This window comes from Chionomys nivalis, chromosome 1 (genome assembly GCF_950005125.1).
Source record: "Chionomys nivalis chromosome 1, mChiNiv1.1, whole genome shotgun sequence".
Lineage (NCBI taxonomy): Eukaryota > Metazoa > Chordata > Mammalia > Rodentia > Cricetidae > Chionomys > Chionomys nivalis.
In genome coordinates this window covers 167,767,824-167,902,327 of record NC_080086.1, presented here as the reverse complement: position 1 = coordinate 167,902,327, position 134,504 = coordinate 167,767,824, and the positions used below count along the sequence as shown (strand labels likewise).

At 41.6% G+C, this 134,504-nt stretch overlaps 2 protein-coding genes across 3 annotated transcripts; both read left to right on the top strand.

The window, feature by feature from the left end:
* The first annotated feature begins 41,669 nt into the window (after positions 1-41,669).
* Positions 41,670-109,581, top strand: Nup205 (nucleoporin 205). Of its 2 annotated transcripts, none has more exons than XM_057776194.1 (43): positions 41,670-41,718; positions 45,366-45,508; positions 48,410-48,581; positions 50,415-50,559; positions 50,878-51,037; positions 52,165-52,393; positions 52,736-52,900; positions 60,876-61,051; positions 64,090-64,206; positions 64,382-64,519; positions 64,796-64,946; positions 66,182-66,387; positions 67,641-67,823; positions 71,629-71,679; positions 72,214-72,423; positions 74,875-74,974; positions 75,559-75,696; positions 76,522-76,711; positions 78,036-78,156; positions 80,166-80,247; positions 80,509-80,673; positions 80,964-81,088; positions 83,291-83,405; positions 87,267-87,416; positions 88,342-88,413; positions 88,724-88,881; positions 89,381-89,461; positions 89,921-90,112; positions 90,570-90,837; positions 90,930-91,028; positions 93,339-93,487; positions 94,646-94,837; positions 95,595-95,716; positions 97,003-97,141; positions 99,041-99,167; positions 101,330-101,406; positions 103,350-103,478; positions 103,742-103,868; positions 105,917-106,083; positions 106,767-106,890; positions 107,275-107,403; positions 107,932-108,005; positions 108,981-109,581. In XM_057776194.1, exons 1-43 carry the CDS (start codon positions 41,691-41,693, stop codon positions 109,131-109,133), a joined length of 6,039 nt encoding a protein of 2,012 aa, XP_057632177.1. In that variant the 5' UTR covers positions 41,670-41,690; the 3' UTR covers positions 109,134-109,581. The 2 variants fall into 2 exon arrangements, with proteins under 2 accessions (XP_057632177.1, XP_057632168.1); XM_057776185.1 differs by having other exon boundaries at positions 99,005-99,167.
* A 5,683-nt stretch (positions 109,582-115,264) lies between these two features.
* Positions 115,265-130,923, top strand: Stmp1 (short transmembrane mitochondrial protein 1). Its single transcript, XM_057774964.1, has 3 exons — positions 115,265-115,372; positions 127,552-127,605; positions 128,667-130,923. The coding sequence occupies exons 1-3, from the start codon at positions 115,358-115,360 to the stop codon at positions 128,739-128,741; spliced, it is 144 nt and encodes a 47-aa protein (XP_057630947.1). The 5' UTR covers positions 115,265-115,357; the 3' UTR covers positions 128,742-130,923.
* Positions 130,924-134,504: the final 3,581 nt, after the last annotated feature.

Genomic DNA, 134,504 nt, shown 5'->3' with positions numbered 1-134,504 from the left:
AGAGTAGGGGGAAGGATTCAATACCAGGGCATCAACTAGGCAATTCCAACATCATCTAACAGTTAGAAAGTGTCTTAGTAACTACCCCCTGTAACAGGAGGAGCGGACTGCTTCTTGTCCCAGCCGCCCAACTAGCTTACATCTGAAATAATCACACAGAAACTGTATTCATTTAAACACTGCCTGGCCCATTAGCTCTAACTTCGTATTGGCTAATTCTTTTTTTTTTTTTCTTTATGGTTTTTTGAGACAGGGTTTCTCTGTGGCTTTGGAGCCTGTCCTGGAACTAGCTCTTATAGACCAGGCTGGCCTTGAACTCACAGAGATCCACCTGCCTCTGCCTCCCGAGTGCTGGGATTAAAGGCATGCGCTACCACTGCCTGGCTTTATTGGCTAATTCTTACATCTTAATTTAATCCATTTCTATTAATCTGTGTATCACCATGTGACTGTGGCTTACCAGCAAGATTCTAACGAGCGTCCCTCTCAGGCAGGAGATCCATGGTGTCTGCAATTCTGCCCTTCTTCCCAGCATTCTCTGCCTACCTAAGTCCTATCAACTAGGCCAAGGCAGTTTCTTTATTCATTATCCAATGACAGCAACACACAAACAGAAGGAACTCCTACACCCCCACAGGGTTTCTCTGTGCCCTAGCTGTCCTAAACTCAGAGATCCACCTGTCTCTACCTTCCAAATGCTGGGATTTAGAATGTGTACCACCACAACTGGCTTCTTGGTAACTTTTCTATTGCTGTGATAAGACACCATGACTAAGGCAACTTATAAAAGAAAGGTTTTATTTGAGGCTTACAGTTTGGAGGGTTAGAACCCATGAAAACCATGGTAGAGAGCATGGCAGAGACAGGCATGATGGCTGGAGCAGTAGCTGAGAGCTTGCATCTTAATCTACAAGCATGAGGCAGAGAGAGCTAACTGGGAATAGCACATCTTTTGAAACCTCAAAGCCCAACCCCCAGGGCCCACCTCCAACAGGGCCACACCTCCTAGTTCTTCCCAAACAGTTCCAGTAAAGGGGAGCCAAGTATGCAAATATATTAACTTATGGGGGTCATTCTTATTGAAACCACCATAGATACAAACATAAATTTTCTTTTTTTCTTGTTTTTTCTTTTTCTTTCTTTCTTCCTTTTTCTTTCTTTCTTTTTCTTTCTTTCTTTCTTTCTTTCTTTCTTTTTTTTTTTTTGTTGTTTTTTCAAGACAGGGTTTCTCTGTAGCATTGGAGCCTGTCCTGGAACTAGCTCTTTTTTTTTTTTTTTTTTTTTGGTTTTTGGAGACAGGGTTTCTCTGTAGCTTTGGAGCCTTTCTTGGAACTCCCTTTGTAGACCAGGCTGGCCTCGAACTTACAGAGATCCGCCTGCCTCTGCCTCCCGAGTGCTGGGATTAAAGGCGTGCGCCACCACCGCCCGGCTGGAACTAGCTCTTGTAGACCATGCTGTACTCAAACTCACAGAGATCTGCCTGCCTCTGCCTCCCAAATCCTGGAATTAAAGGCGTGTGCCACCACCGCCAGGCTCACAAACACAAATTTTCTGGAGGAAGCCTACCTAGCTGTTAAATTATATCCAAGTTTAAGATTAAATGCCTAGAATAAATTGTGGCAATATGAAATTAAGACCCAAAGGAAAGTCAGGAGGTGGTGGACCATGCCTTTAATCCCAATACTCAGGAGGCAGAAGCAGGCATATCTTTGTGAGTTTGAGATCAGCCTGGTCTACAGAGTGAGTTCAAAGACAGCCAAGACTACACAGAGAAACCCTGTCTTAAAACCAAACCAAACAAACAAACAAAATAAAGAAACAGAAAAAACAAACCAAAACAAAACAATGGACTGGAGAGATGGCTCAGAGGTTAAGAGCACCAGCTGCTCTTCCAGAGGTCCTGAGTTCAATTTCTAGCAACCACATGGTGGCTCACAACCATTTGTAATGAGATCTGGTGCCCTCTTTGGGCAGAACACTGTATATATAGTAAAACAAAATAAAATTCCAAAACCAAAGGAAAACTAACAAAAATAGAAATAGATTAGAAAAAATTTAATACATAGACCAATTTTAAAGAGAGAATACAAAGCAATTAGATTTCTTCTTTTCATATAGAAAAAACGTGACCTTGAACATTTGTTCAAAGAATTAGAACTTTTTTTTGAGACAGTTGCTCATGACATAGACTAGGCTGGCCTTGAACTTACAGAGATCCCTCTGCCTCTGCCTCTCAAGTACCAAGTACTGAGTCTAAAGGCATGTACCACTATGACTGGCCAGAAACTATTAAAAGTGACATCACAATAAATAAATAAACAAAATAAATAATATTTTAAGTGACACTACATGGTTCTGGAGAAATAACTCAGCAGTTAAGAGCACTTGCTGCTCTTGCAGATGACAGTGGTTTCACTCCCAGCTCCTATGCCAGGTGACTCACAAGAGTGCCAGAGGATCTAACTCCCTCTTCTGGCCACCATGGGTACCTACATGCATGGGTGCATGTACACACAGAGGTATACACAAACACAAATAAAACAAAACATTTTTGGAATAGCAGGGCAGTGTTGAAGAACATCCAACTATAATGTTTGTAAGAGTTTTCCTTTTTATTCATGTATGTGTGTCTTATTGCATCAGTTCATGTGTACTTTACATGTGCAGGAGTCCACAGAGGCCAGAAAATGGCATTAGAGTCCCTAGAACGGGAATTAAAGATAGTTGTGAACTTCCATGTAGGTGCTGAGAACTGAACCCTGGTCCTCTGTGAGAGAAGAAAGCATTCTTAACTTTTCAGCTAACTTTTCAACCATGACTGGAGATTTTAAAACTGATAGTCACCAAAAATAAGAATTCAGTATATGGGTTTTACTGAATTGCTGAAAAGAAATTATTGAACTAGATAGTAGAAGATTAATCTATAGTGAGACTCATAGAAACAAAATGAAATACAATATAAAACAGAATAAGAGATACATATTTTTTAGTGAGATGGTATAATATAATTTTTATAACTAAAGGAGAGAAGACAGAATGGAATTGAGGCAATATTTGGATAGTATGTCTGGGAACATCACGGAACTAATGAAAGACCTTGGTTTTTACTGATTCAGTATGCCTAATAACATACCCCATAAGATTAAAAAAAATAAAAAAATAAAGAAACCATAGGTATTTATTCTGGGATCCTGGTTGAAGAAACAGCAGCAAGTATTATGACAACATATATTGAGTTCATCTTTTTATTCTAATGTGATAATAACATCCTTTTAAAATTAGACTGTTTAAACCATTTATATTTAGTATAATCATCATTGGATTTCAATCTACCATATTAATCTATTTGCCTCTCTCCTTATTTCCTTCTGTCTCTTTCTCTTTTTCTCTCCCCCTTCTTCTAATCTCTTTCTCCTTCTTGATCCTCTTTTCTAACTTTGTTTTGTATGAATATATTTTATTATGCATTTTATCTCTGGAACTGGCTTGTTAGACTTATTTTTCTTTTTGTTTGGTAAATGTCCTAGGCTTTATATCTTTAACACATCTTTATTATATCATGGTCTACCTTTAATATTACACTACTTCACTACAATGTAAGAATTTCTTGGGGCTGGAGAGATGACTCAGCATTTAAGAGCTCTTGCTGCTCCTCCTGAGAACCTGTTTGGTTTCTAGCACCTGTGTTACAACCATCTGTAACTCCAGCTCCAGAGGTATCCACTCTCAAACACATACACAGAAATTAAAAATAAAAAATAAATCTTTTGGCTGGGCGGTGGTGGTGCACACATGTAATCCCAGGACTCGGGAGGCAGAGGCAGATGAATGTAGGCAGAATTTTCTGTCCTGCCAACCAGTTCCCAAATAAACAGAGAGACTTTTATTCATTACAAATGCTTAGTCAATAGCTTAGTTTATTTTAACTAGCTCTTATAATTTAAATTAGCCCATATCTACACTCTGCCACGTGGCTCAGTACCTTTTCTCAGTATGGCAAGTTTATCTCCTGCTTCCTCTGCATCTCCTTGCCACTCCTGAGAGTCCCCCTCCTCTTCTTTGTGTGCTCTCTTTTGTCTGCCAGTCTCTCCTAATCTTTATCCATCCAGCTATTGGTCAGTTAACTTCTTTATTAAACTAATCACAGAGACATATATTCACACAGATGGATCTCTGAGTTTCAGGCCACCCTAGTCTACAGAGCAAGTTCCAGGATAACCAGAGCTGCAACACAGAGAAACTCTATTTTGAAAGAAACAAAAAACAGAATTTCAACAAATCATTTTTAAAAAGAAAAAGAATCTTGTCCAAAGGTGTAGCTCAGAAGTAGAACATATTCTTCATGTAGAGGAAAAGCCATTGTCAGGAAACTATTCAGAGAATTTCCACAATGCAAGGTCAGAAAAGAATCTCAAATAAAACCATTTAAAAGAACTGACTCTAGTGACTCTCATGGAATAACATGACCGAGTGCAGTAAATCAAACTTATCTTCCATCATACAAAAGAGCCTGCACCCTAAAAATCCAGCCCCTGGCTAAAGTCAAATATCCACCAATCAGGACTAGGCACATTTGCATGATTGAACTGCGAACCACAAAGAGGTCAGCGCCCCCCAAAACACTGCTACAATCATTGTGGCACTGCAGGCAATTTTGTTTCCCACCTTGAGGGCTGTTTCCTTATAAAGTATTTAAAAAAACAAAAACAAAACAAAACAAAAAAGCAAAAAACTTTGTTAGGCTGGTCTGATTTACGTAAATCTTTCACTGTCCACTAAGTCCACATCCAATTTACAAGCAGAAGGGCCTGGGTAATCCCTAGCCCTACAACAACAAATAGGAGATGACTTTTAGCATTTTCTTCACCATTCTCTGTGCTGTTCTGCCATGCATTTTACATAAGTCCTCAATACATTGTTACTTAGAGGTTCTAGAATCAACAAATTCGGTTTCTTCTACCCTCTCACAACACTGTTTTTGTGACCTGAAATGCTAGCAGCTCCCCATCCCCCAACCCCTACAGAAAACATCCAGACCTCCAGGTGTATGATTGATTTCAACTCAGTTCTGACACTGTCTGCATGAAAGCAGTGTTAACTTCCAGTTTTCCAGTATTACAAGACTCCTCTGAACTTGAGATGTGAATCACAGGCCCTACACACCAGCTGTAAACTGGCTTTCCCATAACTGCCTCCTTGGATTTGCTTAATTTGCTACAGTGGCTAACAGAACTCAGGAAAACACCACCCTTACCTTCTCCAGTTTATTACAGTGCAGCGGTTCTAAACACGTAGGTCACAACTCCTTTTGGGATGAAGAGCCTTTTCACAGAGGTCACCTAAGACCATCTGCATATCAGGTATTTACATAATGATTATAACAGTAACAAAATTACAGGGTCCTCTGCTCTTCCAGAGGACCCAAGTTCAATTCCCAGCACCCACATGACAACTAACAACTGTCTGTAACTCCAAGATCTGACACCATCACACAGAGATACATGAAGCTAAAATACCAATGTACGTAAAAAAAAAAGTAAATAAATTATTTTTTTTAAAAAATTAGCAAAATTACAGTTCTGAAGTAGCAATGAAAATAATTTTAGGGTTGGAGGTTAATTACCTCAACATGAATTGTATTAAGGGGTCACACTATTAGGAAGGTTGAAAACCACTGCTCTAGAGGCTATTACAATGGTTGCACGTGGAGAGGTACTTAGGAGGACAGATGGAACACAGGAAAACCTGTACCCTCCTCTGGTTCCATCAGTGCATTTTCCTGTCCAGAAGGTCTCTGTGCCTTGTCCTTTATGGTTTTGTGGAGGTTTCATTACACAGCTATGACTGATTAAATCATTGACCTTGAGGAGTCAGTTTAACCTCCAGCTCCAACACCCCCCCCCCCCCCATTGCAGACATTAGGAGTAGGAGTGAAAGTCCCAGCCCTCTAATCCTACCTTGGCCCTTCTGATAACCAACACCTATCCTGAATCTACCTAGGGACTGCCAGCCAGTAAAGGACACTTGAAGCCAGGTGATGGTGATGCATGCCTCTAATCCCAACATTCAGGAGGCAGAGGCAGGCAGATCTCTGTGAGTTCCAGGTAGTCCAACTATAGTTACAGTCTGGACCAAGTAGCTATTGATTTCTTGTTTCTCCAGAGTGTAACTGTTATTAGACTATCCATCTTAAGGCATGTAAGTCAATCTAATAAAGCCAGCTTGCAATATTTATCCTGTTAATTCTGTTCCTTGAGAGAATCCTGACTAATACAGACATCAATTATCTCTTAAGAAAAAAAAAATTCTGGCCAGGTGGTGGTGGCACATGCCTTTAATCCCAGCACTTGGGAGGGAGAGGCAGGCAGATCTCTGTGAGTTCGAGGCCAGCCTGGTCTACAAGAGCTAGTCCCAAGACAGGCTCCAAAGCAACACAGAGAAACCCTGTCTCGAAACAAAAAAAAAAAAAAAAAAAAAAAAAAGAAAAGAAAAGAAAAGAAAAAAATTCTACTTACCTTCATGTTACCCTGATGTGAGATGCCCTTCTATATGCTGTGAATATGTCTTATTACCATTGGTTATTAAAGAAGCTGATTTGGCCAATAGCCAGGCAGAATAGAGCAGGAAATCCAAGCAAAGATACAGGGGAAAAGAAGGCAGGGTCTGGGAGATGCCAGCAGCCGTCGAAGGAGTAAGATACCAGAGCATTACTGGTAAGCCTCGGGGCACATGGCAATATACAGATTATTAGAACTGAGTTAATTTATATGTAGGGCTAGTCAGTAACAAGCCTGAGCCATTGGCCAAACATTTTGTAATAAATATTAAATCTCAGAATGGCTATTTGGGAATTGGTGGGCAGGAGAGAAACCTCTTAAATCTTTGTATACATATGAGTTTCTCCTGGGCATCATACTTCGGCCTGAAGAACTTTTTATAACATTTTTTGTAATAAACATCTGCTGACAATTCCCTCATTTTTTTCGTTTGATGAGGCTGTGTTTACACTGACATTGTGTTTGGAAGATGTCTTCCCTAGATACAAGTTCTGCATCAAAAGAAAACATTGCTGTCTTAGGATTTCTATTGCTGTGAAGAGACACCATGACCATGGCAAGTCTTATAAGGAAAACACTTAATTGGGTGGCTTACAGTTCAGAGGTTCAGTCTATTACCATCATGCCGGGACATGGCAGTGTGCAGGCACACGCAGTGGAGAGAGGCAGCTGAGAGGTCTACATCTTGCACAGGCAACAGGAAGTGAACTGAAATATTGGGCATGAAACTCACCCAAGAGAACTAGCCAGCAGGAAATAATCAAATTGAGAGCTGAAATCAACAAAAGAAAAACAAAGAAAACAATACAGCCAGGCACTGGTGGTGCATGCCTTTAATCCCAGCACTCAGGAAGCAGAGACAGGCGGATCTCTGTGAGTTCCAGGCCAGCCTGCTCTAAAAGAGCTGATTCCAGGTCAGGCACCAAAGCTATCAAACCTTGTCTTGAAAAAAAAAAAAAGAAAAACAGTAAAACAATACAAAGAATCAGTGAGACACAGAGTTGGTTCTTTGAGAAAACCAACAAAATAGACAAACCTTTATTTAAACTAACCAAAAAGCAAACAGAGAATATCTAAATTAACAAAATCAGAAATATCAACAGACATGGAGGAAATCCAGAGAATCATCAGGTCACATTTTGAAAACCTGTACTCCACAAAATTGGACAACTTAAAGGAAATAAACAAATGGAAATAGATAAATAAACAAAAGGAAATGGATAAATATCACTTACCAAAATTAAATCAAGACCAGATAAGCAAATTAAATAGACCTATAACTGCTAAAGAAATAAAAACAGTCATCAAAAGTCTCGCAACCAAGAAAAAAGCCCAGGACCAGATGGATTCAGCTCAGAATTCTACAAGATTTTCAAAGAAGAACTAATACCAATACTCCACAAATTGTTCCACACAATAGAAACAGAAGGAACATTGCCAAACTCTTTTTATAAGGCTACAATTACTCTGATACCCAAACTACAGAAAGACATTAATAAGAAAGAGAATTACAGACCAGTCTCACTCATGAACATTGAAGCAAAAATACTGAATAAAATACTGGCAAATCAAATCCAAGAATACATCAGAACCATCATCGACCATGATCAAGTTGGCTTCATCCCAGAGATGCAGGGATGGTTCAACATACAAAAATCTGTCAATGTAATCCACCATAAAAACAAAATGAAAAATAAAAACCACATGCTCATCTCATTAGATACGGAAAAATCTTTTGACAAAATACAACATCCTTTCATGATAAAAGTCTTGGAGAGAGCAGGGATACAAGGAACATACCTAAACATAATAAAGGCAATGTATAGCAAGCCAACAACCAACATCAAACTAAATGGAGAGAAACTCACCGTGATCCCACTGAAATCAGGAAAAGACAAGGTTGTCCACTCTCTCCAATCTATTCAATATATTTCTTGAGGCCCTAGCTAGAGCAATAAGACAACAAAAAGAGATCAAGGGGATACAAATCAGAAAAGAAGTCAAATTCTCATTATTTGCTGATGATATGATAGTTTACATAAGCGACCACAAAAATTCTACCAATGAACTTCTACAACTCATAAACAATTCAGTAATGTAACAGGATACAAGATTAACTAAAAAAAAAAATTAGTAACCCATCACCCTTCACAAAGGCCACAAATAGCATAAAATATCTTGGAACAACTCTAACCAAACAAGTGGAAGACTTTTTTTAAAAAAATATTTATTTATTTATTATGTATACAACGTTCCTTCCATGTAGCTTGCATGCCAGAAGAGGGCATCAGATCTCATTACAGATGGTTGTGAGCCACCATGTGGTTGCTGGGAATTGAACTCAGGACCTCTGGAAGAGCAGGCAGTGCTCTTAACCTCTGAGCCATCTCTCCAGCCCAAGTGGAAGACTTGTATGACAAAAACTTTAAGTCTTTGAAGAAAGAAATTGGAGAAGACACCAGAGAGTGGAAAGATCTTCCATGCTCTTGGATAGGTAGAATTAACATAGTAAAAATGGCAATCTTACCAAAAGCAATCTACAGATTCAATACAATGTCCATCAAAATCCCAGAAAAATTATTCAAAGACCTTGAAAGAATAGTATTCAACTTCATATGAAAAGCAAAAAACCCAGGATAGCCAAAACAATCCTGTACAATAAAAAAAAAAAAAAAAAAAAAAAAAAAACCAAAAAAACAAAAACAACTTCTGGAGCATCACAATCCCCTGACTTCAAACTCTACTACAGAGCTAGAGTACTGAAAACAGCCTGGTATTGGCATAAAAACAGACAGGAGGACCAATGGAACCGAATAGAAGACCCGGATATTAATCCACACACTTTAGAACACCTGATTTTTGACAAAGAAGCAAAACATATCAAATGGAAGAAAGAAAACATATTTAACAAATGGTGCTGGCATAACTATATCAACATGTAGAAGAATGAAAATAGATTCATATCTATCACCACACACAAAACTCAAGACCAAATGGATGAAAGACCCCAACATAAAACCAACCACATTGAACCTCATAGAAGAGAAAGTGGGAAGTACACTTGAAGCACAGGAGACCACTTCGTTAATATAACCCCAGTAGCACAGATGCTGAGAGAAACAATTAATAAATGGGACCTCCTGAAACTGAAAAGCTTTTGTAAAGCAAAGAAACGGTCAACAAGACAAAATGACAGCCTACAGAGTGGGAAAATATCTTCACTAACCCCACATCAGACGGAGGGCTGATCTCCAAAATACACAAAGAACTCAAGAAATTGGTCATCAAAAGAATAAATAATCCAATAAAAAAAAGTGGAGTACAGACCTAAACAGAGAATTCTCAACAGAGGAATCTAAAATGTCTGAAAGATGCTTAAGGAAATGCTCAAAATTCTTAGTCATCAGAGAAACACAAATCAAAACAACACTGAGATTCCATTTTACACCTGTAAGAATGGTCAAGATCAAAAACACTGATGACAATTTATGCTGGAGAGGTTGTGGGGTAAAGGGACCACTCCTGCATTGCTGGTGGGAGTGCAAGCTGCTGGTACAGCCCCTTTGGATATCAGTGTGGCGATATCTCAAAAAATTAGGAAACAACCTTCCTCAAGACCCAGTAATAAGCCAGGCGGTGGTAGTGCAAGCCTTTAATCCCAGAACTAGGGAGGTAGAAGCAGGCAGATCTCTGTGAGTTCGAAGCCAGCCTGGTCCACAAGAGCTAGTTTCAGGATAGGCTCCAAAGCTACTGAGAAACCCTGTCTCGAAAAACCAAAAATCCTAAATGCCCCTCAACTGAATAATGGATAAGTAAATGTGGTATTTTCACACAATGGAGTACTACACAGCAGAAAAAATGACATCTTGAAATTTGCAGGCAAATGAATGGAACTAGAAAACATCATATTGAGTGAGGGAACCCAGACCTCCCCAGAAAGACAATTATTATATGTTCTCACTTATAAGTGGTTTTTAAACATAAAGCAGGGTCCAGGGGTAGGTTGATCCCGAATTTCCTGAGAAACTGCCACACTGCTTTCCAAAGGGGTTGCACAAGTTTGCAGTCCCACCAGCAATGGATGAGTGTACTCCTTTCTCCACAACCTCTCCAGCAAAGGCTATCATTGGTGTTTTTGATTTTAGCCCTTCTGACAGGTGTAAGATGGTATCTTAAATACCACTCTTGGGAATATACCCAAGAGATGCCCTATCATACAACAAAAGTATATGCTCAACTATGTTCATAGCAGCATTGTTTGTAATAGCCAGAACCTGGAAACAACCGAGATGCCCTTCAATGGAAGAATGGATGAAGAAAGTATGGAATATATACATATTAGAGTACTACTCAGCAGTAAAAAACAATGACTTCTTGAATTTTGCATGCAAATGGACAGAAATAGAAAACACTATCCTGAGTGAGGTAAGCCAGACCCAAAAAGAGGAACATGGGATGTACTCACTCATATTGGGTTTCTAGCCACAAATAAAGGACATTGAGCCTATAATTTGTGATCCTAGAGAAGCTAAATAAGAAGGTGAACCCAAAGAAAAACATATAGACATCCTCCTGGATATTAACCTTCATAAGGCGATGAAAGGAGACAGAGTCCCACATTGGAACACCAGACTACAACCCCAAGGTCCAAACCAGGAGCAGAAGGAGAGAGAGCACGAGCAAGGAACTCAGGGCCATGAGGGGTGCACCCACATACTGAGACAATGGGGATGTCCTTTCGGGAACTCACCAAGGCCAGCTGGACTGGGTCTGAAAAAGCATGGGATAATACCGGACTTACTGAACATAGCGGACAATGAGGACTACTGAGAAGTCAAGAACAATGGCACTGGGTTTTGATCATACTGCACGTACTGGCTTTGTGGGAGCCTAGGCTGTTTGGATGTTCACCTTAATAGACCTGGAAGGAGGTGGGAGGTCCTTGGACTCCCCACAGGGCAGGGAACCCTGATTGCTCTTAGGGCTGATGAGAGAGGGGGAGTTGGTTGGGGGAGGGATATGGGAGGCGGTGGCGGGGAAGAGACAGAAATCTTTAATAAATAAATAAATTAATAAAAAAAACATAAAGCAAAGAAAACCAGCTTACAAATCACAATCCCAGAGAACCTAGACAACAATGAGGACACTAAGAGAGACATACATGAATCTAATCTACATGGGAAGTAGAAAAAGACAAGATCTCCTGAGTAAATTGGGAGCATGGGTACCATTGGAGAGTGTTGAAGGGGAGGGGAGTAGAGAAAAATGTATAGCTTAAGAAAATCAAGAAAAAAAGGAAAACCAAAATCAAAAGAAAGAAAAAAGAAATACTGGGCATGGCTTGAGTGTTATAGAATAATCTTTTTGTACACTGAAGATATATCACTTGGACAGGTTTAATAAAAAGCTGAACCGCCAATAGTTAAGCAGTGTTTTCAAGGCAGAGAGAATACTGAAAAGAAGGGAAGAGATGCCAGGGATGCAAAGCAAGCAGCATGGACAATACAAAGATGAGGTAATAAAGCCATGAGGCAGAAAGTAAATGAATAGAAATGGGTTAATTTAAATAATAAGAGCTAGTTAGAAGCAAGCCTAAACTATTGGCTGAGCTTTCATAATCAATATTGTCTCCACGTGGTTATTTAGGAGCTGGCTGGTGGGGCAGCAAAATACTCACTATACTTGAACATATATGAGAAGCCCAAAGCCTAACTGGAGTGGGACTGAACCAGTTATCTATGACACAGAGAGAACAAGCTCACCAGGAGCAAACCCAGTCCCAGGACACGAGCGAATCAGGATTGACCCAGCGACCAGATCCAGAGCCAACGATCTCCACCGGAACAGGTACAAGGGAGTAACCATTGAGCGAGTGAGCCAGAGCCAGAGACTGCTGAGGGTCCTGACGTAAATCCAGGACCTTCAAGGGAGTAGACCTAAGCCAACACCCCAGTGGGTCTGGGTGGGAGTCTAGGACCTCCCAGGAACTAGGCGGGAACCAGGACCTCCTCTGTCAGCCTGGGTGAGAGTGAACCCGAGTCCTCTGAGGGAATAGACAGGAACCAGAGATCTCGGAGGGGCCGGGCACGAGTCTGGGACCTCAGAGAGAGTAGACCTGAGCCAGGTCCTTTGTGGGTTCGGGCATTGGTTTGGGACACCAAAGGGAACAGGCAGGAACCTGGAACCCCTGCAGGTCCTAGCGTGAGTCTGAGACCTCTGAGAAAGTAAGCAGGTCCTCTGCGGGTTCGGGCACGCTGGAACCTAGAACCTCCCAGGCAGTAGACCAGAGCCAGAAACCTTTCCAGGTCCAACTCCAACCCAAGGACTTCTGCAGGAGGGAATCCAGACTAGAATTTACAGATACAGGTCAAAGCCGGTAACCTAAACTAAAGTTGCCTTGAGGCAAGGAACTCCACCTTGGGCAACAAATTCCACAGGAGTGGAATCACTCGAGACTTCTAGGACAAAGAGAGCCGAGGAAACTAGCTCCACCAGGAGCAGAAGCCAAGAGCAAATCCAGCCCTGGGAGCCAACCAAGTCCTGGGACAAGGGCAGACCAGGATTGAGTCAATGACCTGACTCTGAGTCTGTGACCTCCACCAGAACCCGAGTGGGACTGAACCAGTTACCTAAGACACAGAGAGAACAAGCTCACCAGGAGCAGAAGCCAGGAGCAAACCCAGTCCTGGGACACGAGAGGATCAGGACTGAACCAACGACAGATCCAGAGTCAGTAATTGCCACCAGAACAGGTCTAACTCCAAGCCAGGGACTTTTGCAAGAGGAGATCCAGACCAAGATTTACAGAAACAGATCAAAGCCAGCAGCCTAGGCCTGAGACAGCAAACTCCAAGGGAGCAGACCAAAGCACAGGAGCACTGAGCTACCTCCAGGAACAGGAATAACCAACGGGGTAACTAGAACTGTGACACTGACTGCACCACAAGGAACAACTATCTGAGCTTTGGATTCACTGGCACCTAAAAGATTATTATTCTACAGAATCTTAGACAGCTCCTACCACACCTATTAGAGGAAAAGATGAATAGAAAAAGTAAGATCACATGCTTTACCACAAAGAGAACCCCAAAGCCTGTCCTCACAGTGATACACACATCCTCCAACAAAACCACACCTACTTCAATGCAGCCCCACTTCCCAATAGTGTCATGCTCTAATGCTGTGGATTACACTCGTTGTTAATAATAAAGCTTTTTGACTGATAACGGGGCAGAGAGAGATGTGACAAGACAGCCTGGCACAGGGAGAATGCTGGGAGAGAAGGGTGGAGTCAGGCCAGTCCCTGGGGACGACGGCCAGTTGCAGGACATGTAAAACATTAGGTAACAAGCCATGAGTCACATGGAAACATAAATAGAAATATGGGTTAATTTAAATGTAAGAGTTAGCTGGTAAGAAGCCTGAGCATTCATGAGTATTATAAACCACAGTGTGGTAATTTGGAAGCAGCTACTGGGACAGGAAATCTCCTACATTCTATGAGCTTATGGTAGCCACTTGCATTCAAACTGTCACAGTTGCTTTTCAGTGGTTTGACTACTGTGTAAGTTGCACAGTTACCCAATGCAAATATGCTTTGAGGAGAACCTATCACAGAGATTCTAACAGACTGATAATCCCATGTGCCCTATGGTTTATGTGCCATGCCACTCAGAATCAGTCAGCCTCATAAATTAGTGACATGCATAGCTCATAGTGCATACACAGTAAAGAAAGAATGGCATCCTTCAGTATGCGGTACCTACAGTCTTCCTTTTGAGGACACCATGCCACATGAACTGTAGGGGCTACTGCCCCCTACAGCCTAATTTATGTGGCATGGTGTCCTCAAAAGGAAGAGTATCTGGGTCTTGGAAATATAATGAAGGCAAGAGCACATCAATTGACCACCACTCCCAACCACCCTCTTTGGATTTTGTGCTCCCATTTTATAATGCTGAGCAAGGAGGTGTTAAAAGTAATTAGACTTCAAAAGGCTACCTACTTGCCAAAGAGAATACAGCACGGTTGTCACTGAACTGTAAGTCACCACTGACACTAATACAGTTTGATGTCCATGTGACTGTAGTTCAAACATGAGAAGAGTTCCTTGTCTTGGTGGCATGATTCTCCTGAGGATCTGTTCTGGTTTTATGCAAGCAAGACATGGGGGAGCATATGGAACACTTTGTTGGGTCATGGCCTCGAGTCATGAGGAACTAAGTAGGGGGCAGTAGCCCCTAGTCATAAAGGATGGCTTAGCCCCAGCCTGACTGCTCTGCTTCACTTGCAGAAACAATATGCTTAGGAATGGAAAACAACCCATTTTTTTCCTGGTCAAACCAAAAAAGAAAAGTTGTAACTTTCTGGTAGCTACCCAGGTATGGGTGCATGTATATAACTTGTCCCCCAGCCCCTCCAAATGCATTCAACCTTCGTTCTGTGGAAAGGCTGGCATTTCAGCCTGTGGGGATCAAGTCTGTCTGCCTCATTCTTCTCACACATTGGAGCATATGTACATGTGAGGGTAGGGCAGGGTCTCACTTGTAGTGGCTCATTGTGTAGCTCTTTCTAGGTAAGTAGACCGGACGGCCTAGGAGCTTATAGAGCTCCTCCTGCCTGTGCCTCCTCTGAGTGCTGGGACTAAAGGTTAACCCATCACACCTGGCCTGTACTTACTTAACTTTAACTTGCTTTTCAATTTTCTGGATTTCCCTGAAAAGTTAAGTCTATAGCTTTCCATTAAAGGTCATGCTACTACTTAAGGCCCCAGTTCTGAGGATCTTTGCCGTGTGCCTCTTTCTTTTTTTATTATTTGAAAAATTTTCACATGTATACAATATATCTCTATCTAGCCAATTCACACTCCCCCACAAAGTTCTAGAACCCCCACCAGCTCCCTCCCAACTTCATGTCTTTTTAAATAATATCTGTCTGTCTGCCTACCTGCCTATCCATCTGTTCATCTGCCTATCTATCTATCTATCTATCTATCTATCTATCTATCTATCTATCATCTATCTACCTACCTATTTATCCATCCATCCATCCATCCATCCATCCATCCATCCATCCACCCATCCACTTTTGGCCCACTGAATCCAACATATGCATAGGATGGGAGTATCTACCAGATATTAAGGAACCAACCTGCAGCCACACCCCTAAAGAAAAGTGATTCTCTCCCAGCTGCCATCAAACTGCCAGTAGCTCCTCAACCAAGAGTGAGGCCTTAGGAACCTGTCCTCTATGCTGGAATTTCTGTTTTGGTTGATTTTGATTGTTTTTAAAAGCAGAATCTCATGATGTAACCTTCGCTGGCTTGACCTAGAAAGTGTTACATATGCTAGGCTGGCCTCAAACACATAGATTCTCCTGCATCTGCTCCCCAAGTATGGGATTAGAGGTATGTGTATCACCACACCAGCATTGCACGGTAATTTTTAGCTGGCTTGATCTTGTACAGGTCTTGGGTAAGTGATCCCAGATGCTGTGAGTCCCTATGTACAAGGGCCACATCATGTCCAGGGGACAGCCTTTCTCGGCACTCCTCTCATCCTCCGGCTCTTACATTCTTCTGTCCCCGATCCCAATGGTCCCAGAGACTCTGGGTTAGTTTGCTATAGATGTTGCATCTTTGGTTGAGCAACTGCAGTCACTTATTTGTACTACTTTAAACTGAAATGAATCTCTGCATTGTCCACTACAATAAGAAGCTTCTTCTGGGTGGTGGTGGCATACGCCTTTAATCCCAGCACTCGGGAGGCAGAGGCAGGAGGATCTCTGTGAGTTCGAGGCCAGCCTGGTCTACAAGAGCTAGTTCCAGGACAGCTAGGACTATTACACAGAGAAACCCTGTCTTGAAAATCCAAATATATATAGATAGATATAGACGCATATATATGCTTATATATATATATATATATGCTTCTCTTGTTGGTAGCAGCACAGATCTGCAGATATAAACATAAATATTTAGAAGGCAGTTTGACAACATGGTAGTTTAGAAAAAGAACATCAAAAGGTTCAACCTGGGGATTATGGTTTCCCTAGCTAATAGTTTTAACCGTGGTTACAGGACCAGGCATGAATTCCTGCCTGTGGAGCAAACCTCAGATCCAGTCAGGAGAGCAGTTTGGTTACTCCCATAAACAGCATTGCACATCGTGCCTGTCAGGTCAACATTGTAGCCGGCAGGGGCCAGTGCTTGATAAAACCATTGATGTATTTTCTCCCCGTGCACCCTGCATAGCACCTTCCAAAGCTATGAAGACATAGGTTTTCGGGTCAATTTAGACTGATTTTATGTGTCCTGAAACCATTGTGTGCTGTCTTCAGAAAATAGTGTTTTACCATGTGTTTATGATGGAGAACCAAGAGCGATAGCAATAGCCTATATTAGGGCCTCCCTGACCAATAAATCATGTAGAGGTAACCTGTGCCTGTCAATGAGATTGTCATTTACCCACATCTTCTGGGACAGCATTGTTCACTAATGTGGGATACTTCTGTTCAAGCTCTTTCTAAAAATATTTATTTATTTATTTATTTATTTATTTATTTATTTATTTATTTATTTATTTGAGACAGGGTTTTTATGAGTAGCCCTGACTATCCTGGAGTTCACTCAGTGGACCAGGGTGGCCTCGAACTTGGAGATCCACCTGTCCCTGCCTCCTAAGTGCTGAAACAAGTTCCTTTTAAACTATATTCTTTTTAATTAGCTTACAAACTAGTGGTGCTTCATAAGCTTCTTTGCACATCCTTAGTATTGGTTGTTTCTAAGAGATTAGGTCTCATCACAGTTTCCCGCTTGCCTTCCTGTCCACTGTATTAATCAACACCAAGAACAACAAAGACCTTGATAAACACAAGTAGAAAATAAATTTATTAGAAAGATACTAGATGGCTAAAAATAATTATCTGGGAAATGGAGAACCAGACTTTAAAAACCATGCAGAAACCAAAAGGCTGGCAGCTAGGAGATCTGCACAGCAGGACAGATACCCCTGGCATCAGTGGTACGCATTGCCATTGTTCAGGGGCTCCCCTGGCACGGTTGTAACTGTTATATTGCTGCAAGCAAAATGTGACCGTCTTTTCCTCCTTGAATCATTCAGTCTGTGTTTTAGAATGAGTACCGGATTGCACGGTGTAGCTCCTGCTTATTTTCCTTTGTTTTGAGATAGGGTTTTGCTGTGTTGCTCAGGATGGTCTTGAATTCATCGCCTCAAGTGACCCTTCAGCCTCAGCCTCCTGAGAAGATGGAACTATGCACACACACACACACCACCCCCTTTGTGTGGTTCTCCTTCTTCCTCTGGATGTTTGGCCACTGGTTCACGAGGGTGGAGGGAGCAGAAGCAGGGAATAGTGTTCAAAGGGTTGAGGATATGACGTAGGTAGATAGCCCTCTGGGATATGACTTCACTGAGGCAACTTAACTTTATTTCAAAATATAGGAAATATATAGAATTGGGAAGCCTGTGGACAAACCCCAATTTGCATTTTATGTGGCACGCTCCTATCATAAAGCTGGGCTAGTGGCAAGTAGGGCCCTATGAAAAGAGCTAGGGCTTGTTACTTAATTACCATGTGGCCCACAGGGGAAGCGTGCTTGCAGGAAATTATGCCAAGGGTCATGCTTGAGATAAGTCAGGCATCTGGGCCTAGAGACATCCTCCAAATAAGGGCAGGTAGAGAGCGGGAAGCCTCGCTGGGGAAGGAGTCCTCCATGTTGCCAGGCCTGGAGAAAGTGGCAACCTCTGACCAGCAGGGCCTCCCAATACATTTAACCTCATCGCTCCCAGCTTCCCCAGGCTGATCCACCTCAAAATCTTTTGCTTGAGGATATGGAAGGATCAGCGGTGACTTTGGATTAAAGTGTGCCTTAGTTACTTTGTGGTTTCTGTGATTTAAAAAAAAAATACCTCAGCAGAAGCAATGTAAGGGAGGGAAGGTTATGTTGGCTCACAGTCCAAGGTTACAGTTCATCATGGCAAGAAAAATCACGGTGGTAGAAGCCCGAGTCGGCAAATGGTCACCTGACATCCATAGTCAGGACCAAGAACAGTGAGCATTCCAGCTCAGCTCACTTTCTCTATTTTAAATGTCCCGATACCCTGGTCCCACCCACAGTGGACAGCTTTTCCCACTTCAACTAACCTCACCAAAATAATTCTTTGTGGGCATGCCCAAAATTCCTTCTTTCCAGAGACTCTAGAGCATATCAAGTTGACAATTTAGATTAACCATCAGAAGGTACAAAACCATATTTGCAAAGGAGTTTTACATGGATTTATGCTTACCTTCATTTGGGACCATCACAGTGTGGAAAGTCTTTGGAATTTTGTGCATATGCGCACACACACACACACACACACACTTCCTTTTCATCATGAATTGCCTTAGTTCCTTTATCATTTTTGCCATTATTTACCTTCCACTTTACCTATTTTCTTTGCAATACTATTTGAACCTGTGTTTTCATAACAAACGTCTTTGTATTCTATACCTTTTCAGGGCTTAGGGCTGTTTGAATCTGGAAAAAAAAATCTCTGCGCATGTAGCCAAAGTTTCTTGTCTTCAGCAATCTTATTCTGCTCTCCAAATACTGTACATTCTTCTTAAACTATTGTACTGGTAAGTGGATCTATTTATTCACCCAAATCTAGTATTCTTTTGCATAAGGCAAACCTCAAAATTCCATTACATATTTTTGTTTCCCTAAATTACCATGTATTTTTTAAAAAATTTGGAAATAAGTCCAGCAAAGGTTTCAGAAAGCCTTCTTTTTCAGTGTTTTCATAATGTTACCAATCATAAATTTATTTATTATCTATATATTTATATTCTTCTCTCATATGTTACCTCCTGACCTCAGTTCCCCTTCCTCCTTATCTCCCAATCCCTCTTCCTACTTCCCCTCTCTCCCAAATTCAATTCCCCTCCATTTCTCTTCAGAAAAGAGCAGTGGGTATCAACTGAACATGGAATAAGAAGTTGCAGTAAGACTAGACACAAACTTCATGTCAAAGCTGGATAAGGCAACCCAGTAAGAGAAAATGGGTCCTAAGTGCAGGCAAAAGAGTCAGGGACAGCCTCCATAGTTGTTGGTTTTCTGTTTTGTTTGTTTGTTTGTTTTTATTCTTTTTGTTCTTTGGGGGCCAGCCATACAGCAACCAAATAAACACACATGGAGATTTTTTTTTAAAGATTTATTTATTTATTATTTGTACAGTATTCTCAGTATTCTGTCTGTATGTATGTCTGAAGGCCAGAAGAGGGCACCAGATCTCATTACAGATGGTTGTGAGTCACCATGTGGTTGCTGGGAATTGAACTCAGGACCTTTGGAAGAGCAGGCAGTGCTCTTAACCACTGAGCCATCTCTCCAGCCCCCACATGGAGACTTATTATTGCGTATAAATCCCCAGCCTTAACTTGGCTTATTTTTGGCCAACTTTTCTTAACTTAAATTCTTCTGTCTACCTTTTGACTCTGGTTCTATATATCTTCACATCCTGCTCCACGACTTGCTGCATAGCTGGATGGCTGGCCCCTGGAGTCCCTCCTCTCCTCCTTTTCTCAATCCTCAATCTTCTCCTCCCAGATTCCTCCTCCTATTTATTCGCCCTGCATTCCATCCCGTCTATCCTTTCTCCTGCTTAGCTACTAGTCACTCAGCTCTTTATTAGATCCATCAGGTGTTTTAGACAGGCAAACACTCACAGCTTCACAGAGTTTAACAAATGCAGCATAAAAGAATGCAACACATCTTTGCATCATTAAATAAATATTTCATAGCATAAAAGAATGTAACATATCTTCAGCTAATATTCTACAACTCCCCACTCCCACTGTTAGGAGTCCCACAGGAACACCAAGCTTCACAACCATAACATATACACAGAGGGTCTAGATCAGACCCATACAGGCTTCCTGATTGTCTTTCCAGTCTCTGTGACTCTAAGAACCGTGGTTAGTTAATTCTGTGGGCCATGATTTTGTGGTATCCTTGACCCGTCTGGCTCCTACAATCCTTCCTCCCCTGGCTTCCTTGCAGTTCCCTGATCTCCACCTAATATTTGGCTTTAGATCTCTGCATCTGCTCCCATCAGTTGCTGGGTGAAGCCTCTCTGATGACAGTTGGGCTAGGAACCATTCTACGGTATAGCAGAATACCGTCAGGAATCATTTCATTGACTTTCTTTTTAGCTCTCTGGGCCGTTCAGGCAGTGCCAGTCATGGATCCTCTCTCCTGGCATGGGTCTCAAGGTAGACCAGTCCTTGGCTGGCCACTCCCACAAGTTCTGCACCACCTGTACCCTAGCACATCTTGCAGGCAGGACAGAGTGTAGGGCGAAGGTTTTGTGGCTGGGTCGGTGTCCCAGTCCACTTCTGGAGGCCTTGCCTGGTTACAGGAGATGGCCAGTTCAGGCCCTGTATCCCCCTTTACTAGTCCTTACTAGGGTCACCCTCATAGATTCTAGGGAGTTTCCATTACAATAGGTTTCTACCTCGCCCCCCAAATACCCCCATTGCAATTCTCTCTCTCAGTACTCTCTCTCTCTCTCTCTCTCTCTCTCTCTCTCTCTCTCTCTCTCTCTCTTTCTCTCCCTCTCCATTTCTCCCCCCATCCCTGCTGTTCCCATCTCCACCCATCCTCAGTCCACCCTAAAAAAATCTATTTCCCCTTCCCAGGGAGATCCATGCAACCCCTTGAGCCCTTCTTGTTACTCAGCCTGCCTGGGTCTATGGGCTGTAGCATGATTATCTTTTACTTAGAGCTTGTATCTCCTTATGAGTGAGTACACACCATGTTTGTCTTTCTGAGTCTGGATTACCTCACTCAGGATGATTTTTTTTTCTAGCTCCATCCATTTGACAGTAAATTTCATAATGTCATGTTTTTAAACAGCTGAGTAATAATACTCCATTGTGTAAATGTAATACATTTTCTTTATCCATTCTTTGGTTGAGTGACATCTATATTGTTTCCAGTTTCTGGTTATTATGAATAAAGCTGTTATGAACATAGTTGAGCACAGTTGTATAGAATTGTGTTACTACTGAATTCTGGCACCCGAATCACCACCATGAGACTGCCTTTGATAAAAAGAGAGAGAGAGAGAGAGAGAGAGAGAGAGAGAGAGAGAGAGAGTTTTTATTCACAAGTTAACTGGGTCCCTCTGTCTGTCCAAAGCAGCAATGGCAGCAACAACAGCACCAGCAACCGTGAACAGTGCCGGAGAGGGACCCAGAACAGAGAAGAAAAACAACACCAACAACAACAACGGTTTATATAGGGGCAGAGGCTGGGGGAGGGAATTCCAAGCTGCTGGGCTTGTGATTAGCTGACCCCCTAGTGGCATGAGGGGAAATTCCAGGCTTTCAGGTTTAGGATTGGCTGCTTTCCAATGAGGTAAGGGGCTTTCTAGGTCCGAGGGGGAATTCCCAACTGCCAGGCACTGTCTGAAGCTCTGATTGGTCCATTTTCCCTGCTCCGGGATTGGCTGGTTTCAAGGCAGGGGCAGAAATGGTTCCATTTCTGGGGTCAAACTGTGTTTCTTTTTCTAGTTCTTTCTACCTTTTTAACCCTAATTTTGGGGCCAAGGCAAATGTCTTTGGCATGTCCTGAATGTAGGAACTTGGTGCATTCTTCTGTTTCTAGTTTCAGGGTTTGGGGACTTTTTTCCTGCTCCAGCTTTGGGGACAAAGTGTCAACTCCCGAGACTCCTGACTCCTTTTCAGGTTGTTTCTTTCCCTGGGCCGGGACTTGCATCCTAACCATTAGGGGTCTGTGTTGGGGCTACAGATCAGGGCCTGGCTCTCTCAAATGAACATTCTTTGGGTTTTTCTGTGTAGCCCTGGCTGTCCTAGAACTAGTTCTGTAGACCAGGCTGGCCTCGAGCTCGCAGAGGTCTGCCTGTCTCTTCCTCCTGAGTGCTAGTTTTAAAGGCATGCGCCACCACCACTACTCCCGGGCTGTAACCATTTCTTAATTGGATTATTTGGTTTATGTCTAGTTTCTTGAGTTCTTTATATATTTTGGATATTAGTCCTCTGTCAAATGTGGAGTTGGTGAAAATTTTTTCCCATTCTGTAGGCTGCCTTTTTGTCCTTCACCTTATAGAAGTTTTCAGTTTTATGAGGTCCCATTTCTTCCATCAGGTTTAACGTATCTGGTTTTATGTTGAAGTCTTTTATCCTCTTGGACTTGAGTTTCATGCAGGGTGATAGAAATGGATCTATTTGCATTCTTCTACAAGCAGTTACCCAGTTAGACAAGAACCATTTGTTGAAGATGCTTTCTTTTTTTCCATTGTATATTTCTGGCTTCTTTATCAAAATGATTTTGTTCATAGGTGTGTGGATCTATGTCTGGGTCTTTGATTAGATTCCATTGATTAATCTATCTATTTTTAATGCCAATACCACATAGTTTTTATTACAATAACTCTGTAGTACGGCTTGGAATAAGGGATGGTGATATCTCCTAAAGTTCTTTTGTTTTAGCTATTCTGGGTTTTTTTGTTTTTCCATGTGAAACTGAGTATTATTCTTTCAAGGACTATAAAGAATTGTGTTGAAATTTTGATGGAGATTGTATTGACTCTATAGATCGCTTTTGGTAAGATGATCATTTTTGCTATGTTAATCCTACTGATTCATGATCTTGGGAAATTTCCATCTTCTGATAGCTTCTTCAATTTCTTTCTTTAAAGACTTGAAGTTATTGTCATACAACTCTTTCATTTGCTTGGTTAGAGTTACACCAAGATATTTTATATTATTTGTGGCTATTGTGAAGGGTGTTTTTCCTGATTTCCTTCTCGGCCCATTTGTTGTTTGTATATAGGAGAGCTACTGATTTTTTTAAGTTAGTTTTGTATCCAGCCATATCAATGAAGGGTTTTTTTTTTTTATCAACTGTAGGAGTTCCCTAGTAGAATTTTTGGGGTCTCTTATATATGCTATTATATCATCTGAAAATAATGATACTTTGACTTCTTACCTTTCTCATTTATATTTCCTTGATTGCCTTAAGTTGTCTTATTGCTCTAGCTAGAACTTCAACTACTATATTGAATAGGTATAGAAAGAGTGGACTTGTCTTGTTCCTGACTTTAGTGGAATCATTTTACATTTCTCTCCATTTAATTTGATGTTGGCTATAGTTTTGCTGTATGTTGCAGCATGAATTAGCACTGCTTTCATTGTGTTCCATAAGTTTGCATATGTTTTGCATTTTATCTTCATTGAATTATAGGAAGGCTTTAATTTCTTTTTTTATTTCTGCCTTGACCTAGTAGTCATTAAGTAGAGAGAAGTTCAGTTTTCATGAGTTTGCAGGCATTCTGTTGTTTCTGTTGTTGTTGAAAGCCAGCTTTAACCTGTGGTGGTCTGATAGGGTACAGGTGGTTATTTCAGTTTTCCTGTATCTGCTGAGACTTGCTTTTGTGACCAATTATAGGGTCAGTTTTGGAGAATGTTCCGTGAGGTGCTGAGAAGGTGTATTCTTTTGTGTGTAGGTGAAATGTTCTGTAGATGTCTGTTAGGCCCATAATGTGTGTTAATTCCATTATTTCTCTATTGCTTTTGTCTGTATGACCTGCCCATTGATGAGAGTGAGGGTGGATATTCACGTCCCCCTATTAATGTGTGAAGTTTGATGTGTGATTTCACCTTTAGTAATATTTCTTTTACAAATGTGGGTGCCCATGTGTTTGGGGCATAGATGTTAAGAATATTTCCTTTGATGAGTATGAAGTGTCTTTCTGCATCTCTTTTAATTAATTTTGGTTTGAGGTCTATTTTGATAGATATTAGGATACCTACCCCAGCTTGCTTCTTGGGTCCATTTGCTTAGAAAATCTTTTCCCAACTCTTTACTCTGAGATAATGTCTATCTTTGATGTTGAGTTATGTTCTTCTATTGTTATAGATCCTGTTTCTGTATCCATTCTCTTAACCTGTGTCTTTTTCTTGGGAAATTGAGTCTATTGATATTGAAAGTATTAATGGCCAATGCTTGTTAGTTTCTGTAATTTTGTTGTTGGTGGTAGTGGTAGTGTAACTAGAGATTTTTCATCCTGCCTGGTCCTACAGCCACTTTTAAAATAACCACTCGGAAGATTAATATTACTTATATACTGTTTGGCCTAATAGCTCAGGCTTATTATTAACAAGCTCATACAACTTAAATTAACCCATTTCTATTATCTTATATTTTTCCATGAGGCTCGTGACTTGTTATCTCACATCTTACTTCCCTAATGGCTGATGGCATCTCCCAGACCCTACCTTCTTTCTCTGTATCTCTGCTTGGATTTCCCACCTAGCTATATTCTGCCCTGCCACAGGCCAAAGTAGCTTCTTTATTAACCAATGGTAATTAAACATATTCACAGCAAACAGAAAGGCATTCCACATCATGGGAGTGTGTGTGTTTCCCTTCTTTTTGTTTTTTTGGAGCGAGATTACTTATATCCTGTGTTAACGACCTCCTTGGGTTGGAGTTTTTCCTTCTGTAGGACTGGATTAGTGGATAGATATTGTTTGTTGTTGTTATTTATTTTTATTTGATGTTTTGTCTGCCTATGTATCTGTTTGAAGGTTTCAGAACTCCTGGAGCTGGAGTTTAGATAGTGCTTATATGTGACTTTTTCATGAAATATTTTGTTTCCTGCATCTATGCTGATTGAAAGATAGTAGTCTGGGCTGGCATCTCTGATCTCTTAGAGTCTGCAGAACTACTGTCCAGGTCCCCTGGCTTCTAGAATCTCTGTTGAGAAGTCAGGTGTAATTCTAATAGGCCTGCCTCTGTATGTTACTTGGCCTTTTCCCTGGCAACTTTTAATATTCTTCCTTTCCTCTGTATGTTTAATGTTTTGATTATTAGGTGGCAAGGAGACTTTATTTTCTGATCCAATCTATTTGGTGTTCTGTAAGCTTCTTGTACCTTTATAAACTTGTCCTTCTTTAGGTTAGGAAATTGTTCATCTATGATTTTGTTAAAAATAGTTTCTGGGCCTTTGAGTGGAAATTCTTCACCTTCTTATATTCCTATTATTCTTAAGTTAGATATTTTAATAGTGTTCCAAATCTCCTGGGTGTTTTGTGTTGGGAATTTTTTAGATTTAACATTTTCTTTGACTGATGTATCTATTTCTTTTATCATATCTTCAACACCTGAGGGTCTCTCTTCCATCTCTTGTATTCTGTCAATGATACTTAATTATGTAGTTCTTGTTCGCTCATCTAGATTTTCCATTTCCAGAATTTCCTCAGTTTGTGTTTTCAATATTGCTTCTATTTCCATTTTCAGGTCTTGAACAGGTTTTATTCATTTTCTTCAACTTTTTTTTTTTGGCTTTCTTTAAGGGGTTTATTGATTTCCTCCAATTTATTTTTTCTCTATTTCTTTAAGGGATTTATTTATTTCCTCTTTAAGGACCTCTATCATCTTCGTAAATTTGAATTTAAGGTCATTTTCTTGTGCTTCAGCTGTGTTGGAATAGTCAAGGCTTGTAGTAGGATAGATGGACTCTAGTGACATTGTCCTGGCTGTTGTTGATTGTGTTCTTACGCTGGCATCTAGGCTTTTGTGTTTGGGGGTAATTATAGGTCTAGGTGCTGATTTCTGAATTTGTCTTTGTTGGATGAGCGGTTTGTTCTTTTGTTTCTGTTTCCTCTTTCGTCTTCTAGTCTTTGTGACCTGCAGTTCTGGCAGTTGGCATGACCTCTGGTCCAGCAGGAAGTCTTTTTTGAGTTGGGAAATGGACTTCTGGCAGCTAGTATGGCCTTTGGTCCAGCAGGGGGTCTCTGCTTGAATTGGGAGGGGTGGGGCAGGGTGATGAGAAGGGGAGTGGGGATAGTGGGGGTGGACACTGAGAGAATGGAGAAGGCCTGTGGGTGGGCTGACTATATGCAGTTCTGGTGGCTGGTATTGTCTCCGGCTCAGTAGGGAGGGTCTGCCAGAGTTGGTGGCTGGAGTCCTTGTGGCTGGCATGGCCTCCAGTCCTGCAGTGAGTCTCTCCCTGGGTTCGCCTGTCAGTTTGTCTGACTGGCATGGCCTACACCTCAACAGCAGTTATCAGCCTGAGGTAGGGGTGAAGGCATGGCAGTGGGGGTGGCAGGGAAGTAGTGGCAGTGAGCTGGGTCTTTGGGATTTGAACTGAGGGTATGGGAGGGTTCTGTAGGCACACAGACAGCCTATCTATTCTTGTTTGCATGGCTTTTACCTCACCAACCCTAATTTTTGTGGTCTGTTAGCTTAGGTTTATCTTTTTAATTTTGTTTATAATGACCAAAATAAGATCTAAATGTCAAATGATAGTAGACTGGCTGAAGGAATTGTGACATTTTCCTATAATAGAGTCCTATGCAACTACTTCAAAGAATGATGCAGGTTCACATAGACTGGCCCGAAACCATACGGAGGAGGGATGGGTCAGAAGTGGGTATATGGTCTATTTACGTTTGTGAAAACAGTCATACATGCAAACACTGATTCCAGAAGGGTACACAGGGAGTTCATCGCAGTGTTTACCTCTGAAGAGGTAGTCTGTTGGGAGAAACTGTTTTCCCTGGAGCCTCAGTCTGGTACCAAAATAGGATCTTTTTTTTTCTTCCTACTAGGGGAAATCCAGAGGCATTGACAAACATTGTTTATGATTCATATGAAAGACCTTGAAAAAGGACTCTATTCAAAGATCATTTGGTTCAGAAGTCAAATATTTTCTGATTTTTTTCTATCAGTTTCATTGCCATAAGGCTTTGGGAGGAAAGTATGATCTGTAATTTCGGTTTGGCCTTCTGGAGAAGCTGGCCTGTGTTTTCCTTTTCTTTTCCTTTGATGCTAAGAGTTAAATCTAGACTTTACCATGTTGGGTGAATGCTGTACCTTTGAGTTGTACCCCACTTCTAATTTGCATTTTGAAGAATTGTAGGGCACAGATATTGGATATGTACCCATATCCCAATTTTATGTTATTTACTTGTTCAGCAAATGCTGGTTATCTATGGGACCAGGATCAATGCTCCACATTGTGCTGTCTTATACACTATAAGTAGGTTTCAGAGCCTCCAGTGAGAAAAAAAAATAAAAGGGAACAAAGCAATAATGATAACTTTGGGAAAAAAGCATTTATTTGGTAAGTGGACTTTTTTGAGCCACTAGCCCACAAAAAATGGCATGGGGACTTATTATTAATTATAAAAACTCAGCTATAGCTTCCACTAGCTCTTATAACTTGAATTAGCCCATTCATATTAATCTAAGTTTTGCTTCATGGCTTTACCTCTCTTCCATCTTGTTGCCTCCTATTTCCTCTCCTAGATTCATCTCTTCTTCTCTTTCTGTCTGGAAGTACCACCTAACCTCTTCCTGACTAACTATTGGTCATTCAGCTCTTTATTAAACCAATCAGAAGGTGCCTTGGCTAAGACACATCTTCACAGTGTCCAAAAGATTATTCCACATTTATATTTATATTCCATATTTATATTGTGAATAGGTATCAGGGGATAACCTACGTGCTTAGGCACACATGTGGAGGTCAGAGGACAGACATTTATGGAATTGGTTTCCTCCTTCTCCCATGTGGATCCTGGGAATGAAACTCAGGTTGTCAGGGTCGGCCGCAGTCCTCTGAAGCATCTCACTAGCTTCACTGTGAACAATGCTAATTCTTGCTCTGTTGTTGAGAGCATAGTTCTGTAAGATCTTATCCCAATGTCTTACTCGGCATATAGCTTAGATAGAGTGCTAGTATATGCAGCCCTGGATTTGATCTCCAATATCACATAAACTGGAAGTGGTGAGCCTATAATCCCAGCACTTGGGCAGTGGAGAGAAGATAATCAGAAGGGCATCCTCAGCTACATAGTGAGTTTGAGTCCAGTCTGGGCTCACCCTGTTACAAAACAAACAACAGCAACAGCAAAACAAAGACAAAAAAAAGAACACTTCAAATTAAATTCTTGAAATACCAGTAAAAAGATTTGAGAATTGTGTATGTTTAGCCCCATCTACCTTCTTTTTTTCCAACATAATATTTGTATTGAATACTTGAGAACTTCACATCATGCACTCTGTCTTAGTTAGGGTTTCCATTGCTGTGAAGAGACACCATGTCCATGGCAACTTTTATAAAGAAAACATTTAACTGGGGTGGCTCCCTTGCAGTTTTAGAGGTTCAGTCCATTATCATGCTGGGGAGCATGGCAGCAGGCAGGCAAATGTGGAGCTGGAGCTGGGAGTCCTTACATCTTGATAGACAGGCAACAGGAGGTTGATTGATTGTCACACTGAGTGAAGCTTGAGAAAAAGACCTCAAAACTTGCCCCCAACAAACAAGATGATATTTCGGATTTGTAAATAAAATCGTCCTTTCAGCCCCTGTCCTCTAATTTGGCACTCTATTAACAGCTAGCAATGCTGTGGGGATCTAGGTTTGTTGGTTTGTTTGTTTCAAAAAAAGATTTATTTATTTATGTATATGAGTCAATGGTAGATGGTTGTGAGTGACATGTGGTGGCTGAGAAGTGAACTCAGGTCTTCTGGATGAGCAGCTAGCGCTCTTATCCACTGAACTATCTCTCCAGCCCAATCTTCAGCTCTTTTCTAAAGATTTCCACCTTGAGCCATTTGTAGCTCTAAACAAAATGGCAAACCAAGTGAAAACAGAGGTATGTGGTGCTTCTCTCAGCTGAGCTGCAATTCTAATGCTTACCACCTGTCCAGTGGGGAAGGCCAGTGAAAAGTGACCAACCTGAGCCTCCAAGGAAGCTGTCAAGAGCCTCCACGTCCGTTGGAGTGTCTTTCTGCTTGGTTGCTTTCTCCCTTACTTTGCATTCATTCATTCAGTCAGTCAGTCATTTATTCACTTAGTAATTCTGGACATAGATTCTGGAGCCAGACGACCTGGCTTTTAATCCTGGCTTTGCTACCTATTACCACTGTGACCTTGATCCAATTATTCAACCACTGTGTGCTCAGCTTCCTTTTTCTTAACTGTAGAATTTTAATACATCCTAGAGTTGTTTAATATTTGTCTGTTAATTAGCTTAATAAATTACACATTGAGGACTGTGGTCCATGCATTGAGTCGGGTGCTTGGATATGATGGTGAACGAGATGGTCACAGAATATGCTTCCATAACTTGGAGCCCATAGAGACAGACTGTTTAAGATGTGACTACACGCCTGAATAAAATGTGGAGTGCTGCTGGGCGGTGGTGGCGCACGCCTTTAATCCCAGCACTCAGGAGGCAGAGGCAGGCGGATCTCTGTGAGTTCGAGACCAGCCTGGTCTACAGAGCTAGTTCCAGGACAGGCTCCAAAACCACAGAGAAACCCTGTCTCAAAAAACAAAACAAAACAAAAAATAATAATGTGGAGTCTTTTGATGGCGGGAGAGAAAGGCGTTATGAGAACACAGAACGGGAGATACTTCTAACCAAGGTCACATGGAGCTCTCCTTGTTCTCAGAAGGAGGTTGGCAGGCACCTAAGAAGATGTAGTCTACAGTTAAGAGATCCTGAGAAGCCCAGCTTTTTGCGTGAGTGCCACTGCATGACGCCAACTGCATCACTTGACTCTTAAGGAGTGAGGATTAAATGAGCTTGCGGTTCTCAGACAGAATGCTATGTAGAATATGACATGAAAAATACCACCCATGTAATGAGTATTAGATAATACAAGCACTAGTTCATGTGATAATGGGATAATAACTCCACAATGTCGATGCTGTCAATTTTGTCTTTCTTCTTTAACTAGAAAGACCACTTCCTCTTTTACCTTTTGTGAGAAAGGTAAACATTTTAGAACAATATACATGGGGGGGCGGCTTGTAGAGGAGCTTACTGGAGACTGAATTCAGGGACTTATGCTTTCTAGTCAGCCTCTACCAATGAGCCACACCCCAGCAGTACCTTGAGCATGGTAATTTTCTTGCCTCTTTTGCTTACGTCAGTGTTGCAACCACTCTCTTTATTTCCCTTCCGTCTAGCCTTTAGTAGAAGATTTAAAAGAGACCTTTGTGGAAATATGAAAGCGCAGTCTAGACTCTAGGGCTTCTTAAATGCATAGATAATACCAGCAACACTTATAAAGGATTTCAGCTTTCTTCTTCTAGAGGGAACACTGACCTTACAGTTGGATCTTGTAGGCTTTGTCTAGCGTGTTACTTCCTGAATGATATTAGACAGGCCAATTGACTTGTCTGACCCAAAGTTTACCTACCTGTGAAATGGTCATTTATTGAACCGTTATGAGGAAAAATGAGACAATACAAGCATGTTGCTGGATCCTAATGGCTCCCTTGGGGGAGGGGGTGAGAAGGCGTGGCACCAACGGCATAGACACCAGGAGTCAAGTAAAAGGCAAACAGCAGCCTCATTTATTCATCAGTGGGGAGAGTCTTCCTTATATTCCCTCCTCCCAGCAGCCAGCCTGCATTCTGATCCATTGACGTTGCTTGTTTGCCTCTCATTGGCTAGGCATGATCAGGACCTCTGACAGCGCATGCTGCTAGGCCCTCAGCCAGACTCCAGGTTGGCCTTGTAGGCCTTTTCTTCCTACACTTGCAGAAGGATCCCACAAAGACCCAATCATTTGGAAATGCAGTCATACACATCTGTCTGTTATGTTACCTGGTCGACTTTTCTTTGTCGCTGGCCTCTTCCATTAGCTATTCATATTGCCCCATGAGTCCTAAGTTATCTGTGCCAAAACTTTGGCTTCTTGCTTTAACTCCACATCAATCCAAGAAGCCTACTTAGAGTTTAAATTATTGGTTGGTGGGGGGGCGGATTGTGAATTCAAGAAAAACCCCTGAAAGTATTCTTTTTGTTTCTTTTTTACCCCATTCTCTTTCTCCCTTCTCTCCTTCACTTCTTGAAACCCCTGCCTCTACTCTTCAATGAAAAAAAAAGAGGCAAAAAGCATTTTATTCCCATCTTTCTATCTAAATTTCTATGATGCTTTATTTTGTTTATTTACTCTTTAACGTGTGTGTATGGGTGTGTCCATCCATATGACTGTATGTGCATGTGTGTGTGCAGGTGCCCACAGAGGTCAGAAGAAGACATCGGATCCCTTGGAACTGGAGTTACAGACATTTGTGGGTCCAAGATTCCAGACTTCAGGCCTCATGATGGAGCAGCAAGTGCTTTTCACTGCTGAGTCTTCTCTGCAGCTCTCTGTGCTGGTGTGTGGCTATGTGGGGATGCATCTATCACTAGTACTAAACCTCTTTCCTTTTCTCATTTGTTTTCCTTAGCGGGGGACTTAATAAATGCACTGAATTTACCTGAAGAGACTCTAATATGATTGAAGCTATTCCGAGCTCAGAGCGCATTTCACACACTTAGATCAAGTGATTTACTCAAGGGAGTTTTTAAGGGGGTTAAAAATAGAGATCTGAATCCAGACAGTTTTGTTCAGAGACTTTTGAGGGAGTGAAATCGTGCCGGCTGCAGACTAGGGTCTTTGTTAAGGGAAAAAATGCAACATACAAAGAATTGCAAAGCACCACTGGGGGAATGTCTGAGTATTTTCAACCTTTGCCAGGGACGGGTTTGTCTGGAATACATTTTCTTTCCCGCCTGTGTTTAATCACAGTCACAGCTGAACTCAGTAGCGTATAATAAAGGTAACAAAAACTTGCAGAAATCATTCATTAATCTAGATTCTTTGAAATTAATATCCGGAAATTCCTTCTTCCACCAAGAAATCAAGATAGCGTATAAAGATAACAATTACATGTCCTGGTTTTCTTTTTTTTTTTTTTTAAGCCAGTTTTAATTTTAAGTATTTATTGGTATTAAACTTTGTCCCATATTTGGCTTATGTTTTTGAAGGTCCTTTATAAAGAAAATTTAATGTCACTTATTGTGTATGTGAGTACATGAGTGTCTGCATGCAAACATGCATGCTAATGTCAGTGGAGGCCAGAAGAGGACTTTAGGATCCCCTAACCTAAAGCTGTTGTACAGGCTGTTATAGGTGGCTTGATGTCATTGTTGGGAACCCAATTCTGGTTCTCAAGATAAATCAGTGACTGTTCTTGACCACTGAGCCCTCTCTCCAGGCCCTGTCACAAAGTCACTCAGGAAGACTAAAGAGCTATTCTGCAAACTCACAGCCGAGAGTGCAGATTTGCAAATTACAATCCATACAGTTCATAGATCTCTGGTTTGTTGGTGCTAGAACCCAAGGCAGGGCATAAGTGCCAAGCACTCTGCCACTGACCCATAACTCCTGCCCCAGAGGACACTGAAGTGCCTGGCTACCGTGAACAGGGAGCTATGAACAAACCAGCCCCCTGACTATCATCACAGAGTCCTAGCTGGTTTGAACACTTCATAGACACTGCAAAGAAACTGCCCTTCAGATGCCAGGAAAACTGCTGCCTCAGCTACTGACCCATGACTTGTGTTTCCGGAGACTACTCCAGTCACCGGCACCCCAGAGAAAGTACCCTGGCTTTGGAAGACTTCTCTCCAGACATCCTAGAACTCTAGGTGGCCCTGCTCACTCTGTAACTACTTTTACTCATATGGCATGGAGGGGGTCACACTCCTGACATTCCCGACTCCAAAGAATGGCTGTGGTTTATGAGAATCAGTGTTTGTGATTAGTCATTGCATAAGACTTGTGGTTGAAAGTTATCTGTGTTGTGACTGGTGCAGATCACTTCTGCATGTTGCATACTTGACACATTCTTTCTGGCGATGTAATCAAGCAGGTCATCTTCTGTGTGTTGCCCTTAATGTCACAGCGTTGGACTCAAAAACATATCTTCTCTTTAATTTTTTTCTTGTCCACTTGTGGCCTCAATCACAAGTAGAGAAGGCTGGGGTGGTAACAGGATGGGAATGGCAGTGCTGGAGCAGCAGCAGTGACTGTCCTCACGAGCATCCCGTTTATATTTCATGCTGGTCATTTGCAAGGCGCCGTGTTCAATCCCTGCCTCTTTACCCCGCTTTTTTTCCTCATGTGTGTTCTCATGTGTGAACATGAAGACAAAGGCTTGAGATTAATGTTGGGAATAATTCTGGATTTCTCTTCCACTTTATTCAACGAGACAAGATTAAACTCAGAGCTCAATAATATGGCTCTTCTCCCTTGCCAGCTTGCTGTGGGGCCTTGTCTCTACCCTTGAAGGCTCATGTGATGGCTAATCTTGGTTGTCAAGTTGATTGCATCTGGAATCAACTAAAACTCAAGCGGCTGGACATGCCTGTGAAGTGTTTTCTTGACTAGATCATTTGAGATAGGAAGACTCGCCCTAAATCTTGGCCACACCTTTTGCTGGCAGCCCCCATAAAAGGCCATGGAAAAAGAAAGCTTCTGCATTTTGCCTGCTTGTCATTACTCTCACTGGCAAGTTCATCTATCCTGCTGCTGAGGCATTCCACTGTGGTGGGCTTTTCTTAGGAGTTTAACGTGGACTGAAGATCAGCAGGACTCATCAAAATCCTTGAGGTCTCTTATACCAGATTGGGACTGCTGAGACACCCAGTCTCACAGCCTGAACTATTGGATTCTTTGCCTTTTTGTTAGGAGAGAGCCATTGTTAGACTACATGGACCACCACCTCTAAGTCACTCTAATATACTACACACCCACACCCACCCCCCCACACACACACTTTCTCTAAGTTTTGTTTTTTTAGAGAACCCTGACTAACACAGCTGGGATCACAGGTTGGCTGCCGCACCACACAGCATTCATGTGGGTTCAGGGACTCTGAATTTCAGTTGTTATACTTACAGAGCAAGCGTTTTAATCACAGAGTTACCTCCTCCACCTCTAACCCTATCAACAAACTGACTTGCTTCTGAGTTGTTGTGCTTATGGCTGCAGATGGTTAGTGAGCACCTGTACACATGTGTGTTGTTCCAGATCAGATCTAGGGCATTGCACAGCCAAAGCAAGTACTCTATCACAGAGTCCCAACCCCAGAACAGATGGAAATACAAAATTCTACTTTTGAGTTCCAGACTGTCTCATTTTAGAAGCATTTGCCTTAGTCTTATCTCTACTTTTGTGTTTATTCAATGTGTTACTTGAAAACTTATAGAGCTGTGTAACACAGTTCAATCATATGGTTGCAACAAGAGTGCCACGAGAACCCCAGCAACAGAATTTATTGATGCTTAGTGCTGAATTGATACATCTTTATTCAGTAGCCCCCTTTCATTTTTTCTCAATTGAGAAAGATACTTTATCCTCAGTATCCTACTGCAAAGAATACTTTTTAAGTGCTTTATTCTGAAGCCATATTTCACTGAATCCTCATAGCAACTCAAGGAAAGAATTGTTTCTATTTCAACTAGTTAGGTAACTTAGGCTCGGGAAGTCAAAAACCTTGCTCACTGTCACATAGCAAAGTCACTGGTGAATTAGGAGTTAGGTTCAGAGGAATTTGTTTGGGGGTGTCTCTGCAACTCCACCAGCACCCAATGGCTGCCATTGTTTATCATTCTCTTCTTGACATCTCAACACTTTGGGAAATGGGAAGAGAAGGCACAGAATACACACTGGCAAAGAGTCACCCTAAGCCAGGGGAAGAGAAGAAAGGACAAAGGGTACTGCTCTGTGTTAGTCCAGAATTCTTTTTCTCTGACTTAGTTACTTTATGTTTTTTTTCTTTCTCTTGTTCTTTGCTTTTGAGTTTTCATCATGCCCTGGACAGTTCAGCAGTTTCTTTCATTCCAGATGCTTCCTTGTTCCTGTAGAAACAACTGCACTGTGAACGTTTTTTCTTACCTTCAGGATGAATGTTTGGCTCTTTCCTTACCTGTAGATCGAAGCACCCCCCTTGCCATTCCCCACACTCTGCCTGTCCAGGCCCGGTTTTGCAAGGAGAACACTTGTTCATCCCAGCCACATGGCTAATTTAGCCCCGAAATAATCACACAGAAACTGTATTAATTAAATCACTGCTTGGCCCATTAGCTCTAACTTCTTATTGGCTAACTCTTACTTCTTACTTTAACCCATTTCTAGTAATCTGTATGTTGCTACGTGGCAGTGGCTTACTGGCAAAGATTCAGTATGCCTGATCCTGGAGGCTCGATGGCATCTCTCTGACTCTGCCTTCTTCCTCCCAGAATTCAGTTCTGTCTTCCCCACCTACTTAAGTTCTGCCCTAGCTACAAACCAAGGCAGTTTCTTTATTAACCAATGAAAGCAACACATAGACAGAAAGACCTCCTACACTAGGCCAGAGTCACACAGTTATGCTATTCCCAGAACACAGTCCAGACTCTTAAAAAAAGAGAGTTTTTTTGAGTAAAGACTTTTTAATGGATAAATTTTATAAAGGCAATAGAGAACCATTCAGTGCTATCTGTACATTCCTTTGTAACTTATCTATGATGGCAAAACCTTTCTTCTCCCCTTGGTTTACTTCTGCAATATCTCCAAAATAAAGAAACACCCTATCTTGTCAATTAGCATAGCTGGATGGACTTCTTTCTTTCTTTCTTTTTTTTTTTTTTTTTTTTTTTGACAAGGCTTCTCTGTGTAACATTCTTGGTTATCCTGGAACTCACCTTTTAGACCAGGCTGACCTCAAACTTACAGAGATCACCCTACCTCTGCCTCCATCATGGTGGGATTAAAAGCACATGCCAACACATCTGGCTCTGATTTGCCTTTCTTAACTGTCATCACTATGTCATCCACCAGCAGGAGGAAGTCTGTCCAGTCATCCCTTGATTCCCTTCACAGACATGGTATTGCCAGCATGGTTGATCATAGCTCCTACCGGAAGACTCAGAGAAATTCAGAAATTCCCTCTGGAGGACCCACCATGTCCTTTATTCAACATCTTGAGCACCTGGAAAAGAGTGAAAAAGCAATTTATTTATTTAATGTGTATGTATTTCGCCTGCACATAAGTACATGCACCACGTGTGTGCCCACAGAGGCCAGAAGATGGCTTGTGAGTCCCTGGAACTGGAGTAACAGCAGGTTGTCAGCCTCCATGTGAGTTCTGGGAATTGAACCCAAGTACCCTGCAAGAGCATCCAGGGCTCTGAGCCACTGCTGAGTCGTCCCTGAAGCTTCCAGTCCAGACTCTTTTGGATCATTTGAATTGATTTCAAAATAGAAGTTTTACTCTGCACAACCTAGTGTTTTGTTTTAGGCTAAGTGATTATGGTTCATACCCTTGTTGGGACCAGAGATTTGACACAGGAGAAAATATGGTGTGACCCACCTCTTTCATATCCACACTGGACAACCTGGTATCAACTCATCATCCTAATTCCAGAGTTTTCGGATACTCTCAAGAGAATATCTTCACAGCCAGGCGTGGTGGCAGACACTTTTAATACCAGCAGAGGTAGGTGAAACTCTGAATTTGAGGCCAGTCTGGTTTAAAATGGAGTTCTAGGATAGACAAGTCTATACAGAGAAATATCCTGTCACACACACACAATTAAAAACCCAAAAACAAACTGAGAGGGAGGGAGGGAGGGAGGGAGGGAGGGAGGGAGGGAGGGAGGGAGCGCGAGAGAGAGAGAGCTGCTTATGAACCTGTCTTCAATAAGCCCGTGGTACACTCTGGCAATGGATTTTTGTTTGTTTTCTGTCATTGTGACAAAATGCACAAGGCAACAAAATTAGTGAGAAGATTTACTTTAGCTTAGATTTTTAAAGACTTTAGTCTATGGTCACATGGCTCCTTTGCTTTGGGCCTTTGGGGAGGCAAAACCTCATGGTGGGGGTGTGGAGTGGGGCATGACTGCTTACCTCATGGTGTCCAGGAAACTGAGAGAGGGCTTGCGTTTATAACCAAGTCTTGCCTCCTAAACACATTAAGTCACAAGTCCAAAAATGAATTAATTCATCCATGAAATCAGAGCTCTTACTACCCAATCAGTCCAAAAGGTCTTACTTCTGAATGCTGTTACACACACTGGGGAACAAGTTTTCAACACATGAACTTTGGGGGACAAATAAGACCAGGAGGGATGGTACACACCTTTAATTCCAGCACTCAGAGGCAAAGGCAGGTGTATCTCCATGTGTTTGAGGTCAACCTGGTGAGTTCCAGGAAGTCAGGGAGGGCTACAAAGAGAGACCCAGCGAGGACAAGGAGGAAGATAGCAACTTTCTTTTGCTCAGTCCCACTCATCTGACAAACTTTCATTCATTATTTACCGGGCACTCCTCTATGTGGCTATTTCTGTCCAGAAGGAAGAAGATGCAAAAAACAATACATTGTGGGAAAGCACAGGAGGGGATTTTAGCCCAGCCTGGGTTAGGAATGGGGTGAGGTAATAGGGTAATGGGGTAATGCCTGGGTTGAGCCCTGAAGGCTAAAGAAGAGTAACGAGATGAAGAAGGGATGCTCTACAAAGACCATATCAGCAGACATTCAGGGAGAAAGAAGATGGGGAGCAAAGAGAAGAGGAAGGGCTTTAGGAAGAGGCGGGTTACAGATGGAAGATGAATTGGAAATAAGCAGGACTGGGGACGTAAGGATGGGCTGGAAGAGCCCAGCATATGGAAAGTCTCCTTTTCACATGGCCTGTTTGCTTCATTATGGTGGTCAGTCCCTGGGGTGGGGAATCTAAGGTGAATGTACTTCCTTCTCCCCCACAAGAATAACAGTATTCCAGGGCAGGGATCTCTCAGAGGCAGCCTTTTAATACCCATTGGCTCCAATAAGCTAATAGTTTGAGTGAGAAGGCAAGTGTCAGGGGGCATAGGACTATCACACAAAGAGGTAAAACAGGGCAATGGGGTTACCAGTAGAGAAGCCCAAGTTAGCTGGGCAGTAGGGAGGGATTGAGGATGACATTGCACAGTTTCCACTAACACAGACCGTTTGCCTCAGAGAAGTGCTGTGATTAAAGGATCAGTTAGCACTTCTCAGCGGGCAGGAAAGGAAGGAAAAGGCAATTCAGACACGCAGAACAGTTGCAGAGGCCTTGGTTGGTACGTGACTCAAGAATTACCTTCTCCCAGGAGGACGAAGGAGACTCACGGAATGACTCTCATGTTTCTGACTTTGGTGTTTTTGTGGCTAGGGATGGTTTTACACCTGGGTAAGAGTCCTGTTGTTCCCATGTAGGAATCTCAAGTGGGCAAGGCGGAGTTCTTTCAGTGTGACAGTCTGTAGCACTTGAGGACCCAAGACCTAGGATTTAGAGCAGAAGACAAGAAGTTGACAGCTCCAGGCCCTGGAAGTAAAGACTTATTGCTCCAGACTTCTGAAGTTAGAGACGACTTGCTGCTCTTGCCTTTCCCCTCCATCTTCGTCTGTTCTCCTATTGCTGAGATAAAAACACTCTGACAAACGCTACTCAAGAGAGTATGGATTTATTTGCGCTCACAGTGCAAAGGTACAAGCTCTCATGGCTGGGGAGTCTCGACAGCAGGAGCCTGAAGCAACTGGGTATATCACATCCGTCCTCAGGAAGTAGAGCGTGGAGGAATCCATGCATGCTGCTTGCTGCTCAGCTCCCCTGCTCCACTCATGGCCAGGGAATGGTGCTGCCCACAGTGGCCCTTTATCCTGTCTCAATAAACATAATCGAAAGAATCATCCGCAGGCATTCTCACAGCTGGGCCTACATTCTGTCTACCTGACAATCCTGACCATATACCATCCATGTTTCTGCCACTCAGGGACTATGGTAATTCTTGGCTTCTAGAAGTAGCAAGCAGCACCAGGAGGCAGCAGCAAGTAGTGTCCATTAGTGCCACAGCTCTTGGGTCTAGGTGTCAGGTCCGTAGTCATTGTCAATGTGTTTCAGCTCTCAGGCCGAGAGTCTCAGGACCATAGGTTTAGCAGCTCGCTGGACCTCTCCCTTCCATCAACAAGCCCACAGTTTCCCATCCCCTCTGGTTCTTCATGGTCTTCTATCTTTAGCGTTGAGGATTTGTCCTCTCTTGACTTTTTTATATTGCCACCATCCATTCTCGTCTCTGTCACGTCTTAGGATTTTGGTACCCCATCCCCCTGGGGAACCTCTGTTGCAGAAACTGCTGCCGTTGCTGCTATTGCCTTCCCCTGCCACCTTTGCTTCGTTCACTGCTCGCTGCCACCTCAACTGTCCTGTCTTTATGTTACCAGCTCAGCATGTAAAGATTAAAAAATAGACTTTTTTTTTTTGAGAGAGAAGCCTTTTAGTGGTCTTAAGGATGCAACTTGAAATGAGAGCCAGTCTGCTTATATAACCAGAAAGGATATGCCGTAGGGCTGTTTGCACCAATTATGGCACAATCCTTCATGTATACAAGGATTTATGATCTGTATCAATCCCAAACCCTCTGATGAGCCAACACCAGGAAGAGTGCACCTCCTGTAGCCCGGGTGAAAATGACTACAGGGTCATTTAGAGTTCTTAGAGTACATGCAAAGGCCAGTCCAGGCTGTCTGGAGTGACCATGGCAAGAGCATGTCTTCAGCTGTGTAGATGCTAGAGGATCCAAAATAGTGGGGCTGCTGTATCGGCAGTCTGGGCAGTTGCCAGTAAAAGGCTGCTAGGCTCCCAGCTCTCCATTGAAGGCTCCCAAGTCTAAGTGAAGAACTGTCAAGAAGTCCATTCTTGACAGTTGCAATCATCCGCAGAAAATTACACGGATTTTACAATACACACTTAATGAAAGCTGGAGTCAGAAATAACAATTCTAATAGCACTTAGAAGTTAGTTAGTGGGCTTTTTTGGGCTCTTTTCCCCACTCGCTAGCCCACTTCCATTCTTGGAAGTGCTTTTCCTTTCTTTTTTTCCCCTCCCTCCTTCCCTCCCCCCCCTCCCTCCCTTCCTCTCAGTCCCCTCCCCCCTACAGGGTTTCTCTGAGTAACAGAGCCCTGGGTGTTCTGGAGCTCAGTTTGTAGACCAGGCTGTCCTTGAATTCACAGCGATCTGTCTGCCTCTGCCTCTGAATGCTGAGATTAAAGGTGTGTGCCACTATGTCCTTTCCCTTTCTTATTAAGACGTCTGTTTCTAGTCCTTGATTAACTTAAAAGGCATGACTTTTTCTCCGTCTCTCCTGGTGGCTGCTGGGATTTTTCACTAAACCTGTACTATGTTTTTCTCTCTAATTCTAATAAAATTGTTGTTGAGCTTTTTAAAGAGTTACTCGATAGTATTTAATAATACTTAACAGTGATTCACTCCTGCACCCACAAGCCAAGGAAGAAGCGGTTCTCTCTAATCTGTCTCAGCCGCCCCTCACAATCATCTGTGACTCTTGTTCTGGGATCTGAAGCTCTCTCCTGACCTCTTATGGCACCAGGCACATACGCACACCACGCACAGACTTAACATGCAGGCAAGCAAAACATCATACTCATAAAGTAAAATAATAAAAAAGAGTTTTAAAAGGGCTTTGGATATAACATGAGCCAGGCCGTAGGTTGAATTCCCAGTACTGTAAAATTAAACACATATAAAAACATAAAAGTTAGCAAATAAAAATTTAACAAGTAAGTTTAGTTTTTTGGTCGTTCAGGTAGAAAACCTGGTTATTATGAAGTTGTGTCTGAAATTTACTTCAAAATAATCTTTTGGGGATGAGGAAGCAAATGAGTGACATTTTTTAAATTGGGCAGATATTCTAATTTTGCAGATGTCTGAAAATTTCATAATACGATGTGACTATGTCTACACAATATGCTTGCTAAACAGAAATGCCATAATCACTTAAGACTCATTTCGTTTTACTCCCTCAAGGTAAGGAAGAGAGTCAAATACAATTTATATTGAAATGAAGGTAATGATTTGTTTTTAAGAATTTTATAAAACCATAGGTGGGCGTCTTTCGAAGAACTTTTTTTTACTATTCCAGTGTTGTATGTTTTTCATACTAGCTAACTTCGCGTCTCACTAGAAATAAACTACAAGTCCCAGGATGCAGTGCACGATTAGTCTCCGAACCGGCTGCCCTCGCCTTATTTGAACGGGAATGGTCTGAGTGAGAATCGATAACTATGGGTCAGAGCCGAATCTGGAGTCTTGCGCACACGTGCTCGAGCCCCGCACGCAGTTCTCAGGGGGACTCGGGGCTCCTTTCTGTTGTTCAGGCGTCGCCGCGGGCAGGCCCTCCGGTCCGGGGTCCTCCCTGGGGCAGGAGGGCTCCGGCAGTCCTCCTCCAAGATGGCGGCGCTGTTGGCGGTAAATTCGGGTGAGCGCGCAGGGCCGTGGGGGACCCGCGGGGACCCACGGGGCAGGGCAGGGCGGGGCCGGCCTGGAGGGAGCGCCCGCGCGGGGAGGCTCTTCGGAGTGCGGGCGCGGGTCTGTGCGCGACGCCTGCTCTCTCCGCGTTCTGGCCTGCAGCCCCGCGCCTCCCAGTTTGAATGGCGCGCGGCGCGGCTGCCGCTTTGCCCGGGAGGAGATGGGTGTTGGAAGTGGAGGCGGAGAGCCGGGCGTGCGGCCCTGAGCCTGCTTCCTCCCACCTCGTGTCCTTCGTGCGTGTGCAGCCCAGCTTTCGCCGGGGTACGGCTGCAGTCTCGGGCACTGAGGCCGAGCCTAGGGTGGAAGGAAGCGCAAAGCAGGCTGTGGGCCGGGCGGGCACAGGGTGGGGACTGACGTTGTGCAAGCTGCAAGCACCTTACAGAAGGTGCCCGGCAAGGGGGTGCCAGGGGTTCAGCAGATACCTCCCGACCCTGCGGGTGTCGCCCCTCCTGCACCTTCGTAACTGCCGACCCGGATAGTGACGGAGCTATGGAAAGATTGGCGCGGGTCATCGTTTGGTGATTCGAACCCCCAGAGATGCTTGAAAAAGGGGATGGCTTTTGACTTGTTCCTGGAGCACATTGCTGGCCATTAGCAGGGAGGACGTAGATGTCAAACATTCTGCATGAGGTGTGGCACTCCCGAAAACAGATTTAGACACTTGATTCATGAGTGCAATTTAAGAGTCAGTAAAACAAATGCTTGCAGTGTCGTTCAGGAGGACTCTTGAGTGTTTTGGTTTCTAAACTGTTTATTTTGATACCGGTTCTTGCCACGTTACTAATAGTTTTGAAAACTGCCCAAATCTGAGTTTTGAACATTAAACTATCTCAGAAGTTTTATGATAAATTGTTCTGTAGAGATGAAATTTTCTGTTTATTGAACATGTACTATGCCTCAGCACTGGGTCAGGTATTAGCCTTGCTTTATCTCATTTAATTCCTTTCTAACCCATGGAGTAATGCGGTTAAATATCTCAGATTTAATTTTGAAGTAAAGACTTGTAGAGGTTAAATTTATCCAAGATTAAACCGTTAATGGTTTTAAGCACAGCTTCGTTGATTTTGTGACGTCACATCGTGCTCGCCCCCCATCCTGTAGATAAATATTAAATTACTAAAATTTTTAAAAGGCATGACTTCCATGTGGTAGTTGTGTTACATATATTTTTAGCACATAACATCCTTACTCTTAAACACAAGCCATGAAGGGAAAGAAACAGTTAGTTGTCAGTAGCTCCCAGGAGTGGACATTGTACAGGAGAGCTTTAATTGGCAGCAAGAAAAGAATGCATTTGAAAAAGCCAGTAGTCAAGAGAGTTATTTTCTTTTTTATTTATCATCTTTGGGAAGAAGTTAAGCATCCATAGCTGAATGGATGATGGGTGAATGGATAAGTGAAATATGACATGCACACAAAGAAGAAGGTCTTGTCAGTCATACATGTATGACCTTTGAGGACATTGTGGAATATGCCACACACATACACACACTCAAAACAACCAAAACAAAACAGCTATGGTTACCAAGTTAGCTACACTAAAAAGAAGTTTAAAAAAGTGGGCTTAGAATGGCAGTTGCCAGGTGCAAGAACAGTGAGAGGTGCAGAGAAATGTGTGCGTGGGGGGAGCAGTCTCATGATGTAGCATAGGCTAGCCTGGAATTACCTGTGTAGCCCAGAATAACCTCCCTCAGTCTCCCAAGTGCTGTGTAGTTACAGGTTACAGGCATGAAGCTCCAGGCCTGCCTCAGAGTTTCAGCTTTGCAGCATTGGAAAGGTAACAAACACTATGTTGCAACAACTGTGTGAATATGCTTGATGCTGCTGTTCACAAGAGTAGCTAAGCTGCTGTGTTTGGCCATTTTTTCTATTTCTCTAGTTACAACAAAACCTTAAACATACAGTAGGGTGGAGGAGGAAAGGGTGGTGTGATAAGACTTTCTGGTTTTCCTGAAACTCCCCCATTACCCCCCGCCCCTTAACAGGGATTGAACCCAGGGCTTTGAGTTCTACACTGAGCCTTCCTGGGTCAGTTTTGAGACTTTTCCTTGTATCCTATACCCACTCAGTTGCCAGTTCTAATTCCTTTCTACTCCTACAGGCCCTTCCTGTTTCACTGTCCTCACCTTAGTGTAGCTTCCATTACCGCCTTACCTACCTATTACCTTGGCTTCCCAACACTTCCTAGTCTAGTACCCATGCCCTAGAATATCATTGTCCACTCTGCTACTTGTATGTTTGGGGTCTGGCTTTATTTGTTTTGTTTTGGGGTCACACACTACAGGTTGAACCCCACTTGTTTTAATAGCTGAGACCAAATCTATTTTTTTGGGAGGGTATAATTGCATGGAGTGTACTAGTTGAGCAACCCTGACTTAGAGTATGAAACTTTTTGAGCCTCACATTACTGCTCAAACTTTTTAGTCTGTGCTGCAATCCAAAGCTCAAACCTATGCTGTCCTTTACCTTTACAAAGAGAGGGGTCAAGAAAATGGTCCTGAGAGAAGTTACCAGGGCCAAGGGTCATCAGTTCGGTAGGCTCAGAAGTGACTTTTGTCAGTGTGTCTAGCTGTAACTAGGTCCTGTTGATTGACTTCTTTAATAAAATTCAGAAAAGACCCATAGGCAAGCCTGCACTCTAATGCATTGATGGTGGTAGCAGTATGTGTGTGTGGGTACTTGTGGCAGCTTTGTCAGCAGGCTCTTCACTGGAGAGAGTCGCCTGACAAGTTACAGTTTGTTTTGGAATGGGATCTTGAGGTGCTGTCCAGGCATATCTCACTCAGGAGCTCCAGAGTTCTCCTGCCTCATCTGCCCACATAGCTGATATTTGTTGTAGGTTTGTGCCACTACATCTGGCTGACAAAAAGCTATACTTGTAATCAAAACATTGGCAAATGGGATTGAAGTAGAAGCAAAGCAGGAAGTTGAATGATACTTGCTAAGGAAGATTGAGATGTGTTGATTCCTATTCTCCACATCCTCACATAGAAGACCTGACACAGTGCTTCTGGTCCTGGAGATTGAGCCAGGCATTTTGGACGATAAGCTTGTCTTCCACTGCCAAGATACACTTGTGGTCCCAGGCTCTCCTGTTCACAACTTCTATTAGTCTCCTAAACTTAATTGTGTTTGTGTGTGTGCGTTGGGCTGAATCCAAGGTACCCACACGCTGAACACGTGCTCCACTACTGAGAGTTGCCCTGTCCCTCGTCTTACTGCCTGTGTTTCCCCTTGCTGTGATTTTTGAATAAACGGGTCTGTCTGGGTTTAGGCAGGCTTAACTTACCTAGATCAGTCCTAACTTCCTTATTTGCTATGCTAAATGCCAAGTTCAGCTGACTGACAATCCACTTTAAGTTTGTTTGATTTTTTTTTTATTCTTGTTAGACAGCAAGTTTATATTGTTGCCAAAGAATTCTAATGAACTGTACTATTATATTTTTGGCTGGTGTATGTATGTAACATGAGTATCTTTTTATATTAAGAATGGCCATTAATACTTCCTTTGGTAATTGTGTACTAAAAAGTAGGTGTGAGTATGACTAACATGTAGATGACATGTATTATTTCATGATGGTTTTATTTTTCTTTAAGCTGCCAGCCTATGGGGGCCCTACAAAGACATTTGGCACACAGTCGTAAATGCTCTTTGGAGAAGACAACCTGAAGCTGTCCACCTTCTTGACATGATTTTGAAGAAACACAAGCCGGACTTCATCTCACTGTTTAAAAACCCAGTAGGAAATTTTCTTCTTTGCTTCTTAGATTTGCTGCTGCTTCTTCTTCTTCTTCTTCTTCTTCTTCTTCTTCTTCTTCTTCTTCTTCTTCTTCTTCTTCTTCTTCTTCTTCTTCCTTTTTTTTTTTTTTAAATTAGATCTGGAGAGTGATTATCTTTTTAGTCACATTTATTTATTTATTTATTTATTTATTTATTTATTTATTTATTTATTATGTGGGGTGTGGGCATGAGCATGTTATGGTACAAAGATGGAGAGAAGAGGGCAACTTTAGTAGTGAGTTCTCTCCAGTGCTCCAGTGCATGGGACCCAGGACTTGACCTCAGGCAGGGTGGCAGAAGACTTCACTGCTCAACCACCTCACTAACACAGTTTTGTTTGTTTTTTAAAGAAAAAAAAAAGGGACTGGAGAGATGGCTCAGCTGTTAAGAGCACTGACTCCTCTTCCAGAGCTCCTGAGTTCAATTCCCAGCAACCACATGGTGGATCACAACTATCTATAATGAGATCTTGTGCCCTCTTCTAGGGTGCAGGTACACATGCAGGCAGAATCCTATATGTATAGTAAATAAATGAATAAATCTTAAAAAAAAAAAAAAGACACGTGAACTCTCAGTGTGTAAACATGGTGCTTGAACTGTGCTGTGCAGTTCAGACTTTTTCAAAATGCCCCTTTCCCAAACAGTTTATTGTCTTTTTATTTTTTCATGGAACTTACTATTGAATTTATCTCCAGCTAAGTGGTAAGTGTAGTATCTAAAGATGATTTAGGAAATGCAGTATATCCCACAAATGCTGGTGCCTTGTAGTTTCTGCCTTTCCTAGTACCCTGACCTTCACTGATTATGCATTTCCAGATATCCTTCTTAATTTTAAGTCTCCATAGTGTAATGTAAATTGTATTAGCTGAATTATTTTTTACATATCATTACTGTATCTTGCCACCTTCTCAAGTAGGAAGGTGCTACAGTGGAGGGGTTTGAGTTTATAAACTCCTTCCTTTGCTCCTGGGCAATTTTCTGGTTGTTTGTTTGAGGTAGTTCATAAGAATAATCATCTGTGTCTGTATCTAAGGCTAGCTTGGAACTCTGTGTAGCTCAGGTTGGCTTTTATCCTCCTGTCTCAGCCTCTGGAATGCAGAGATTATAGACATGACATGAACAGTCATATCTGTCTGACAGTTTTTTTTTTCTTTTAATGTACTAGTATGATGATGTAAGATTTATAACATTGTGCTACAAGAAGTGAGTTACTGCTTTTTTTAAAAAAGCATTTATCTTGTGTGGGTGTGTATATGCATTGTGCATGAGTGAGGTCAGGAGACGATTTTTGATAGTTGAATCTGCTTTTTTCACTGTGGGTTCTAGGGATTGAACTTCTGTCACCAGGCATGGGACAGCAAGTTCCTTATTGCAGTAAGCCATTTCACTAGTTTGGCATTTTGCTTTTTAGTTCTTTTGCTTTTCTTTTTTTTCTTGCTTGTGTGTGTTTGGGAGTGGGGTGTGTTTCTAGAGATTAAATCTTGTGCTCCTGTGCATACTATGAAAGAATTCTACCGTGAGCTGTATTACCAGCCCTTTTTGTACTTTATTTTTAGCAGTCTTTTTATTTTTGAAACTTTTCAGTTTACCCAGGCTAGCCTTGGACCTACTATCCTCAGTAGCTAGCTGGGATGTGGGCCTGTTCCACCAGGCCTGCCTTTCTTGTGATTTTCCTTAGTAGAAGGAGCCCTGACTTGGAGCTGGGAGTCAGCTCTGCTGAATCTTCTATCTTGACTCTCCCTCACTGTAGTATGAGGAGTGGGCCTGCTTTTTGTCCGGCCGCCTGGCTAGCTTAGCCCCCGAAATAACCACACGGAAATTGTATTAATTAAATTACTATCTGGCCCATTATATCTCGCCTCTTCTTGGCTAACTCTCACATCTTGCTTTAACCCATATCTAGTAATCTGTGTAGCACCACGAGTCGTGGCTTACCGGGAGAGATCCTAACCAGTGTCAGTCTCAGGCAGGAGAATCATGGCGTCTGCCTGTCTCTGCTTTCTTCTTCTCAGAATTCTGCTCTGTCTACTCCGCCTATCTAAGTCTGCCCTATCAAAATGCCAAGGCAGTTTCTTTATTCAACCAATGAAAGCAATACAAATACAGAAGGCCTCCTACACCACCTCATGATCTCAAACAAGTTACCTAACTTACCTGGTGCCGTTTCTGTTTGGTAGAGGCGCTGTGCTAAATGACCCAGGCAGTTCTTTAGGATCTGAACTTTGACAGTTTGTTATCTGGCAGAGACTTCTCTGTGTCTTTTGTAAATATTTCAGTCAAGGAGTCTTTAGGGGGAGCTAATGAGGTAACTTAGTGCTAGAGCACTTGCCTACCATCTTTATATCTCTAGGTTACATCCCCACCACCACACACAGAAAGATTTTATAACAAATAAAGTCCATGATTAACTCTACAAAGTAATGCTATTACTCATTATTTAATACAGCTTATATGTCTGTTTGGATTATTGGTATGTAACTAGAAAAGTCGCTTGAACATGTGGAAAACAGAGTAGTATTATTTGTGTTTTCTCTGGGTTTTCTAACTTTGTAGAAGTTTTGAGAAGGTAGTACTGAATTAAAAAGTTGAAGGTGGTACCAAGTGTTGCCTCATATCCTCCAGTTCTAGATTACTAGATAAGAAACACTTCAGTTTGGTATGCTACCAGGCTGTGTTGTTTTTGTTTTCACCCAGGCTGGCCTTGACTCTGCTTACCTGGCTTCTGAGTGTTAGGATTAGAGGTATGTACTGCCATGGCAAGTCAGGCTGCATTATCGTGAAAAGACGTGCTAGGAGCACTTGTAGGACCTTACCTCCAATATACTATTTTCATTGCTTGATTATAATTTTATCATTCTAGCCAAAAAATGTTCAACAGCATGAGAAGGTTCAGAAAGCCAGTACAGAGGGTGTTGCTATCCAGGGGCAACAAGGAACCAGACTTCTCCCTGAGCAGCTCATTAAAGAAGCTTTTATCATCAGTGACCTTTTTGATATTGGGGAGTTGTCAGCTGTTGAGCTTCTCCTTGCTGGTAAGTTGACATTTGGGTGAAACTCTGGTACGTAGTACAGAATCATGAAGGTATGTACTCCTGACTTAAAATTTAATGCTGGGGTAACAAATGGGTTTAAAATGTTTATTTGTTTATTTTATGCATGTGTGGGCACCATACTCATTTGAGTGCTGTGGGAGGTCAGAAGAGGGTGTTAGATCCCTCAGCTTGAGTTACTGGTGATTGTGGACCACTTTGTGGGTGCTGGGAAGTGCTCTTAACTGCTGAGCCATCTGTCTAGCCCCCTAGCAGATTGTTTTTAAAGATATCATTTATTTGACAGAATGATTCTAAATATTTAATTTATCTGGATTAAAGGGCAAGCTTAGTGATCCCAGTTGTTGATGAACTGCCTTAAGGTAGATCTTGACATAGTAATTTACTAGCAAAGATTAAGTTGCATCTTTAGAATTGCATAGCTCAAGGCAAGTCCTATCATGCGATGAGTAGGAGGGCAAGGTTTACTGCTGTTTTGGACTGTCTTCTGGAGGAGGCTAGGTAGATCATGGGCGTCTAAGTGAAAAATCAGATAATTTTAATAATAATACTAGGAAGAAAATAAACTGGGTAGGCATAGGGATATCAAGACTGTTAAGAAGTCTGATTAGTGGGCTTAATCAAGGTCTCTCCAAGGTGAGGACATTTGACCTGAGGCCTGAGTCACTTGTGAATCCCAGCCACCCAGACTTCTTGGGGAAGGCTGATAGAGGTGCAAAGAGCATGTGCTCTGGTCTGAATAAATACACGTTTAAGGGAAGAAGACTCCTGAGCCTGGAACCTGGTGAGTAGGGTTAGTGGAGGAAAGTGCAGATGTTTGGACTTTATTCTCACCACAGTAGTAAGGTCCTACTAGAGGATTAGCACAAACATATGTAGCCCCTGATAACTTAAAAATTATTTTGTAAGCCAGGTGGTTGTGGTGCACGCCTTTAATCCCAGCACTCGGGAGGCAGAGACAGGCAGATCTTTGTGAGTTCAAAGCCAGCCTGGTCTACAGAGTGAGTTTCTGGACAGCCAGAGATACACAGAGAAATCCTGTTTTGGGAAGAAAAAAGTTAGTTTGTGGCTACTATATAAAGATCAGTATTTCCATAAAATATGCAGTTTATTAGTGATCACAAGGAGTCATGCAAAGGAAATACAGACATCTTAGTTGAATAGTAATTTCGAAGACGGTGAAGATAGTTTTCCCTTGTGTGTGGGGATGTTGTCTTGATGCACTTGAGTTTTAAATTTATTTCAGGACTTTGTGCTTTTTTTCCTGGCAGTGCTAGAGATAGAACCAGGGCCTTAGCTTGACAGGCAAACATACCCACTTAACCAGGTTCCCAGCCCAGAAGGCTAATTTAATACACATACCCTCTATCACCATGTTCTAGTTACTCTAAGAAGACTTTTGTAAAATGAAGGTGAGTAAAGCCTCCTTTCGTGTGAAGGAGCACAGTCTCATGGTGTAGAAAAGAGGTAGGAAGGTTTTGGCAGGAGGTGGTGCAGATTAGAGGAGAGTGACCTTGAAAGGAGGAAGCTTGAAAACATTTCAAGAGTTCATATGAGTGAAGAAAAGTGGGCACAGTGTAGGAAATCAGATAACTGAGTTTGGAAAGTGATGGTTTCTTGTTCTTTTTGTTGGGGTTCGTCCTAACATATGGTGGGTGGCCCTGAGTCTGCTATGCCAGGAATGTCAGGGAGCAGGGGTCCTCCAGGTCCCCTTAACTCTGAGACTCTGCTTATTTGAATAAATTTTGGAGTAAGGATTTGTGTTCCAGTTCAAACACGTTTGATTTATTACTAAACAATCAATTCCTTTTCTAGGAGAACATCAGCAGCCTCACTTCCCTGGCCTCACCAGAGGATTGGTAGCTGTCCTTTTATATTGGGATGGAAAGCGGTGCATTGCAAATTCTCTTAAAACCCTGATACAGTCTAGACGAGGGAAGACGTGGACATTGGAACTCAGGTCTGTTTGCTCTTTGGGACTTAAGGGGTTAATGTAAAAGTACTTGAATTTGAATTTTGGAAATAACAATTTCCCCTTAGTGTATCCAGTTTTGGTAAACTGTGACCTCAGGTGAATAATACACCGCATTGCTCTTTGCAGAGTGATGAGTTTGTTTAAACCTGCTTGTTTGCACATGAGAAATCACTTAGAGCCTTATTGAACTGTCTGAGAGAGAGAGGGTGAGAAGAACAAAACTAATTCCTCCTGGTTGTTTGTAGTAATAGGCTGCTGTCAAGATATTTTTGTTCATATATTGTTTACTTCTTTTCATTACAGTCCAGAGTTGGTTTCCATGACAACACGCTTTACAGATGAGCTGATGGAACAAGGATTGACTTACAAAGTCCTTACTTTGGTGTCACAGATTGACGTGAATAATGAGTTTGAGAAACTACAGAGAGAGAGAGGTTTGGGCAGTGAGAAACACCGCAAAGAGGCAAGGGTTCTATAAAATGATTTAATGGGAATCTTTGTCAGATATGAAACATTCATTTCACCTAGGCAGAAGAAAATTCTGTGTTTCATCATCATCATTGCTACCTTTTTAAATTATTTATCTATTTTATTTTGTGTGCATTGATCATTTGCCTAACTGTATGTCTCTGTGAGGGTGTCAGATTCCTTGGAACTGAAGTTGCAGACACTTATGAGCCATGATGTGGGTACTAGAAATTGAACCCAGGTCCTCTGGAAGAGTAGACAGTGCTCTCAACCACTGAGCCATCTCTCCCATCCTTCCCCCTTTTATATTTACTTATTTATTTGAATATGTGTGTGTTTATTAAGCCTGCCTATATGTCTGTGTACCATGTGTATGCAGTACCTACAGAGATCACAAAAGGGTAGAGGATCCCCTGGAACTGTAGTTATAGAAGGTTTTGAGCCTCTGTGTGTGCTAGGCGTACTTTGGAAAACCAGTCAGTGCTCTTAACCACTGAGCTACCTCTCCAGCCCCATAAAACAGAGGTTCTTGTTTTGTTTTTTGTTTTTTGAGATAGGGATTTTTCTGGCTGTCCTGTCACTCACTTTGTAGACCAGGCTGGCCTTGAACTTACAGAGATCCACCTTCCTCTGCCTTTCAAGTGCTGGGATTAAAGGTGTGCACCATCACTGCCTCGCCCCCCCCCCCCCCTTTTTTTTTTGAGACAGGATCTCTCTAGGTAGTATTTGACTGGTCTGGAACTTGCTATTTAGACCAGGCTAGCCTCCTACCTGCCTCTGGAAGTCAAAGTATGAGCAGCCACTCCTATGGAAACCCTGCATTTTAAATGTATAGACTGCTCTGCTCATAGGATTGGTTTGTAGTTATTCCAGTTACTCTGTCAGTGTTTACGTGCTATCTAGTTATTTCTGGAATGAATTGGTGAAGGAATTGGTCACCACAATTTCTTAAGGAATTGAAAAGTGAGGACTAAACCCTAGAATTTGTTCAGAATTTTTATAATTTTAACATCACTCATGGACTCTAATTAGCGGTTTTTGTCAACTTTTATGGGAGATAGTCTACATTTTGTAACACCAGGCTTGATAAAATTTATATCACAATCATGTTTTCACTTGTAGGTTTCTGATCTCATCAAGGAGTGCAGGCAATCTCTGGCAGAAAGTCTTTTTGCCTGGGCTTGCCAGTCACCATTAGCCAAAGATGACACCCTCCTCCTTATTGGACATTTGGAAAGAGTAACGGTTGAGGCTAACGGCTCCCTGGACGCAGTGAATCTAGCTCTCCTTATGGCTCTTCTCTACTGTTTTGATACCAGCTTTATAGAACAAAGCACAGAGGAACGAGATGGTATTGCATTTTGTATTTATACCTCTTAAGGCTGCCTTTTTCCTTGAGTCTCACTGTGTGATCCAGGGTGTGTGTGTGTGTGTGTGTGTGTGTGTGTGTGTTAGAAGAAAACTTTCAGGAGTTAATTGCATATGAGTCCAAGAGGTAGACTTAGGTTGCCAGGTCTGTTTGTATCATACTTACCTGTAATGTGGATTTTGTTTTGTCAAATAATAATGTTAGTTAGTCATAATTCCTTTTGAAAATGCTGAGTGTTTTTGACTTGTAGATATTCCTGTATATCAGAAGTGAGAGTTTATTTCTGTTCTGTTTTGGTGAAGTGGTCTATTTTTGTGTTTTCAGATATGATTCATCAGCTTCCACTGTTGACAGAGAGACAGTACATTGCAACAATTCATTCTCGTCTCCAGGACTCACAGCCTTGGAAGCTTCCTGGGCTGCAGGCCACTGTTAGACTTGCCTGGGCACTGGCATTGAGAGGAATATCCCAGCTACCTGATGTAACAGGTAAATTGTAGGTGATCTTGTTATTGTTAGGAGAAGGGATGTATTATCAGCTAATGAAAGTTTGAGATAATTGGCTTGAGCCACCACACCTAGCAAGATTTTTGTTATCTTTCTTTAAAAACTTTGGCGAGATGGCTCAGAGGTTAAGAGCGTTGACTGCCCTTCCAGAGGTCCTGAGTTCAGTTCCCAGCAACCACATGGTGGCGAGGTGGCTTGCAACCACCATGTATGTAATGAGATCTGGTGCCCTCTTCTGGCCTGCAGGGACATAATAAATATAAATCTTTAAATTTTTTTTTTTTTTTTTTAGGTTTAAGTGTTCGAATGTTTTGTCTTCATATATGTCTGTATACCACATGTGTGTCTTATGTTCCCTGAGACCCAAGAGTCCTGTGGAGTTAGCAATGGTTTCTAGCTATCACGTGGGTGCTGGGAATGAAACCAGAAGAACAGAACAGCCAGTGGTCTTAACCACTGAGCCATCTTTCCAGCCTCAAGTGTTATTTATTTTCAAATATCATATTTTAAATTGGGGAGAGAACATGCGTAAATATGAGCTTGAGAAAATATAAGTTCTGTTGATAAAAGTTTGTAAGCCAGGAACAGTGGCATGTGCTAGCACTTTAATCCCAGCACTTGGGAGGCAGAGGCAGGAGGATCTCTGTGAGTTTGTGGTCAGTCTGGTCTATAGAGTGAGCTCCAGGTTAGCCAGGGCATTGTATATTATATCAAAAACAACAACAAAAACCCCTCAAAGCCTTGTAAAATAGTCCTGAGACTCAACTATTTTTCGCTGTCTCAGAGAAGAACTTCATAGGTTACTTTCCTTTCTTGGATCTAGTGGCAGAGCTCTTTAACCTTCAGAGTAAGTTAAAAGTTGAAAATTCCAGCAGGCTGAGTCACACCGATTTTTGTTTCTTTCTTGGGTGCTGATGATTGTACCTAGAATCTTCTTCATGTGTGCCAGATAAGGGTTCTGCCAGTAAGCTACATTCCTAGTTCTTTTTTAAACAGGGCTTCGTGTACTTCAGGCTGGCCCCAAGCTATGTAACTGAGGGTGTGCTTGAACTACTGATCCTTCTGGCTCTACCTTCAGAGTGCTGGATTATTAAGTATTTACCACCACACCGTCTAATTGCTATTTTTAAAATCTTTTTTCATTTTCATTCTTGATTTTGTTCACAAGCTTTTCCACATTGTATCCAACTGAAAATTTAGTTTTGTAAATTTGGTGTGTTGGAAAGGAGATATTTGGATCAATCAAGCATAGATAGGGGAGTTGGCTTAAACCAGTGTTACTATACAGGGCATCCTATTTTGCTGTCTACTTTCTTGATACTATGATTTAAGTGGTTTCCCTTGTCAAATGCAAGCTATGCTTCCATTGTAACTTGAAATACAAAAAAAGTCACTTCTGTAGGTGGTGTCTGTGTATTGGTGACTGACCAAGGTGCAGTTGAAGGAAAGAAGGGTATCTGGTTCTTGTAGCTCGTGAGGATGCAGTTGTGGCAGATAGGGCACAGCAGCCAGGAGGACGAACTGATGGCCTGTCTGCAGTCCAGACGAGGGGGGCACTGTGGCACGTGCCAGTTTTCTGTCTTTTCTCCTAGCCTGTGGTATGGTACTTTCACATTCAAGGTGGGTCTTTCCTCATCTAAAGTCTGGAGTTAGTCCCAGTGTTTTGGAGGCAGAGGCAGGCGGATCTCTTGTTCAAGGCCAGCCTGGTCTACAAAGCATGTTCCAGGCCAGTCAGGGATGTAGTAGTGATGATGCCTCAATGACCAAACCCAAACCAAATCAAAACAACAAGAAAGCCACTCTGGAAGTGTCCTCAAAAGACATGCCCAGAGTTGTCTCTCTGATTCCAACTCCAATCAAGTTGACATTTTACATCCATGTCAGTGTTTTGTTCTGATACTGGCAGTTGAGTGAACCCAGAGTCTGACTCACCAATGCTAGGGCGCAGCTTCACCCACTTTCCCAGCCTTAAAGTCCCCCTGAGACAGCCTGTGTGTGTTTCAGTAGGTATCATTATCCTATCGGTCACATCATTTTACATCTTGTCCATCAGTATTACATTGTTTCCAAGGGGTTTGCAGAAACAGTCTCTGCTGTTAGGAGCCTTTTCTTTGTACAGTTTATTAAAAAAAAATTACAGTGAGTAGATAACTGATTAGATTTTTATATTTGTCTACAAATTTCTTACCTACATATTACATCTTTTTCATTTCTAATTCTTTAATTTACTATTTTTATGACACAAAATTAACCAACTTTAAGTAGGTGTATTATCAGAATTTTTAAAAAATATTTATTTATTTATTATGTATACAATATTCTGTGTATATGCCTACAGGCCAGAAGAGGGCACCAGACCTCATTACAAATGGTTGTGAGCCACCATGTGGTTGCTGGGAATTGAACTCAGGACCTCTGGAATAGCAGGCAATGTTCTTAACCACTGAGCCATCTCTCCAGCCCCAGAATTTTTTTTATAAAGAATTATTTATTTTTTTGTGTACATGCATTTATATGTGTATGAGTGTGTATCTATTCACACAAGGCCAAATAACAACTTGTAGGAGTTACTTCTCTCCACTTTGTGAGTCTCAGAGATCATCTTAGGTCATCAGGTTTGGCTCAGGTGCCTTTACCTGCTGATCCATTTTGATAACCATGATGATCATATTTTTATACCATAATTTTTCAAACCTAATCTTTATTTATGTATATGTGTGTATGTCTGTGTATATATGTGCATGTGTATGCAGAGGTCAAAAGAGGGTGTTGAGTCCCCTGGAGCCGGACTTACAAGCAGTTGGGTTCTGTCTGACTTGGTGCTGGGAATTGAACTCCAGCCCTCTCTGAAAGAGCAGCAAGTGCTCTTAGCCACTGATGCATTGCTCCAGCTTTTTATTCCCAATCCTAAGAGGCACAATTGAGTGTGCCCTAGAGTAATGTGTAAGGATAGCCTAGGAATTACGGTCCCGGTTTATAGTACCAGGTTTTCGCTACTTAAACCTCTTAGGTTTCATGTTCATATTCTTATCAGTTTTAACAGTCAGTACTGTTACGGTTCTCTATTTGGTGCTCAGAGCTGAATTTGAGGCTTTGGGCTTGTTTAGCATGTTCTCTCTACTCAACTTTATTCCCATCCTAAGCATTTTAAACTGAGTTGTTACTTTTTTTTTTTTTTAATGTACATTGATATTTTGCCTGCATGCATGTCTGTGTACAGGTGTGTCAGATCCCCTGAAACTGAAGTGAGCCACCATGTAAGTGCTGAGAATTGAACTTGGGTGCTCTGGAACAGCAGCCACTGAGCCATTTTTCCAGCCCCCTGTTAATGATTTTTTTAAACATTAGTATCACTATTAGTTATAAGGATTTAAGAATATTGTTTTATAAAATGTGCTGTATCGACCATGGGATTGTTTTTCAGCCGTAAAGAAAAGCAAAATCATGACATTTGTAGGAAAATGGATAGAACTTACTATTATGATAAGCAAAATATCACAAACTCTCATGAAAACATTTAGGGGTGTGTGTGTATGCACATGTGTGTTGAAAGTAGAAGGAATAGTGCAGGCAATGGCATAGGTAGTGGAATTCACTTGACACGAAAACAGATGGAGTAAGGGCAGGAAGGGAACCAGCAATAGAGATGCAGGGGAATGTATAGTTAAGTGGGGAATAAATAAGAGCAAAGTGTATTGACACATCTGAGAAAACGCAGCACTAAACCCTTGTACTTTTAATGCTAACTTCTTTTCAAGAATGATATACTTTGTTTTCTAGTTCAAATGCTATGGGTGGGTATATAGAATTTATTTCAAAATATAAACTAAAAAGACAAACGAGGACTAAAGAGATGGCTCAATAGTTAAGAGTTGTGCTGTTCTTGTAGAAGACTTGAGTTTCTAGCAGCCATTTGCGGCAGCTTACTCTAGGGAATTCAGTGCCTCTGGGTCCCTGCACTCCGTGTTTAGTCCTCCATACACAGAGTTGAAAATAAAATATAAATCTTCAAAAAGAAACAAGAGAACCCCCAAAACCTAACTAGTCTTACCCTTACACTTATATGCACAACTCTTTGGGCAGAGGCAGACAGATTGCTTGTCTAAAGCTAGCCAGGGCTACGTAGAGGAACTTATAAGAAAGACAACCAGATAATTCATTTCCCTCTTAATGAGACTCTTTTCCTTATGTATTCTTAATCTTACAGAGGACACTGAAAATATACTTAGCAGCAGACTATGTATTTGGTCTCTAGGACCGTGGGACAGAATAAACAACATAGCAGGTTTTCTCCAGTCTTTTTGTTATTTTATCCAGGCATGGTTTCTCTGTGTATCTCTGACTATGCTGGAACTCACTCTGAAGACCAGCCTGGCCTTGAACTCACAGAGAACAGCCTCCCAAGTGCTGGGATTAAAGGCGTGAGCCACCATTTGCATCACTTCTATGGCTAACTAGTGTGGCTACTGGTATTAATAGGTGTGTGTCACCACTGCCTGGTCTGTATGGCTAACCAGTGTGGCTGTTTTACTCTCTGAACTTCAGTCAAGCTTTATTTATTAGAATACAAATGAAATACCACTACATTTCCCCTTTTTTGTCTAAAATAAAAGAAAGCATAAGCAAAACTATACACAATAAGTACAATGACTGTATACGATATATACAGGCAATAGATAGTATCAGCAATGTCTAGTCCACTTACATTTGACAAATTCAGAGAAAATACTCCATATCTATCCCTTCTTACTGAGTCCAAAGTCTTGTACCGAATTTACTTTCTATCACAACTTGTTTTCTGCATCAGGTAGACAAGGAAAATTTTAACTATTACTATCTATTCTTCAACTCCCTCAGGGACCAAAGAAGGAAATAATATTAACTGAGTAAGCAGGAAGTCCAAGCAAGCAACTTCCCCAAAAATGTAACAAATGACAGAAACAACTGGCTGCCTGGACAGCCACCCAAAGTTCTTCTGCAATGTTGGGGTATCCATCTTTAACCTACAAGCCTAGAATATCTGACAGACTTTTCTGTGAAGCAGGGTTTTTGAAGGACTTGTCTGGGCAAGGTTTGGTAGTCACTCTCTTTTGTGTCCTGCTTGTCCAATTAGGACAGCATACTGTCAGCAGTTGAACTAAGGGCACTGTCTTTGCCAGTGGCTTATTTTTTGCTACAAAGAAAGCAAGCTCCAGCCGGGTGGTGGTGGCGCACGCCTTTAATCCCAGCACTCGGGAGGCAGAGGCAGGCGGATCTCTGTGAGTTTGAGACCAGCGTGGTCTACAAGAGCTAGTTCCAGGACAGGCTCCAAAAACCACACAGAAACCCTGTCTCGAAAAATCAAAAAAAAAAAAAAAAAAAAAAAAAAGAAAGCAAGCAAGCTCCATGTGGAGTTCCTTTGATGCCTGTCATCTTCTCTGAAGTAGATTGGTACTGCCAGAAGCAGACATGTCTCATTGTCATAAAAACGAGAAAAGAACCTATGTTATTAATACATCTTAAATGCCACATTCTGTAGATCTCTGAAGTGTTTGAAGGTGACTTATCTAAAATATATCTTTGTTTGACCTTGAAAACATACTCTATGTGACTACAAGTTTGATTATAATAGGAGATTAGCTATTAGCCTACATTTTCTTATTATCCTAAACAGTTGGTAATAATTTTCAAAGACTAGAAATTTGCATTACATTGTTAAATGAGTTGTATCAGTACAATACCTTGAACAAGAGTAGAAATGTATGTACAGTATATTCTAACAAAATTAATCTCAAATTTGTATCAATATACAAAATTTGTATACAATATACAAAAATCTAATGCAGTGTAAAACATTTAAAATTAGTAGTTGCTTTTTAAAAGTAGATTCAATAGTATACCTTTTTATCTTATGTCTATATCCTCCCTTTTTTCAAAACAAGAATCTTGAATCTAATTTTCCTTTGTTTAGCTTTTTTTCTAACCATTACCAATAACAATTTGTAACCAACCCCCCTAAAAATGACAAATATCCATAACCCATTGAATGACCAAAACCTACCCACCCTACCCCTCAGGAATGTAGACATTGTATTTTCAAATTTACTTCCTGCTATCTGGGGGCAGTGGTATCTTTAGGGGATCTTGAAGAGAAAATTTTAGGGTTAATTGTCAAGTCCTGGGAGAGGCAGCTGTATCTATTGTTGTCCAGTCTCTGTGTAATGGGAAAGTGCAGGGCTTGTCTAAATTCCTGGCTAGAGTAGTCTCTAAGGCTGGATCATCTCAGCTAGTCACCTTGAAATTGTTCTGAGCAGTTTATACTCCAAAGCTGATCTTTAGGTGGTATTTTTCAGCTTAGTGGTGATATCATAGTCCTAGAGGAATTGTCATTGTGGGCTCCCAGCCTCCTTTTGGAGACTTCAAAGGTCATTATTAGGCGTGCTCATGGTTCACTGCACAAAACTGATAGAGGCTCAAACCCAAAATCACATACAGGAAGGTAGATGAAACCTTTTTCTAGAGTTAGTACTCTATATTATTATTAATATGACATGTTTAATATATATTAACCTTATAGAAACTTCTGTCTACAGAATATTAGTGTTTTGCCTGTGTTTTTGTCTGTGTGAGGGTGTCGGGTCCCCAGGAACTGGAGTTACAGGCAGTTGTGAGCTGTCATGTGGTGCTGCCAGTTGAACCCGAGTCTTTTGGAAGATCAGCCGGTGCCCTTAACCTCAGAGCCATCTCTTCAGCCCCCATGATAATTTGACATCTTATCAACATCTCTAAATGAAACTCTACCAAGTTGTAGCATTTTCAGAGTGGGCAAGATGACATGCACCACTGGAAGGAACACCGTGTCCCATTATGGGACATGTAAAGAATGAAACAAAAATAAAAGGGACATAGGTGTAGCTGTGGTGTATTAGTTAACTGCAGTTTGTAGACTGTGTCTAGTTCCCAGTTCAAACAGTCTGCAAAAAATTACAGAGCCCAAACAAAACAAAACTCCAAACCAAATCAAGACATTTCACAGTCTGGATGACACAGCTGTGTTTGACCATTGTATATTTGAAACTGAAGAATTATTTTGAAAGATATGATAATGGTATTTTTTATATATAATTTTTTATTTTTTTTTTTAGTATCTTTTGAGTTGCATGTTAAACACTTAAAGGTAAAGTGTTAAATTGGAGTTTCTGTAATTTAGTATGTGTGGAAAATTGAGCAGTGTAGTTGAAATGAAATGTTAGTCTTAGAAATGGCGTGATGACCATGCATGGTAAGGCTCATTTTTGTCTGTTTATGGATAGCTTGGAAATATCCAGATGTTTAAAAAAATCCCAAGTAGACTACCATACATCTTTGAATTACGATTTAAGCTTTTATTTGTAGATTGCCAGATGAGTAGAGTAACGAAATCAGTCATGTCTAGGTTTTGTTCCTCACTCATGACTTTTCCTTTGTTCCTGTATGACCCTGGAGATTTCAGTAGAATTAAAGCTCTTGTATTGTTTTAGGATGCTAATGCTTGCATAAGAGCTCTCTGACTACATCAGTGTTAACATTATTCATCTCCTAACAGGTCAGAGGTCACTCATAGGAAGAACATGTTTGCTCCCATTTATTTATTTATTTATTTATTTATTTATTTATTTATTTATTTATGAGACAAGTTCTCACTATGTAGTTTTGACTGGCCTGCAGCTTGCTATGTAGACCAGGCTAGCCTGAAGCTCATAGAGGTCCACCAACCTCTGCCTACTGAGTGCTGGGACTAAAAATGTGAACCACCGCACCAGCTTCATGTGTTTCAGATGTACTCTTTCAGTATATTTGGAGTTTGTGAGTTCATGACAATTCTGTGTAATCTTATTTTGTGCATAGCACCGGTTAGGAGGCTGGAAAAATGTCATGGGATAGAACTTGGGTTAAAGACTTTTTCTCAGTTTGCTTTTTATATTCTAAATCTTTCTAGCCCTGGCTGAGTTCACGGAAGCTGATGAAGCAATTGCTGAACTTGCCATTGCTGATAGCGTCTTCTTGTTCCTCACCGAGTCTGTGGTGCTATCTGAAAACTTCTATCAGGAAGAATTTTACATTCGCAGAACCCATAATCTCATTACAGACTTCCTTGCATTTATGCCAATGAAAGTAAGTATAACACTATAAAATGAGCTTTTTAAGACAGTGCAGGGCTAGAGAGATGGATCAGTGGTTAAGAGCACTGCCTGCTCTTCTAAAGGTCCTGAGTTCAATTCCCAGCAACCGCATGGTGGATTACAACCATCTGTAATGAGATCTGATGTCCTCTTCTGGTCTGCAGGCAGGCGGAATACTGTATACACTATAAATAAGTAAATCTTTTTAAAAAAAGAAACACAAAGATAAATATATAAAAAAAAGAAAAACAGTTTAAAACTGTTTTGACTAACTTCAACTAATAAAGTCAGTGCAGACTAAGATCTGGCAGTGATCTATTACAAGTGCAGTTTGAACAGTAAACGATATAACCCTTTCAGAAGGAGCATTGGACACTGAGAACACAGAAGTAGTAGGTTGATGAAAATCCCTCTGTGGGTAGGTGATTACTGTTAATTTCTGGTACCCTGGGCAGCAGGAACCCTAGTGCTGAAGGTGCCTTGCTAATAGTCTTGGTTTTCCATGTGTTCATGTGTTCTGTGTCTTCAGAATCAGCCAGCTTTGACTTGAAATTTTCAGGCTTAGAAGGATTGTGTCTAAGCTGGGCATGGTGGCTCATACCTTTGGTCCCCAGCACTCTGGAGGCAGAGACAGGTGGATTTCCATGAGTTCTAGGTGGTCTACAAAGAGTTCCAAGGTAACCAGGGCTGTTACACAGAGAACAAAACAAAAATGTCTATGCTGAAACTATATAGACTTTTTCCCCCCATTATTTCCTAAACAATATAGAATAGCAACTGTTTGTATTATTTATGTTAGGTATTTTAAGCCATCTTGAGATGGCTTAAAGAGTATATGGGAAAATGTATGTATGATGTATTCAACTACTTTGTTATTTTGTATAAGGGACTTGAGTATCCGTAGATTCTTGGTATCCTCAGGTGGTGTTGAAATTCTTTATGAATTTCAAGGGACTACAGTATTTTTTTTTTTTTTTTTTGGTTTTTCGAGACAGGGTTTCTCTGTAACTTTGGAGCCTGTCCTGGAACTCCCTTTGTAGACCAGGCTGGCCTCGAACTCACAGAGATCTGCCTGCCTCTGCCTCCCAAGTGCTGGGATTAAAGGCGTGCGCCACCACCGCCCGGCCCAGGGACTACAGTATTTTTATACCTGATTTGGAAGAGGCATAGTGAAAAATCTCCTTTTATAGATAATTGTTTAGACTTTTAATTTGTGGTATGCAGATGAACCTCAGTGTACATGTAAGGATGTACATATGAGGAAATAAACATAGCCAGATGGGGTGGCACTGACCTGTCATCTCAGCACGCACCTGTTCGTTGTGTTTCTCCTGTGGTCCGGGTACTGTGCTAGGTGTGAAGCAAACAGATAGGGCTAGATCGTGTACATGGAGTGCTCTAAACCCCTCTTCTCAAAAGAGAAAAGGACAAAGAAAAGAAACACTAAGCAGCCAAATGAGTAAGGCACTCTCTTCCTCATAGACAAATTGTGTATGAAGAAATGTGTAGACTGCAGTTGCACCTCCTCGCAGATCAGGCAGTAAATGACAGTAGGTTTCTGTAGGCTAAGGTTAGCTCAGTGAAGGGCTAGAATGGTCAGGATCAACAGGTAAGTCGAGACTTCAGCAACTCTAAAGACGAAGGTGAGCAAACAGTTGAAGTGGGAAGAAGCCTGCTCATGCTTTTATTTCATAACTAGGGAAAGGAACCCTTAGAAAGGTTAAGGTTGAAATTTCTTCTAATTAATATCTGCTTGAGTATTTGATTGTGGAGAGATGATGATTGTCTGAGAAGGTGAAAGTTGAGGGAATTGTGGTATAAGAGTCAGAAATGTCTTGGGCAAGGGAAACAATTTATCACCCAGTTCTTTTTTTTTTTTTCCAAGATAGGGTTTCTCTGTGGGTTTGGAGCCTGTCCTGGAACTAGCTCTTGTAGACCAGGCTGGTCTCGAACTCACAGAGATCCGCCTGCCTCTGCCTCCCAAGTGCTGGGATTAAAGGTGTGCGCCCTACTGCCGGGCCCCGTTTAATTTCTTTTTGCATTTTCCCTGATTTGACTTTGGTCACTGGGAGAGAGAGAGAGAGAGTGTGTGTGTTGTTTAATTTTTAAATACTTAGGAGACTTCTACTCATTTTTCTTACTAGTTTCTAGTCAGATCCTCAGAGTCAGAGAATATACTTCACTGGATTGCTTTAATGTTGAGGTTTGCTTTAAAGCACTTACTGTGGCCTTTCTTAGTAGTATGGTTTGTGAAAATGGAAGAGAGCTACTCTATGGATTGTTCATCATTAATTAGCTGGAATTGTTATTCAAGTCTTTCCATGCTTTGCCTATTTTCTATTGAATATTGAGAAAGGAATAGTGGAACTTGCAGCTATAACTGTGTTTTTTTCCCCTAGCACAAAGTAATTTCTTGTTTCATTAGCATTAGTTTACATTTTCAGCCAGAGTATAATGTTCACAGCATGCTGGGTTATGAGTTTTGCTTGTTACATCACGGTAACATGTTCTTAGTAGTTCTAGGGATGTGAAGTTTCATTCAGTATTTAGGATAATACTTCACTGGAGATGATCCACGCCAAATGATAGTGATGTCTCTCTTGAGAGACATTAATCTCAATTTCTGTGAAGTGGAAAATTTTGTGGTAACTTTTTTTTTTACATTTTATTACTTATTTATTTATTGTGTGTGTATATGTGGGCATGAGCATGTTATAATAGACAGGATAGGGAGGAGTGGAAATCAGAACAGCCTGTAGGAGTTGATTCTTTCCACCATCTTGTGGTGGGCAGACTTGGCACAGGTGTCTTTACCTATTGAACGATCTCTTTGGTTCCCTGTGATACTTAAGATATTATAATCTTAAGTATTTTAGTGAAATTTCTATTGTATTTTTTATATTGCTAAAATATACAGGTGTTTAAGTGATGTTTCTTATATATTGTTACTCTTAGTTACCTAGTTTCTTGATTTTGTTATTAACCAATGCATAAGATATTTGCATTAAGCCTTGTCTAATACATACAAAGGTGAAGCAGCTGAAGAATCGGGCGGATGAAGATGCTCGAATGATTCACATGAGCATCCAGATGGGAAACGAGCCCCCTATCTCACTTAGGAGGGACCTGGAACACTTAATGCTCCTGGTAAGTCATTCTGCTGGAGAGAGAATTTTTTCTTTTAAAATCTCTTTTCTGTTCCATTATTTTTCTTGAATCTTGGAAAATTTTTTGCAGAAGAATTCAATACTAAGGTGCTTTTTTATTTCTGTAATTTTTTTGTTGTAAACATTTCTCTATAGTTTTTGCTTATTCTTTGCAGATTGGTGAACTATATAAAAAGAACCCTTTCCATTTGGAGCTTGCTCTGGAATACTGGTGTCCCTCAGAGCCCCTGCAGACTCCAACGATCATGGGCTCCTACCTGGGAGTGGCTCATCAGCGACCTCCTCAGCGCCAGGTGAGTTTTAGAGCTTTTTATTTTTACTCTCTGATTTGGCTGTTGAAGAGATTTGAACACAGGTAATAAGTTATTTAGAAATCATCACTTTTCTTCTTTTATTTAAGAAATATATTTAAGTTTTTCATAAATAAAATAGCAGTTACTTTTTTTTTGTGGCAATGAATTAAATCACAGCGCTGAATTTGTTTTAGTTTTTGTGTGGTTTTTATTAGCTGTCCATGTTACCTTAAAGTTAAGGTACATTTTCTATAAGTTTTTTTTTCTTAATTTCAGGTTGTCTTGTCAAAGTTTGTTAGACAAATGGGTGACCTGTTGCCGCCAACTATTTATATTCCTTATTTAAAAATGCTCCAGGGCTTGGCCAATGGACCTCAGTGTGCCCACTACTGTTTCAGCCTGCTCAAAGTCAATGGTAGCAGTCACGGTAAGGGCAGTCTGCACCAGATTTGTTTTTACACTCTTATGTTCTTGTACTGATGTGTAGATTCTACCATAGGTATAAATTGCATTTATAATACTGAGGGAAAGAGTTACACTGGTCATTTTTATGCATGGTAATGCTTTGATTATGGTCTCAGATTGGGGGATTTTGCCATTTATCTTGTTAAATACAGTTAAGTGTAACAAGTCTGAAGCCATATATGTTGTTCTCTGAGAACACATCTGATATATAAGACCAAGTATATTTCCTTGCAGTGGAGGTTTTTGTTTGGCTTTACTTTGTTTTAAGATGGGGTCTCACTCCATAGCCTAAGCTGTCTTAGAACTCGGTTGAAAGCCCAGGATGGCCCCAGACCTGTCACCATCCTCCTCCCTCAGCCTTCAGACTACTAGAGTTATAGGTATAAGTCATCATGTATAGCTAAATTTGATTTTTGTAATTTGCCCTCATCAATACTTATTTTCTTATTACTAATTTTTAGAATGACTTAAATTAAGCCAGATATATTTCAGACTTAATTTAATTTTAGACCTAAATTAAGCCAGATATACTGCTAAAAGGGAAAAGAAACTAAATATCTGCTGTGTGTTTGTGGAGAAGATAAGTTTGGAGAAGTTAAGCTTTAAAATACCCCTGGTGACAAGTTGAGGGAGCCATGATTAATAAAGACACGCCTGTCTCCCAAGCCAGCATATTGGCTACTCTGTCAGGGCTTGCTTGTCTTATTTGTGGTTCTCTGTCCCACAGTGCTTGGTATGTAGTGGAATAGTATAATTTATAGATCTGTGCTACAGCTGTCTTTTTATGAGCACTCAAGCTTGTCCCTTGTGAATTATTTGGTCTGAAAAAGTAGCAGTTTTCTTACATTTACAGCACTGAGAACTTCTGGGTAGGAAGCAGGTAAATGGCATGCAAAGTCACATTTTTTGGGCTCTACCCCATCCTTAGGTCTAGTCAAAAAAGAACCAAAAAGAATTCTGACCCCTTTGAGCACACTACTTACCTGGGCAGAGCAGCGCTGATGACTTAGGACAGAGGACAGCCGCAGACTGGTGTCATTCTAAATTACATTGTCCTTGAGCTGCCAGCAGACTGCCGGGCCTTTCGTAGAGGGCCAACCTCTCGCCCTGCTGCCTCTCATGCGGTAGGCAGGCTTCTTCCTTTGAATCCAGATAGGCCATTTTTAAAAGAAAACTCTATGTTGCTTTTCTTTTCAGTTGAAAACATTCAGGGAGCGGGCGGCAGTCCTGTATCCTGGGAGCATTTCTTTCACTCCTTACTGCTTTACCATGAACATCTCCGAAAGGACCTGCCGAGTGCAGATAGTGTCCAGTACCGCCACCTTCCTTCACGTGGTATCACCCAAAAAGAGCAGGATGGACTGATTGCTTTTCTGCAGCTAACATCTACTATCATTACTTGGGTAGGTAGTCCATCCATAGAATGATTTGTTTTATGCTGTAGCCTGGTGACATCTTAAGTGGCCAAACATTTTCTTTTAGTGGTTAATGTTATGATATATTTAGCACATACGTAGCATTCATCCTTATGCTCTTGTTTCCTAGACTTCAGAGGGCATAATTTTTGCTAGTTCTGTTCACTAGCACAGTCTTAATTTGAAAATTATAGCCTGAACACGTAAGAAAGTAGTCAAGAGAGGAAAGTAGTCAGTTGTGTGTGCATCCTTCTCGAACAGTGGTTCTGAAACCGGGTTGCAATCCCTTTGGGGGAGTTGAACAACCCTTTCACAGGGGTCTCCTGAGACTATTGGAAAACACAAGTATATTTACATTTAATAGCAAAATTACAGTTAGGAAGTAACAATGAAAATAATTTTATAGTGGGGGATCACCACAATGTGAGGAGCTGTAGTAAAGGATCTGTCACAGCATTAGGACAGTTGAGAACCAGGGTTCTAGAAAGTAATTCTAGAAGAGGTTCTGAGATAGACACATGTATTGATATATATTTGTTCAACAAGAATAGTTTTCATTAAAAGAAAGTTACAGTTATCTAATCATTTTCACAACTTAGAAATTAGTGTTGATTACCAGAGCAAAATGAACTGCTCAGGTTGACATTTTGTCTGGAATATAGAAATGTATTTTTTAGGTTTTGATTTTCTAATCATATTTGGTGTTATTGTGCATTAAATATCAAATTTATTATAATGTCTTATTGAAATAAAGCATAGTTATCATTTATAAAATATTTTTCATTCTTTTTCTCAGGAAAAGTATTTGTTGACTCATTCATGAATCAGATATATTTTAGTGTCATAATACTGTATGTAGAAAGAACTTAAAAGTGCCTAAGATTTATGTCACCCTAGGAAACAGACTATTTATATGTTTATAGTAGTATTTTTTGCTCCTCGGTCTGCCAAAGAAATTATTTGAAATTTATCTTCCATTCCTTCCATGAGGAATCTAATTTAATCTACCAATAGGCTTCAAGCTAAATGATGGACTCTCTTTGTTTTAGTATGTATTAAATGTACCAGACTTGGTAGTAGGTTCCTCTATTCACATCTGTTCAGGCGGCCAAGTCAGGAGGATGGCTTGAGTTAGTGGAGGTGGAGTATAGGCAGCATAGTAAGAGACATCTCATAAAACCAAACAGAAAACCCTAGATAAACAAGTAAAATAGCTTTCTTGTTTTGTGTTCAAACCTCAGAGTGAAAATGCTCGCTTGGCGCTTTGTGAGCATCCACAGTGGACGCCTGTCGTGGTGATTCTGGGGCTCCTGCAGTGCAGTATTCCCCCAGTTCTCAAAGCTGAGCTACTGAAGACACTTGCAGCCTTTGGAAAGTCTCCTGAAATTGCTGCTTCACTTTGGCAGTCATTGGAATACACTCAGGTAGTGCCATGAACTCTCTTATTTGTATGATTTGGAGAATGATTATACTGTAGAAGCAAGAGCATCTGGTTGGAGCAGTGTTTCAGGGCATTCGCATGTAGGAAGTTAGGGTTTGGGAGCCAAGCATAGCATTAAAAACATATAGTCTAGGTTATTTTCTTATGGTTCACAACCTTACTAAGTTTCTGAAGGTAGGTTCTTTCAGTAACTTTAAAAATCTTACCTCCCAAGGTCAGTGAGATACTACTGTAACTGGAACTTCCTCTCCCGCCTACCAGTTCCCAGATAACCACTCAGAGGCTTAATATTAATTACAAGCTGTTTGACCTATTAGCTTAGACTTATTATAATTATTATTGTTGTTGTTTTTTTTTTTTTTTCTGAGACAGGGTTTCTTTTTAGCGTTGGAGCCTGTTATAGAACTCATTCTTTAGACTAGGCTGTAGACCAGACTGTCCTTGAATTTACAGAAATGCCTGCCTTTGTTTCCTGAGTGCTGGGAATAAAGGTGTTTGTCACCACTGCTTGGCATCAGGCTTATTACAACCTAAAATAACTCCTATCTATTATTTACCAAGAGGCTCGTGGCTTGTTACCTCACATCTTGCTTCCCCTGAGAATGGTGTCTCCTTTTCCCTTTATTTTTGCTTGGATTTTCCGTCTGGCTCTATTCTGCCTGCCTGTTGGCCAAATAAGCTTCTTTATTAACTATTGGCAATAAAATGTATTCACAGCATACATCATTTCTCCTTTTCTGTCTAATTAACTTTAACATAGTAAAATTATATAAAACAATTATCAAGTAAGAATGTAATATATATAAAGTTATGGTATTTAGTCTATTTGTATTTGGCAAGATTAAAGAAAATATTCTAAGCCAGGTGATGGTGGCGCATGCCTTTAAGCCCAACACTTGGAAGGCAGAGGCAGGCAGATCTCTGAGTTCAAGGCCATCCTGGTTTACAAGAGCTAGTTCCAGGACAACTAGTGCTATACAGAGAAACCCTGTCATAGGGGGAAAAATTCTTTTATCTATCCTATCTTTTTGAGTCTAACGTTTTATATTTAATTTATTGTTTATCATAATGAAGGAAAACTATATATATAAACTATATTAATTATAACACTCTAGTCTTCAATTCCATCAACAACCCCAGGAGGATATAATATTGCCAAGTATCTGGGAAGTGCATTGTAAGCAACTTCCAAAACTCTAGAAATGACAGTGATATCTGACTGCCTGGACAGTCACCCAGAATTCTCTCATAATGTTGGGACATCCATTTTCCATAGTGTCTGGCAGACTTTTCAGTGAAGCAGGAAATTTGAAAGACTGTCCTGTCTATATTTGCAGATTGTCAGTCATTTTCTTCTGTGTCCTGCAGAATGTCTGGCAGTTTCCTCTGTGAAGCAGGAACTCTGAAGGACCATCCTGCTTTGTTTTGGCAAAGTTTAGTGATCATTTTCCTGTGGGTCCTGCATGTCCATTTTATACAGCATACAGTCAAGAAGTACAGGCAAGAGCAGTTTCTTACCCAAATGGCTAGCCTTGCCACATTGAAAGCAAACTCCATAAGGAGCTTCTTCGATGCTCATCTTCGTCTTGAAGTAATTGGTGTGCCAGAAGCAGACGTGGCTCACTCTTGAGAAAAGTCTAAGTTCTTAAAACATTTTAAATGCCATATTCTGTAGGTTTTTGAAGTGTTTGAAGATTTTCTATCTGAAATAATCTCTGTATTACCTTAAAAATCTAGCATTACTATAAGTTTGACTATTATAGATGACTATTAAATTGTGTCTCTTAACGATACATTATGTTTTTAAATAAGCTACATAAACATAATACCTGAAACAAGAGTAGAAAATATACATACAGTATAACAAAATTGGCCTTAAGTTTGTATCAATAAACCAAAATCCATACCAGTATAAAGTATTTTGAGATTAAAATTTTTTTTGAATTAACATAGATTCAATGATCTACCTTTTTTTTCATCATTTCTATATTGTATCCCTCTTTTTTCTTTTGAAAGAGATTGACTATGATTACTAATCATTTACAACCAAAACCCTTTAAATGAAAACAAACATTTATAAATAATATTTTGGGATATTTGGTTGTAGTTTTCTATATTGCTTCCTGCTGATAAGGGGCATTGTTAATCTTATGGGGATCTTGAGAAAATGTAGAATTATGTTAAATCTTGGTTGGGGTATCCTGTGTGGTTGACTCATCTCAGCAGTCCTGGAGCTGTCGTGGATGCTGTATTAAAGGGACCGTTGTTTCAAGGGGTATTGTGTGATCAAATCATATTAATCTGGAAGCAATCCATAGATTCTCATATTCTGTGGAAAGAAAAGCAGAACCGCTTTTCCAAAGCAATACATCCTTAGACTCAAATTTCTTTTTTTTTTTTAAATATTTATTTATTTACTTATTATATATACAATATTCTGTCTGCATGTATGCTTGCAGGCCAGAAGAAGGCACCAGACCTCATTACAGATGGTTGTGAGCCACCATGTGGTTGCCGGGAATTGAACTCAGGACCTTTGGAAGAGCAGGCAATGCTCTTAACCACTGAGCCATCTCTCCAGCCCTAGACTCAAATTTCTAATTCAAGAAAACTTAATGTTGGTTAAACTTAACAGCCTTCGTAATAAAGTGTTTTACTGTAGTTAGCTCATGTACAGTCAAAAAATTTAAAGAAAACACAATAGTATGTATAGTCCAGACTCTTTCTGTATTTTCCATCTTTTTTTTTTTTTCTTCTTCTTCGATACAGGATTTCTCTATAGCTTTTGGAGCCTGTCCTGGAACTAGGTCTTATAGACCAGGCTGGCCTCGAACTCACAGAGATCTGCCTGCTTCTGCCTCCCTAGTGCTGGGACTAAAGGCATGCACCACCACTGTTCGGCTGTATTTTCCATCTTTACATGGCCCCTTAAAATGCAGCTGTCCATGTTTGTCTTTAGACCAGCCTTCTGACATATCTCTACCTATTAAATGCAGGAAATAGATATTCATGTTTTCTATACTCTTCCTTTTCCTCTGTGCCTTTCCTACCCAAAGTGAAGCATTTAAGTAGCTTTCTGTTTTTATGGCTTTAGCCATTAAAGGGCCATCCAGCTGTTGGATAAGTTTTACAGAAATTTTCACAGCAACTGGATGATTTTTCCCTGTAGACACAAAGGCTCATATTGGGCAGAAGTGGCACTATGATAGCAGGAACTCTTGACTTCCACCCATTTACACCATCACAGAAGGGTAGGTTTAGGGTTGCATGGTATTCGACATCTCAGTGATGATTTCTTTTCTAAAAGTCAGCTACTTTTTGTTCGTTGTTGTTTGTAATCTACATAGTAGTAGCCCCTTAACTGTCAGACAAGTGAAGTATCATGAATAAGTGTGGTTTATTCTACTGTAGAGCACTGAAGGCCTGTAGTGTGGTCAGGAAGAACTGATCACAAACTTGCCTCTTCTCAAGTTATTTCTTGGTTATGCATGACTGGTTGTGAGCAGAGTGTCTTAAACATGGGTATGGTTCTCTAAGTTCTTTTCAAGAGCAAATTCCAGATTATCTGAGAGGAATTTGCTGAGAAAAGTGAATTGTGTGCTCTTAGATCTTTACAGTTTTCTGTTTGTTAGAATTCTATCTGCCAGAACTCCTGAAGAGTTAGTTGGTCAGGGACTTCTTGGTGATCACTCCTATAGATAGAGTGATGCCTACGGGAATGGTGCAGTGCCATTACTGCTTATTGATGAACAAGGATGGTCCTGACATGCGTTTCTTCTTCCTTCCAGATACTGCAGACTGTCAGGGTTCCAAGCCAGAGGCAAGCTATTGGTATTGAGGTAAGGTTTTCTTTTTTAGTTTCAACGCTGTATTCATTAATTCTTACATTATAAGAATCTTACAAAATAAGATTGTGAGAGGTTATTTGTATACTATTAAATTTCTGTAATTTTTAAATTGGATATATTTACTTTTAGAGTGCTGAAATAGAGACAGAACTCCTTTTATCATTATTTATTTACTGTATGGTAATGTGTATGCCTAGGCACACATGTCTCTTGTTATGTGTGTGGAGGTCAGAAGGTTTATGTATATACATGTATATTCCTAAATATAATGTGCTCAGTCTGTATAATGTCACTCATGTGTATAACCAGTTGGTGTGCTGTCTCCTTATTTTTAAAAGAAGTGTGTAAACTTTATTTCAAGGCTGAGATAATATGTGATTGATACACTTTGTCTTTTCTGCTAAGTAGGAAGTACTTTGTTAATTTTTTGTGTGGTGATATATCATTATTAATGAGTTAGTGTTAGCAAAATGCTTTGTATTTCATATTTGTATTGCTAATTTTTTTTTATTCTTTTCTTTAAAGGTTGAACTTAATGAAATAGAGTCACGATGTGAAGAATACCCCTTGACTCGGGCCTTTTGCCAGTTGATCAGTACCCTGGTGGAGAGCTCATTCCCTTCCAATCTGGGCGCTGGCCTGCGTCCCCCTGGCTTTGACCCTTATTTGCAGTTCCTCAGAGATTCTGTGTTTCTCAGATTCCGTACGCGAGCTTACCGGAGAGCAGCTGAAAAGGTTATGTTTAGAGCAAACCCTTTCTCTCCTTTGAACTCATTGTCACTTCCTTCAACCAAGGTGTAAGGGAATATAAATTCATGGAAGTTAGTGAAATTTATAGTCCTAATTCTGTAATACCTTGGATTATTCATGTGTCTTACAAATAAGTTTGGGCATTAAAATCCACACACTTTAATGATCAATGAGTTTTCTGACAGGAGTTCACAGTCCTTAACTGAGCACTTTTTTGAGATAAAAATCTCATCATGTCTCATTGAGCAGATTTTTAACTAAAATTGAATTAAAACCTATTTTCACCCTTGTTGGAAACAAATGGGATGTTTTAGATTAGGATTTGTATCAATTCAAGCTGACTTGCAAGTTCTCACCCAGAGGAAAGCTGTGGTGTGAACTGGTCACTTAGCTACCATGGCTGACTGCTGAGGGCAATGATGTTTCTGCTCATCTTGGCTCTACTGTTAGACCCCACCGAGTTTATCGTATATATCGGTTTATGTAATTCTAGTATTACCTTGAGGCAGGTACTATTAATGTTCCAATTTTACAGAGGGAGGCTTAGCAAAGTTACGGAACTTGCCCAAGGTTCAGTACCAGGGTTTGAACATAGGACTTTGTCCTCAGATCCTAGCTCGTAACCACTAAGCTGTGTAAGAGACCCTCCCAGGTTCTTATGTAGTTCACCTTTAGTGTATAATACTGTTTGTCGTCTCACAGAATGCCCTTGGGTATAGTTTATAGGGATGTCTCTGCTTCATTTGTTGTTTCCTTAGCCTGTGGAATGTTTTGTTATATTAATAATTATAGAAAGAACTCTGTCTAATTGTCTAATATTGGACAATTCAGAACTTAAGAAATTTTATCACCCCCAGCCCTGTTACTAAAAGAAAAATAATTATTTCTTGTCTTTTTTTTTTCTTGTACACACATTTAAATATCACTAGAAAAAGTACCTTATTACTTTGTATTGTTTGTCATATAGTATCATGGAGATTTCAAGTAATTAGAAAGGTTCACTTAAAAAATGGCCTTTAGATGGCTGCATAGTATACATTCCTTAAATCTATACCTGCATAGTCTGATTATTTGTGTATTCATCACCAGGGGGCATGTGATGATGTAATATTTAGTCACAGAAACTGAAGTTCTCTTTGCTTTATAATTTATTTTTTAGTGATGATAAATACAAGGGGATACATTTTATTTAGTCTCTAGAATCCCCTTTTAACATAAATGTCCTGATCTTATGAAATATTAATAGCAACCTTGCTTCATTAAACATCATTTGAGATGAGCAGTGCATGTGTGCTCATCACAGTCTTTTCACAGAATGTTCTGACTCATGTTTAAACAAGTGTGTTTTAGACGTCTGTACAAGGTCATTGTGACCACAGTGTTTGCAGCTCTAGTCACCCACGTGCTCTCCAGATAATTTTTGTCCATCTGAGTTCCTCTGCAAACATTGGTGCTTTCCTTGCTGCTTCCTGTTTTTTTTTTCCTGAAAAATTTTTGTCAATTTTTATAATGTTATTTACTTGAAACTTTCTTTAGTTTAATTTAGGTAACTACATCTTAAGACAGTGAATTCTCAAGACTACAGTACTTTAGATTGAGATTAATTCTATAGCATTTAGAGGTAGTAGATTTAACAGTCTTCAAATCTGTGAGGTGATAATGTCTTTTTTTGAAAATCCAAAAGGCCAGAGTGTAGTCCCATTCTAAAACTCAGCCCTGATAAAATTGAATAGTTTAACGACTTCAAAACAATCATTTAAAAAAGCAGCATAACCAGACCTCTGTGTAAGGGTTGCAGCTGTGCTGTAAGGGAGATCAGTGGCTTGCATGTGCAGTCGGGCTCAGTCTCCACCATCACAAAAGGAAATAGGTAATAAAATACTCTCTGCAATGGATTTTAAAGCAAAGTTTAAATTTCGCTGAGTATATAGCTGTACTTACGTGTCCTTCCATATAAACTATTTTAAGTCCATCTTTAACAGTCAGATGGTTATGGGGGCATTTGGGGCATTTTGGCTGGTTGTTGGGTAGAGAACCCTGGTCTGAGCCGTGTGGCCTGAGGGTTTAGGTCACTGTGCTGAGCTTCATATGAAGCTTCCTAGAGAAAATGCTAATGTTTGAACTTTATAGAAATCTGATATTGTGTAATTATAAAGTGAACATGGTCAGATGCTCAGTACCTTAAACTTGTAAAAGAGCTCAAACTTTGACTGAAGAGACACTTCTTAAATAACATCTAAAACATGTTCTATCTGTAGAAAAGCCAACCTGTTATCCTTTGACAGATGACAATGTGAATTAAGAATGTTTGCATAAATTCATAAAGTAGACTAGTGACTTTGTCTCTTTTCTGGAGAGTAGAGTGGAGGGAATGGAAAACTTGACAATTCTCACCTTGGACCGTTCATTGTTGCTGATTTTTTTTTTTTCCTGTAGTGGGAAGTTGCTGAGGTTGTCTTGGAAGTATTTTATAAGCTACTGAGAGATTATGAGCCTCAGCTTGAAGATTTTGTAGATCAGTTTGTGGAGCTACAAGGTAAGTGTCAGAGTTTGATTTACTGACTATGTATATAAATGTTAGTTAAAATTTATGATTAAAATTAGAATTTAATCTTTGCTTTACTGTTTTAATCATGTTCTGTGAAAGAGAAAATAGGATTTTACTCAGTACTCAGGTCATAGTTCCTTCCATGAGTTCACTTGTTTTGATGGTGGGCCCTGGTCCCCATGCACAGGCGCCATTTCTCTATGGGACTGATGCCCTCTACGGCTTGTGTCCCTGTTGCAGCTTTAGGCTTGCCTTTACCTGAGTTTATCCTGTTTTAAGTTATAGTGATATACATTTCACAGAAACAGAGAGTCTAACAGAAGTTGTGACTGAGGGGCCTGTGAGATGGACACTCACTGTTTCTTCATAGGTAATAGCACTTGCGTGGTCTCCGTTAAATCCCTGGAATTTACAGTAGAAGAGAACTGATTCCAACAAGTTATGTTCTGAACATGCACATGCACGCACGTGTGCATACAGACACGTGCATGCGCGCACACACACTCACGCATGATATTAAATAGTTTTAAGCCAATGCTGGCTCATCATCTGTTGCACTGTGTCCTATTTAGGAGAAGAAATCATAGCCTATAAGCCACCTGGCTTCAGTCTGATGTATCATCTTCTGAATGAGTCACCAATGTTGGAACTTGCTCTCAGTTTACTGGAAGAAGGAGTTAAGCAGCTAGATACCTACGCGCCTTTCCCTGGTATGTGCCCGAAAGTCTGTGTGACTTCAGAACTGGTGACATCTTTGGCTTTTGTAGTGTAAGAGTCTCTCAACAACAACTTCCAGTGAGTCATTATGAGCGAAAACAGACTGAATTACTGAGACTGGTTCATTGTTACTATCTCATTTCAGGGTCTTCTGCAGATAATTCAAATGTTTCTTTCGCTTTCACATCTTTAACATGCTTAACTCTGAATTTGAATCCTGTGCTGTGTCTTACTTGAAGCCGGTCTCTTACTCTCACTCAGCACTACTGACAGTTTTGATCGCTCTACTGTGGGTGCTGGACTATGTGCTATATGCTTCTGTCTACTGGGTTCCAGTTACACCTTCTTAGTCAGAACAGTATGAGTGTTTATAGGTGTTATGAAATGGTCACTGGGCACACATTACCCCATTCAGAGAGCCATTGTCTAAAGCAGTGGTTCTCAACCTGTGGGTCATGACTCCCTTTGGATCAAATATTAGATATCCTGCATATCAGATATTTATAATATGATTCTTAACAGCAAAATTACAGTTTTGAAGTAACAATGAAATTAATTTTATGGTTGGGGGTCACTACAGCATGAGGCTGCAGCAGTACTAAAAGGCTGCAGCATTAGGAAAGTTGAGAACTGCTGCTCTAGAGGATCACGGAAAAGAGAAGCTAATATATGAGTAGCCTGGGCCACAGGAATAACTGGGTGGGTGCTGTTAAACGTTTGTAAAAAAACAAGGACGTTTTGAAACTAAAACCTGCCTTTTAAGTTTGTTTTCTCATTTCCAAGATTGATTTAGATTCTAACTTCCTTTGGGATTACAGGGAAGAAACACCTGGAAAAAGCAGTTCAGCATTGCTTAGCACTTCTCAATCTCACTCTGCAAAAGGAGAACCTTTTCATGGACCTTCTGAGAGAGAGTCAGCTGGCTCTCATCGTCTCTCCTTTGGAACAGCTCTTGCAGGGGATTAATCCCAGAACTAAGAAGGCTGACAATGTGGTTAATATTGCCAGGTAAGGCACATTTGTCAGGAGAGCAAGAGAATGACAGAGTCTCTCCAGTTCTTAGTCTCTTTTTTGTTGAGTATTTAATACATCACAGATTATTGGGTTTGGCCTACTTTAACCTTATCTAATTCCACTCCTTTATTTCAATCACTCTGAGCCTTATCATGCCTTTTTTTTTCCTCTTCCTACCTCATTCTGTGTCCTAAAAGTTTAGGTTCAAAATGAACAGAGTTTGTTTTCTGGAGGGAAACTCAGTATTTGAGGGCTAGGGATAGAGAGCCACCCCCAGTCCTATATACATACATGGATTTACACACGTACATTTGCTGACATTCTGGTGGTTTGGTGTTGCACCTCAGCTTCTTCATATGTGATCTTTGGGAGTGCTTCTGTCCACATATCCTTTTGTGAGGGCAGTCTTCTTGTATCCTTGTCTTAGTTATGTTTTCCATTGCTCTAATAAAACAATGAGATCAAAAACAACTTGAAGAGAAAAATTTTTATCTTACAGCTCTCGGCTCACACTCCCATCTCTGATTGAAGTCAGGAAGGAATTCAAGGCGGAAATCTGGAATCAGAAACTTAATCAGAGGCCATGGAAGAATGGTGCTTACTGGCCTGCTCCTCGTGGCTTGTTTAGCTTCTTATAGTATCCAGGTGTATGAGCCCTGGGGTGGCACCGCCCGTAGTGAGCTGGGCCCTCATACATAAACTGTCAATCAAGAAAAATCACTGGCTGCCCAAAGCCCAGTGTGGTGGAAACATCTTCTCAATTGAGGTTTCCTCTTCCAAAATGATTCTAGTTTGTGTCAGATTGACATAAACATAGCCAGCACAATCCTCCTTAATCACCTTATGGGTGCTTGATTTCCTACATATACAAAGGCCCTTTTTCAAATAGTCATTTGTAGACTAAGACTTTCACACAGGTATTTTGGAAGGCATGACTTGGCTTAACTCAACTTGTATGAAGAGGTTCTTTTGTAGCTATAAGGGGACACTTTTCTCTCATTTGTCCAAAAGTGTTATATTGTAGGTGAACTGTAGACTTTAAGTTTTCTTTTTCTTTTAAGAGTTACTTATTTTTAATTTTTATATGTATTTGTGTGTGCCTGCTTGTGCATATGCACCTGCAGAGGTCAGAGGTGAGGTTGAATCCTCTAGAGCTGGAGTTTGAGGTAATTGTAAGCAGATGTTGGTGTTGAGAGCCAGACCAGGTCCTCCACAAATTTGCTTAGCCATAGCCATCTTCAAACCCCCAAATTTTCTTTTCTGACAACAGTGAAAAGCCAAGCTTGATCACATTGTTTTTCAATGTTTTCTTCTGAAGGTATCTATATCATGGGAACAGTAATCCTGAATTGGCATTTGAAAGTGCCAAGATCCTCTGCTGTATCTCTTGCAATTCCAACATTCAGATCAAATTGGTTGGCGATTTCACACATGACCAGGTAACTGATTCTCTTGTTGATGCATTCTAGCGGCTACAGTGTCTGGATGAGTTGTATTGTTGTTTGTGGAATGATCTTCAAAGAGTAGGTGCATTCATAAGAGATAGGTGAGGAAGTAGCTGTGCACTCGACTGCGATTTGTCTTTGAAGTTAATCCTTTGCAGCGTGATACCCTCTGCAGTGTGCTCTGTGTTTGCACTCTAGTATGTGACTATGTTGTCTACAAAATGGCCGTCACTCTCAGCATTTGAAGACATTGATCTTGTAGCCACATCTGTGTGCTGACCTAATTACCTTTGTGGTTTTCTGGTGATCCACAGTTGTGCTATGTTTGCTGTTATAGAGTGTTTTTAAGGATCTTTTTTTTCTTCTTCCTGAGACCGTTACTGTATTGTTTCAGTGATCCTCCTGCCTCCATCTGTGGAGAGGTTGACTCTGAGCCTGTGTTCTATATTGGCTCAAATGCTCCTTTTTCTATATTGGCTCAAATGCTCCTTTTTCTTCTGTTCCTAATAGTTTAGTTTCTCCTTTTCTCATTTGAAATGGTGTTATGTTGCCTTGGCTGGTCCAGGCTCCACTGAAGAGGTGGGTTCTGAGCTCTGCTGTGCTGTCCTTGGTGGATTGCTGCAGCTGTGTTTCATCTGTAAACATCTATGTCTGTAGGAGGCTCTACTTAACTAAAATACAGGCCTTTACTGCATCTCCTCAACAGTGCTTCAAAACAGGAGCCGTTTTATCACTCAGGTGAAATAGATCTTATTTTGTTGTTTTTAAGTTTTTGTTTTGTGTGTGAGAGGGAGAGAGAGGGAATGGGTCTCCATGCACAAGGCCTGCAGAAGTGGGTTTGGAGGTCAGAGGACAACTTGGAGGAGTCAGTTTTCCTCTTCCCATGTGGGTTCTGGGGTTTGAATTCAATTCATTATGCTCAGCAGCAAGCACCTGCACTCGCTCAGCCATCTCACGAGCCCCCAGATCGTCATTTGGCTGTAGCTCTTATAAGACCTTTCACATTACTGGGTTCCCTGCCACTGTGTCAGTAGTTCACTAGCTGTAGCAAATGAAAGTGACCTCACATCTTTGTGAGTCCCCTTGGAATGATGGCAGTACCAAGGATGAGAGCTACTGTGAGATGCAGATGTGGCTTCTGGAATCTGGCCTTTTTTCTGTTTTTGAGAATGGGTCTGGCTATGTGGTTCAGACTTGGCACCAGGCATGTCCTATCCCTCTTAAGTGCTGGGTCACAGGTGTGAGCCACTATGCTGAGCTTTAAATTAAGTTCAAATTATCATTCCTGATCAGAGCATACTCTTTCCTGTCAGGTTTCTTTTCTTTTTCCCTCCTTCCCTTTTCTTTTTATTTTTTGAGGAAGGGTCTCATTATGTAACCTTGGTTGGCGCGGAACTCACTGTGTAGACCAGGTGAGTCTTGAACTTAGATCTGTCTACCTCTGTCTCCCAGGGGCTGGGATTGAGGTGTCTCATCACACTTAGTCTGCTTTCTTTTTTCAGAGCAAGCTGACTTCAAATTTAGGATCATCCTACCTCAGCTTCCTGAGTGTTTGGATTACAGGTGCATGCCACTATGTCTGCTTTGACTGTGTGTAGCAATATAAATAGCTAAGTTTTCTTTTAGTTAAAAGCATCTAAAATCTAGGGACGAGAGTGGGGGAGGGGAGAGGGATTGAGATTAGTGGTTAAAAGTACTGACTGCTCTTCCAGAAGACCTGGGATTAAGTCTCAGGGCCCGTGTGGTCGCTCATAGTTGTTTGTAACTCCAGTTCCAGGGGATCTGGCTACTCTTCTGGCTTCCTTGGACACCAGGCATGCACTTGGTACACAGACATACATGCAGGCAAAATACCCATACACATAAAATTCAAAACAAAACAACCTAAATACTGGGGCAGATTTGGCTTTGTTTTCACAGGTGAATAAATGGGCCGTGTTTACCATTGGTTGTCTAATGTGTAGAGTTTTATTAATTCATCATTTTTCTGTCTGTGACTTCAGAGTGTAAGCCAGAAGCTGATGGCTGGATTCGTAGAGTGCTTGGATAGTGAAGACACAGAAGAATTTGTTCGTGTTGAAGAGGGTATGGCTCTGATTAACAGATGTGTTTTTATTTTATATACATATGCAGTATAAAGAGAAAAACCTTGAAACATCTGGTGCTTGTGTAAGAGAAATTGAGAATTTGCTAGAATAAATAGTTTTAAGATTGTTTAAATCAAAGCATTTGTAGTGGTCAGTAAAGAATTAAGTAGATTTGGGGTTTTGAGTACACGCTTCTTTAAAGTTTGGTGTGCTTTCCTTCCGTTGATATTTGATTTTGTTCTGTGGTTTCTGTATTCAGGTGCAGAATATGAGAAGAAGTTAGCTGCAATCCGCCATGAAACGAGAATCCACATCTTGAATCTTCTCATTACATCTCTAGAACGCAATCCACCCAATCTTGCTCTCTACCTGTTGGGCTTTGAATTGAAGAAACCCATCAGTACTACGAACCTGCAAGACCCAGGTATAGCTGTACCACACATGGGCATCTATTTCTTATGTGTTTGTTGATGTAAGTTTTCATTTATTAAATTATGGGTTCACACGGCAATTCACTTAGAAAATGACATTTGAAAATGACATTAGGATCAAAGATTTAGAGAATTTAGATTTGTCAATTTCCTGTATCAGTATTTCCTGTAGCACTTTCACAGTTGAGCATGTATTTCTAAAATTAGACTGTGATAAAGGGAACTCAGATTTTGTGATGCAGAAACCCTGAGAAAACTTGCATTTCCTTTTGGTTCCATGTAGGAGTGTTAGGCTGCCCTCGGACCTGCCTGCACGCCATCCTCAACATCCTGGAGAAAGGGACAGAAGGGAGGACTGGCCCTGTGGCTGTGCAGGAGTATCCTCAGCTGGCCGAGCTGTGCTACCAGGTACGTAGTGGATAGCACTCTGAGGAACTGAACAGAAACTTGGGCACTGAGTTCATAGATGGAAGAGGGGCATTTAGGATAGAAATGAGTTCATATAACAATTTCTCCAGTCTTTATGGATAAAATCCATGAGGCATAAACAAAATCCTGCAGATGTGCAGTACTGACAGTGGGAGAAATGAGAACTACGGGGTGTTTTCATGGATTTTACCAGTGGTGCTGTATTTAAAGTATGTTTTGGGGGGCGTTCTAGAGCATGCTTGGGTCAAAAGATCCCTGGTCGCCATCTGTATCCCCTGGCAGGTTGAGCCAGCTTGGGCATGCTATGTAGCTTCTCTGGTGTTGAATTTTCTATCTGTGAAATGGATTGCCGAGGCATAGTGTGCCAGTACAAGCGGCACCTTTGAAGAAGCCTATGAAGAAGGAAGTCCTCAACTGTGGAGATGGCAGAATCTGAGTAGAGTTCAGATTTGCTTGAGAACTTTCCCTTGTGCTTGTGTCTTGTTTTACTCAATTTACAAGTGTTCTGAGAACTAGAGTTTATAATTCGTGACTAATTCCTCAACTTAAGGTCAAGAGCACTATGATTCGCATTTCATGGCTTAAAAGGTAGGATTATTCTCCCAGTGTAATGGAGACATATCTGTTATTTTCATGTTTGTCTTTGTGATTTTCAGTATTCACTTTTGTACTCTGGTTTTCCCAAACATTCATGCTTCTTTGAATCTGAATTAGATCTTCTTTAATGAGAGATCAGAGGTAATTGAAGCTCAGTGTTATGGAATCTTATATGCAGAAGTAGTTGAAAAGCTTATCATCTACGTCAGGGATGTGTATTTTTAAGAGACATATTTGACTCTTGCTTTGTCTGCCAGCCGATATTCAGACTGGTACATTCAAGTTGTCTTCTCCAGCTTTCCAAAGAGCTGGGACTGTTACCTGACCACCACAACTGACTTAATTATTTCTGTTATTAAAGACAGATGGACTCTTGGTTTATTTTGCGTGATTTTCATGTTTATGCCATTTTGTCTATTTAGGTATTTCTGATAATCATGTACATAATGGAGATCTTTGTATATTTATCAGGTCTCAGTTTTTCTTAGATTGATATAAATGCTTCCCCCTCAAATTTACTATTTTGTTAAAGTTGTATTCAGAGCTTATATTTGTAATATAGTGAAGTTTGCAAATCTTTGTAATTATTTTATTTTATTATGAAGTTTTATTTATTTGAATAAAATACATGATAAATTTGGGTTCAACTTTTTAAATAGTTTCTGTTTAGTCATAGTCTATGCTTGTGCCAAGATAGTCATAGACTGTTATTACCAGCGACCTCAGATTTGGCTAGGAGAATACTCTTCTTATAGTCACAGAAATGTATTGCTAGTATTAATTCAAACTCATCAGCCCATGTAAAGACTCTGCTTCTCAAGTCATGTTGCATCCTTCAGCCACATATTGATTCATTGTTGAACTACTTTGTAATTTTTTTAAATAGTGATTGTTTGAATTCTACTAAGTTTTACTGGGTTTTTTTGAAGTTGGATAAAGTAATTATGATTTTTCACAAGTGGCTACTAGGTAGTACTACTACTAATTAAAATATAAAAGCTTAATTAATTTTGTGTTTGTATTAATAAATATGTTTAGAATGATTCCAAGATTTAGTCCTGTCATATAAAACTTTTTTATTTTTATTTTGAATGCAAGGTCTTGCTATGTAAGCTAGGCTGGGCTTGAACTAATGATTACCCTGCTTCAGCTTCCTTAGTTCTGGGATTATACGCCATGTCTGCAAATGTCAGTACTTTGAACTGGGTTTCAGTGTGTATTCTTGAGCTGGCACACCAAGGACCTGGGTTTAGAAATCTAAGCTTATGGGACTGGAGAGATAGCTCAGCAGTTAAGAGCACTGACTGCTCCTTCAGAGGTCCTGAGTTTATTTCCCATCAACCACATGGTGGCTCACAGCCATCTATAATGGAATCCTATACCCTCTCCTAACATGCATGTGTTCGTTCATATGGATAGAGAGCACTCATCAACATAAAATACATAAGTTTTTTTTAAGTATAAGCTTACATTTTTTATACATGTGATTTTCCATTTGCTTGGATTATTGATGCATCTTAATTCTTTACATTCATATTTTGCTATCTTGAAGTCAGTACTGACTGAGAGCTTTTATTTTATTAGGTGATCTATCAGTTATGTGCGTGCTCTGATACATCTGGTCCTACTATGAGGTACTTGAGAACCAGCCAGGATTTCTTGTTTTCTCAGTTGCAACATCTTCCTTTCTCTAACAAAGGTAGGACATTATATTGCTTTATTACTATAAGATGAGAACTCTTACCTGAAAGGCTTGGAATAAGAAATGTTTCAGAATTTGAATATTTAACTGACGAGTTGGTTGATAGGTTCTTTATCTGGACCTGAGCTTGGCCTTTGATGTACTCTTCCTCAGCTGGGATTAAAGGTGTACACCACCACGACCCACACCAGTCCCTTTGATTTTGGAGTAGTTCATACATCTAAGGTATCCTGGGGACTGTACCCAATTCTAAACATGAAGTTCATGTGTGTATGCAAACCTTATAGGAATAGCCTGAAGTTCATTTTACCACAGATTTTTAGTGTGCCTTCATTTTGTCTGCAACCTGTCATGTGAGGTCAGACGTAGACTTTTATGCTTGTGGCATGTGGGCACTTAGGAATCTTGGGGTTTAGAACATGTTGGGTTTTGTGTTTTCAGCCTAGGATTGGTCATATTGTGTAACAGATGCCTACCCTGCTGTTGCCTGGCCTTATTAACACAATTTAGAGAGCAGGTTGTGGACCTCATTTGTTTCCTATTTTCACTTCTAGTGTAAAATACACGAGTATAATCTGAATGAGGGAATTTGGTTCTTTACTAACAAAACTTAAAGGCTATGTTGGAGGGATAAGATCTCTGAAATTGGATATTCTCTCTTCCTCTGTGTGTGTGTTATTTGTGCGTGGGTGTGCACATGTGGAGATGAGAGAACAACTTTTCCTGTCTCCTTCCATCTTCCGTGAGTCAGAGCTGCGGTTTGAACTCAGTCATCAGGTTTATGTGGCAGGGCTTTTACCTGCTAAGACATCTTGCCTGCTTGTGAATGAATATTTCTTAGAAGAATTTCTGATTTACATTTGTGTCTTATATATATTCGAAACTAGTCAAATTGTTTTGAAATAAAACTCTGAAAAGTAATCTTAAAGGAAATTATAAATCTAGTTTATTGACATGACTACGAACTGTTCTAGCCTAATTTAAACTTTATCAAGATTGTTTTTCCTTTTTAAAATTAGAAAACATATTTAAAACAAGTTTGTGTTTTCCCCTGCATGTATGTATCTGTGCGTCATATGTGTATGCTTGGTGTTCATGAAGGCAGGAAGTCTTATCTCCCCAGCCTCTTTGGTTGGTTGGTGCGCACGCGGGCGTGTGTCTTGTCTGTCTGTCTGTCTGTCTGTCTGTCTGTCTGTCTGTCTGTCTGTCTGTCAAGACAGGGTTTCTCTGCGTTGCCCTGGCTGTCTTGGAACTTGCTGTCTTAGAACTCGTCCTAGATCAGGTTGGTCTCAAACTCAGAGATCCCCCTGCCTCTGCCTCCTGAGTGCTGAGATTAAAGGTGTGTGCCACCACCACCTGGCTTTCTCTCTTCTCTTCTCTTCTCTTCTCTTCTCTTCTCTTCTCTTCTCTTCTCTTCTCTTCTCTTCTCTTCTCTTCTCTCTCTGTCTCTCTCTCTGTGACTTTTTTCTTTTTTGTGTGTGGTTTTTCAAGATAGGCTTTCTCTGTTTAACAATCCTGGCTATTCTTAAACTCACTTTGTATACCAGGCTGGCCTTGAACTCACAGAGACCCGCCTGCCTCTGCCCGTGGAGTGCTGGGATTAAAGACACTCATCACGACTGCCTGGCTTTTATTTTCTTCTACTGAACTATTTGCAAACTTTTTTCTCTATGTTTTTGTGTTAATCTCTTACACATATAGTAGAATTTATTATTATTTTTTATTATATTTTGCACAACAGCATGCCTGTAGAGATTAAAGGACAGTTTTTAGGGGGTGGTTCTCTCCTTTCGCCACACAGTTCCTAGGGATCAGTCTCAGGTAGTTGGGCCTGGTGCAGGTACCCTTATCTCCTGAGCCATGTTACAGCCAACCTAAGGGTGTCTTGAATTTGTGTGTTCAGGCCATTCTCCACAGCCTCAACCTCCTGAGCGACTGAACCCACAGACCTGCACTGTCGTATAGGCCTGAAGCTTATCTTATATCGTCATAGTTTGAAACCGAGGTCCATACATTCTGTTTTACATTTCTAGTGCTAGTAATTGTCAGCTTTCTCATTTTCTCGAAAAACTGTAAGATCTTTGGGAATTATCTAATTGACAGTTTTATATTTTTATAATTTTCTCATTTTTAATTGAGGTTTTGCTTATACAAAAACATTATAGAAACTTTAAAATTTTATACATGAGTATATACAAAAGAATAGTCACTGTCTGGCTTATGATATATGTGTTGTAAAGATTGACTTAGCTTGGCCTATATCTTAGTTATGGCTTCTATTGCTGTGATAAACACCATAACTAAAAGCAACCTGGGGAGGAAAGGGTTTATTTTATCTTACCAGTGTCAGGTCACACTCTGTATCACTGAGAGGAGTCAGTCAGAAACTCAAGTAGGAGTTTGGAGGCAGGAACTGAAGCAGAAACCTTGAGCACTGCTGACTGGCTTGCTCAGCCTACTTATACCGTCCTGGCCAGGAACCCAGGATGGCATCCTGCAATGGGCCAGACCCTCCCACTTCAATCTCTAAGAAAATGTCTCACAGATGTGCCTAATATGTCTGTGATCTGAACGAGGCACTTTCTCAGTTGTGGCTCCTATGTCGGGTTGACACAAAGAACAACCAGGATAGACTGACATCTGCTAATATTATTGCTTGGTCATTATGTTTGTGTTACCATCATTTAGTACATCAAAGCACAGGATCCATCAAGCATAAAAATACTGAGCCAGGGGGGCTGGAGAGATGGCTCAAAGGCTAAGAGCACTGCCTGCTCTTCCAGAGGTCCCGAGTTCAATTCCCAGCAACTACATGGTGGCTCACAACCATCTGTAATGAGACCTGGTGCCTTCCTTGCCAGCAGTACATTGTATGCTTAATAAATAAATAAAATCCTTAAAAAAAAATACTGAGCCAGGAATGGTCACACATGCCTACAATTGCAGCATTAAGAGGCTGAGGCAGGTGGGCTGTATTTGAGACTTGCCTTGGTTATATTGCAAGACTATTTCAAAGCATAATAATACTAAATATGAAAACTTCTTTTGAAAGATTTATTTTTAAATTTTATATATGTGTGTTTCCCTTTGTGTTTGTATATACCATATGCCTGCGGGAATCCGTGGAGCCCGGAAGAGAAGAGTGTCAGGTTCTCTGGAACTTGAGTTATAGGTAGTTGTGAGCTGCCATGTGGGTGCTGGGGATTAAATCAGGTCCTCTGCAAGAGTAGGAAGTGTTCTTAACTATGGAGATGTCTCTCCAGCCCCTTTAAGTTTCTTTTATATATGGAATTTATAGTCCTGATTATATATGAAGGCAAGAGCTCCACTAGCTATTTTATCATCTATGATAAATTATGTATGTGAGTTTAAGTGTGTTTTAGGGAATGAAAGTATGATTTTTATGAATTGTTATATACTTGAAAATTACACTTAAAAACAAAGTAGAAAGTGGCATTAATATTAAATTATGGGAGACTTGTAAAATTGTTGTGCAACTAGTCTGGTAATCTTTTTTTTTGAGATAGTGCCTCATTATGTATCTGGCTGGCCTGAAACTTGCAATGTAGATCAAGCTAGCCTGGAATTCACAGCCCTCCTGTCTCCTGAGTGCTGAGAGTAAAGGCATATACCACGTCCGGCACTAATAAAAATTGTATTGTTCTCCTCATCTCTCGTGGACACAGAATAACTTCTTTTTCATTTGTGTCTTTTTTTTCTTTCATAATTTCATGTTCTGATCTTGATAGAAAGATTCAGAAATTACTGACTTTCATGAGGAAGTGTCTAGTGATTTGTGGAATTTTCTGGCCTTTTGTTACAACAATGGGAAATGAAATGTATTTCTTTAAATTCCAGAGTATGAAATCTCTATGCTGAATCAAATGTCTTGGCTTATGAAGACTGCCTCAATAGAACTAAGAGTGACTTCTCTGAATCGCCAGCGGTCACATACGCAGAGGCTTCTGCACCTCCTCCTGGATGACATGCCAGTGAAGCCGTACTCAGGTGAGTGCTAATACTTCGTGTGCAGTGTCTTGACTGCTCTTGATGAGTGCACAGCTTACATTTAGGATGGCACTTGAGACAGAGCTGGTTATTCCCGGCTTTAGTATAGTTACCCTTAAAGCACAAAATTAAAAATTGTCCTTTAGCCAGGTATGGTGGCTCATGCCTTTAATTCCAATACTTGGGAGACACGGGGAGGGGCAGGTAGATCTCTGTGAGTTTGAATCTAGAGTGCTCTATATAGCGAGTTCCAGGACAGGTAGAGAGACTGTTTCAAAAAGAAAAGGGGGGGGGGGGGGGCGGGCCTGGAGAGATGGCTCAGAGGTTAAGAGCATTGCCTGCTCTTTAAAAGGTCCTGAGTTCAATTCCCAGCTACCACATGGTGGCTCACAACCATCTGTAATGAGGTCTGGTGCCCTCTTCTGGCCTCCAGGCATACATGTAGACAGAATATTGTATACATAATAAATAAATAAATATTTTTTAAAAAGGAGGGGGAACCCACCCAAACCCAAAAATGTCCTTCGATGTAATTTTATTTTCCTTTTAATGCATCTGCAAGTCATAATTTATACAAAATGGTGACATTTGTCTCACTGATCCAGCATGACTGGAGCTATTTCAACATGTATTATACATGCAAATGAACCATAAGCTTCTTTTTAATCATTTTCTTAGTATGATGAGGTCTTGCCAGTTTTGAAATTCTAATTATCCCCTTCAGAGTTATGGATGAGTCCCATAGGGATGAAAGGAGTTAGATGAACATTGCTAGTTAGTCCTCGTAATCTTTACATCTTAATTATTTATTTACAAAAGGCTCTTTGAACCAGAAACAAAATACAGTATGTTTGCCATTTCTAAGTAAATGTAATTTCAAAGTGTGTTTTTCCTTTTCTGATCTTTTTTATTGGTGCTCGAACAGATGGCGAAGGAGGAATAGAAGACGAAACTAGGTCTGTCTCTGGATTCCTTCATTTTGACACTGCCACAAAAGGTGAAGCCCTTGGAATTGTAGTATGTTGTAGACACATTACGTCGCTAAAAACTGTAAGATAATTTACATATATCTCTGGAGCCTGGACCTATAAAAAAGCCATGTCAAGGATTATTTGTTGTCAGTAGCCTTGGGTTTACAGAGCGGAGGGAAAATATCTTAGTGAATGGCCACATCAGAAATAAGTCAGGTTTATTAGATTTCAGCAAGGTCTTTGGTTCAGAGAATAGCATGTTCAAAGTGAGCTCTGTATGGTGGTTTATTCTCTCTTCTGTGCCTCGAGTATAGTTCATTTCCTTCTTGTTTCTAGTCCGTCGAAAGATTCTAAGTATTCTTGATTCGATTGACTTCAGTCAGGAGATTCCTGAGCCCCTGCAGCTGGATTTTTTTGACCGTGCTCAGATTGAGCAAGTCATTGCCAACTGTGAGCACAAGAATTTACGGGGACAGACGATCTGCAATGTCAAGGTGAGGATTCCGTCAAAGAACGGCAGTAGCAGTGCGTCAGACTTCCACTGTCGGGAAAGTGTGATTGTGTGTGTGTGTATTTTTATTCTTCCATGGAACTGATTTCTGTTATTAGCTTATTGGGCTATTTTGTCTAATAGTGAGGAATAAAACTCAGTAAATGCCCTACTTTCTTTAAGAGGTTTCGTCGACTTTCCTTTAGGTATTTTCCCACCCAGCTAAGACTACAAAGTAGTTTTCACTTTTTAGTTTTCTACCAAGGGAATGGTGACATCCTCAGCAAAGAGAGAACAATACTGATCACCCAGCATTAAATTGCTGCCCGAGTCCCTTTGGTACTACTTTGTGGAAGGAGGGGGATGGCTAATGTTTTTGTGCACATTGGACCATACCGCTGCTACACTGTGTCCAGAGATACCTGGACCTTTTCCAGTTAGGGTGGTTTATGGTAATTGCTGCGTATTATCCTACTGACATCTCTTTTTCACTAATTACTTAGCTTCTTCATAGGGTTCTCGTAGCTGAAGTCAATGCTCTTCAGGGTATGGCAGCCATTGGACAGAGGCCTCTGCTGATGGAGGTAAGCTCTGTTTGACACTCTGTTTGACACTATTTATACTACTTACGTTGCTTGCTTAAAAAGCAATAAATGCATGTGTGATTAGTAAACTACTTAAACATTAAGCTCTCATGAGGGCCAGTGAAATGACTCAGTGATCAGACTGAAGTTGTTGTCAAGCTAGACAACTTGAGTTTGCTCTCCAGAATGCAATGATAGAAGAAAAGAATGTATTCCCAGAAGTTGTCTGCTGAACCCTGCAAACACACAACAAATGAAATAGAATTAAACTTTCATGGAATCTTTTGTCTTTTTGTAATTTTTTTAATATTGAAATCTTAAAAGTTACACAATATTATTTATTAATAAATGTAATTTAAGTAAGTTTTCTTAATAAATGATAGTATTAAAAATAGGAAATTGTTTAAAACAGGTACGGTGTCCCTGAGTGTTAACCAGTTTCAATATTTATGGCTTTAGGAAATCAGCACTATTCTTCAGTATGTTGTTGGAAGAAACAAGTTGCTGCAGTGTCTTCATGCAAAGCGACACGCGCTGGAATCATGGAGGCAGCTGGTAGAGATTATACTAACCGCTTGTCCTCAGGAGCTCATCCAGGCAGAAGATCGACAACTGATTATTCGTGACATTTTACAAGATGTACATGATAAGGTGATTTACTTTCTGAGTTATTTTATATGACTAAAGATTTATATATATGAGTGTATAGTATAGGTATATGCATTTGCCTTTAAGTAAATATAATTTTTTTCTTGTTTTTAGATTAGAAGCAAACTAGAGTTTATAATACTGATGTGAAAGAATTAGTTACATACAGTTGTTCAATATTTTTCTTTTGAATAGTTCTAACATTCTTCTTTTTGTTTTTATTTATTTGTTTGTTTATTTTGAGACAGGGTTTATTGGTGTAACTTGTAGACCAGGCTGGCCTCAGACTCACAGAGATCCACCTGTCTCTACCTCATGAGTGCTGGAATTAGACGTGTGCGCCACCAGCGCTCGGCTTAGTTCTTGTATTGTTAAGGTAGTTGAAAAGCCTAGTGTGTGTGAGGCTTGTTAGCAGGGATGATGATGCTGGGTCTCACTCTGATCCCCTGGGCACTTTCAGGTGCTGGATGATGAAGCAGCACAGGAGTTGATGCCAGTGGTGGCCGGCGCTGTGTTCACCCTGACCGCTCACCTTAGCCAGGCTGTCCGCACAGAACAGAAGCAGCCACTGGTCTCGGGACCTGGCGAGGCCCATTACGCGTTCATGCTTGATAGTTCTTTGACCTCACCTCCTGCAGCAGAGAACCGGCCAATGGGTTTTGCTTCTATTGGAGATTCTTCGCTTCACATCATATTGAAGAAACTGCTAGACTTTATTTTGAAGACAGGTTTTTCCATCGACATCTTCTGTACATTTGATTTTGTTCTGAATTTGATTGGTAAAGAAGTTTTCACTTGACTGCATGTTTTTGTCTCCTAGGTGGTGGTTTCCAGCGTGTGAGGACTCACCTGTACGGCTCTCTACTTTATTACCTGCAGATTGCCCAGAGACCAGATGAGCCAGACACATTAGAAGCTGGTAAGGTTAGATTGATTTCTAATCTAGTCTCTTCTATTTTTAAGGATGATAACTTCTGAAACCTAAGTCAGTTTTCTATCTTTTGACTCAGTACAACTACAATTAGTAATCTTGACATAACTGTTAGATTGCTATAAAGCTGGGGTGTATGTTTAGTTTTTAAGAGTCTCAGGTGATGTGTAGTTTTATATACTTGAACTGCAGTGCACTGTTTGTAGACTTGGACAGTGTCTCTTCTTGCACCACAGTACGTACTTACTGAAGTCTTATAAAATGGCTCTATAGTAAGAACATAACTTTTAAGCAGTTTGCTTATTCATAGGCATAAAAATTCTAATACTTTACTATCACAGAAATACTGTCTCAAAATTCTCATATGTCTCTACTTTTCAAGAGGAAGATTTATGGTAGAATTCCCATATGAAACAGTATGCAGTTTTATTTTAATAGATTTTTTTTTTCATGGCCATATAAAAATGGTCTTACCTAGTACAAATGCTCATCTGTAGTATATGTGTATTTTTATACTAGTGTGAAGATTGTTTTACATAAATTCAAGGTAGGATTTCTTCATTAAAGCAGTGGTTCCAAGCCTTTCTAATACTGCAACCCTTTAATACAGTTCCTCATTGTTATGATGGCTGTCATTCATGCGTGGTACCTTAGAAGATAACAACAACCAATGGTAGATTTATAGAGGCATAACGCCTACTTAGTGTATGTGTGTGTATAAAAAATTTTCTGTGTTTGACTGTTTTGCCTGGATGTATATCTGTGTATCTGTGCACAGTGTGTCCCAGGCCAGAAGAAGATGTCAGATCCCTTGGAAGTGGAGTTACATATGGTTATGAGCTACCATGTAAGTGTTGGGGATCAATCCAGGTGCTCTGGAAGAGCAGTCAGTGCTCTTAACCTCTGAACCATCTGTACAGCCTCTGTATGCAGGTATTTTTAAGGTCAAGAAAAATAAATTGTTTAAAGAATCTTTTTTTTTTTTTCCCGAGACAGGGTTTCTCTGTAGCTACCGAGCCTGTCCTGGAACTAGCTCTTGTAGACCAGGCTGGCCTCAAACTCACAGAGATCCGCCTGTCTCTGCCTCCCGAGTGCTGGGATTAAAGGCTTGTGCCACCACCACCCAGCTAAAGAATCTTTTTGAATAATCAGACTCTTTTTAAAAAAGATGTAGTTGGGACTATTCATTCCCAATAACTCCCATATTTTTCTCTTAAAAAAGTATTTTTCATATTCCTTTAGTCAAAGTGGCAAACACTAGTTAACCACTAGGTGGAGGTCTATAGCACACTTAGAACAGTCATCAAGATGACAGTTTATTTCTATACAGATTGGCTCTTTGTTTAGCCCAGGCTAATCAAACTCAGAGTCTTGTACAGTGATCACAAGTGTGTGTTGTGTGTCTGGTTCAAGATGTAGTTCAGACCTGAGCATGGTGGGATATGCTGTTAATCCCATCACTCAGGAGCAGAAGTAGGTGAATCTCCATGAGTTTGAGGTCATCTTGGTCTACAAAGCAAGTTCTGGGACAGAGAAACCCTGCCTTGAAAAATAACAAAAAAATATGGTAGTTCAGAAACTAAAGAGGAAAATCATGAGATTAGTTTGAAATAAAAACTGTTGCTTTATTTGGTTATGAAAGTTTTATAAGGTTTGTATGACTCTTAATGAAATATATGTTTATACTACCAATGGTAATATATTTAAATTGCCCTTATAAATAATGTTTTTAATTTTAATAAATATTTCAATTTTTAAAACCCCAAAGATTGCCAGGCAGTGGTGGCGCACGCCTTTAATCCCAGCACTCAGGAGGCAGAGGCAGGCGGATTTCTGTGAGTTCGAGGCCAGCCTGGTCTACAAGAGCTAGTTCCAAGACAGGCTCAAAAGCTACAGAGAAACCCTGTCTTAAAAAAAATAAACCAAAACAAAACAAAAAAATCCCAAAGATTAAAACTTTCTGTTTTTCCTTTTTGAGTGATATTTTTTTCTATATCGTATCTGTTTCTTCTTAGCCAAATCCTCAAAGATGACAACAAACTATAAAAGCAAATTGATTAGCAGGGTAAATACAAGTTTTCAGTTCTCTTAGGATCCATAATTAATTTTACTTTCTGAAAGAGCCATACATTGAGTGTTATTAGTATACGTGCATGATATGTTCTTAAAGTTCATTCGTCTGAACTCATTGATCTGGTCTTTTGTATGCGTGTAGTAATGGATTCTTTTGTTATGGGACATGAGATATAGTTGCTGAACTGATTTTTATTGCATTTTTTTCTGTTTTAATACTCACAGCTAAGAAAACCATGTGGGAAAGGCTGACAGCCCCTGAAGATGTGTTTAGTAAATTACAACGAGAAAATATGGCTATCATTGAAAGTTATGGTGCTGCCCTCATGGAAGTGGTCTGTCGAGATGCTTGTGATGGCCACGAGATTGGAAGGGTAAAGTAACAGTTGTTTAGAACTGCTACTGAATAAGTATTGTGCATTTATGAAGGTGTGTACTGAATCAACTTTTAAAATGTACGTTGCAGGTGGAGAATTATTTTCTATATTATTTTATAGTGAGTTTGCTCATCTGCTGTGATTGTAGCTTCTGTTTTGTTACTCTGTTTTGATTGTGTGGAATCTTCACTCAGAATTTCTTCTTAATTACCTGTGCTAAGTTTGAGGTTTGCAAGTAGAACAACACGGATAGAAACAACAAAAATCCTGCCTAATAGATCTTAGGTCTGTCTACTGCGGGCATGATTGTGTTCTCTTTTATACGATACCTTGTGAAGGCAGCTTGCACTTTTCCTTCAGTAAAGCATCGTGGCATCCTGATGACACGGTGAGAGGGTTTCATTCCACTGCACAATCCTGTAGCACTTACGTGGTTTATTTCAAGGCCATGGAAGAAAAAAAAAACTTAAGAAATAGGATAAAATACAAACTAGAGAGCAACCCCTCAATTATGCTTAAAAATTTAAAGTACTTTTATTTATAGAATAAAACACTGGGAGGAAATAGATCAAAATGGGTTTAACTGTGTTTGTTAGTTTACACGTATTTTAATACTTTTCTAAGATTCCTCTAAATAACACATAAAAATTTAGAATTAGAAGTAACAGTTAAAAGAAAACATGGGGGCTGGAGAAATGGCTCGGCAGTGAAGAGTGCTTACTGTTGTTGGAGAGGATCTGAGCTCACCTCCCAGCACCTGCGCTGGGCAGCTCACAATGTCTGTAGCTCCAGTTCCAGGGAATCCAATCCTTTTCTGGTGCTTATGATCTCACACAGGCATGCACACATACATTTTCAAAAAATTAGTTTTCTGTTCTTTTAAACAAGTAGTGCCTGGTTTTAGCTAAAATATAAATTATATTTAATACAGGTTTTGCTTCAGATTTAAAATTTGAAACTGAAAATTCTCTTTATATCAAGAAATTGAAACTCTAGTTACATACAGTTTCCAATTTCTCAAAAAAACATTGAAATTTTATTATAGACATTCTTATAAGAAAACATTCTTAGTACCTCAAGTAAAGGCAGTGGCTGTCGGTGGTTTGGTAGCCATTCACATATTGGGCCTTTGATTCTGATTCCTTCTTCCTTTAGATGCTGGCCCTGGCTCTTCTTGATCGGATTGTCTCTGTGGACAAGCAGCAGCAGTGGCTCCTGTACCTTTCCAACAGTGGCTATTTGAAGGTCCTTGTGGATAGCTTGGTGGAAGATGACCGTACTCTGCAGAGCTTGCTGACTCCACAGCCTCCTCTCTTAAAAGCCCTTTATACCTATGAATCCAAAATGGTAAGGGTTGTGAGCATTGGCATTAGGTCAGCAGCCGTCTTTAGGGCTTGGAGGTGTGTATTGGAAGGCTGCTGTGCTATCCACTGGGCTACTGCTGTACCTTGAGTATTTCTGTTATATAAACTTGTTATTTTAAGAGCTTGACGTCTGGGAATTTGTGCTAGGAACACATTTTCTGTGTGTGAAGGTGTGCTGGAATTATCCTGAGAAGGTTCGAGGGTCATATCCTGCTGCTTGCTTACTCAGGATGCTCCTGAGAGTGGCATGAAAGCCAGGGTTCATGGGAGGGAGCAGCAACTTAAACGTAGTGTTTACTTTGTCATTTCCTTCCCTCCAGATCTGTTGCAGTTTCTCCATGTTAAATTTCTCACGTCTGTTACAATCGTGGAAGTCTTAGAGTCTTTATCTCTTTATACATTTATTCCTGGATATTTGCTAAATATTTAATATACTAAAGACACACTAGAAGTGAGCACAGCAAACTCAACTGACCTATTGACATAAACTATATTTGAATTGAATAATTCACAATAATAATGTACGATTTGCAACAAATATGTACGGTAGTATAAATGTACAATATTTACCTCTGAGTTCCCATAAAATATCTTAGGAGAAAGATATAATGCATCTTTATAAGCAAATCAGGATTTCCCCCTCATTAGTGACTAATAAGGAATGTGTATGAGTGTCTTGTGTTGCTGTAAGGCCATTAGCCATGATTTCAGCACTGATGCGTCCTTTCTTAACTTTGCAGGCGTTTCTCACTAGAGTGGCTAAGTTACAGCAAGGTGCATTGGAGCTCCTAAGGTCTGGGGTGGTTGTGAGGCTAGCACAGTGCCAGGTATATGACATGCGCCCAGAGATGGACCCACATGGGTAAGTGTCCACACGGACCAGCTTGTTTACACTCCTAGCAAGGGATTGTAAAGGAATAATGGAAATCACAAAGATAATTTTCCTAAGGGTTAGGGAGTGTTGCATGCCTTTGTCATTTTCTTGTTAGTGGAAGTTCCCAAGATAGTAAAAGTGGGTGGGACCAGTTCTTTCCAGTACAGAGGAGTAGTGTGCTGTGTGAGAGAGGGTGAGAATTCAGTTAACCCGTGTTACCTTGCCAGCCTTATTTTATATGAGTTCCATAGATATTTGTTTCTAGTCAGGGGCCTTCTAAAATATAATAGTACACTTAAACCTTGTTGGTAGGTGTGGTAGTACACGTCTGCTTGTAAGACTAGCACTTGGGAGACTGAGGCAGGAGTTGGTGAGCTTGAGGCAGCCTGGGTTGTATAAGGAACAAAATCATGGAGAAGAAAAGTTTCAGGAATTTTTTTGTTTGTTTGTTTGTTTGGTTGGTTGGTTGTTTTTTTATGACAGGGTTTCTCTGTGTAATATCTCTAGCTGTCCTGGAATTCCCATTATAGACCAGTCTGGCCTAAACTCTACCTCCTGAGTCTTGGGATTAAAGGCGTGCACCACTACTGCCCAACCTTAAGTCTCAAGTTTTCAGCAGATGTCAGTTCAATCATTCAGTTTGGTTTTTTAAATTTAATTTTATTTATTTGGGGTGTGTGTAGCTTACAGGCACTACAGTGTGTAGAGGTCTGAGAACAACTTCTGGAAGTTGCTTCTCCTCGTCAGTGTGGGATTGAGATCGGGTTGTCAGGTTTGTCAGTCACGCAGACACGTTCATAGCTGAGCCTTCCCATGGGCTCTGGTCCCTCCCACAGTGTACAGGATGGCAGCATTGATGGGCAGTCAGCGTATCTTCCTAGCAATAACTTACTTAAGGTGAGCTTAGTTATTGCTTAAACTCAAAGAAAATCCATTGGCAAATTAGTGTCTAAGCTTATTTAGGCTAAACACAGAACTGTGTTGTCTCAGGAAAAGGGATATTCTCATACTAAACTACAAATTTTAAACACCAAAGTTAACTATTTCTCTGTCTGTAAAGAGAGTTTTGAGTTAAATACTTTTAGATCCTGACATAGAATCCCTTGTCTACATAATGCATCTTTTTGTGTTCTGCTTCTGTTCCACCCATTTTATTCTGTCTAAAGATTTTAACATATAAGTGTTTATAATTTAGCATGTAAATAATAATGAATTTTTAAGACCCTATTTTAAATGCAGTATTGTTCTCTCCTTGTTGTTTGAAATGAATCAAGCATGTTTGGCATGAGAGACCCCCCAATGTTTATCCCAACGCCCGTGGACCGATACCGGCAGATTCTTCTTCCAGCTCTCCAGCTATGCCAAGTCATCCTCACGTCGAGTATAGCCCAGCACTTGCAGGCAGCAGGACAGGTAAGGTGAACACTTGTACAGAAGTCACTAATGCAGAACCTACATTTAGAAATGCAGAGATTCTATAGATGGAAAGCTCACGTGAAGTCATGTCCATTCTGTTAGTGGCAAAGCAGAGTATAGAGCATCTGATCAGCTTTTGTAATCTTGTGTGAATGAACATTGTAGCTGCTTAGTAGAATCCTGAGATGGAAAACAAGAGATTGAAATTTGTTTCTGTAGGAAAGTAAGCAGTTATCCTGATAGGAATAAGATGACATTTAAGATGTATTTTAGCCAGGGATTTAAGAGGGTATAGTAGGCCTGTCTTAGTTGCTTTTTTTTTCTTTTTCTTTTTCTTTTTCTTTTCTTTCTTATTTTTTTATTTGTTTTTCTGAGACAGAGTTTCTCTGTGAACAGCCCTAGCTGTCCTGGAACTGGCTCTGGTAGACCAAACTAGCCTCGAACTCTCAGATCCACCTGCCTCTGCCTCCTGAGTGCTGCGATTAAAGGTGTGCACCACCTCTATTGCTTTGGCAAACACCTGACCGAGGCCAAGGCAACTTAAAAAGGAGGGTTTAATTGAGCTTGCAGTTTCAGGGGGTAGAGTCCACGATGGCAGAGCAAAGGCCTGGCCATAGGAGCAGCTGAGAACTCACATCTTGTAGGAGGCAGAGAGAGAGCACAATGGGAATGGTGTATATCTTTTCAAGCCTCTAGACCCTCCGTCAGTGACACCCTCTTCCTACAAGGCCATATCTCTTAATTCTTTCTAAACAGTTCCACCAACTGGGGCCAAGTATTCAAACATGTAAGCTTATGGGGTCATTTTCATTCAAACCACCACAAGATCTTTAGAAAATACAAAAGAGGAGCCTCTTATGTAGTAGTATGTATTTGTAAGTCCAGTGCTAGGGAGGCTGAGGCCATAGATCATGAATTAGCCTGGCCTATGCAGTGAAACTCTGTCTCAAAAAAATGAAAACAAAGCCCCTAAAACTGGACATGACTGTACATTCCTGTCATCCAAACACTTAGGAAGTAAGGCAGGCGGATCAAGAGTTCAAGGTCTTCCACAGTTAGGTGGCTAGTTCAAGGCTTTCTTGGACTCTATGAGACCCTGTTTCCAACAAAAATAAAAAGTATAAAATAAAGTATCATATTTATATGTGATTTTTTTTAACAGCATGAGGTAATATGCTTTTGTTTCTGGTATTTTGTGCTTTCCTACATTGCAGTCCCAGGCAGTAGTTGTGGTTTCTACAGCGATGCCTTATTTGCTCAGTAGCAGCCTAAGGGACATCCTTTGATACTCAGAATGGCTTTGAGCTCATTCTTTAAACTCAGGATTTCTTTGACTGCTTCTTTACTAGATTAAGTGATCCTCCCCCACTTCTACCCGCACACTCCCCCACCTCCACTTTTCCCTAGAATTGGATTTAGTGCCTCAGGAGTGTTCCAGACAATAACAAAGGCAGAAAGAAGTTTGGACGGAAGAATTTCTGTCACTTTCGTTCTTGCTATATCAAAAGTAACAAGATCTTTTATGGTTGAAGCATGCCACCCAAGTCAGGCTTACAAAGAGTGACTTCTTGAGTTTAGTGACCATTTTATGCCCATTAATATGAAATTCTCTTGATTCCTTTTAAATAAAGCAAAAGAAGTAAAATAGATGTTTTCACGCAGTGTTTCTGAGTCATGGTCTCCTACAGCTAGCTCTGCTGTGTTAATAAGCAAACTTTAATAGTTCCCCTTTGTGGTAAGGTGTGGTTATATTTTGCTTTGTGAGGGAATGAGCTGTTTAAGTTGAGAAAGCAGCTGCTTCTCTCATTCTTCATTGCATACAGTTCCTTGCTGAAAAGATGAATTATACATATGATGCAGTTTTCTTCTCTTCCTCCTCCATCTTGGGCCGCTCAGGTGCTGCAGTTTCTCATTTCGCATTCCGACACCATCCAGGCGATCCTGCGCTGTCATGATGTTAGCGCCGGCTCCTTGCAGGAATTAGCTCTGCTGACAGGAATCATAAGTAAAGCAGCACTTCCTGGTGAGTTGGTTGTGTTGAGTGCAAGTTAATTCTCTACAGACTGGCAAGACTGAAGAGAGACGTTTTTATTACTCTGCAGTTACCATGCGACTGACTTGAACTTGGTACCGGTGACATTCAACTACCTTTATTAAGTAATAAGTTTATACTTATATCAACCATATACTCAATAATCAAAAAGTCCAAGGAGATTAAAAAGCATCAGGATCTCATTACCTGTATTTGGTAAATAGCTTTGCAAACACTGCACTGCATGCCAGCATACAGAGGTAATAGACGAGCGCAGTATTACCCTTCAATTTGCTGGTTTAAAAGAATTTTACATGGATTTAACAGATTAAAAGCTTATTGAAAGCTAGGTGGTGGTAGTGCACACCTTTAATCTCAGTACTCAGGAGGCAGAGACAGGAGAATCTTTGTGAGTTTGAGGCCAGTCTAGTCTACAGAGTGAGTTCCAGGAAAGCCAGGGCTGCTTATTAAAGAGAAATAAGAGGAATTTCTTTTTTTGGTTTTTTTTTTTTTTTTTTTTTTGGTTTTTCGAGACTGGGTTTCTCTGTGGTTTTGGAGCCTGTCCTGCAACTAGCTCTTGTAGACCAGGCTGGTCTCGAACTCACAGAGATCCGCCTGCCTCTGCCTCCCAAGTGCTGGGATTAAAGGTGTGCGCCACCACCGCCCAACTGAGGAATTTCTTTTAATTCTAGAAATATTCCAAGAGTATAGAAAAAAATTAAGTCGGGCTGTGGTGGCGCACACCTTTAATCTTAGCACTTGGGAGGCAGAGGCAGGCCTGGTCTACAAGAGCTAGTTCCAGGATAGGCACCAAAGCTACAGAGAAGCCCTGTCTTGAAAAACCAAAAATAAAATAAAGAGTATAGAAAAATTAGTTATTAAAAGGTTGCCATGATTAAGAAAAATGCTAGGAAATGATGAATTTTTTGTCACGTTTGTTCTTAAGTATAATTTCTATACTATCTAAATTCTAAAGCCAGCACCCTAAAGTCAGTCTTTTCACTGCAGGCCTCTTCTCTGAAGGAGAAGGTATATTTTCATATTTAAGGTTGCTTGATGCTGCCACTGATCTGAATGATAGCACAGGTGGTGAGGCTTGTCCCCTCGGCACATGCAATGCCTGGGACCCTGTAACATGTTCCTTAGGTATGTGCTGGCGCTGCTTTCCCCAGCGTGGAAGTCGACTCGAGTATGCAAGGCTCTCAAGAGGTTGGGCTGTTAGTGTTGTTATTTACAGGTGAGGGATCTGAAGCCCAGACTGTTACAGAGTCCCCGCAGTGTGCATTCTGAGCCTGTGCACTTACCTACATTCCTCTATTTCTGTGAGACAACCCCTGGTCAGCTGTCTCCAGCACTTTGCCTCTTTGTGGCTGCGTCTGGATTTGAGCCCTCTGGGTGGGAGAGTTGATTAAGACTGGGTGTAGTTCCTCTCAGAACACTTGGAGCCTTGCTGCTCTGAGGAGACTCGGGGTCTTTCTTGTCAGCGGTGGAGGTCAGAGTTTGACTCCAGGACAGTCCCCCTTCTTGCCTCTACCACATCCCACAGTGCAGTGCAGGTAGTACAGGGGCCTCCTCCTGATTTTCCCAGTATGCTTAGGGTCTGCAAGTGTTCTGTGAATTTATCCTCTTTTCCTCCATGCTGCTTCCGAGGGAGAAGCCAGGTCCTGAGCTGAGGCTCAGAGCTTGTCCTGCAGCTTATTCTCCTTTGTGTTTATGGCGTAAATTAGCTCCTCCTCTGCTTCATTGTTAGGGGAGGGTTGAAGTTCATTCATCTTTTAAGTCTAGGCTCTCATTGCTTATTGGGAAGTACTGATTTCTGATTTTAGAAAGTTTGAAGATTTTTTTTCTTTTTGGATTTTTTTCATTTATTTTACATACTGATCACAATTTCCCCTCCTTCTCCTCCTGAGAGTTTTAAGTAAAGGTTTTTCTTAAACTGTTAAAAAATACTTTTGAAAGTACCGTAGGTTTTAGGTTGTGTGAAGTGCTAGAGTTGCTAATCTATGAAAGATGCTCAGTCTTTGGAAAATCTGTTTCTCCAAACTTTGATGGCAGGAGTCTGCTTGTGCATGTAGAGGATATAAATTCCAGAAGAACTCTCTAGTGTTTTTATCTTAACACTAGCTACCTTACACATAGGCCATGTTTTACAGGTATGTTAAGTGAACTTGATGTTGACGTAAATGAAGGATCCTTAATGGAGCTCCAGGGACACATTGGAAGATTTCAGGTAACTGACTTATTTCTTGAAATAGTCATTTTAAGATGCTGTCCCCTAGACTAGAGCTGTCCTTTCCGCTGTTTCATGGGTCCTTTGATGACTCTGAATGACCTGTGTCGTTCAATTACTTGATGTTCCCCGAATCACCTTCTGACTTTCTACTGTAGGTGAAGATTTAGTTCTTTAACCCTGCTCTTCTTCCAGTGTTTCCTGGAACACACTGCTAAAGCTTTAACACAACTGTATCACAGGGTTTTTATATTAATGTTCAGTGTTTTGTTATTATGATTAAATGTTGTTGATGAGTAAGCTATGAGCAACTGTTAATTTTACTATTTTGTTTGTTTGTCTGGTTGGTTTTTGCTGTGTGGCACTGGCTGACCTGGGAATCTCTGTGTGGGTGAGGCTGGCCTTGAACTTGCAGCAGTCCTCATTCCTTTGCTTCCAGCTGTGTCAGTTTCCTTTGGGTGTTTTGTTTTCATACAGTTGACAGCTGACCCTACCCTCCTGCTCTGGGGCAGACTTTTTGAGGCAGTCTGGCCTTGAACTGTTGATCTTTCTGCCTTTACCTACTAAGTGCTTTGCCTTTTTAAAAGTCGCTGCATGTGCCTTTAATCCCAGCACTTGGGAGGCAGAGGCAGGCGGATCTCTGTGAGTTCGAGGCCAACCTGGTCCAGGACAGGCTCCAAAGCTACGGAGAAACCCTGTCTCAAAAAAAAAAGTTTTTGTTTTTGTTTTGTGTGTGTGTGTGTATTATTACTAGTTTATCCCAAAATTCTTCGTGCATATAATCTTCTTTTAGCATATTGAAATGTATTAGTTCATCAATTAGATATTTTATCAAAGGCTTTTTAAGAGCCTACTGGTCTGCTTTGACCTAAACATCGTCCCCTCTTACTAGCTATAAAATAATTACATATAAGACTTTACATTCTGTTTTTATATAATAATCTTCTTAACCAGTTACCGTTTCATAATCTATTTTTCCAAGTTTTTTTAAAAAAAATGTCAGGGCTCCATAGAAGAGTGCTTTTCTAGCTTGTGCAAGGCACTGAATTTGAATCCCTAGTCCTGATTCATGTACCCATTCACATTACATGTAGTTAGGTTCAAGTACATACACATGTTATGTTTTGACTTCATATTATTAAATAACTTTCCAGAAGGACATACCCCCCCCCCCAAGTTTTTACCTTTTGTTCTTTTTTTCATCAAAAGGGAGAAAAAAACCTTTTAGGTGGCCTCTGGGAATATTGGAACAGGTCTGTTTTATCTGTAAAAGCAGAAAACACAGGGGAAAGTACTTAAGCTGGCAATATTTACATTAAATTCTTAAAATTATTACTTTATTGTGTTTGTATATGCATTCACATTTGCCATTTTGTACACCTGGAGGTCAGAGGACAACTTATGGGAGGGAGTCTGTCTTATACAGGGGTCAAGCCCGGGTTGTCAGGCTTGGCCTTTACCTGCTGAGGAGCCATCCAGGCCCTTACTCTTGCATGTTGTCTGCCTGTAAATTCCTAACCTCTCAGGGAGTCCCCAGAAAATGGAGTCACACCTTTAAGTTTGAGTCCTGGTAAAAGTATGGGGTTTGTTACTGACCTTCTTGTCGGTGCTTTCTTATTGCAGTTTGCATTTGTTCATTAACTTGTATTTCTTTTTATAACTGTCTCAGAAAGGATTAGTGAATATTTTTATATAGGACATAAATTTTCTTCAAGAGACATTTAGGTTATATTGGGGATCTTTTGTGGGAAAAAATTCCCTTTGAAAAACAGTGAATTTTAGCAAGCTTACCTTAGTTGTCTTAGTAGGAAATAAGCTGTCAGATCATTTCAAGAATAATTCTACTCCCCACTGAATTTTTCCCCCTTCTACCTCAAGTAAAATGAGGTCACTAATGTTAAATTCCTTCATCCCGGAGTGAACAGTGTGTCTTTCTTCCTTAGCGCCAGTGCTTGGGACTGCTGAGCCGCTTTGGTGGCTCTGACCGACTGCGGCAGTTTAAATTTCAGGACGATAATGTGGAGGGAGATCGGGTGAACAAGAAAGATGAGATTGAGCTGGCCATGCAGCAGGTAAGAAGGGAAGAAAATTGGACCTGGAGTTCTTTTTTTTTTTTTTTTTTTTTTGGTTTTTCGAGACAGGGTTTCTATGTAGCTTTGGTGCCCGTCCCGGAACCAGGACCTGGAGTTTTTATAGTTTTGGAAATTTTGATAAAAATAACAGTTGTGTGTAATTTTACATATTGATTTATGACCTTGTTTTGCAGTCTAAATTTTTGTGACTTTGGGGAATTTTTAGGCTAACAATTTAGTCATTTCCTTTTCTTCCATTGTAGATTTGTGCCAATGTAATGGAATATTGCCAGTCACTCATGCTACAGAGCTCCCCTACCTTCCAGAATGCTGTGTGTCTCTTCACCCCCAGCCTCTCAGAGACCATTAACAGAGATGGACCACGGCAAGGTGAGCCAGGGGTTTTGTTTACTGTATCTGAGGAACAGCATCGTTAGGAGTAGAATGCAGCTCTGCATCTTGCCTCCAATGAGACACAGTTTATTCTTGATGAATTACTAATTGGAAATTTTTTAAATACCCCCCCCCAGTTTTTTTTTTTTTTTTTTTTTTTTTCTTTTTTTTTCCGAGACAAGGTTTCTCTGTGTAGCCCTGACTGTCCTGGAACTCACTCTGTGGACCGTGCTGGATCCACATGCTTTTACATCCTGTGTGCTGGGGTTAAGGACGTGTGAAACCATCACCTGGTTTAAAATGACTTTTTAAAGAAAGTGTCGGGGGTACCATTTTAGATCTGTGTGTGAGGCCGGAAGCACAGAGAATAAGGAAAGTCTTTGGATTTTTAAGGCTAAAACTAGAAAAGCCATGTAAGAGAGTGTAGTTTTAAATAATACCAGAAACACCAAAGAAAGCTCCTAGAATTGAGAGGAAGCTAGCTGGGTGGAATGTATGATCACTCAGTAAGTTAGCTTTGTGTGCTGAGCCAGTTCATGCTGAATTCGGTGATTCAGTATCTAAGTGGGTCGTGTATGCTCCACATTTGTGTCACATGATAATAAACTTTTAGGTGCTAGGTAGGCTGACTTAGCCTCTGTTGTCTTCACAAGTCAGTAGTGAAGGTCAGGTTACCATCCTGTGGATCACAACAAAGGACAGAGCTGTTGAATACTGGCTTAGCGATAATGGAAGTTAGTGATTTCCAGGGAGTCTTATTTGTTGCAAGAAGTCCAGGTAGCTTAACTAGTTTGGGTATAGAATATTTAGGAATCCTGTCCCCTTTTGATTTAAAGTCACCGACCAGTGACTTTCTTTCTGTTCTTTGAGACAGTGTTTTCCTATGTACCCCAGGCTATTCTTAAACCTAATTTGTAGCTCAGGCTATTCCTAAACTGTTCCTTTGCACCCTCACTAAAAAGCAGCCAAGAAAAGGTAAGTTGCTGTTTTGCTCCCAGAGGGAGCTGTTGCAGTGAGACAGGTTAAAATGGAATCCAGTTAATTTTTCAAGTATTTCTTAGGAAGAATGACTTAAAGCTGTCAGCTCAGCAACCAGAACAGTGCAGATTAGAGGTAAATACTTGTAACTGCAACCATTGAATGAGGTGCAAGTTGTTTCACTTTCGGTCAAGAACCCCTAAAAGTGTGTGTGTGTGTGTGTGTGTGTGTGTGTGTGTGTGTGTGTGTGTGTTTATGGTTTGGGACTGGGGCTGAACAGATAACACTTACTGTTCTTGAAGAGGACTCAGATTCAGTTCACAGCACCATCCATAGGCATGACATGTGCACATTCATACATGAAGGCAAAACACTCATATACATAAGCCTTTGAAAAGTATATGTGGTTTGTGTATTTGGGTGGGTGTGTAATTTTTTATAAAGCCTTGATTTTTCACCTAATAAAGGGTGCCCACTAGCTGTTTTCTTTACCTTCTCAAGGACTCCAGTGGTAATTATGTACCTGACTACATTAGCCCTTAATTACTTGTGTTTTAGCAAGGGTGTTTATTAATTAACTTTGAGATCACTTTTTATTTCATGTGCATGGGTGTTTTGCCTGTACCATTTGTGTGCACTGCCTTTGGAGGCCAGGAGAGACATCAGATCTTCTGCATCGGAAGGCAGTGGTGAGCCACTATGTGGGTGCTGGGAACTGAACTGGATACCCCTGGAAGAGTAGCAGCCAGTGCTTTTCACCACTGAACCATCTCTCCAGCTCCAGCAGTAGTGTTCAACTGTGGTCTTGGGTTGTTATTAATCATAGCCTACATGACCTAAATTAGAGCATCTGTAATTTTTACAGATGACTTAAACTCAGAGAAGGTTGTTTTCCAGGGTGAGGCTCATCCATTGAACTCCAGGTATGCTGAGCCCTGTGAGTTCCCCAACTCACTGTGTAATTTGGGGTAGTAGAGGACTGCATTCATGTTCTCCCCTTTTAACACAAACAAATGAATCCATAGGAAATGTGTATAAGTGGAACACTGTTTTCTCTTACCTATTAGATACCCAGGTTCCAGTGGTTCCATATTGGCGCCTGCCTGGCTTGGGCATTATTGTCTACCTGCTGAAACAGAGTGCCAGTGATTTCTTTAGCTATTATGACAGCCACCGACGCAGTCTCAACAAGCTACAGAATGTAGAGCAACTTCCCCCAGATGAGATAAAAGAGGTAATGAGCTGTGGGACTTGAAAAGTTGTTGCTGCACCAACAAGGGCCCAGGTATGAGGCTTGGGCTCGGGAGTAAAGAAGATAGACTCAGTGCTACTAAAGGATCTGCACTTATTTTCCTTTGTATGCACCCCAGAAGCATGGACCTCTTGATTTCAGAACCAGCCAAGTATCTCCTTAAGAAAATGGGAGGGTGGCTGCCCTGTAAAGAGCTTCTAATAATCTCCTCAAAGCTGCAGAGGAATGGGGCTTCCTATTGCAAGTGTTTTTGCAGTAGAACTTGGTCTGTCTTCAGCGTCTTCATGTTGTAGTGAGTTTCCATGTCAGTCCTGATCACTTCATGTCTGCACATAGCCACCATTCTACTTTCTCCTGGAGCTAACTGACAATTCATGCCAGTCTCTACTGCTTTGAAAGGGCTGTTTGTTTTCATCTAATAGGACTCTAAGGGCTGGCAGGACACTTGTGGGTTGGCAGTGTCTGTTTGTCAAACAGATTTTCAAAGACAGCAGGTAAACACTCATGTGGGAATTGACTGCTTCTTTAACTCTCAGTTTTTGCATGATAAACTTGTCCACAAAGCTATATAAATACCTTTGAGTGTTTTCACAGTTTTATTATAATGACCTGTTCATAGCATATTATTTTAAGGTGTTATAATTTATACTCTTTCTTTTATTTAGTTGTGCCAGTCTGTGATGCCTGCTGGTGTTGATAAAATCTCTACTGCACAGAAGTGTGTCTTAGCGAGACGGCGTCTGGTGAAACTGATCAATAATCGTGCCAAGCTGCTATCCCTCTGTTCCTGTATCCTTCTGCAACCACAGCCCAGAGTGCAAACCTTAAAGTGTGGCAGTGCTTCCTTTGAGTTACCAAAATCATTTTGGAAAGGACATAATTATTGTTGTGGCCTCTCTTTTTTGCTCAGTGAACACCTGAGGTAGTTCCATATTGTTATTTTTATTCTCACTTTCTAGAGTGCTGTAAATCTGCAGGTGCTTTCTGTGTGGCAAGAGGCTGCTGGCACAGTAGCTCACATTGGAGCTCTTTCTGGACCATGTCCAGTGGAATTTCATCCCTGTCTGTGAGAGCGTTCATGGTACATAATCAAGCACAGGCTCTTCTTTCCTCCCCCTTGGAAACTGGTTTGTAAAATACACGTGATGAGATTCTTCTTTAATCTGACTCCAGTTATCATAGAGACCTGCCTGTTTATTCTTTGGCGCCATCTGGAGTACTACTTGTTACACTGCACTCCAACAGATTCCCAAGACTCGTTGTTTGCCTCTAGGACTTTATTTAAAAGCAGAAGACTACAAGGTAAGCTGCTCTCAAAAGAAATGAGCCAGGAATGCATCTACAGTTTTCAGCCCTGAAAAGCCAGCTACTTCTTTCTATTTTTGTTTGTTTGTTTGGTTTTGGTTTTGGGTTTTTTTTTTGCAGCAAGGTCTTGTTTTATTTCCCAGACAGGCCCTGAAATCCAGGGCTCAGTTGATCCAGACTCCTGAGTAACTAGACTGTGGTTGCACACCACTAACTACTCCAAGTGACCTTAAGTTTTATGTGTTTCAGAGTACTTGGAATCGGGGGCTGGAGAGCTAAGTAATCAACACAACTGTTTTTGTGTTTTACTTTTTGCCCTTGAGAAATTATTCTGGAGCATAATGGCTCTGGGATGGATGAACACGCATTAGACTCCTAAAGGAAGGCTGAGACCTGTCCTGGACTGGGATATGCGTGCCAGGCGTCCAGTGCTCAAAGCTGAGCCATGTGCCGCTGCTGGCGGGTGCCCCTGCTGTGCAGTAGACGCATGCTTACCGAGCTCCTCACTCTGCCTCTCCTCTCCAGATTCCTTTTCCTCAGAACCCAACCTGGACTTCAGAAGTGGACTGGCTTTAGTGAGCCAACATGATATAGACCAGGTAAGATTCTGTCCTCATATACTTTTCTCTGTAAAAAGGAAACCTAGTTTGTTGATAAAAATAGAAAGTAAAAGTTTCTTTTTATTCCCTAAAGACACTTACTCTTTTTTTTTGAAGAATTCTTTATGTGTGTATGAAAGTATCTATGTATATGTATGTGCACCATGTACATACCTGGTACCCTAGTAGGCCAGAAGAAGGCTTCAGATCCCCTGGAACTGGAGTTAGAGGAGGTGACTGTGAGCTGCCTGGTATGGGCCCTGGAAATTGAGCCTTGTTTCTCTGTAAATGTAGCAAGTGCTCTTAACAGCTTACCCATCACTAGCCTGGCACTTGCTCAACAACTTAAAATACTTATTTTTATTTTACTTGTGGGTGTCTTGTTTGCACATGTGTCTGTGTACCATGTGTGCTCCTGATGCCCACAGAGGTTACAAAAGGGCATCAAATCCCCTAGAACTGAAATTACAGATGGTTGTGAGCTGCCATGCTGGTGCTGGGGAATTGAACTTAGGTCCTCTGGAAGAGCAGCCAGTGAGTGCTCCTGACCATTGAGCATCTCTCTAGTCCCTTAATAACTTTTGGTATGACTTTTAGGAGCTATTTTTATGTCTGTTAGTTTATCAGCATCAACAATTGTTGCTATTTAAGATATACCTTTAATTTATATATATTTTTACAGGAATAAAAACCACAAAAACATTCTAAGATAGAAATATAAATTTTTAATTAATTTGGTACCCCATTACAAAAATCTGATAGTGTTTTACATTAGGGAAGTGCCTTTTGTGAATTTATGTGTGGGTGAGATGGGCGTCCTTGCACATGCTAGTCTGCCCCTGAAGTACACGCCCACCTTTTGTTATATACGAAAGACCACATTAGAGTAGGATGTCAGTGTTTTAAGTGGAAAGACACAGAATGATATACCAGAGAAAACAACGTAATGATAAAAGGTGTCTGTGTTACCTCTAGCTTCAGTCTGATGCCATCAATGCTTTTGGAGAATCACTACAAAAGAAGCTGCTGGACATCGAAGGGTTATATTCCAAAGTTCGCTCCCGCTACAGTTTCATCCAGGCCCTTGTCAGACGCATCCGTGGCCTGCTGAGGATATCGAGGAGTTGAGAACCATGCCTATGCTCTTCTGTGGAAGAGATGAACTGAGGAAAACCATCTCCTTTTTATAGATGACTTTATTTCTAAATTATGACCAAAAGATATTTTGCTATTTCTTTCTTGATATATGGACATCTTTTCTGTAAACCCTGCCTTATTTCACCCTTACTTGTGAACAATAAAATACTTTTTAAAAAATAACAAAACAAATGTATGGTCAGTCTTTTGACATAAAAATGTTTTGGTATTCATGGTTTTCCCCTGGAGAGATTCTGAACACACAGTTACAGCACAGTTTGTTTTGAGCCTTTGTGATGCCAGGTCTCCGCAGCAGAGTGGATTGTGAGCTACAGCCACGCTCGTGCTGTGCAAACAGAAATGCCTCAGAAACATCGTGCCATCTCCCAAAGTTAGCTTTCACCTTTCTTTCCTGTATTTCAAATGGCAGCACAGTCCATCTTGGTTTCTTTGAAAGGAGTGTGACAGTTTCCAAATTAATCATCCACCTTTGTTCTCATTAGTGTGGTTAGCATCGAGGAAAAGATTGCATAATCACTGTTCTCCCGTGTCCACCACTGGAGGTGCAGGTTCCCTTCCAGAGACACTTTAGCCTTCTACACGAGAGGCTGCAGGAGGGCTGAGGCTCTCACGTGGGTGCAGAGCGTTGCTGTCAGTCCATGGTGTTAGAGTTGATGTCTTTTGTTTTGAAATCTTAAAATTTCTCCAGCTTTAAGCATTTTCATTAAAAGACTTGGTCATTGTTAGATTTTGAAAGTGGTTGTCTGCCCACCAGCTGCACAATAGCGATAACTAGAAAGCATCCTGTTAGTAGGCACAAGTCCTAGGGCGATCAGGGAGCATATAATTGGGTGCAGAATGCCAGCCTCCTGCCTGCCGCTGCCGCTGCACTGGCCCTCTTTTGTCTTTTACGATCCTAGGGTGAACCTAGGGTCTCACTCTTGGTAGCAAATGCTCTACCACTCATCTCTCCCTCCAGTCCATTGTCACCAAGAACACAGCATTGGGCCAGGTGTTTTCTGCCAAGACTGATGGCCTGAGTTTGACTTTTGGAACATACCTGGTGGAGGTAGAGAACTCACGCTAGCATGTTGTCTCTTGTGCATAGTGGCACGAGTGTACCCACAGACGGATAACTAGATGTGAACCTACCGACCATCCACGCCTAAGAAGCTTCCGAAGGAAAGGATAGCATTCCCTTTTTGTTCTCTTCAGTTCTAGGAGTGCAGGGGGCTGACTCAGAGGTCAGCAGGGCCCTGGAAAAGTGTGTGGGAGGGAGTGATGCCGTCAGCATCAGCAGTACTGCTGACCAGAATTGCTTCTTCATGCAGGGGAGGGCCTGATGGTGCGTGAGGCTTGGAGAGAAAGGTTATCTGGGTCCTCTGGAAAGCAAAGGGAAGAGAAGTAGGTTTTAGATACTTTGACTTAAAGTTTTAGCATTTATAGGAAAAGCTTTCTATTCCTCAGAAAGGACTAAGCTAATGTAGGGCTTTTAATTCATTTTCCCTGTGTTAATCAGTATGCTGGAGCTGGTAATTCAAAAAGCCATGTTCTCTTCATAATTACTACTATTGTAGCTTTGACAAACTGTTTATCTGTGCGGTACAAGGCATGAATTTAGTCTTTTCTAAATACCACTTTCCCCAAGTTACTGTGAAAAATTTGGACCTTCTGAAGAGTTGGGAGCAGAGTGTGGCGAGTGCCTCCCTTTAACTTAGACCACTAGTTGTGAACGGTGTACACATTTGCTTTTTCTTTAATGTGTATGCAATCTGGGTTTTTTCTTCAGTTGTTACCCGTGCCCAGATGATTCCTAACCAGTAACATTTCCATGTTTCAGACCTTTTACTATAAAATACAAAACGTTACATGCTTTCCATATCCAAATTTCCTCAGTTGTCTTTAAAACTTGGTTTAAAACTTTTTTTTTTTTTTTTTGGTTTTTCAAGACAGGGTTTCTCTGTGGTTTTGGAGCCTGTCCTGGAACTAGCTCTTGTAGACCAGGCTGGTCTCGAACTCACAGAGATCCACCTGCCTCTGCCTCCCAAGTGCTGGGATTAAAGGCGTGCGCCACCACCGCCCGGCTTTTTAAAAAATATTTATTTATTGTGTATACAATATTCTTTCTGCGTGTATGCCTGCAGACCAGAAGGGGGCACCAGACCTCATTACAGATGGTTGTGAGCCACCATGTGGTTGCTGGGAATTGAACTCAGGACTTTTGGAAGAGCAGGCAATGCTCTTAACCACTGAGCCATCTCTCCAGCCCCCAAAACTTTTTTTAAAAAAAAAACCCTAAGATCAAATTAGGAACCACAGGAAGTTAGGTGCAAGTTCTAGGACACAGAAAACTGTCTTGAAAGAGAAAGAATCACATGGTACATGTATCTTCCTCATCTAATCACACTTTGCCTCTCCCCTTTTGCTAAGAGGAGAAGTTGACAGGTTTTGGTTGTTTAGAAAGAGCATCTGTTCTTGTCTTTTGATTAGATTCATGTTGAATATTTTCCACCACAATCAGCTTCAAAGGTGATTCTATGCCTGTGCGTAACTCATCAGTGTGGCCTGTGATCATTTGGTGAGATGAAGGTCATTTCCCATTTGAGTAAATAATTTGTAGGGTGATACTTTGAGACTGAATATCTGTGTCCAGGGAAACCTTTAATCATTTAATGAATCCTTTCAATTAGAATATTTAAAAACTGCATGCCGTTTCAATTAAAAATACTTAAAGGACAACAAACCTGGATATCCGGTTTTTGACATTATACACCTAATTTTATACCTTAACTCAGTTCAGGCTGGAGAATGGCCCTTGCTCTACAAGCATGACTGCTGCAGTTTGGACCCAGGAACCGCTGCATATAGGTGCCAATAACCCCAGTGCTGTGGGGGCAGAGATAGGAAGGAGGCTTCCCGGGGCTTGCTAGCCTTTTGTCATCCTAGCTCCTGGTGGGAAGAAGCTGGCAGGTAACAAATAGCACAGGGCTCCCGATGCCCTCCTGTGGCTTCTGCTTACACAGGCACACACCTACACAGATGCTCACAGCGAATTGTAGTGACTCATTTGCTCCAGGCCCTGTGTGAGAAAAGTATGGTGGGCAGGGTTAGGCTCCCATGACCCAGTGAGTCTACTTCCTTGCTTCCCTCCCGGAAGTCACTTCTTAATTCATTGCTTCTTCTGACCCATGCTTGTTACTTCTGAGTGTATGTTTGCAGGCATTAAGTAGTATTACTTTGCAGAGCAAAATACAGTTATCTGTTTTGGCACATTATGAAACAACTAGATAAATTGCTTTTCATGCAGCATGCTTTTTGATAGTTTTGCGTTTTTATAATTGAATGGTTACAATATCCCGTTGTGCAAACACTCTGATTTCTGCCTTATGCTATAATAGGATCCGCAGACATTTAGGTCCCAATATTTTGTGAACTGGAATGCTGATTATATTCACATCTCCTTGGTGAGACATATGCCGTGTAAGAGGAAGTGGAAATCCTGCTTGAGAGGTTAAGAGCCCTGTTTTTGCTAGACATTGCTCTTTTTCTTAGTGTTTCCCCACTATACTCTTACCTGCAGGGTGAGAGATCTTGTATTTCCACACCTCTGATTGTTACCAATAATGTGTGTGTGTGTGTGTGTGAGTGTGAGTGGAGAGCGAAGATTAGTCTTAGATGTCATCCGATTTGAAGCAGAGTCTCACAGGCCCGGAACCCACAGGTTTAGGCGAGGCTGGCTAGCAAACCCCGGAGTTTTCAGTCTATCTCCCCAGCACTGGAACTCAGGGCCTCATGCTTGTGTGGCAAGCACTTTGCTGACTGAGCCGTCTCCCCAGCCCTAATTGCTGCATTTAAAAAAATAAATTAAAAAAAAAAATCGCTGGTGTATGTAAAGTGGTGTCTCGGTTGGTTTGGGTTGTGCACAAAGTTCCCAAGTCCTTCCACAATTCTCAAAAGTCATACTCGGTCTGTCACAGCAATACCCCATTATCCTGGTACCAACTTGTCTTACTCGGGCTTCTACTGCTGTGATAAAACACCGTGACAGAAAGGCACGTTGGGAAGAAAAGATTTATATGGCTTATGCTTCCACACAACTGCTCATCATCTAAGGAAGTCAGTGCAGGGACTCAAACAGGGCAGGAACCTGTCGTTACGAGCTGATGCAGAGAGTACGGAGGAATACTGCTTACTATACACTCATGGTTTGCTCAATATGCTTTCTTATAGAACCCAGGACCACCAGCCCTGGGATGGCACCACCCACAGTGGGCTGGGTTCTCCTCCATCAGTTGCTTATTAAGAAAATGTCCTATAGCTGCATTTTTTAAAAAATTCTCTGTGTCATCCTGGCTGACCTGGAACTCACTCTGTAAACCAGGCTGGCCTCGAACTCACAGAGATCCACCTGCCTCTGCCTCCGGAGTGCTGGGATTAAAGGCGTGCGCCACCACCGCCAGGCATTACAGCTGGCTCTTAGGGAGGCATTTTCTCAATTGAGGCTCCAGCTGACTCTAGCTTGTGTCAAGTGGATATTAAACTAGCCACACTGGGTTATCATTTTTTATGGATAGGAAATAATTATATAGTAAATTCAGAATGCCCCCCCATTTTCTCTGCAGATATTTACTTAACTAGGTTATTTTTCTCAATTTTTACACATTTTAGTATGTTGTCTTTTCCTTGATGGTGTGTGATCTCTATATTTTATCTAATTGTTTTTCTCTAACCAGATCTTTTTTTTTTTTTTTTTGGTTTTTCGAGACAGGGTTTCTCTGTAGTTTTGGAGCCTGTCCTGGAACTAGCTCTTGTAGACCAGGCTGGTCTCGAACTCACAGAGATCCACCTGCCTCTGCCTCCCAAGTGCTGGGATTAAAGGCATGCGCCACCACCGCCCGGCTCTAACCAGATCTTTTGTCAATTTAGCAGAGTTGAGTGGGGGGAGGGGGGAGAGTGAGAGAAGCAATGAAGCAGATGGGTGGAGAAAAGCAGAGATGGAGAGAGAGACTTCTGATAGAGGGCTGGAGAGCACTTTCCTTCCAGAATACCCAGGTTCAGTTTTCAGCACCCATATGGTGGCTAACCACCATCCACAACTCCAGTTCCAGGGGATCCAGTGGCCTCTTCTGACCTGAAAGGACTCTGGGCACACACTTGGTGCACCTTCATATATGCAGGCACAGCAATCATAAAATTAATAAATCTTAGAATATGCATGATACTTTTTCTATATCTGTGCAGTGCACTCCCATTTGGCTTAAGCTAATATGATTTGTTTTCCTGGTTATTTTTCTAAGACACGATCTCTCCGTCTAGCTCCGATGGACTTAAGAACATGCCGTGTCTAGCATGCTGACCCTGAACTTAACCTCAAGCCCTCTGCTTTGACTCCTCAGTGCTGAGGTTATAGGCATGCACCACTAGACCCAGCTACAGATTTGTTTTTCTGTTATTTGAAAGCAGAGTTTCACTTAAGCAGATGAAATTGAATTTAAAGACTGGGAGCGAAGTGCGAAGAGTGCTCTCCTTGTGACTGTGTACGAAGGAGGCGACCAGCAGTAAGACAGGGCCAGAGTGGACGGACTGGGAAGAGGGCTCCTACCGTTCATGTCCACATACGTGATAGCTGATGCAAGCTCCACTTAGGCCTTTAGTCAACTTCAGATAGAATAGGCAGGCAGTCGCTGGTGGCTGCCAGCAATCACTACTTTGATCCAGCTGTGCCAGACTCCGAAGATCTCTCTCCGTCCTCTATCATGGGTCTGAGCACTGTGCAGAATTAGGCGGCACAGCACATCTGTGGGCTTTCGAAAAATGGGCCCTTTCCCCCTTTCCCTCTGAGAGTCCACTGTGGGGGCGACTACTCAGCTGCTCACCTGGCATGGGACCTGCCACCTCACCCTCATCCTGGTTGAGTAGGCCAGGAAGCCCCAAGTCCGACTGTGTTATCACAATTGCCAGCGTAATTAAAAGAACTTAAATTCCTGGGCCTCAGCTTTAGAGGTCTTGGTTCTAAGACTAGGCTTGCACTGCTTCCCGCGATGACTGTCAGGGGGCGCTGCCGCACCGCAAGTCGCTTCCGGGCATGGAGAGGGTGGGGCGGGGCGTAAACCGGAACCTGACGGCGGGTTCCGCCCTCGCGCTGGGGAGGAGTCCGGGAGCAGAGCTGTAGGTGAAGCCCCTTTCACACCCTCCTCGCCTTCCCTACCGACAACATGCTCCAGTTCCTGGTGAGTGGAGCCTCCGAGGATGGGTCGCCTCGTCCTCTCGGGGTCCCGGGTCGGCAGTGCACGGCTCTGAACTTGGGGCTCGAGCCGATGTTCGCCCCCTCGGGGTAGCTCGCGCGGCTCTCCTCCTGCCTTCTCCCAAGTCCTTTGATCCTTTGCGTGGGTTTCTTTGCCGTCATTCAAGTTCTGAAAACTTTTGAGGTGTCGGGGAGATTGATGCGTTTTCAAAGTCACTTGCTGTGAGCTTATTGTGTAATCCCAGTTAGTAAAAGTTTGGTCAGAGAGGTCCTTAATGATTTGTCTCCTGCCCCCTCCCCCATCCTCCTCCCGACCCCCATCTCATACTCATACTCGGCCTGATAGTTGGCAGTTTTGAGGCCCCAAGAGTGCCTTTCACAAGCCGTGCTTTAGTCAGCCACCTCACGAGGCTGGAGCGAGAGACTCACGGAGCCCTCTTCAGACCTTGACAGTTTGCACGCTTTGAGGAATGAGGCAGATTGACCCACAAGTAGTTCTTCATAGAATTCCTCATTTTGGGGAGGGGAGTGTAAAATGAAAATCAAAAACAAATTATCCCAGTTCTCCGTTTTGAATTAGCACGTTTCCTGGCAAACATCAGGTCTTTCAAAACTTGCCCGTTGAGGATTGCAGGAGAAGTTGTGAGTCCAGTTTTCAGACACAAGTTTTCCAACTTGGCGTTTCATCCTCTAATTCTAATAAAGCAGATGTCCTCTCTTTCCCATGGTCAGTGGCCACCTGGTGCTCGGGGAAGGAGTTGCTCCTAATCCAGTTAGCCCAAACCGGATTGTTGACATAAACTGGCCCACAGACAAGCCTGCATCTCTCATGCCTCTGGGGGTTTCTCCAGTGTCCTGTGTGTTAGCTTAGGAGCTAGGAGTCATTAACTGTCGTTCACTTGTTAGGAATTACTTTTAAAAGCAGTATCAGCTGGTGTAAGATGATATGACTGGCCCTTCCGCTGCATCTGATGCTCCTTGGTAACTAGGGAGAACTAGTTCAATTTCCACCACATTTTCCGTGCTTTTGCTGAATGGGTGGTGTTTTTGGTGTGGGACTAAACTGCTCTGTACTAACGTGGGTTTTGATTTGGGAATTCAGATTTTTCAACCTTTAAGGAGAGATGTTGAAGCCGTTAGATGCTTAGCACAGGTGTAACTGGGCACCCAATCACTGGTGTTCTCTTGCTCTGGGTCTGTCTCCCCTTCGTTGCTTCTGTTGGGGAAAAATGATGGGCAGAGGTGGAATCCACTTTCATGTTGTAGACTTGGTCAAACACTGTTAATTTCTGCAGGTCTTGGTCTCTACGTTAACCCTTTCATCTAGGAAACACTGGCCATCATGGCCTAATGCTTAAGAGTTTAGATTCCACCGGGCGGTGGTGGCGCACGCCTTTAATCCCAGCACTTGGGAGGCAGAGGCAGGTGAATCTCTGTGAGTTCGAGACCAGCCTGGTCTACAAGAGCTAGTTCCAGGACAGGCTCCAAAGCCACAGAGAAACCCTGTCTCGAAAAACAAAAAAACAAAAAAAAACAAAACAAAAAAAAAGAGTTTAGATTCCATCACAGGGTAGTGGTGGCCCTGGCCTTTAGTCCCAGTACTCAGAAGGCAGAGGCAGGCGGATCTCTGAGTTCAAGGCTAGCCTGGTCTACAGAGTGAGTTCCAGAACCGCCAGGGCTACACAGAGAAACCCTGTCTTAGGGGGAAAAAAGTTTAGACTTAAGAATCACACTTGAATTTGTACCCTATTCTTGTTACTCTTAAGCGGTGGGGGTTGGGCAAATCTTTTAAATTTTCTGTGGTTCAGTTTGCTCTTTGTGAGGTCTCAAAAGGAGCCAATACATAAACACTTTAATGATGGCACTTACTAAAGATAGAAATACTGCCCCTTCTCTTGTGTCAGGTATCAGAAATGGGAATTAGGAGAGGGTTGGGTGTGAAGGAATGATTCCAGTCTCAGTTTGTGACCCACTGCGGCACACTTTGTAACCCCCTGAAATGTGTCCTCGGTTGTTGCCTAGGGGGCTATCGAAAAACTTGTGTATATGATTGTGTTGCTTGCGTGTCTGTTTCCCTTCGGGTTAAAATGGGCACTCATCATCCCTCTTTCCATACTTCATCCACACCTTGCCCCCAGCTTGGCTGTACTTATTTCAGGGAACACTTAGATGGGCAGTTGACTGTGAGCCCTGCGGTGGCGGCTCACTGCACCTGTGGTCCTGCTACAGTGTCTGACCCTCGTACCCGGCTCAGGGCACCTGTGGCCCTGCTACAGTGTCTGACCCTCGTACCCACTCAGGGCACCTGTGGTCCTGCTTCAGTATCTGTCCCTCGTACCCGGTTCTCGGCACCTGCTACAGTGTCTGTCCCTCATACCTCTTGAGCCCCCAGAAGCCATTCACTCACATCTTCCTCACCCGTGTCCTTTTAGCTTTGGGGCCTGTGTACTGTACTGCCCGGGTTCTGTCGTGTTAAAACTCAGAATTGCAGAGTGAGGGCGACTGGCCACTGTTCGGAGAGTGGACTTATCTGGGTGCAGCAGATGGGCCACTCCCTGCCTCTCTAATCTTTCCTGTTTCTCCTGGCTGCCTCCCTCTGCTCTTGGATGCTGTGGACGCTCAAGTGTGGGCCTTGAGCCACTGTGCTCTCTCCATTACCCTTAGGGAATGCGTTCTTTATCAAGCTGTCACTATTCAAGTCTTCACTGACAGCTTCCTTGACTACCTTGAGACCTTTTCTGTGTGTTCCAGATCCTTCTGTCAACTGTCAGCTTCTCTTCTTCGCCTTTCTCTCAGACCCTACTCATCTGGATCGACTGTTCCTTCCTGCCTTCCCAATCCTGTCCCCACATTTAACTCCCATGTTTGAAACATTGACATAATCTTTGATTTTTTTCTTTTATTCATTTTAGTCATTAAAACTGTTTCATTGTTGGTATCATATGCTTGGCATGTATATTCACTTGTTTACGTAATCTTTTCTTAAAGTCATGTGATATAGTAGGTGCATCTTCCGTACAGTAAATTTCTTTCTTAAATCACATCTGTCTGTCTGTCTGTCTGTGCATATGTCTCCATCTGTCTCTGCACATGTCTCTACTGTGGGGCGTACACATGAAGAGGTCAGAGGACAGCTTTCAGGAATTGTTTCTTCTTACCCCATATGGGTTCTGGGGATTGAACTCAGGTTGCCAGGCTTGGTGGCAAGGGCGTTTTACCTACGGAGCCATTTTCCAGGCCAGACCTGCTGTGTAGTCTTGCCCAGGATCTTTCATTGCTCTGTGCTTCAGTTTTCCCAGCGTAGATCTGGGCAATAATAGTTTTATAAGGTTGTAAGAGTTAATGAAAGAAGCTTCCTCTCACATAGGCCGTAAGGTCTTCGTGCTGACCAGCGAAGCTTGCCTCCTTCAGCCGTGCCACGCGGTGAGTTGTCGCCACCCTGCTCTGGGAGCCGCTGCACTAGCTGGCTGCTGTGGACTCAGGCTGTGAGCTAGACAGGCTCTCCAGCCTGACCGACATGCTGCTGCTTCTCCCTGCTGGTGTGGGGACATACAAGGGTCTTAGTCAACACTTAGTGGCTGATACATGTACAGCCAGTTCTCCATATCGCTGGGCCCATCTGTGGATGGGAAATACTAGGAAATAACTGTGTATGTATTGCGTGTGTACCATTTTTCTTGACAATTCCTAAATAGTACGGTGGGGTGGACTGTCTGTGGCCTTACATGACAGTAGGCACTAAGCAGTCTAGAGGGTTAGAGTGTGGGGGTGGGTTTCTGTGCAGTTGAATAACCAGCTTTAACAGCTACAGATGTTAATGTGTGGAGTGCCCTGGAATGGGTCCCCTCATTAATTTTAGGTCTTCCCTTTTCACTTCATTATTACTTTTGGTTATAAGATAGTTAAATATTTGCACCAGCTTCTTTGGGAGCCCGAAGACCAGTACACCCTTCCGAGAGGATTTTCATGAGCCCCTGATAAATGTTGGCACACTTAAGGAGTTAATGATTTTTCTAATTTTGTTTTTATTTCTTTATTTATAATCTAAGCAGTATTACTGAATATAAAACACAGCTTACCTCTTTTGGTTTTCCAAGACAGGGTTTCTCTGTGTCGCCCTTACTGTCCTGGAGCTCCCTCTGTAGACCAGACTGGCTGCCAACTCACAGAGATCCGCCTGCCTCTGCCTCCTGAATGCTGGAACTAAAGACATGTGCCACCGCACCCAGCCATAGCTCACCTCTTAAGGACATGCTTTTCTAGGAAGCACAGAAGGGTTTTAGTTTTTATCCCTAGCAGGGTTTTGTTCGGATGCATAGAATACGGATATTTTCACTGCTTGATGCAGCCACTAAACTTCTTGTGATAGTCTTCACATCAAGTTATAACAGTAAGACACAGAAATAGTGGCGTGGGTCCATGCCTCCTTGGAAGGCCTTCTCATGTCTTCTTTTGAGTCCTGTTAGCAGGGCTGAAGAGACACCTTGGCTGGATAGCACCTTCTGCTCTTCCAAAGGGTGTGCATTTGATCTGCTGCACACACAGTGTTTCTCAACATCACTAACTCCAATTCCAGGGGACGCTTGTCCTCTTTTGGCCTCTGTGGGCACTGCCCGAAAGTGGTGTACATTATAAATGTAGGCAGAACACCCATTCAGATAAAAATAAATATCCTTTAAATACTGTTATCAACTTAGCTTTTTATTAATTCTAGTCAGTTAATGTATAGTTTTGAGATATAGATGTTCTCACCGTAGACCAAATATTTTTAGGCTTACTTTTCAATGCTAGCGTGTAGCTATATTTGCATAATATTTTTTGTTTGTTTTTTGAGACAGGGTTTCTCTGTAGCTTTGGAGCCTGTCCTGGAGCTAGCTCTTGTAGACCAGGCTGGCCTCGAACTCACAGAGATCTGCCTGCCTCTGTCTTCTGAGTGCTGGGATTAAAGGTGTGTGCCACCACCGCCCGGTCGCTTAATATTTTTTTTTAAGATTTTTATTATTTTAAGTTTGTGTGTTTTGTGTGTGCGTGTGTGTGTGTAGAGGTGTTAGATTCCCTGGTGAGTTATAGGCAGTTGTGAGCTGCCTGATGTGCTAGGAACTGAACTCTCATCCTCTGCAAGAATAGGTACGCGCGCTCCGAGCCCCTGAACCTTCTTTTTAGATCCTTAAACCCTTGTCAGTAACTGTGGGCCTGGCTATGTTATTTTTGAAAATATAATTTGGTGAGTCATAGTTTGGACTTGTCAGCCACTTTGGGCTCATGTCAGGAGCCCTCCCCAGATAAATGCTGTAGCTTCCTTTGCTGACCTCCAGACACAACAGCTTTCTGAAGGGGGAGAGCAGCCGCCTCTGATTTGGAAGAGTCTTTGTTCCTTTATACACTCGGTGCGATAAAGTATTGTGGCCGATCTGTTCATGTGTTAATAAAAAAGTACATTGAGAACATTTTTAGATTTCTTGTGTGCAGGCTGTGCCATTTATCTGACTGGTTTTCCTTTGCTCCTCTGACATTTCATTCTTTCTAACAAAGTCCAGTGTGGAAGCCATGAAGTTGTCTTTGGTTTCTTCCGTTTCATCCCAGGTAGCTGACATTATTTTACCAAATTTTAGTACTTGCTCTCTCTCTCTCTCTCTCTCGCTCTCTCGCTCTCTCTCTCGCTCTCTCGCTCTCTCGCTCTTTCTCTCGCTCGCTCTCCACACACACACACTTTCTCACTCTCTGTCTCTCTCTGTTTTGTTTTATGGCTTTAAGACAAAAATTCCCATCTAATGTCTGTAATTTGGTGGTTTTAGTGTGCCTAGAGATTGGGTAGCCATCATCTGTCTTGTTTTCTATAAAAACGGAGCTGTATCATGTTAGGATTCATTTCTCACCCCCTCTCCAACCCAGACAGTCACCGGTCTATCTCCTGTCACCGTGTCTTCCGGTGTCCTGCTGTTGTCCTGCTGTTGTGGCCGTCACGGAGATCCTGTAGCTGTGGTTTTGTAGGACCTGCCCCTCATGTGCTCTAGCGGCTCATAGATGGGGTAGGTGTTGGGGTGGACCTGGGTCTGGGCTTGGGTAGTGGCTGAGCTGGTCAGCCTTGGTCTCTCCTGAATCTTCCCTCCCCCAGGGAGCCTCCCTGCATTCCTGCTACTGTCTACACTGCTGCTGTGGCCAGCTCTTCCATGTGGTAGCCTGTGAGGGGTATGGCTAGCCCTCCATGACCAGTGAAAGCCTGGGCCAGCCAGCACAATGCTACATAGCTTCGGGCAGTAGCCCAGACCACAGACATCTGAATGGCCTCAGACCAACCCAGACATGGCCCCCAGCGGCAACCCAGGACATTACCATGGACTCAGGTGGCAGCACAGGTCACTCAGATCATTGTGGCCCCTGGTGGCAGCCCAGACTCCAGATATCCGCATGACCTTTGGTGTTAACACTGGCCACGGGCATCAACATAGACCCTGGCTGCAGTAGGACCATGGCTTCAGGTGGCAGCATAGGCCACGGACATCTGAATGGCCCTTGGTGGCAGCATGGGCCACAGATATCAACACAGGCTGCAATAGGGCCAGGGACCTAGGCATGACCTTCAGTGGCTGCGCAGGTCCCACTTCATCTGCCTGCTCTAGTTCCACAGCCCTGTACTCTGTCTTCCCATCTCCGCCACATTGGTTCAGTGAAGTGGTGCCTGCTGTTCTGTGCTGCGGGGTGGCTTCTACGTGTCCTCTGTTTCTGTTTCTCTTTTCAATAAAGCCATCTTAGTGGGTGTGTCATGGTTTTTCATGGTTTTAATTTGCTTTTCCTCAACAACTAACTGATGTCAGACATCTCTTGGGCTTGTTGACTGTGTGCCTGCCTTCTTTGGAGAAAACCACTCAAAGCTTTTGCTCATTTTAAAAATTGAATTATGTTTCTCCGTCATTTAATTGTGAAAGATCTTTATTTTAGATACAAATGCTAACATATATGATTTGCAAATAATTCTATTCTGTGGTTTGTGCTTTCTTTTTGAAGGTATTATTTGAAAGGCAGACATTTAAAATTATTTATTTTGTGTGTATACTGTATGTACACATGAATATATACAGGTCTGCTTGCCTGTACATGTAGGAGGCCAGAGGTCACGTTTAGATTTTACTTTTCCTGCCTGTTGACAGCTGCTGAAGAATGTGCATGTTTTCCTGACCCTCCTGGTTTCCCCCGTCATTTCTCTGACAGGGTGACCCCTCTCAGATTGTGCTGTGTACGTACCGTGTTTGAAATGTCAGGATCTGGTAGTATTCTGAAGCTGGACCAGGGTGTTGTTTATAGAGGCCCATGGGTTTTGTTTTGTGTTTTAAAATAACTGTTCCCTTCTCTTGTGCTCCAGTGCTTGGTGACATTGCCAAGATAGAGCAGGACTAGATAGCCTGTGTTTATTTTGAGACATACATAGTAAGAACCAAGAATTTTAAGTCTGAGCTGGAACAATTCAGTATTGGGCTATTTTAAGAGTCCAGGAGGCTCAGCAAAGCTGGGGTAGGCTGAGTGGCTCACCTGAAGGCACAGATGGCTCGGACAACCAGAGTTCTAGTGCTGTCGTTTCTTGACATCTTCTCGGCCCCATTTTCCTGTCATTAGATATTAGGATTTGTATCCTCAAGGATTTTTTTTTTTTTTTTTTTTACATCTTTGCTCTTTTAAATTTTTTCTCAAATTAAACGATCTTTCTGGTTTTCAAGAACTTATGGTTTGAATCTACTAGAGTGAAAAAAAGAAATGATTCTGCTTCTTGGTGCCACCTTGGTAATGATTTTTTTAAAATATTTATTTATGTATTATGTGTACAATGTTCTGTCTGGGTATATGCCTGAAGGCCAGAAGAGGGCACCAGACCTTATTACAGATGGTTGTGAGCCACCATGTGGTTGCTGGGAATTGAACTCAGGACCTTTGGAAGAACAGGCAATGCTCTTAACCACTGAGCCATCTCTCCAGCCCCTTGGTAATGATTTTTAAAAAGCCTCAGAAAATAGTCAGCGGTTAGAAACTAGATAGTCTCGTTTATGTTTCTTGCCAACAACAAACCAATTTAAAATTGTCCTTGGAATTTAAAGGTTAAGTGGAGGAGAGGCCCAGTTGTGTTCTCCCCTGTAGGGTTTATTTTACTGTTTTTATTGGAGGTGGCAGTGTGTACACTGAGGTGTGGGTGCCCGCAGACGGCAGAATGAGGTTGGTTCCCTGGAGCTGGACTCAGTTGTGAGCTGCCTAACATGAGTGATGGGGACTGATCTCTGGTCCTCTGCAGGAGTTGTATTATGTGCTCTCAGCTGCTGAGCCTTCTCTCCAGGACTCCATCTGTATCCTTGTCCCTCTGCGTCTAGGTAGAGATTAGATGGGTACCTCGTGTGTGATTGATGACGTAATTAAGTGCTCTTTGACTTCTGTTTTGATTTCTCTATTGAGATGGAGCAGAAGCAACACTGTTTAAACAAAATGATGGGGGAAAGGTAGATGCCACTTTGAAAATATTAAGTTAGAAATTACCCTGCACTTGGGAACTCTGAAGTAAAAAGTCACTGGGAAAAACAGAATTACCATCATTAAAATGCAAGAGCTGAGAAACTTTCTCATTTGTGTATAGAGAGTACTCTAAATTCTCAGGAAAATACTCACCCAGTGGGATAAGCATTTCCAGTTCTCTAAAAGTTGTTCTTGTCCCCTTTGTCATTGAGTGGGAGCCATGTTCCCCACAGACCTGTAGTGTCCTGCCCGCTAGTCCCCGCCCTTGGCATTGCGCTCTACTCAGCCATGTGTCAGAGGCTCCTGTTCTTTCTGCCCTTGTGATCTGAGTTTCCGAGTAACTCAAGCTGTCCTGTGCTGCTTTTGTGAATAACCCTGGGCAGGCCACTATCGTTCTTTTGAAATATGGAGACACTCAACTCTGAGAGTCCCCTTATTTTCATTTTATTTTATTTTATTGATCTATACATTTTTCTCTGCTCCCCTCCCTGCCTCTCCCCTTCCCTTCAACCCTCTCCCATGGTCCCCATGCTCCCAATTTACTCAGGAGATCTTATCTTTTTCTACTACCCATGTAGATTAGATCCATATTTATCTCTCTTAGGGTCCTCATTGTTGTCTAGGTTCTCTGGGATTGTGATTTGTAGGCTGATTTTCTTTGCTTTATGTTTAAAAAACACTTATGGGTAAGTACATTGATATTTGTCTTTCTTGTCTGGGTTACCTCACTCAGTATGATGTTTTCTAGCGCCATCCATTTGCCTGCAAGTTTCAAGATGTCATTATTTTTTTCTGCTGTGTAGTACTCCATTGTGTAAAGGTACCACATTTTCCTTATCCATTCTTCAGTCGAGGGGCATTTAGGTTGTTTCCAGGTTCTGGCTATGACAAACAAAGCTGCTATGAACATAGTTGAGCCTGAACTATTAGAAACAGCAGGGATGGGGGAGGCTTTTCTGATTACTGTTGTTCTTTCTGGGGATGTGAGCAGACTGGAACTGGACATTGGGTAAAACAGCAAGGAGATATAATGATCTCCAGGGTCTCCCAGGTACCCCTGTCCCAGAACCCCCTATATGGAAGATGTACCTGATTTAGATGTAACCCTCCGATACTAAGGTTTACAGATCAGGGGAAGAAGAGGAACCTATCCTGGTTATCTGGGAAGATGTGGGGATTAAGGCTATACCAAAAGGGATATGATCATGGACTTATCTTCATGCTTTGAATGGAGATACTTCCTGAGGACCCTCCCCGGATGCTGGGGCCTGCTGCTAAGCTAATGCCCATGGGGAACATACATGCATATATATACCTCAGCTTTACATACCTCAATATACCTCAGCTTTACATACCTCAACCTACCCCTAAGGTATTCTTCACCAAACCACCTAGAGATGTAGGGGGATTAGAAGCCTCATCTTTATGGCTTTAAACCTTACCCAGCCTGAAGCCACTGAGGCCTGTTGGCTTTGCTTATAGCCACTAACCCCCTATTTTGAAGCCTATGGGGTAAATGACTCTTATGAAATACTAGATAAAGTTGATATTTGTAGATGGGAAAACCCCGAAATGGGGGAGATGTTGGGACTGACTATCCTCCTTTGGTAGATGTTGAACACAACTTGTGTCTCATACACCAGACACCTCTTCTTAACCTCACTTGTGATGTGGCTAATGGGTCTATAGCTTCATGGAGGATGTCCAAAGATCATGTGTATTTTTGGATCTGTCAAGAGATAGAGGTTACTCCCTGCCTGACTGACCCACTGATCATTCAGCATAATGATACTTGCCTGCTTGCATTAATTTTCCCTCATGTGCTTTACCACACGCAAGAAAAATTCCTGGCCCAAAAGCATAAGAGAGAGTCCCTAATGGCCCTGGCCATCACCATATCGATAGGACTAGGGGTATTGGGGACTGCCCTGGGCACCTCACCCCTGGTGATTTTACAATAAGAAATGGGAATAATTCGCTCACAATTGTGATCTAAGTGATCTTAGAAAAGACAGAGACTGCATTATATTATTTACAAAAGTCTTTGGATTCCTTAGCAAGGGTAACCTTACAAAATAGGAGAGGCTTGGACTTGTTTATGGAACAGGGAGGAATTGGCAGGGCACTTGGGGAAGAATGTCACTTCTATGAAGACCTTTCTGGGATAGTTACAAGAACCCTAAATGAGTTAAGAAAAGATATTGATTCATTTAAGTCAATGACCCCCTATGAGACCTGGTTTCATTGGTCCCTATGACTTACCACCCTCATCTCTTCCCTAATTGGGCTGATAGCTATTTGTTTATTGGTAGTCTTTTTGTCCCATGCATTCTCCAAAGGCTGAAACAAGCATTCCAAAAGCAGATACTGGTGCAGGATGATTGTCTATATTCTGTCAGTTATGTTTTAAATAAATGCTGATTGGCCAGTAGCCAGGCAGGAAGTATAGGCAGGACAACCAGACAGGAAGTAGAGGTGGGTCAATGAGAACAGGAGAATTCTGGGAAGGAGGAAGCTCATTCCTCCCTAGTCCTGTACAGACACCAAAGAAGGAAGATGTGACCTGCCCCACTAAAAAAGGTACCTAGCCATTTGGCTAACATATACTAGAATAATGAGCTAATATAAGTTATAAGAGCTAATAAGAAGCCTGAGCTAATGGGACAATTAGTTTATAACTAATGCAGACTCTGTGTGATTTTCTTTGGGGCTTACCAGCTGTGGGAACTGGGCAGGACAGAAACCCCAACAAGCAGGCCCTCATGTTACAGGATACAACAGGTACAACTCATGGCCCTTAAGTACATTATGATAGGCTCGGTATATCTCACCCCACAGATGAACTCTCCATTTGAGGGTATTCAGGCTGAAACTCCAGATGGGGGTAGCCCTGATCTGTATCCTATCCCCAGTGGGCTATTCTGGCTTGGTGACTGAGGTAGGGGGGTGGGATATAAAACAAAAAAGGAGAGATGTTGGGCCAAAATTATCTCAGGGCCTGTACCTCGAGGCCAGTAGGACAGGGAAAAGCCTGGCTCGAGTTTGAAGGATAGTCAAAGCTACCCAGTGAGGACGAGACAGCAAAGTCTAGGTAGACACCCCTGCAGCCAGAGGGAGGGCTTGGCTGTCTCTCATTGGCTGGTGGTACCCCTACATCACATCAGCTCATATGATGTCATTTAACCTATATAAGCTAATACTCACAGTAATAAACTGAGTTCCTGCTTTGATTTGGCTTCCTATTGCATCTGATTATTGATTGTCCTGAATCGTGGGTTGTGGAATGGGCAGATAGCACACTCACCTTTCCCTGGGGAATAAGGCTAAGGAGGCCTGGCAGGACACAAGTGGCATTGGGTAACAGAATCAGAACCTTGCCGGGGTTTCTAGACCTCCATTCAGGACTTTTTGGAGGCTTCTTCAGAATAGGAAACTTACAGCAGCCATTTATTCTGTTCTGGGCTTTCTGACTTTGGTGCGTGGCATATGTGTGTGGGGTTGTTTCATAGATGAAAGATGTGACTCCTGTGTTCGTAGTATGCAGCCCTACACCAAGCACCTGAGCATCCACATGCCATGCATCTTGGGGAGATGTAGCCCGTGTGTTGGCATTGGCCGCAGACTCATGATGGATTTTGTCTGCAGTATAACTCTCCTGTTCTATTGTTTCAGCTTGGATTTACTTTGGGCAACGTGGTTGGAATGTATCTGGCTCAGAATTATGACGTAAGTAGCCATATTCACATCTTTCTTGCTCCCTGTACCTGTTTCATAGTTATTTTTCTCTCTCAAGGTGGAGTTTGCTTAGTAGCATGAGGTCCATAAGAATGAATCCTTAATTTTATAGAAAGTTTTTTGAACAAATAATTGAGCTCACAGAAGCATGATGTCCCCGTATCATCACAAGAGAATAGTAGATGTGGTTTATTGGAGTGTGGCTCATGTAAGGAAGAGAGTTTGATGGAGTAGGGAGTTACATCAGCCTTCCTGTAGGGATGAGGGGTGGAAAACTGGGTGTCACAACTGCATGGGAACCCTGAAAGGTGTTTTAGAAGACACGGGGTTGTATTTCCTTCTGTGCTGGAGATCTTAGTGTGACAGAAGAGTTCCTGTTTCTAGTTCTCTAGTCAGGGACTCTAGACGAGGCCGCTTGTTCATTCCCGGCTGCCCAGACCTGAAATAATCACACAGAAACTGTGTTAATTAAAACACTGCTTGGCCCATTAGCTTAAGCGTATTTTTAGCTAGCTCTTACATCTTAAATTAACCCATTTCTATTATTTTATATTTTACCACAGGGCTCATGGTTTACTGGTACCAGTATGTGGGCATCTTTCTCTCGGGCAGCTGCACGGCGTCTCTCTGACTCTGCCTTCTTTCCTCCCTTATCTGCTTGGAATTCCCGCCTTGCTCTAGTCTGCTAGGCCACTGGCTGAAACAGCTTTATTCATTAACCAATAAAAGCAACACATGCAGAAGGACTTCCCACACCAAGGGACTTTATTACTTTATCATTTGTTGCATATAGATGTATATCTTTTAGTTGATACTGGGTTGAAGGACTGAGTGTGTATCTAAAGGGAGAAGGTGGGCCTGGCTTTCAGGGAGGGAACATAAACTTAACACTGATAGCTTTCGTATGCAGGTATGAAGCAAAGAAATACCACTATTGAGCCGGTCTCCTTCAGGGGAAGCCTAAACTTACAAAGCCATTATTAAAGGAAGAGATGTAAAGGAATATTGGTTAGGTAGATGCTAAATTAAATGCTCCCTGTTTTCTTTTTAAGATGCCAAACCTGGCCAAAAAACTTGAAGAGATTAAAAAGGACCTGGAAGCCAAGAAGAAACCCCCTAGTTCCTGATGCCTGCCCAGCACTGTGCTCTGGACCCAAGTTCCCTCCCGAGGGGCCTGCCTCCTTCGTAGCCGCATCCCAAAGCTGTGTTCCTCCTCAGCCTCAGACCTTGCCTGTTGCCTTAGAACCAACATGGGGCCAGAAGTCAAGGTTACCAGCAGCTTCCCTTCCTCCTGTAACTTCCGTCCAGCTGCTTCTGAGTCCTAAGACTGCAATATGGTGCTAGGTTAGCAATCACAATCTTTATTAGTGCTCGCCTACCTGTCCTCTGGGAGCTACCACCTGTTGTCAAGAGAAGGATGAACGGATTCGGATAGCTGATTTCACCGTCTAGCAGTTACAATAGGAGCGTGTTACATGTTTGTTACTAAATTTTGTTGTCAAAGTAATTAAAATCAATACATTCAAGCCAGTTTCTGGTGAATTATCCATTTATTTTGTTATCAAGGAGCTCCATGATTGATAATTTAACCAATAAATCATTTGCTTATCATTAACCAAGAAACTGAATTCTGTAAGAACTTGGAAATTTTAAAACATACAACCTTACTGTTGTCTGAGTAGAGTTCAGTCTATTTATTCTGAGTGTTTTTCCTTAATGAGTGTTTGCTCTGACTCTGCTGTCAAAAGACCCATTCGACATTATATGACAGGTGGATAAGTGGGAAGCTGTTGGTAAAGGACTGTTAATTTTTTAAGTTATGTATTGACTTTATAGCTATTCCCTCACAGAGAAATGAGGTCCGGATGTGTGATAAAATGAAACCATGGGGAAATTCTGCATGGTCCGAATATGCAGTAAGATGGGACTGTGGCACAGTTGGAGCTCCCCTGCCTGCATCAGAATGGATCATCAAGCATCATCATCTTTTTTTTTTTTTTTTTTTAAAAACAGTTTCCCTGTGTTACCCAGGGTGGTCTTGAACTCCTGGGCTCAAGCAGTCCTCCTGCCTTAACCTCTGGGTGCTGGGACTGCAGGTGTGCACCACGGTGTCTGTGTAGTCCATAACTTTTAAAGTAAAGAATATTCTAACAGGTACCTAACTTTTCCCCAGGAGATGATATGAAAGTGATTTCCCGCGAAGGCTCTTTTCAGAGTCCGTCTTGTTCCCAGGTACAGTTCCTCAGGCGATCCCCATTGTCAGGTTCCTGGGGACCCTCGAGAGCGTGTCTAAGCACATTGTGTCTTTGGTTTTTTTTTTCTTTTACGTGCTACTCTTTGCCTTTTGGCTCTTCAGTTTTTTTGTTTTTGTGTGCACCACTGCCTGACTTGCTTTTTTATTCTTAGTGGAATGCATCCCATGCCAGTACGTTAAGAACAGGGAACCTAACTCCTCTGTTCACAATGTAAGATTCGATTGAATGGTATTTCACAATTGAATGTGCTACTGGTGAATGTTTAGATTGTTCTTTTGCTGTTGTGGTGATAGCAACGAACCTGCTGGCCATATCCACCCAGAGTATAGCTGTAAGATAAAGCCCTGAAAGTCAAGTTTGCATAAAGATAGTGTCTTGCTTCAGAGGGCTCATTGGGCAGCTTCTCTGACAGTGCTTTTCTGAAGATATTTTAGTGGACAGCAGGTTCAAGGATTACTTAGGAGATACCTGTTTGCATAAGGGGTGACACTGACATGGGAGTCAGAACATGGCGCTCCTATTTGGAGATGCATTTTATCCCTGTAAAAGTCCTCCTCTGATGGGAGACAAGAAGAGCAGTCACTGTGACTTATCCCTAGCAGTGGGGAGTGGGCAAGTGGTGTTTTCTTCTGAAACTTTGTAACACCTACCTCATGAGGGTTTCATGGGAAACAGTTGAGATGATGTATGTGCTCTGTTATGCTGTGCTTTGCAGACTATCCAATAAATAGCAGATATTAGTTGAAACATGCTGCTTTGGGCCACACTACTTTTGTGTTTCTGCACTCACTTTTGAACAGGTTCGTGAGTCACGTAGAGTGTGGTGGTATTCTGTGGCTAGTCTTTTGGGTAGTAATGAAAATATACAGTGTCCGGTATCTCCTGCCCTTGTACCGCCCAGCTCACACAATCTAACTGTAAATGACTAACTAGGTCCTTAGCAGAAGAAGAGAGGTTTGTCAGCTTTGAGGATATTCAGAATTCTGGGCAGAGGCTCACTTAGCAAGCTGTGGCAAAGAAGAATCATCATGACAGCATTGTTATTTGATAGCTGCTTTGGAGATGCCTTGAGATATTAGGAGCTAAGATCTTTATATAAAGACTTATCCATATTATTTTTTTAAAAAATATTTTTTTTGTAGTTCATTTATTATTATTTTATGTGCATTGGTATTTTGCCTACAGGTATGTCCATGTGAGGGAGCCAGATCCCCCGAGTGAAGTTACAGACAGTTGTGAGCCATGTGGGTGCTGGGAATTGAACCCAGGTCCCCTGGAAGAGTAGCTGGTATTCTTAACCTCTAAACCATCTCTCCAGCTCACATATTATTTTTTTTTTAAGATTTATTTATTTTATTTGTATGAATACTCTGGCCGCATGTATGACTTTATGCCAGAAGAGGGCATCAGATCCCACTATAGATGGTTGTAGCCACCATGTAGTTGTTGGGAATTGAACTCAGGACCTCTGGAAGAGCACCCAGTGCTCTTAACTGCTGAGCCACCTCAACCACTGGGCCATCTCTTCCGTCCCAAGGTCTTTTTACATTATATTACATAGTCAAACTCTTGGGGTCCGAGAGCTTCCCTCAGGAGTGACACTTAGCTGTACTGATAGGGTTGTTTCTATACGGGGACCTGGCCTGATTTCATCTCCACCATAGAAATCGGCACACAGTAAATACCAGCAAGTTTGCTCTTCAGGTGCAGTCTCCTGGTGTTTTGTTGTGATCGTGCGCATGCTGGGTAGTGTGCTCTGCTGCAGAGTCACAGCCCCAGCCCTGGCTTTCCGTTCTGTAACAGTGAAAGGCAGCTCAGCTCTTGGGTATGGCATTTGCCAATGTCATAAATGCTGAGAGTCTGGAACTCTTCTGAGTTGTAAGGGGCAGGGATTAGAGATTAGTCATGTGAGTGGGGTTGTGATTGTGAAGACCCATCGCCAGGAGATGGCCCTCCCTGTCTCCATCTAAAAAAACACTTGAAAATTCTGGGGATATATTTTAAGAAAACTTTGCCTTGGGTGAGTGCAGGAGAGCCACTGAAAATACTACCGCAGCTTTCTCCGACACGAGATGGAAGACTTCGGGATTGTTGCAATTATTTTATGTATGTATGTATTGTGTACATATGTATTTATTTATTTTCTCCAGACAGGGTTTCTCTCTGTAGCCCTGGCTGTCCTGGACCAGGCTGGCCTCAAACTCGGAGATCTGCCTGCCTCTGCCTCTGCCTCCAAAGTGATGGGATTAAAGGTGTGTGCCGCCACCACCACCTGGTGTGATGTTGGAAATGTAATCAGTACACTAAACTTGAAAGACTCATCCTCAGACTGGAAACCTAGAGAAAACCACCCAGCGTTTAATATTCGCAAAGGCTGACGTTTTCCGAGTCATCGGAGTGGTATCTTTAGACTTCCGAGTTGGTGTTTTATGGAGTTAAGCAGATACCGACTTCTGACGGAAAGGAGGAGGAATCTCATTTCTTCTTCTCTAACTCGGTTTTCATCCCCACAGCTGCAGAGAAAAGTGGGATGTGTGCTTTTCCTCGTCGTCTGTCCTTCTGGTCATGGTGCACACGTCCACTTGTGTAATGTTCTCATTTCCACCGGGGAAATCACGCCCTGGATACTGTGCTGGTGTTTGTTTTCTTGAGGTCTCTTACATTTTAAGTTACTTTAAAGGTCCTCCCTGTGAAGGAACACTACACTGTACTGTAGCAAATGAAGCCTTGGGTTTGCTCCTGACGCCTATCCATGAGTTCTTTTTTCCCTGCTCTTAGGGCCTTGCCTTCTGGAAAGGAACAAGACAGTGAAGGGAAAATATTTTAAGATCTTGCTTGTTCTTTATGGGAGTTTGTGGTACTTAGAATTTTAGGGCTTCAGTATATACTTCTCCTGAGTCTGGTCGCAACATACTCAGCCAAGTAAGGGGGTGTGCTTAATGGATGACAGTTTTATAAGGCGCAGTGGGAGCAAAAAAAGACCTGGGAGAGATGTTATGGAAAAGAGCCCAAGGTGGAGCATTGGCTGCGTCACTGCCACAGTGGCTGGACAGTGGGAAATGTCTGGTGAGCTGTATCTCACATGTACAGACACACAGGGCAGGGACAGAAAGTACAGTGTAAGATACAGTGTTCACTCAGTGCTCACTGAGCTTCAGCCCCTTCATGTCGCTGGGGTCCAGCATCTTGCAGTACTAACAGTGATTCTAGCATTTAAGATACCAACAGTAGCGTCTCTGCATGTGAGATTAACTGTGCCGTCTTTGGTGGTCACGGGGAATCAGCTCCAGGCCCCCTGTAGATAGCAAAATCTGAGATGCTGCAGTCCCTCATGTCCCATGGATGCATCTGTATATAGCTGACACATATCCTCCGTGGAAGGATGAGTGGAGGTTTTTGCAAACCACGGCGATGTATTTAAGTCTTCGTGACGTGTAAATGCCGAGTGTGGGAGATCATCCTCCTGCTCACTGCTGCTGGGTCCTAGTTTCCCTTCCGTGGCTGTGAGGAAACACTGTGCAAAAGCCACTGGTGGAGCCAAGCGTTTATTTTGCTCACAGCTTACAGTCCGTGGTCAAGGGGACCCAGGAGCTCAAGGTAGGAACCTAGAGGCAGAAACTGAAGCAGAGGCCAAGGAGGAGTCCTGCTCACTGGCTCACTTCCCATGGCTTGCTCAGCCGCCTGGCACAGCCTACAGAGGGTTAGGCCCTCCTATGCCAATTAGTGATTAAGGAAACACTGCATAGACATGCCCACTAGCCAATTGATGGGGACAGTGCTTCACTTGAGGGTGCCTCTTTCCAAATGTGTTAAGTTGATAACCGTGACATGGGTGACTTAAAGGGATTTCAAAGGCAGTTTTGAGCAGACTTGATATGCAACTTACAAGAATAAGATTCAGCCATACTTAATATCCTTGTCTCTGTTTCATCATCTGGAAGATGATTGTATTTTCATAGCTACTGTGTGATATTAGAAAATAAAAATCAAATCCTACCAAGAGACGGACTGGAAGTGAAGTGCTTTTAGACGCCTGGAAGTTAACCACATCTGCTGCTCCATTGTCAGGTGGGCAGTCATGTTTGACCCGAATCTGGGTTAGGGAAGAAGGTGCTGTTCTGAGCACTGTTACATCGGACTGTGATGGTTGAAGGCATCTGCTAATGGAGACCTTGGCAGCAGCTGTTGCGAGAGGGCCTATTGCTTTCCCTGAGGAAGACTCAGATCGTGGAAGGTGGCCAGCAATTCCAAGTACGCTTGCTTGAGCCAACTTTTCTCTGTCTTTTTTACCTCCTCTACTCCCTTAATCACATCACCAGTATTTTTCTTGTCTAACCCAGGGTCTAGGAGTTCTGTGATGGTTCAGAACTCTGATGAGCTGTCCCAGCAATAGGAGAAACACCCTGACTCAAAAACACTTTGAAGCAAATTGCTTTGGGATGCCACTGCTCTCAAGCCAGCTATACTATTGGCATTGTGTATAGGCTTGTGAAATCTTCACTGTTGTGATTGGCCAAATATTGGCTGTGCTAATTAGTAAGGTAGAACCGGTTATATTCCTGGTTAAACCTGGTCGGTCACATTCTGTGGCGCCTGGAAGCATTGACTGGCACACAGGGGACTTCACAACTCAGA

What these genes read in the sequence shown, in the direction of transcription:
- Nup205 (XM_057776185.1), top strand. Translation starts at nt 41,691, where the DNA reads ATGGCGGCGCTGTTGGCGGTAAATTCGG. An exon ending in GCCAGACACATTAGAAGCTG is followed by an intron (nt 91,029 to 93,338) that starts GTAAGGTTAGAT and finishes TAATACTCACAG; the next exon opens with CTAAGAAAACCATGTGGGAA. An exon ending in GACACATTGGAAGATTTCAG is followed by an intron (nt 101,407 to 103,349) that starts GTAACTGACTTA and finishes TTTCTTCCTTAG; the next exon opens with CGCCAGTGCTTGGGACTGCT.
- Stmp1 (XM_057774964.1), top strand. An exon ending in ATCTGGCTCAGAATTATGAC is followed by an intron (nt 127,606 to 128,666) that starts GTAAGTAGCCAT and finishes TTTCTTTTTAAG; the next exon opens with ATGCCAAACCTGGCCAAAAA.